This window comes from Sceloporus occidentalis, unplaced genomic scaffold, assembly GCF_023333645.1.
Source record: "Sceloporus occidentalis isolate IW3139 unplaced genomic scaffold, rSceOcc1.0.p SCAF_1, whole genome shotgun sequence".
Classification (NCBI taxonomy): domain Eukaryota; kingdom Metazoa; phylum Chordata; class Lepidosauria; order Squamata; family Phrynosomatidae; genus Sceloporus; species Sceloporus occidentalis.
The window spans coordinates 255,600,797-255,723,377 of NW_028316981.1; the positions used below are offsets into that span (position 1 = coordinate 255,600,797).

The window sequence follows — 122,581 nt, forward strand, 5'->3', positions numbered from 1 at the left end:
CTCTGTTTATTCATTCTATATGCAGAAAATATTGTAAACAGAGCAGGCTTGGACTCAGAGGCAGGAGAAATGAAGATAAGTAGAAGGAACATTAGCAATCTAAGATATGCAGATGGCACAAGACTACTAGCAGAAACAAAGAAAGACCTGGAGCAAGTACTGAAGAAGGTCAAGGAGGAAAATGCCAAAGTTGGATTAATGGTGAACATAAAAAAATGACCATGGAAGATCTACAAGAATTCATTCTATGCAATGAGAAAATTGAAATAGTTAAAGAGTTCCCATACCATACCTCGTCTTAAATATTGATCAGAACACAGTCAAGAAATTAGAAGACTAGGATTGGGAAGAGCTGCTGTGAATGAACTGGATAAAATCATAAAGTGTAAAGACATACTGTATATACTCAACTATAAGTCGACCTCATGTATAAGCTGAGAGCAGGTTTGGGGATCAAAATTATGGAGTTAAATATGACCCATGGATATGTCCGGGATGAAACTTAGGGGCATGTAACAAAGGCTTTAAAGGATGAAGCAAAGAAAAACAATGCCAAGGATTTTTTAAAAATTACAGCAACCATAACTGTTTGTGCTCACACTAAAAGCTGGCTGGATGAAAGAGCAGAGGCTGGTCAGTGCTTCCATGACAAATTACACTCTTGTCTTTCATCAGGGGATGGTTCCTTTTTTTGATAAGAGTTAAAATACAATACTTACATTGACCCGTGGAGAAGTCGACTCAGGTTTTGGGGGACAATTTTTTTACTAACATTTCTAGACTTATACATGGGTATATACAGTAACTCTAAACACTAAACTAAGGATCATGCAAGCCATTGTATTCCCCATAACCATGCATGAATGCAAGAGCTGGACAACTCATTTGAGATGTGGTGCTGGAGAAGAGTGCTAAGGATAAAATGGATGGCCAAGAAGACTAACAAATGAGATCTAGAACAGATCAAGCCTGAACTCTCCCTGGAAGCTAAGATAATTAAATTGAGGATTTTGTATTTTGGCCACATGATGAGAAATAATGAATCATTAGAAAAGATAATGATGCTAGGAAAGGTGGAAGGCAGGGAAAAGAGAGGAAGACTATAAGTTAGGTGGATAGATTCAATCAGGAAGGACACAGGCCTGAGCCTGCAGGCCCTGAGCAGAGAGGTTGAGGACAGGAGGTTTTAGTGATGTCTCATTCACAAGGGTCTCCATGAGTTAAGGTTGACTTGAGGGTAGCTAACAACACACAGAGTGTTCTGAAATAATGATGTGCTCAAAAATATATTGACAGCTGTTAGCATCAGGGGTGCCAGAAACCTATCCCATTACAGTGCCCCCTTGGTATCTGCTGGGGTTTGGTGCCAGGACCCTCCATGGATACCAAAATATATGGCTTCTCAAGTCCTGTTCTATACAGTGTCATAGTAAAATGGGATCCCATTATATAAAATGACATATATAAAATGGGATGCCATTTTTTGGATTTTTTTTGGGGGGGGAGGGGGGAAATGTTTTCAAGCCATGGATGATGGATTCCATGGGTGCTGAATTCATGGATAAGAAGTGCCAACTGTGTGTATGCCAGACTTCAAGAAATTATCCAAGCTGCTGAATCTATTTTGGGGTTAGCATTCAAAATCTTAGACAGCTCCTTGTGAATCAGGGAGGGGGGATTCAGAGTGGTTTGATCACATCCCTGACATGGAAGCTACCAGCCAATACTAGGAGCAATGCAATGGGTTGAGATTTTGTGACATGGAAAAGCATTCCAACAATTTTGTCACCAGTACGAACTATGTTAAAAAACAGATAGGCATTCATACTTTAAAAGAATCTCTGGTCCCATACAGACAGGCCAAAATAAAGCTGCTTCGGGTCACTTTGGAGGTATGCTATTTAAATGATACATGTGAACTAAGAGTCTGGAAGCCACGCAAAAGCAACGATCCAGCCCTAAGGACTAGAGCATAGCTTTGGCGTGGCTTCCGGACTCTTAGAATGCATGCATCATTTAAACAGCATACCTCCAAAGTGGCCCGAAGCAGCTTTATTTTGGCCTGTCTGTATGGGTCCTCTGTCTCTTCCCACTTGCATGTGCCTTTTGGTGTCTGTATCAGTGAGCTTGGAATCTGAATCATGGTTACACAAGAAAAGCTGATAAGATTACCACATCCCATTCCCTGCAATACAGAAAGGAACAGAGACACAGACAAAGGCAACACAGGGGACAGGAAAGGTACCATGTCCTCATTCCCTTGACAAGCTTTGCCCTGGAAGCAGACGGGAAGTGACTATGTTGGTCTGTGTAAGTTGGTGTTTCATTTCTTTCACTTGCATATGCAAGCATATGCCCTCCTATAGACTTTGTTGGCTTGTAATAAAGTTCATGCCTGATGGTCCCTTTGGCAAAGTGTCTTTTCACATCAGGAAAACTAAAAAATCCACCTAACATTTCCATATCTCAGTTATCAAATCAGTCCAGTCACATTTTGTACTGATAGACAACACTTTTGAAGAAATCATCTAGGTACTTTAGCTTATATTCTTCCTACTAGTACACCTGGATTCTGACAATAATACAGTAATTTTTTTCATGAAAGAAAGAAGTACAAGACAAATCAAATATAATTCCTTCAATTGTACATAGCACATTGAAGCACTTCTTTGAATAACAGAAAAATTCTAGTAATAGCTTGGAAATTATCTGTCACTGCAAAGGAAAAATATCTTTCATCAGGGTTCATGTGGACAAGAACAGTATAACAGCACCACCATTATGACTTTAGGAATATTGCAAGAGTTTGCAGTAGAGATGGGGTTGTGACTACAAAGATTGCCAGGCTGTGGAGCAAAAGCAAAGCATCAAATAATAAGTGGAAGTCTAATGAAGGAAGGGAAGATGTGTTTGCTTTATATATGAAAGAGTGAAAGAACTCTTGTTAAGGAAATACAGCCATTGCTGGAGCAATTGCCTTTTTGGAGTTCATTGTCTCAGAGCTTTCAGCAGTACAGGCTGCAATTCTATGCAGAAGCTCCATTGATCTTCCAGCACAGCACATAATATTACACCGAAAACATGCACGGTCGTACAGGCATCTAGATGTGATGCTGCTAAACTAAGAACACATATTCATTCATCAGAGTGAAGGGTTGGCATTTACTCCTAAAAAATCAGAAGCTGAAACATGGAATTCCAAAGGGTTTTCCCTTTGGGGAATAGTGTTGGGGTTTTTTAAGATAAAGAAAATGCTACTAATCCGTAAGTGTTTTGCCTAACTGATCATTTTTAATCATTCTACCTTTCCTAAAAAGGGCATTTATATAAAAATAGAAATTGTGGAATATTTATTCATTTAACAAATGTATAGAAATGTATAGAACTAAGCAAGATGCAGAGATTTGCTATAAAGCCCTGTGTCACTAGACTGGCGGTAGCAGAAAGGCTCATATTACATGTATAAGAACAGAAGCACACTGCAGACTTCTTCCAAAAATACAACTATTTATTATTATGAATCACTGGGAAAATTTTGTGGAACAAACATTTGTATGGGAAGAAAAGAAACAAGTGCAACCTAACCGAAAATTGCCTGTAGTCCATCTAGCCAAAGGACTGAGTTACTACAGGCCCAACCAATCATTCTGCTAGCAGGGAAATAGCTGTTTCTTTCAATGTATTTACATTGCCCATATATACTGAGACTTCAGCCTCTGAAAAAGAGAATACAATACTTCCTCAAAGAATAGTGACTAACATTCTGCTTCAATAGCACTTCTAAGCTAACACTTGGCTTTTCAGTTTGACTAGATACTGATTTGCATATATACTGTCAGTTTGCTGAAGTACACTTTAATTTTTGGCTTTCTGTTATTGGATTTAAAAGAAGATATTGTTAAATAAATAATTATTTGTTTAAAATAAGAGCCAGAGAACTATAGCAGATACCTGGACTTTGGCTAAGGAGAACTAATTGCAAATGTCTCCTTAGAGTCAGATTGGCAAAACACTGTCAGGACCATGTTCTAAACAGGTCTGAGAAAATGACAGTGATGTGGCCATTAGTTGGAGCTGTAGTGGAAGTTATATGTCTGCATTTTTGAAACAGTGCATCATGGGAAGGCTGGTGCAACTGTCAGTTGTTCTGAGAGAGAGAATGTCAGTTAGATAGTTGGGTTACTGTAACTGCCTCAGAGGTTGTTATTATGGTCGGTTGGTTGGTAAATTAAATTCTTTGACAGTATTCAAGACAGATGTTGAATACTGGGTTCAGAGGGGGCTCAGCGTAGGTCCGTGATCCACACCCCAAGGCTGCAAAAGCAGATTCGGTTTGGGTGATAAGATGGATGTCTTAAACTCTGTGTAATCTTTGTAAATAGTTATGTAACAAAGATTAAAGAACCCTCATTTGAGAGAAACCTCACTGTACTGAGATTGGCAAAATGCTAACAGAGAAAAGGCAGAATTGCTCAACACCTTCTTTGCCTCAGTCTTCTCAGAAAAGGAAAAGGGTGCTCAACCTGAGGATAATAGAGCAGAGGACAGACTAGAGGAATTTCAGCAATGAATAAGCAAAGAGATAGTACAGGAATACCTGGTTAATCTAAATGAATATCAGTCTCTAGGACCAGATCAGCTACATCCAAGGGTATTAAAAGAACTTGCAAATGTAATATTGGAGCCATTGGCAATAATCTTTGAGAACTCCTGGAGAACAGAAGTCCCAGCAGACTGGAGGAGGGCAAATGTTGTCCCCATCTTCAAAAGGGGGGGGGGGGGGAGATCCCAACAATTATCATCCAGTTAGTCTGACATCAATACCAGGAAAGATTCTAGAGCAGATCATTAAACAGAGAGTCTATGAACATCTAGATGACAATTCCATAATCACAAAGAGTCAACATGGGTTTCAGAGAAACAAGTCATGCCAGACAAATCTAATCTCTTTCTTTGACAAAATTACCAGCTTGGTAGATGAAGGGAATGCTGTGGATATAGTATAGCTTGATTTCAGTAAGGCCTTTAACAAAGTTTCCCATGACATTCTTGCAAACAAGCTTGTAAAATGTGGGCTAGACAAAGTAACTGTTACATGGATTTGTAACTGGTTGACTGGCTGAACCCAAAGAGTGCTCAACAATGGCTCCTTTTCATCCTAGAGAGAAGTGACCAGTGGGGTCCCACAGGTCTCTGTCCTAAGGCCAGTGCTATTCAACATCTTTATCAATGGCTTGGAGGACAGAACTGGGGGCATGCTTATCAAATTTGCAGATGACACCAAATTAGGGGGAATAGCTAATACTCCAGAGGACAGGACCAACATTCAAAATGACCTGAATAGACTAGAAAGCTGGGCCAAAGCTAACAAAATGAAATTCAATACGGAAAAATGTAAGGTACTGCACTTAGGGTGGAAAAATGAAATGCACAGATATAGGATGGAGACACCTGGCTGAACAAGACTACATGTGAAAGGGATCTAAGAGTCCAGGTAGACCATAAATTGAACATGAGTCAATAGTGTGATGTGGCAGCTAAAGAGGCCAATGCAATTTTAGGCTGCATCAATAAAAGTATAGTGTCTAGATCAGGGGTAGGCAACCTGCGGCCCGCAGGCCGGATACGGCCCAGCGAGGCCTTGGGAACGGCCCCAGCCCAGTCCTGCCGCCGATTGCCGCCGGGCCCTTTGGCCTCTCGCACGCAGTGGCAAGGGGGGCAATTGTCTATAGACGCCTCAGAAACATGCATTTATATTAACATTTTTTAAAAAATCAGCAAAATTTTTTGCGTGTCCTCCACTTTTTTAAAAAAAGTGTCCACCATTTGAAAATGTTGTCCTACATTTGTCCCGGTTTATTTATTTATTTAATTTTTTTTAAAAAAAAAAATTTATTTATTTATTTATTTATTGGCTTCAGCCCCCCAGTTGTCTGAGGGACAGCAACCTGGCCCCCGGCTCAAAAAGATTGCCTACCCCTGCTCTAGATCAAGAGAAGTAATATTGCCATTCTATTCTGCTTTGGTCAGGCCCCACCTGGAATACTGTGTCCAATTCAAAAGGACATTGAGAAACTGGAGCGTGTCCAAAGGAGGGAGACAAAAATGGTGAAGGGTCTGGAAACCATGTCCTATGAGGAACGACTTAGGGAGCTGTGGATGTTTAACCTGATGAAGAGAAGGTTAAGAGGTGATATGATAGCCCTGGTTAAATATTTGAAGGGGTGTCATATTGAGGAGGGAGCAAGCTTGTTTTCTGCTGCTCCAGAGAAGAGGGCCTAGAACAATGGATGCAAACTACAGGAAAAGAGATTCAACCTCAACATTAGGAGGAACATCCTGACAGTAAGGGCTGTTCGACAGTGGAACACACTCCCTCGGAGTGTAGTGGGGTCTCTCTCCTTGGAGGTCTTTACGCAGAGGCTGGATGGCCATCTGTCAGGGATGCTTTGATTGAGAGTTCCTGCATGGCAGGGGGTTGGACTGGATGGACCTTGTGGTCTCTTCCAACTCTACGATTCTATGATTCTATGATTCCTGTGTGTGAGAGGAAGTTTGCTATGCAACTAAGGCGGATTACAGACCGCCCGTTTGGGGCGGCCTGCACCCGCCCCTTTCCCCACTGTATCGGGGCCTCAGCTGCCAGACCGGCAGCCTCTGAGGCCCCGATCCGCCGCTTTCCAAGCCGTGGGGAAGCGGCAAAAGGCTGCTTCCCCGCGGCTTGGAAAGGGGTGTCCTTGGGGCTTCAAGCTCCAAGGACACCCGGCGATGGTGGGGAGGAGGAGAAAGGGGCCGCTTGGCCCCTTTCTCCTCTGCATCGCTGGGTGCAGCCATGTAAAGGCTGCGCCCAGCGACGCAAACCCCAGAAGGAGCTCCGTTTCGGAGCTCCTTCTTACACCATGGAAAGGGCACTCTAGGCACCCTCGCGTGGCACAAAGATGTCACGTCTGCACCGCCTCGTTTGGAGGTGGCACGGTCGTGACGTCGTAATGGCGGTGGCCGTGTGGAACGGACACCGCCATTTTGTGTGCGCTCTGCACGTGCTAGGGTTGGGAGCGCGTACTTTTAGGCCCATCTATAATGGGCCATAGATTCTTCACAGACCTTCTTCTGTACATCTTGTTCACATATATACAATCTGCTTGTGTTCACTTCAACAAGGGTTATGAACCCAGCATGCACCTTCCTGACAAACACACACTGCAGAAATAATCCAGTTTGACACTGCTTTGACTGCTCTGCCTCAATGCTAGGGACTTTGGGGAACTGCAGTTTTGTGAGATGTTTAGCCTTTTCTGTTGTGGCTCTGGTGCCACAACAAACTGCAGTTCTCAAAATTCCCTATCACGGAGCCAGGACAATTAAAACTGTGTCAAACTGGATTGTTTCTGAAGTGTGTTTTGGACCTAAGTCTTTGACTTTTGGCCAGGCACTGTCTCTCAACTTACATCACAAAGTTTTTATTGTGAAAGTAAGAGGGTGAGTATGTATGCACATGTAATAAATAAATTAAATGTGACATTTATTTTTTGTACTATCCTTTTATGTTTAAATTTTCCTTGTCCATTTTCAAAACTAGGAACCTTTTTTTTAACTTCACATGATGTCATTTCTCCCAAAAGTTTACATGTCTTTTGCCTTGTCCTTCTCCTTCAATTTTAATTTTTTCACTGTGTTTGTGAGCCCAATACTAGACATAATATACCGGTATTTGTTATTACTAATATCAATGTTGACATCTTCTGTTTTCCATATTCCACAAGGCATCCATTCACAGTACTTAATGAATCAAAAGCCATTCTCATAATCAATAAACCTTAGTCACAACACTAACTCATGTTCATTGCATCGCTGGCATAATTCATGAGAATTTGAACATGATCCAAGTGCTATGATTACTTATAAAATTGATTGCTTGGAAAATATGCTTGTTCCCTTGAGTGACTGAAATCAAGTTTTGTTTCATATTTGTGCAGGCATTTTCTATTTAATTTGATCAACAGATTTATCAATTTTTAAAATTTTATATGTGCTTTTATAGTGGTAGATGCCAGGGGAAGCCCTTCGGCAATAAAGATTAGAGATACCTTTGGTACCCAAAACCCCTAGTTTCAGTAATACTATACTCCCAAGCAACCTATGGCCTAAAGAAAAACTGATTGTTTAAAAAATATTAGTTCTGATTTTTAAAAACTATTGCAGTTGTTATTGCCATTGTTGCTGCCACTGCTGCTTCTCCTACACACACACATTTATTTTCAAATATACACCTCCAAAAAGCACATGCTCATTCTAATATTACTTCATTTTAAGATGGCATGGTTCTTAAATGGTAATGTTCTTGAAACAGGTCTGCACAAGAATAGAAACACAGAGTCCAGAGGATTGGGTGACATTTTTCATAACTGTTAGTCTCCATAATGTATCCCCTAATTCCCATTCTGCCATATCTTATTTGTTGCCTCAATCTGTTATTTAACCTATACAGGGAAAAACATACAGCCCTTCTTTGGCCCTCAGAAGGCCTATCATTTTTAAGGTACAACTTTCATTTATTATTTGTTATGCTGGTTTGTATTTCACCTTTCAGAGTACAAATCCTCCCAAGACAGCTTATAAGGAACACAAATAATCATTTATAAAGTAACAATGAACAATATTATGATAGTATAGTACATAAAAACAGTCCCAAAGAGGCAGTTAGTGGTAATGGTCAGGGGAGGGGAGGGGAAGGGAAAAATCCAGGTGGAACAAGAACCTGAGGTGGAATTGGCATGTAAACTCTTAATACGTTCTAGCCTTTCAATCAAACTCACATCTTACCAATATTGTAAAAAAAATCAACTTTGTTCTACAATTAAACAGCAACAGCTAAAAGGGGAGAGAAATGTTTGAAAATGAAAGAAATGGAAGGTTAATAGTAAACTGTGATTTAAAAAAAAGTTTATTGTATGCCTTCAAGTTGTTTCCAAGTTATGGTGACTTTAAGGCAAACCTATCATGGCATTTTCTTTGCAAAATTTGTTCAGATGTGGTTTGCCATTGCCTTCCCCTGAGAGAGTGTGACTTGCCCAAGGTCACCCAGTGGTTTCATAGTCGAGCAGGGAATCAAACTCCGGTCTCCAGAGCCATAGTCCAATGCACAAATCTCTATGCCACACTGGCTCTCAACAAATGGTGGGATAGTTTTAAAGAGTATGAGAACACAAGATTCTCCACACTGCAAACTAAGCTGTGGAGAACCAGACCAGAGAGAGATCTCTTAGATCCGATACAAAGATTCAGGCCTGATCTGTTGCTAACAGGTCTTTACAATTAGACCAACAAAGAGGGCATTTGTATTACACAGCTATAGCAGTTAGATAGCACTTTCATTGTCATGGCACCACCCTATGGAATTATGACAGGGCTTTGTGGCATACTAGGAGAGTTAGAAATCTCTGCTTGAAAACTTAGGTCCTGAACTACAGTAATCACCAAACCACATATCCCAGAATTCCATAGGATAGAGCCATGACAGTGAAAATGAAACATAATTGTGGTGTGTAGATACACTCTTGGTTAGATTACTGGCAGTAGTGGTGTATTAGATAACACTTATAGTAGCAATTAGAAGCCGAAGACAATAACATTGCCCATTAGGGCAGAATAGTTTTTTGCTTTCACACAAAGGTGGACTTCATTAAGCAATTTACATCAAAATATTCAAACAATAAACATCAATATAAATTTATATTCACATAGAGAACAATAGCAATAACAAGTACATTTCTATACTGCTTATCAGTGCACTTAAGCAGTCCCTAAGCAGTTTACAACGTGTAAGCCAATTGCCCCCAATAAATTGGGTATTCATTTTAGCAACCTACAGAAGGATGCAAGGCTGAGTGAACCCTGGAGCCCTGCCTGGGATTGAACTCACAACCTTGTGGCTCTGAGTGGCTCCAGTAGCTGCATTTATGTAACCACTGCACCACCAGGGTTCGTCAAACACACACACACTCACAAACTTTCTACTGCTTCATGTCCCCTCTCTTCAAATCAAAGGGATACAGACAAGAACTATCAATGCAAGTTGATGATGGTTCTCTGAGCTATTTCTGCTTTCTTCTCTGTCTTCCCCTCAAGGTAAGAATACAGTTGTTTAGGGAACACCACCCTAAGCCACTGTTGCTGATATCAGTTCTATATTTATTTATTTAAATTTATTCTCTTGTTCTTTTTATTATGTGTTTTCTCCTGGTGGATATCATCTCAGGCTTTGGAGAGGAGACCTGTAAATGTTTAAAATAAACAAATAAATAAAATGCATAGAATTATGGTGAGATTATGCAGGGTGACAAAATAGTGCCCCTTAGGGGGTTTGTGCTGTTAACAGTAAAATGAGATGCCAGTTTGGCAGTGGTAGCTATTCAGAATTATTACTACCTTCTGACTCTTCAGTTTTATTATACTATAAACATGTCTCCATTTTCTGTGCCAAGTCAATGAGCAAATGAAGAATTAAAATACTGTTTGGAAGAAATAAACATTAACAGCCTGATCCGCCAAACCCTGTGCAAGAGCAAGCTTCATGGGCATGCATTTCTGATATGCTCAAATTGTAGTGCATAGTAGTGAATGTTCAAAGAAGCCAGACACAACAAAGTCCATGTTTATGGAGCCCAACATGATGAAATGTAAAATTGACTGGAATTATAGAAGTTTTAATAATTTGTGCTAGAGGAAAGAGACTCTCCTGCATTCCTCAGAAAGGGCAGGTCATGGAACAAGTAGGGAGGTACATCCCACAACCACCACCATTTTGGAATAAGCCCTGTATCCTCTTCACACCATGGACTCAGAATTGGAATTAACTTGTTGGTTAGCTTTTTTCAGTTATTAATCCACTAATTTTATACTGATTTCATCTAACGTTCTAGAGCCTCAGATTAGTCATTAGGTCATTAGAATTCATTAGGACTAGTCAGGGTGAGTGCCTCTTCCTCTTCCACATTCAGTAAAACAGGATAGCCTGGTGCCTCAGAAATATTAAGAGTGAAGGAAATGCACCATGTATCTTTGTTGGTAGGCAGGCTAACCTTGCTACTTTCTTTGGAAGACATGCAGGATGAACTAAGAGAATACTTTCTGGAGTCCAGGTCAGACAGCTGGGTTTGTGAAACAGAAGAACAGCTAGGTTTGGTAATGAAGTAAAGAAGAAAAATGGGAAAGAATTTGAAAAGTGAATCTTGGACTGAAGGCTGAGTGGTTTGTTTGCTTAGCAGAGACCAAGGCCCACAAGTAGCCAGTGACCTTTCAGAATGCCCCCCCCCCCCCCTTATGAAATGGTGCTGGACAGAAGGAAATGTTTGGAATATACTGTATTTTTCTTCCATAATTTCTCTTCCTCAGTTGATTATGGCCTGGTACAGACTGGCGCTTTGCGCCGGTCTGGCGCCAAAATTAGGGTTATGTAGGGCTGGGCATCCACATGCACCCAACCCTACTATCAGCACACGGTGCCATCATTCTGTGCGCCTGTCCATACAGGGCGCACAACAATGACATCTATATTGTGCAGCACCCAAACAGTGCCACACCATGCGGACATCATCATTGCATGCAAACGCGCCACTGGGAGCAAGTTCTTTTTAGGACTCCCGGATGCTGTGGCATTTGTGTGCTGCAGCCTCCATCCAGGGGAGAAAGGGGTGGCATCTTGCTGCCCTTTTCTCCCAATGTGTACAGCCTCTAAGTTATGGACTGGTTTGTATTGTATATTACACTATAATATACAAATATTATAGAATATTATTTGAGGTTTTCAGAATGGTCTTTTAGCCTCAAAGTCCTCTTAAGCCTGAAAGATAGCTTCCTCCATGGGCTTATAGAATCAAAGAATCATAAGTTGGAACAGACCATAGCGGCCATTGAGTCCAACACCCTGCCATGCTGGAACACTAATCAAAGCACCTCCAATAAATGGCCATCCAGCCTCTGTTTAAAAACTTCCAAAGAAGGAGACTCCACCACTCTCTGATGGAGTGTGTTTCACTGTTGAACAGCTCTTACTGTCAGGAGGTTGCCCTCCTCTGGACACATTCCACCTTATTTGCCCCATGTGTTTCAGGCCAAAGTTTGGTGCAGTCAAAACCAATACAAAATTTTGTTTCATATGACTTATATTTTCCCTCAGTTCTGCTCACTGTTATATGACCATAATGCTTCAGTTGGAATCTAGGAATATGAAAATATGCTAGTTTCAATTACTCTTGCATTGATTTTTTAAAAAAAACCTTTATTTCCACACACCCCAAATCAAGACATTTGTAAACTTCTGTAAATCCATTATAGAATTATTGTAACAATAATGTGAGAGTGGAAGAGACTGGCATATGTCAGGCTGACCTCCTTGGAGATAGGAAAGGATGAAATGTAATGAGCTAAGTTTTTGCTTAGTTTCTAGAGTAGAGGAGGGAGAATAATGGTCTCCATATCACCTTAAAGGCTGATATATTTTATATTTAGAGCATGAGCTTTCACATAAAGTATAGATTAAATGTCCTCATTGTCTTACTAAGTGGTAAGACAAGTGGAATGTCCACTTTGGCCTTCAGATATTGAAAGAGCCTGAACAAAAGAAAGCATACATTTCTATAGCATCTTCATCTTTAAAAGATTCACCATAGTTCCTTCTGTCAAGTTTGTAATGGCACTGCGTGATACTTAATAATGCCTGGGAAGATTTATGCCTGTTTCTAACACCAACTACTGATATTAATGATCCAAATTTCAAACTGTAAACTGGACACCTCTTTACACTCACTTCTGCAGTAACTCATCTATTATCCACCTCTTTCTTCCTTTCCCATTCCATTTTATTATTTATTATGAGTAGTAGTAAAAATTTCAGGAGCACCAGATAACATACATTAAAATAAACATCAAACTGAAAATAACAGAGAGAGAAAGTTACAGAATTTATGCTGTATCCCACAGCTAACATGTCCATCCATTACATAACTGATAAAAAGTAAACCTATAAGTCTTGTTGTTGCTGCTGCTGTGTGCCTTCAAATCATTTCTTGACTTATGGAGACCCTAAGGTGACCCTATTTCTTGGTAGATTTTGTTCAAAAGGGGTTTGCCCCTACCTTCCTCTGAGGCTAATAGGGTGTGACTTGCCCAAAGCCATACGCTGGATTTTCATGGGTGAGTATTGATATACACACTCTGGTCTCTTGGTGTCCTAGTCCAAAGCTCACACCACTATCCCACACTGGCTCTCATAACACTTTTTACAAGGCGTAACTGCAGTGTAAAATTTATAGCATAATTCTGATACTATATTCAACCCTGGTCAGCCAGTTGTTAGTCTGTTGTTGTGTGCCTTCAAGTTATTTCTGACTTATGGCAATCCAAAAACAATCCTATAACAGGGTTCTCTTGGTAAAATTTGTTCAGAGGAGGTTTGTCTTTAAAGTCACACAGTGGGTTTCCATGATTGAACAGGGATTTGAACCCTGGTCTCCAGAATCATAGTCCAATGTTCAAACTGTTAGGAAGGATCCCACACAAATCAAATGAAAATGTTCTCATTTAGATCACAGTACAGAAAGGGTCATGTTTACTGGCTTAAGAGGAGAGTTCGAAGTTGTTGGTCGACACCCAAAAGTCTCTGACCACAGCATCTGTCAATCAAGCAGACCTTGATGTAAGTGTATATTATGGAAGGTCATTAATCACATGAACACTTCACATGCATTCAGGATCAGCGATTAACTCATGAAAGGTCAGTGCAGTGACACCAATAAAGCTTTTTAATTCATCTCCACCCTCAACATTAAATGTTCCCTTCACAATCAGTTGAGACAAGCATGGAGCTGGGCATAGTTGTGTCCATGAGTGTCATTAGGTCCATTCATCTTGTCCAAATTTGTCAGGAAGTGACAGTTTTCATTTTTGTACTTGTCACTTGGATGGGAAACTGCCAATGAATATCAGGTGCTGTAGGCTAGAACTAGCAAACCCTCTCTGAGTATTCCTTGCCTAAGAAAAACCTATGAATTTTATGGGGTCACCATAAGTCGACAGGAGACCTGAAGGCACATATTCATTCACTTGTCACTTTTCTTTGCAGGATTCAAACAATGTTTCTCTTATCTGAATAATTCCTGTCATTTCCTACAATTTTTAAAAATCTTTTGCCTATTCCAGCACTTTTTCCTTGTATATTTTGAATTCCAAATCCATGTGTGCACCTATTATTTCAGTCCATTTCTGCTTTTGGCAATGCCTTATCTGTGATCTAAATGTTAATTTTTCATGTTTTTGCAGCCTGCCACCCATTCATTTCCCAATACCTTTCAGTGGAAATTGATCATGCTGTCATGGAGAGAACTTTAAAAAACTCTCAAGTTTTTGCACTGTTGCCATAAACGGCTGTAGTGCTATCAATGAGTTGGGTGAGATCACACAGGCATGTGCTTTCTGTATGAAAATCAAGCATTATAGGAGATTGATAACTGAGAAAGAGATATGGGGGCTGCTATTGCCAAGGAAAACAGCCATAGCCATTTATAGTAATAACACTAATACAGCTCTGGAGATATTTGTTTAATTAAAAGATTATAGCAATAGTGCCAAGGTTCTAGAGAGTTTTCTTTTAAGTAATTTTAAAATTGTAAGAAGGCACTGGGGAGAAAGCGGACCATGTGAGGATTGCAAGATATCAAGAAACACATCTGGATACAAAATAGGGAGTGCTACAAAGTCATATACACCCACACCCCTATTTAATATCACATGCAAGACACCCCACTAATGAATGAAAGTGTGCCAATTTTTATTAAAATGTTTTTATATATCAGGAAAGGCTTTGGACAGGAAGATTACAAGAAACATCAAGGATTTTATCACACAAGGCTTGAAAAGTGGAATTAGAGCAGGATCCGTGGTGGTATCTTATCACATGGTGTCAGTGGCATCACCAGGGTTGGCATCACCTGTTGCAGTAATTCATGGTGTCACCCCCCCCCCCCATGTATATAATAGCAATAATAGACAGTTGGAAACCCACATAAACTATGTATATAGTTTTATGTGATTAAAATTAAAATTTGGTAACATGTGATGTTTTAAAATAAAAATTTTAAAGATTTTCTAAAAATAAAAATTTAAAAATAGAAATTTTAAAAAATATATTTTTACGATTTATATTTTTTTTAAAAAAAGAGTCCTCTCTTTTCTCCTCCCTTTGAGCCTCATCCCACTCACATCATCTCTTCAGTGTTTTAAAGGGACGCAGGCTAACACTACAACCCATTTCTGCCAAAAGGTTGAAGTTTGGGAAGCAGTGGTGTCACACACCTCTTAGGATAGCGGTTCCCAACCTGTGGGTCATGACCTCTTCAGGGTCGAAAGACCCTTTCTTCGGTGTCGCCAGGTTAGGATTTGCCCTTCCTCCTCCTCCTCCTCCATGTGGCCAGGCCTCCTCTGACGACCATCTCCACAATTGCGTGGGGCTGCCGCCACCTCCTCCTCCATGCGGCTGCTGCCACCACTGCAATTGCTGCAGGAGTGATGGAAGTCCTGTATGACGGTAGTGGTGGTGGCGGTGGCAGCAGGCCAGAGGAGGCCTAGCTGTGTGGTGGAGGACGAGGAGAGGTGCTGCCTCCTCCTTCTCCACGCCACAACCACTGCAATCGCGGCAGCAGCGATGGAAGCTTATGCAATGGTGGCAGCGGCGGCACGCCAAAGGAGGCTTGACCACATGGAAGAGGAGGAGGGGTGCCGTCACCTCCTCCTCTTCCACAAGGCCGCCCCTACCACCACCTCAATTGCGCTGGGCTACCGCCTCCTCCTCCACACAATCACCACCACTACAATCATGGCAGCTGCGACAGAAGCCCCATGTGATGGCGGCGATAGTGGCAGGCCAGAGGAGGCCTGACCGCATGGGGGAGGAGGAGGAGGGGTTCCGCCTCCTCCTCCATGCGACCGCCGCTGCCACTGCCACAATTGTACGAGGCTGCCTTCTCCTCCTCCTCCTCCTCCATGCGGCCGCCACCACTGCAATCATGGCAGCGGCGACAATGGAAGCCCCATGTGATGGCAGCAGTGGTGGCAGGCCAGAAGAGGCCTGACCACATGGAGGAGGGGAGGGTTGAAGAAGAGGAGAAAGCAGCGCTTCCAGTGGCCTTTGCGGCCAGAAGTCCTCTTCTTCTTCTGGCCGGCAGCCTCCCTGATTCATTGGGAGGCCGGGAAGGGTCAGGACTTCCGAACACAAAAACCACTGCGGCTTCTAGGTGGCTGGATGTCCCACCCTTTCCTGGCCTCCTAACTAATCAGGGAGGCTGCCGGATGGGACCTCCGGCCACAAGGGAGCCACGTCCCAACGAAGTTTGGGAACCGCTGCCTTATGAGGTCACCTTGCATGGCCCACATCCCCCTACTGCAAGGGTTCCCAACCTTATTGACTTACAGAGCCCTTTTTAGAATCAATTTCTATGGCAGAGACACTAAGAGGCCTACCCTGTGTCTTCCAACTTAAAGGTGTTTAGGAGTAGTGTTAGTTTTTGTTTCTTATTCTTTAATTTCATTAAAATTTCATTTCTTTCATTTTCCTGGAGCAGCCACAGAGCACCTGGGAATTGCACACAGAGCCCTAAGGGCTCCTCAGAGCACAGGTTCCCAAGTACAGAAGCTTCCCATTTTTCAAATTGGCAGGCTAAGTGCAGCTGGGGGGAAGGGTTGTAGTCGCCCGGCAGCATCAGCAATGTTTTGTTGTGCAATAGCACCAGGTAGCAGCCCGCAAGGTGACTTTATCCCCGTTGGGGATATGACACTTATTTTCAAGTTACCTTGAAAACTCTGACCTTTTTGGGTGGTGTAGATGATTGGGACAGTTTTTAAACACTTTTCAGTGTTCCTTCACTGGTTAGCAGTAACAATAGTATAGTTTTTGAAACTCTCTTGGTTTTAACATTGGTTTCTAAAACTTAATGTATCTGCTATTTAATATATAGTTTAATGCTGAAACCGAATGCCATTTGGTAGAACAGTGAGGAGTGAATGAAAGCACATCAACAAATATCTTTATACTTCCTTGCTTTGACTCATAAGATTGGATCAGGCCTTCTGTCTCTCTTATGTCATGTACTTAGTGCCTGGTGACTTACTGCTTTATCTGACTAGAAGAAGCAAGAAAGAAACATTTTTAAAGCAATTAGCAGTGTCCATATTGTGTCTGTTCAAAAAGAAACAGAAATGAATTAACACAAAATTTGCCAGATAACTAATAGAATAAAGGTGATTTACCTGTGAAAAGAGTGGGGTTTTATTTCTCTGTGTCTGTTCATTCAATCTTCTTCCTCTCTCCATGGAGTACTGAAATTTGCCTTTTTCTACCTTAACTGCTCTGTGTGTGTGTGTGTGTGTGTGTGTGTGTGTGTGTGTGCATGCACATGCCACAGCCTTTTGCTCACCCATTATGCAATAGCTGATGATCTCCCTACCCACCAAGGCACAAAGTGTGAGTGAAGGCTGCAGGTGTGCTTGCTGATTAATGGGCTGTACCAGGGACTGCATTTATACAACTTCCAAGAAAGAGCAACTATATGTGCAACTATTTTTACAGGAATGTAGTGCTCCAGCATAGTTTGGGCCAGGTTCTTTTTTATTTTATTTTATTTTATTTCAATTATATTTCCATATTTGAACACCAGGTTTGCATTGAAGGATGCCCAACTGAATAGGAATTTTAGATGTTTACTCAAGGAGAGGGGATGGCTGATGGTGCTGCCATCATTTCTGAAATGTGTGCATACACATATGAACATGCATCTTTGAACACTGATGTGGCATGAACATCCATTAAGAGGTTAACATAAACTATGAAACAACTATGTATCACAAGTTTTGCAACAACTTTTTTCCCCAAAGTCAGTTACATCACTTGAGTTTCACAGAAAAGAAGTACACCATGCCATATGTAGTTGTCAGAAGCATCAAAAGTTGGTATATAAGAAGAATGAGAGTCAACTATGCTCAGGTTCAGGATAAATAATTGAGTTGTTGCAGAAGTTATATTATCTTTTGTGATTTGCTCAGTTTTCACTACAAAAGAGAATGCAATCTGATTTGCCTTAAGTGCTTGGAAATAAATTCATGTACCCACAGGCCATTAAAAATGATTTGGACATTCAAGGGTGACTGGTCATAGCACAATCAGAGTTGATGTTGGCAATTGCATATTCAGGGATTAGTGTCACAAAGATATTGGATTTTTACAAGGGAAGACTTTATAGGAATACAAAATAATATGAGGAGTCTAAGGGAATCCTAATTAGAATTGATCGCTGGGAAAGTACATTCTGAAAAAGTGGCAGATGAGCCAAGAATATTTAAATCTTCAGGGACAAGAGTTCTTTTCAGCACAACAGCAAATAGATGATGGGACATTCTAACTGGGAAGGTTGAAGGATGGGAACAGGACAGCCATAGGCCCTAATCCAGTGATGTATTTTGGTATCCAACACCAGCAAATTGGGACTGTCTTTCTCCCACTGTAGTCCTCTATAGCAATAGCATTGCAATAGCAATAGCATGTACATTTCTATACTGCTTATCAGTGAACTCAGCACTCTCTAAGCAGTTTACAATCCATAAGCTAATTGCCCCCAACAAGCTAGGTATTCATTTTACTGTCCTATGAAAGGATGGGAGGCTGAGTCAATCTTGCAGCCCCTGGGATCGAACTCACAACCTTGTGGCTACAGTATCAGTATTTTAACCACTGCGTCACCAGGGCTCCTATAGTGAGCAAAAATTTAAAAGCCCATCCTAGAGGGTTTCCTAGATCTGGAGATGGTTTGGGGATACACCAGGGATTGCAGGAGAGCAGAGGAATTCTGATGGAAGGCAAAATAATCCAATAGCTTTACTCACTAGCCGTATCCTGGCCATATATTGTTCCTCTGAAAAATAAGATAGTAGAGGAGAGTTTACTCCTTTTTATGAAGAGAAGTGAAGAATCTAACTTTAGTTTTTTCTGGGTTTTTTGGGCTATGTGGCCATGTTCTAGAAGAGTTACTTCCTGATGTTTCACCAGCCACAGATGCTGGCGAAACGTCAGAAGAAACTCTTCTAGAACATGGCCACATAGCCCGAAAAACCCAGAAAAAACTATGGATGCCGACCATGAAAGCCTTTGGCTTCACAATCTAACTTTGTTTTCGTATGTGCTCCTAACTCTTATGGATAGCATCAAAGATAATCACTTTGCAAAATACAGAAAGTGGAAAGTACAGATGCGCCTGAATTGTAATCAGAAGTATGAAAATCATTGTTCCATGTAATCAGTGTGCTCATTTTTGCATTCTGTATGTAAAGTTTTTCTCATTTACCATATATCTCAGTCCTCTCCTGTACACATCGGTTTAGGACTGGAAGAAGTGATCGTGATCGAAAATATTTGTTTTTAAAATGATACTTGGTACTTCATACAGCCTCCTTGTACTTGGCTTTAAAGATTTTCAGAATTTTGCCCCAGTCTATTCCTCTTTAAGTCCTCAGAGTCTTATCACACGACACTGTTATAGAACTAGAGGCTGAGAATCTCTTATCCAGAATTCTAAAATCAAAAAAATCAAAACTTGTCCACATGGGTGGCTAAGATAATGACACTTGTCCTTTCTGATGGTTATAATACACAGACTTTGCTTCATACACAAAATTATTAAAATATGTATAAAATTACCAACAAGCTATGTGTATAAGTTTCATATGAAACATAAATGATTTTCATGTTTAGACATCAATCCCGACCCCAAGATATCTAATTATCTATATGTTGTGGATGACATCATATTACTAGCAGAAAACATCACAGACTTGGAACAATTACTAAAGAAGGTTAAAGATGAAACTGTAAAGGCAGGCTTAATGCTGAACATAAAGAAAATAAAAATAATGACCATGGAAAAATTACTTAAATTTAACCTAGAAAATGAAGAAATTGAAATAAAGAGTTCTCATACTGAGAATCAAACATCGATCAGAATGGTGACTGCAGCCAAGAAATAAGAAGACTAGGAATGGGAAGGACTATGAAAGAATTAGAGAAGATCCTAAAGACATAAAACTGAAGACTAAAGTCAGAATCGTCCAGACCATAATGTTCCCCCATCGTGTACAGATGTGAGAGCTGGACAGTGAAAAAAACAGGTGAGAAAAAATTAACTAATTTGAGATGTGGTGTTGGAGAAGGGTGCTAAGGATACTGTGGGCAGCCAAAAGGACAAACAAATGGGTCCTTGAACAGATGAAACCAGAAATCATTCTGGAAGCCAAGATGATGAAACTGAGGCTGTCTTATCACTCAACTTAATTCTTGGAAAGGTGGAGGGCAGTATTAAGAGAGACAGACTACATGCCAGATGGATAGACTCAATCAAGGAGGTCACAGGCATGAATCTACTAAAGAGCAGTGAAAGATGGGGGAGGGCTTGGAGATATCTCATCCTCAGGATCACCCTGAGTCAGGGCTGCCTTAAAGGCAGTTAACAAAAACAACATATGCAAATATTCCAAAAGCAAACAAAAAATCCAAAACCCAAAACCATTTTGTCCCAAGCATTTCTGATAAGGGAGACTCAACCTGTATTTTAAGATGTTGACTTCCATGGCAACACCCTATGGAATCCTGGGATTTGCAATTTAGAGAGAGGCATTTAGAATTCTAAGCCAAAAGTTCTTGGGCCCCATTAAACTACAAACCCCAGAGGTCCATACTATGTTGCCATGGCAGTTTACGTGGAATATAGCACTAAAATAGTATAGTGTGGTAAAGACTGAAGTATCATCCCCTCTGACCCCAATTCTCTTGCCTTCTTAAGTGACTCTATCCTCCTTTTTAGCTATTGCCCTTAATACTTGGGGTGCCTTCCCAAAACTACTCTGTCACTCATTCCCTTCCATGAAATGCTTTATGGAACCCAATTTTTCTGTGAGATCTTTAGCTTAAGTTTCATTCAAAACTGAATTGAAGCCTAATCCTTCCGACTTTTGCCTCTCCCTTCCCATCTACACATTGCATTTCACTCTTACCTGAGAAGTAGTTTGCAGCTTCCTTGGGGTGGGCACTTGTTTCTTTTGCTCATGAAACTCTTTGAAACCACTATACATATTCATGACACTGTATATGCAGAGAAACAGAGAGGGAAAGTGAATTGTCTGGGTCATGTATATATGGTGCTCAAGAAAAATAAACATCCAGGACCCACAAAGTTGGTTCAAATAGTCATATTTGACATCTCCCAGCAAAAAAGCCAAAAACAAAATTTGGTGTTCAACCATGTGTGTAGGAAGCAGCTTAATTCATAGAAGAATGTAGTTCATGTACTTGCTCTGCTACGTAAGCAGTATATAAATGAAGCTTGTTTGTTTGTTTGAGGAACTTGGATCAGGTTATGCTAAAAGAATCCACATTATATTTTATTTTTCCCTGAGAAAGAACATGCAAAATATGATTTTGCTTTCTCCTGCCTTCCTCATCTGATTTTGCAACAATATAATTAGGTCATAATGATGTAAGCACCAGGCTATACTAGTTCAGATTGGATGAAAAGGCAAAAACATTTATTTTCTTTTAATTTTGTTCAATGTGGGACCTATAATCTTTAAATTGTCTTTTTTTAGTTGGCAGAAAATGTTTCCCTCATGTACAGTTGACCCTCGGTATCTGTGGGCTTGCCATCTGTGGATCCAAGCATCTGTGGATGGCAAGCCCACCTTGTCCCCAATGGTGGCACATGCACATGACTGTATCGACATTAGGGACAGACCCCATGGGCTTGAGCATCCGCAGATTTTAGTATCCGCAGGGGGGTCAAGAACTGATCCCCCATGGCTACTGTGGGTTAATTGTATTTTATATGTTCTTAATTACAAGAAAATGGATACAATTGCTATCTTTTTAAATAATTTAATTTCTTTCTTTTGATGTAAAGTGAAAGATGTACATATATGTATATATGTAATGTATGCCTTCTGCAGGATTATTTATTTATTTATTTATTTAAATTAATCTGATTATTCTGTACAGCGCTGTGCAAATTTACAGCACTTTATAATTTTTATTATTATTATTATTATTATTAATAATATGAAGTTATAGACATGTGTCCTTTCATCATGCCTTGCTTTTCTCCAAGAGAGATCTATAATAACATCCAGGTTCCAGAAGAGCAATGGAAATTCATGAAAAGTTAGCATTTGTAATGCTTCGAGATCTCTTATCTCGATACCTGGCATTATTCTTTCCATATCTTGGTCATTCTTCACACAAAAGGTATGGTTTGCAAAATCGGAATACAGAGATCACAAGTGCTGCATTTAAACCAGATTAGAAAATAAACCTCACATTACCAAACAGCTAAGAAAGCAATGGAAATAACATAGCATATCATGAGTGGCATGCATTCTTTTCAGAGCCATCACTGAGATGATTATCTCTGAAAAGAAGAAACTGTTGGCACATTCACAACTGTCTGATAATCCTAAATCTCCCAAGTGAACTGAAAGAGATTGGAACTCTACAGATGTTACACTTTTCCATTGTACTAAACTAGATATAAATGACAGGGTTATAGCATCTATTTAACTATGCCTGTCCTCACTCTTCCTTAAAGGTGAAAGCTGTGAAGTGAAGCAAAGCAATCCCTGTCAACCCAAGGGCAGAGAATAAGATACTGTTAAATTGCAAAGGAAAAAACGACAGTACAGCTATCTATAGGATACCTGTCATTTAAACAGTTCTGATAAAAAGTGATTGCAAGTTAGCAGCAATGACAAAGCTGTGATCAACAAATCAGTTTAAGTAGCTAGATTTCAACTTGTTTGGTTCCATTGAATTTAGTATAATAAAACAGCAATGACAAAACACCTTTTGTATGAATTGGGACCATTGAAATTATATATTTAAAATGCCGAAAGACAGCAAAACAAGTTTAGTGTATTCATACACACTAATATAGACTGTGAACTATGATTCCAAGAATCCCAGTACAAGCAGACGTTTCCTCAGGCATGTTGACACATCTGTTGCATTGCACATATAGTACTGCTACAGTGAACAGGGAGCCCCTTGAGCATATTAGTGCTTCATAACTACACAAAAGCCTAACAGACCTTGATTGGGCATTTTGAAAAGTAGGATCAACAAAGCTCAATTATTAATGGTATAATTGGACTAAATGTTCCAATGCCCAGTGAAGCTGGTAGCACCACTGGACACATTATCATATATAGTATGATTGGCCAGAATGCTGCTGGGGATTTACATGTGTGTAAACACCACAGTAATGGTGCTACACAGTGAATCTTGTCCTGATTCCCTCCACCACCACCACCATAATCCTCACTTACCAAAAAGCAGGCATTGCTATCAACGGGTCTTTTCCCTTGTCAATTGTTCCCACATCCTCTTGTGAATGATCTCCGGTGTGAGAGGCAGAAGCAACGCCTGTTGCAATTGTCTCTCATGCCAAAAGATGACAGGGGGTAGGAACGGGACCATCAACCAACTGCTTCCCAACTGAAAGCAGAACAGACCCCACTGACTGCAGTAGATACTTCCCAGTGAATGGATATTGGAGGACTTTTGTAGTCTCTACATATCCCCCTAAACTAGGGGCTACATAGGGATCATGAATACAAAGCATTCGTGAGTGTGTAGCTCTAGGTTATGGATTTGTAACTGCCCAACAGGATTCTGACCATTACTCTCTTAAATTTTAAAATGTAGGAAATCTAGTATTCAAGTACTATAATTCATAAAGTTTTCCCATCACCCTATATAATTCTCTTGTTTGATTATGCACATCTCTTATTCTCCCATTGTGTGTGTGTGAGAGAGAGAGAGAGAGAGAGAGATTAAACTTTTAAAATGCACATTATGAAGCACCTGGAGTCCTCAAAGAGATGATGAAGATCCTTCATATATAGATGGTAGCAAGTTGAATTTGATTCTACTGTGAGTTTCTCAGTTCACAAAGTAAATGACAGTGAGCAGAGTATGTGTCACATTTTATTTTAGAGTCTTAGAGAAGTGATTTCTAGCAAACTCAGGGAAATTTGATTCACTATAAAAGTCTCTGATGAAGGTTATTGAACCAGCCTTGTAATTTATTGTATCATTAACCAGTTGCTACATTGAAACCAGATGTCTACTAAAAATATCCAGAACTCAAGGCTAATATTCAGATAACTTGGCTTGTAACAGCACAATCAATTCAAGTGACATTCATTTACTGAACTATAAGTGAAAAGCACATTGTTTTATCACATGGATAAACAAAGATATGGGGGGAGACCATTGTGTAACTGCATGTGGTATTTCATAAAAAAATAAAATATTCAGTTGGCAAACAAGAGATGTAGCACTGCAGTCATTAAAAGATAGCTACTATTGTCATATTCTAACATAAATGGGCTGGAATCTTCTAGCACAAAAATATAATAATAATGTTTCTCATTAGACATGTACCAAGACATTACAAAACTCAGTCTTATTATTTTGTATCCCTTGTGAGTTAGTGTTGTTTAATGGGAAATGGCAACCTTAGTCAGAATGAGCTTCAAACCAAATAAGGGAACACAGCTGTACATTAAAAGATTTTATGATTACATTTTGAAGAGATTATTCCAAACATATTTGCGAGAATATTCTTAGAGCTCCAGTTGTTCATGAAATGATCTGTTTGTCTTTTATGAAAGCTGCTAATCCAACATAGAAATAAACTTCCATTCGTGACTACAGAAATTGTGCAAATGACATAATTCTGTGTGTGCCACAAAGAGGACATTCAGCTCTGATGTGATCTTATCCTCCAACCTTGCCTGTCCTGTCAGGCATCTTGAGGCTGTTCCTTGGTTACCCAACATTTTCGTATTTGTGCTCATTGGAGCTGGTCCTGCTATATAGTAGGAACCACAGGTGAAAGGATGCGTTTCAGCTGACTCCATGAGGAAGGAGCAGATGAAAGTAGAAATTAATATCTGAATGATGCAGTAAGACTTTTTATAATGTTGGCCCAGAAATTTGGATTCTTCTTCAGGCAGCAAAATCTCTAGTATGAAGTCGAAGGCTTTCATGGCCAGTATGCATAGTTTTTATGCGGTTTTTGGGCTATGTGGTTGTGTTCTGGAAGAGTTTATTCCTGACATTTCACCAGCATCTGTGGCTGGCATCTTCAGAGAATGGTGGCATAGAAGAGAGTGGGGAGATATATATATAGATATATAGATATACACACACACACACACACACACACACACACACTGTGTGATCTTGGGTAAGGAGGAGTGATTCCCATGTTAATCTGTGTATTGTTCTGTTGTTGATGGCCGGGCCTCAGGTTTGGAGGATATGCAAAAGAGGATTAGTGTCTGCTAATTGGTGATCATTGCTTGCTGGGAAAGCCTCTGATCCTGAGTGGTTTCTCATTTGCATTTGCTAAGTCCTGGTTTTGGTGTTCTTCAGGACTGGTAGCCAAACTTTATTTCCTTTAAAGGTTTCTTCTTTCCTGTTGAAGTTGTCCAAGTGTTTGTGGATTTCAATAAACTCTTATAGAATATGGCCACATAGCCTGAAAACCCCACAAAAAACTATGGCCAGCTATGAAAGCCTTTGACTTCACATTATTCCTGACGTTTCGCCACATCTGTGGCTGGCATCTTCAGAGATACCACCCACAGATGCTGGCAAAATGTCAGGAATAAACTCTTCCAGAACACAACCACGTAGCCCAAAAAACTCACAAAAATCTAAAAATATCTATTGAGCATTCAGTCACCTGGTCGGCAGTGACACAAAAAGTTGGTCCTAAAAAGCTAATTTCTAAGACTCTGTATACCATTTACTGAGGAGCACAAGTGGGAGGGCATTATCACCACCATGTGAACAAAGTTCTGAACTACATATGTCGTTGGTCTGATCCATTACTGCTTTTCTTAACTTCCTGTGCTCTAGGCACAACTTACCTATGCCATTAACCTTTTTATCCACACAGTCACCATCACCATCATCACTGTCTTCACTACCCCCTATTTTCCCATATGCCATGTAACAATGCCAGGACAGCTGGCCTTCCATAGCTACCTGGTTTGAAGCACAATGTATAATTACTGCACAAATATACAGTGAGCAGCTGATTAGTCAGAATTGTGCTGCCTTTTTCTGTCTAGATCAATGTACTTCTTGCATTAAAGTTCACTTGGTCCCTTTTCACCTTTGCCTCCTGCAGATTCCAAAGGCTGTCAAATGAACACTGCTTGTACTTGCTAACAGACAATTGATAGTTCTAAAACGAACCTTGGTGGGTAGCAGCTAGGATAGAAACATACATAAACAGCTTTGTGTTACAAAAGCAGTTGGAAGCTGCATTGACATTGATGAGAAAAATGCACACAGGAGTCTTCCATTTGCCTGGGACGTTTCATAAGAGCCAAACACAAAGCTTAGAAAAGTTACATTTTGGGACTACAGCTCCCACAATCTTCTAGCCAGTACTCCTTTAATCCTAAATGAATAAAGTGGCAAGTGGCTTGATATTAGTGTATGTCAAATCTGTCCATATTTTTACAGCTGCAGCAATTATATGCATGTATTATATATCCTTAGGCAAAATAATAAATAAATAAGATCTGGTAAAGGAATTCCAGATGTGAGCTGAGGTGAGCTGCCAAAATCTCAACAGCCATGACATTCAGGACTAATGGCTATTCCATTAAAATACTAAGCCCTGCAGTCAGAAACTCAAATTCTTGTACTATGTAGTATAGAAGAACAAAAACAACTGTGTCATAGTTATCCACAGGATATTACTCAATGTATGACATGAAATGCAAGCAATTAATCATTTCAGAGATGCTAAAAATAAAGACTCACTCAGATTTATGCTATCTTTCCCCAGCAACAAAAAGAAAGAGCAACACATATTTTAATATGGGGCCACTTATCTGCAATAGACAGACATCAAAAGCCTGCTATATGACATGCCAATCCTTAATATTTCTTTCTCTTACTTCTCCAGTGTGAGAAAAGAGATAATCACATTACTAATGGCATTCTGAAACAATTCATAAAACATGGTCCTTATTTGTAAAATCTGTATTTCTAAAATTTGTAAAGTAAAATCTACAAATAATACTGCCACTGTAAAGACCCTATCACATGGGGTTAACAGACCAGCATACCTTTCCCAAATTCAGCATTAATTCGGGAGGCAGCTGCTTCATAAATAAAGGTTAATAATAATAATAATAATAATAATAATCCTATCATACCTAAATCACCACTGAATCATCGTCCGGGTCCTGTAAGCTGCTTCTGCTGCCATTTTTAGAAGTTGAAACCTTCTAAATAGGACGTAGCTGACTCCTGAATTAACACTGAATTCGAGAAAGGTAAGTAGGTTTGTTAACCCCATGCAATAGGGTCCACTCCTAAGTGTAACTACAGAATACAGTTGGCATATATATTTCAATTCAATTTGCCTCACTTGGGATTCCACCAGTAATAAATTTCCATCTGCAACACCTTTTCTATGCAGTGGTGTCACTAGTGGGTGTTGGGGGTTCAGACTGCACCGGGTGACACCCAGAGGAGGAGTGACACCCAGTTGAGCCCTCATCCCCCTTCAGTGAGGGAGGGGCGAACTCTCAGCTGCCCAGCTGATCCATCGCCAGGCTTTCTCCTTGGAAAGGAATCCCAGCAATGGAGCAGCAAGAGAGGTGAATTCATGCCCTTTCCAGGTGACACCCTCTGAACCAGGTGACACCCCAGCTAGTGATGCCACTGTTTCTACCACCAGATTTGGAGGTGGGGCCCATTTTCAGTACCTAACCATACATCTGAACTTTGCTCCATTCACATTGTCATTAAACGTTATAGATTCCTTGAATTCTTCTCTCAACTCAGTGTGAGTCTGATATTCCATCTGTCAACAGCCATAGGTGACACATAATGGTTACAGCCTCAATCATGTCCATAGTATTTGTTCTACTGCCACGTGTAATGGATTTCACAAACTTATCTCTCACTCTAACTTACCTCACAGTGTTGTCTAGTAGTAGAGTGGGATGCAAGAAAGAAGAGAGGCATGTATGCTATCCTGAGTTATTAGTAATAACAATAGTATCTATAATACCCAGCCCTATAGACTGATACAGTTGTTTCAGGCAGAGTTTGGATTAAATAGAACTGTAGCAAAGTGTTAGTGATGTACTGTAATGTAATATTTCTTCTGCCAGAGATGGGAAGATTTGGGACTTTCTGCCTCATGTGCCATAATAACTTGGTTGGTCTTAATTACCATGAAGCATGATATAAGCAAATCAGGTGAGGAAACATCATTTTCCTCTCCATCTCAGGCATCTAAATACTTTGGGCCAGTTGTGACATTCAGTGGGCTCTTGGTAGAGGCACTATAACATTAGCTCTAAACTAGTCACTGTGGTATTGGTGGTTGGTGGCTTCCATGTCATTGTGGCAATGAACTTGCAAGCAGCTATCCAGGGCACTGAACCCTATCCTTAATATCCATTTAGCACTTTGGATAATGCCTTTAAAGTTAAACCCCAAAACAGATTCATTGCCCCACTGAAATGAAAGTCACTAGCAGCCTTTGCCTACGTAACAGAAGATAGAAAAGCTCAAAGATCTGTGGACATCATTTCTAACCCAAAAAGTATGGAATGGGTAATTAACAAAAGCTAAAGAAAGTTATATAAATATGGGATCAATTTAATAGTGGGATTAAACTATTACATTCAACAAGATGCTGTTTTCATTTGTCCATGAAACCAGTTTCTTCAGAGCAGAAACAAAAGAATGGGTTGTCCCAGTGGATGCCTTCATATTAGCATAATTATTTTTGCAATTCTGTTTCACAGTTGAACCAAATGAACAAACTTGCTCCCAAATGGAAAAATTCTGCTGTATCCTATTGTCACATTGAAGTAAGTACGATCACATTTAGTCCCATTAGGATAAGTGAAGTTAGCTCAACTGTATCCCATCTTCCCAGGGAAAAAGAAATCTTCCCAATGACACTAAAAAGCCACACATGTTTCATCCACAGAAATGATTTCTTGGAATAAGGCTTCCTATAGAGAGAAACAGTATGATTAGCAAGGTGTGATTAGCAGAGACATTCAAATCCCAATACTCTTTTTAATATGTTGTAGCAAGCAGTGTGTGTCCTTTTAATCAGAGCAGCCTGTCACTGCAAAACAGCTGAAAGCAAGCTTATTAATAGTTCCCCAGTTTGGGCACTATTTTAATGCACATTCATTATATGTTTGCCAGCTTTTATATTAATGCTACAGGTCATTGAAATGACTTTGGGCCAAACCAGACGTGCACATTTGTTTAAAATGAGTAGTTAGTAGGTGAGGCATCAGTTTAGAAGCTTTATAATGGACAATTATTTTGCATGGGAATATAGGAATAGTGTATAGTATAGGAACAGGGAATGCAGAGGCTCAGCGATTAAGATGCTTATTCTGTCGATTGCAAGATCAGCGAGTCAGCAGGTCAAGACCAAGTGCCAAGTGATGGAGTGAGCTTCCATCATTAGTCCCAGCTTCTGCCAACCTAGAAGTTTGAAAACATGTAAAAGTACAAGTAGATAAATAGGTACTACTTCAGTGTGAAGGTAACAATGTTCTGTGCAGTCATGCTGCCAGGGACGTAGTCAAGGGGGGGATCCACGGGGGGGTCCGGACCCCCTTCCATTAGATACAATGAACAGTGCATGCTGCTGCGCCGCCATGCCCAACCCCATTATAATGATGGCACTTAGTCTGCCCCCCCCTTCCCAAAATCCTGGCTACATACCTGATGCTGCCCACATAATCACAGAGTTGTCTTTGACAATGCTGGTTCTTTGGCTTAGTAACGGAGATCAACACTGCCCCCTGCTGTTGGACACAACTTGACAACTTTGTCAAAAAGGAAACTTTTACCTTTTATAGGAACACAAAATTTGGGGGTTGAGGGACTGCATTTTTTTCTCCTGACAGTGTATCCATATCACACTAAAATGCTATATGGATAAAGTTGCCCTTGATCACTTTAATGGTACCCAGTTAATTTTCCTGTCCGTTTGACCATGACCACTGCTGAAATAATCCAGTTTGAGACCACTTTAACTGCCCTAGCTTAGTGCTAGGGAACCCTGGGAATTGTAGTTTATTGTGGCACCAGAGCTCTTTGACAGAGAAGGTTTAATGTCTCACAAAACTACAGCTTCCAGAATTCCCTAGCATTCAGCCAGGGCAGTTAAGTAATGTCAAACTGGATTATTTCTGCATTGTGATTTGGACCATGTCATATGTATGGTTTGAAACTAGAATCATTTGTATCCAGTTATCTCATCCCACCAATGGAATGGCTTCTTTCAGCAGAATGAAGAGGGTCTGATTCCTTCAAAACCTGCTCCACAGCAGATCTAGCCTGAGGGCTGGAAAACAGTGGATGCTTCTGCAACATGGATTTTACCCATTAGCTTTTCTTTACTTATTTCAGAAATTAACCTCAAGATACTCTATGCTTAAGAGACCACAAGGTGTGTTGTTGCACTCTACCTGGCAACTGGAACTGAGTCATGGATCCACTCATCTCTGGGGAAATTGCTAGGAATAAAAAAATTCATTAAAGGCAACAAATTTCTCGGATCAATGCATTTTTTCCTTGCTGAATGTGGTGAATTTATATATTTCTGATGTGTTCATAAATCATTTCTTTGTTTTTCTGATCAAAGGTAAGGTCACATTGTAGCAACTAACAACTAATTGTTACCATTAATCAGTGCTTTAACCTTGTGCCAAATGCCACAAGTCCTGTGGGATTTATGCACTTCAACTGAATTGCAGACTTATTTATGCCCTATCATCTATCCTTTGATGTATCCTATTCTGGGGCAGAATGACATGACAAAGAAAAAAACTTTTTTTTCAAATACCAGAGACATTATAGAAACCTTACACTTAATAAATATGGGTGGGAGGGATGAAAGGTCAAACCATCGTTCTTGTGACCATATTAATACAATATATGTTAAGGGGGTGGGAGACGCACAGAGGTTAAATAACTGTTTATGAAACAGATCTAGGATTCACTGTTCAAAATACCCATGAGTGATTCAACACATAAACCCCCTTAAAATGATTGTTGCACAACACAAGTCACTTAAGAGATTATACTGCATGCCAACTAGATTGTACCACATCTCTGCTGCATGTTTATATCAAAATGCTGAAGAAAGTAATGAAAGAACCTCAATTCATATGTGATTGCATTGCCCTGTTACTACTGCTGCTGCTCCTACTGGAAAGGGCTATCCATGTTATCTCTGCAATAACTGCAGTCTTCTCAAAATTACCTTTTCAACTATATTGATATCTATTGACTATAGGTTATTGCAATTATTGGTTTTATTGGTGAATTTTGCTTTAGTGTTGACCAAGAGCTTTCCCTCTCTTTAAAAAGTGTTTTTAAATGTAATAAATTATTAAATAATGTCCAAATATCAGTTCTTGCCATTTCTAGCTTTGTTAGCATTATTTCTGCATATAACAGTAAACAATGCAAAAAAAAAAAGCTAGTAAGAACATTGCTCGTAGCGGCAAGAATTCAAATCACAAAATACTGGAAAGTGACCAAGGAATTTAGATGTAGGGACTGCACTGAAAAGCTCTAGTATATTAATTAGACAGAAGAAAACTGTCTCTCTCAATAGACTATTTAAGCAATTAGAATATACACTCATCCCACCACATTTACTGGGGTTACAGGCATAGGACCTCCATGAATGTGGAAAAACCACAAATAAAAAACCACTATGTTTTTACCTGAGAGAACACCTCTCTAGGAATCTCTAGGTCCTCTAGGGTACCTCTGTGGTTAACATCTGCCAGACATTCACTGTAGAATTGCACTGGAGGAGCTACAAATGCCTAGTGGAGACAAAGTTTGTGCAAATCTGAGGTTCGCCCACCAAGACTATATGGACTTCCCAAGATCCACAAGGATTCCATTCCACTCATTCCACCCATAGTGAGTGCTACTGGATCCCATACATATGACATGGCCAAGTTTCTGGCCACACAATTACAAACCCATATAGGGCAGACCCCCCACTACATCAAGGATTCAGTTCACTTCATAGGAAAAATCAATAACCTTGAACTAAAACCTGGAGACATATTAATCAGCTTTGACGTGATCTCCCTGTTCACCAAAGTCCCCATAATGGACACCATGATACTCATCCGATAGATTTTTCCAGAATGCATCAAAGCCCTGTTTAAACATTGCTTCACCACAAGCTATTTCCAATGGGACAATGGATTCTACGAACAGAGAGATGGGGGAGCAATGGGAAGCCCTCTACGCCCAGTGATAGCAAACATTTACATGGAACACTTTAAAAAGCAAGCCCTGGAAACAGGACCGAAAAAGCCCACAACTTGGTTCCAATACGTGGATGACACTTTCGCCATTTGGAGCTATGGAGAAGAAGATCTGGCTGTGTTCCTGAACCATCCAAACAACATCCAGCCCAACATCCAATTCACTATGGGGAAAAAAAAGGAAGGAACACTGCCATTCTTGAATGTCCTAGTCATCTGCAAACCAAACCTACATTTGGGTCACACAGTATACCGAAAACCCACACATACAGACAGATACCTGCACAAGAACTCCAACCATCACCCAGGACAAAAAAGAAGCACAATCAAAACACTGGTAGACCGAGCAAAACGCATCTGCGAACCCCACTTCTTGGAAGATGAACTGAAGCATCTGGACCGGGCTCTACAGGCCAATGGTTATTCCAGGTCAGACATCAGAAGGGCTGCCAGACCCAGGAAAACCCAGAGAAGTGAAAACAAGCAGCCACCCAAAGGGAAGGTATTTTTACCATACATTAAAGGAGTCACAGACAGAATAGGCAAAGTGGTGAGGAAGCACAACCTTCAAATGGTTTACAAACTGATGGAGAAAATCCAGCAAATGCTTCGCTCAGCCAAGGACCAGAGAGACCCTCTCACAGCCACAGGAGTTTACTGCATACCATGCAGCTGCGGACAAGTCTACATAGGGAGCACCAAACACAGTGTGCAAACAAGAATCAAGGAACACAAGAGACACTGCAGACTGGGCCAGCCAGAAAAATCAGCAGTAGCAGAACATGCCACAGTCCATCTTGGGCATAAAATACTGGTTGAAAACACTGAAATTCTGGACCATGCCAACCACTACCATGTCAGGATGCACAGGGAAGCCATTGAAATCCACAGACACCTGGACAATTTCAACAGAAAAGAGGAAATCCTTAAAGTAAACAAGGTTTGGCTACCAGTCCTGAAAAAGAGCAAGATAAAGACTCAACAAATGCAAATCTCCCAGCAGACAATCAGCACTATCAAGAAGACACTCATCCCCTTTGGGAGACCCTCCACCCTGAGGCCTGCCATTAGCAACAAAAACAATATACATGCAAATTTACTCCTGTCTTTCCAGGTCACACATTATATACACCCAAGTCCTTTCCAGGCAAACATTCTCTGAAGATGCCAGCCACAGATGCTGGCAAAACGTCAGGAAGAAATTCTTCTAGAACATGGCTACATAGCCCAAAAAAATCCACAAAAAGCCTAGTGGAGTGTTCTCTCTAGGAATCTCTAGGTTCTTCAGTGTGACTTTTGGTTAAAGTTGACCACAGAGTTACACTGGAGGACCTAGAGATTCCTAGAGATAATATATTAATAATATCTGTGAATAATCAAATCCGCAAAAGCCAAAGCCACAAATGTGGAGGGATAGGTGTAATGGTTTATTCTTAATGGTTTATACCAGTTTATTATATAAGTAAATACAGACACACACACTGCTTTGAGGCCATCATACTACTGAAATATCGTACTGAACTACTCAAGTAGATTTTGCTTCTAATGGGATGCTGCTCAGTTGGCAACCTTAAACTGGATGATATCAGAGTAAGGTGAAGCTTGGCCAGACCTCCTTGGTCTAGGAGTGGTCCCTGGTAGAATATGGGTAAAGTTCTCCATGCTGGACTGAGCACGACCCAGTTTTTATTTTGAATATTTACAGCACAACACTTAATTCCCAAGATGACTAACAGTACATAGGACCATAAATAAAAAATGAACAAATAAAAACATTAAAATTTTACAAAGCAAAGCTTTCCCTTTTTAGACTCACTGAGATTTACCACTTGCTCCACCAACTTGCATTTGCTGGTGCTACTATGGGAAAAAGAGGGAGAAATAAATTATAAGATATTGTCAAGCATCTGCTTGACATTTTAATTTTCCTTTTGAATGTAAATAAACGGGCCTTTTTAATATACAGTTTTTTTCAGTTTGTAGTGAAGAATGCTCAAAATCCAGGCCATTAACAAATGAAATACATAGGAACATTTATTGTAAATGAGGAAAAAATTAATGAGAGGCAAGGAACAGGTGGCATCTTGACATTTTAATATTTAATTTGAAAGTACAATAAATACATGTTTTAATATACAAATCTGCAGACTGGGCTCAATATCTGTCCACTGCTGAATCCAGACAGATTTACACAGACTCATTGTTATCTCAGCTCTGCCTACATCTAATTCCTCCCATCTTCTCCCTCCTTCCCTGTTCTGCCCTTATCAGTCCTCAACCTCTCATTCTTATAACTATGTTTCTTCTCCTTCCTTTTCCATCCATCTCTTCCTCTCTTTCATACTTCTATCCTCATTTCTCATACCTATGCATTTCATTTTTCTTTGTTTTCCTATCTTTTTTCTCCTCCAACTCCCTAAGGAAAATGTTGAAATAATGACTGGTATATGTTATGCTCTCCACATTTTTTGATAATTTAAAAATATTTTTAATTCAAAATTTAACACATAAATATAGGCACAGAACACCAGCCCCTTTTTTCCCTCCCCACTCCCCCTTTAAAAAAACTCCCTGCTTATTCTCTCTTTGGTTTCTTAAGTACCAATATTTTCTTTAATTTTATTTTCTAGTTTATTTATCATAATGTTAATATTAATCCATATTCTTTCCATTTACACATTCATGAAAAATAGAAACACACACACACAACAACAACAACAACACATTTCATTTGCCTATCAACCCCAATAACACAAATATCTCCTTTTAATTGCTTAATGCCAACATTTAATTGTTTAATCCTATTGGCTTTTTATAATCAATATCAGCAGTTCCCTCTTTCAAAAATATGTAGTTATTATTAATTGCTTGATTGTGATTATTGATTCTTGGTGATTAAGAACAGTTTCTATAACCTGACTGGAGAAAAAAGAAGAGAAGAGGATTGTGATTAAAAGGGAACAAACAGTTAAAGCAAAGTTGGAAAATTATTTGTTTGTATAACTCCAATGTCTTAAAATCACTGCCAAAAAGTATTTAAAACAGAGCTGAGATATTATTATTATTATTATTATTATTATTATTATTTGTGATCAAAGCAGAGCTTAGAAAGCTTATTTTGTTTTATTACAGCTCCCATATGTTCTCAAAAGCAGTGAGTGAAAGGTAATAAAAATAGAGCTTGGGAAATGTGTTTTTTCTGTTCAAAGCCCAGCTTAGAAAACTGAATTTGCAACCACGATAATATTTTCTCATTTGTTAGACTTGGACTGTTGGTATACTATGGCTGCACTTTTTACATGGACACAAAATAGTGGTGATGGCAGGCAGATAAAACATGCCAACTCTGAGCAGCCTATTTCCCAGTGCCTGACTGCCTTCATGAATACCATGCCCATGGCCTTTTCCCACCTGTGCCACTGCATATGCAGTGATTATGGCCTTGGCATTTTTAGATGAATAATATGTTCTGAGCAACTATGATTCATTATGCTTAATGTGTCATGCTCAATTACATCATTGGAAGCCATCCCTAGGTTTCAGAGTTTGGTTCTTAAATCTTAGGGCCTAGGATGCATCTTACCTGACAACGTGTGGAATTCAGCTATAAAACTGAATACAGATCCATCAGTAAGAAGGACACTATGGCCACACATGTACTCTTAATGAGGACACTTGTACAATTCATATTTGCATTATCCACTCAAATGGTCACTAGCCATACTGGCTAGGGAGAATTCTGAGAGTTGTAGTCCAAAAATCTAACTGTTTTAGCTTCTGAATTTAGAGTGTATAATATACAAGCAGACTACATATACATCAGCAGCATTCTTACAAAGAATAGATTTGCAGTCCCAGAGAGAGAGGCCATAAGTGTCTCTCTGCCTTCAGCTAACTCACATATGTCAGAACATAGAATTCTAGATATAGGATTGCTCAGATTTAAACATCATAATATCTTTGGTAAAACTGGGGATTATGCAACCTTCCAGGTGTTAGACTCAAATTTTCATCATTCCTTACCACTGGCTATGTCAGTGGGGGCAACTGGGTGTTGCAGTCCAACAACCTCTGGAAAGGCACAGAATTCCCACCCCAGTTTATGAGATCTTAGGGGTCACATTAGCAGGTTTTGCAACAAGCAGAAAACCTGTTCAACCATCTTTTAAAATGTGGTATATACACTACTAGGATATTGCTAAAGCAGGGCAGTGAGGGGGGAGTGTGTCCCACAGCACTGCTGAAAATAATTGCAGTAATTACAGAGGAAAGAGAGGAATTGGCATGTCCTCATTTCAATGGTGTGATTTCTCAGTGGGTTTCCTATCAACTTTTAACAGACCAAGGTTTACTGTATGTGAGTTTTTCATTAATTATAAATGCTGGTAGAATTAAAGTGTCATTAATCTGCACCATCTTGCTAATAAATAAACCTGACCAATACAGAGCCCTTGATCATTTTCTTGCATGTGTGCATGCTTTGAATTTCTATTTCCTCCACAGGTATATTCAGACCCGAAGAAGGCTGAAGGGTTGTTCTTTAATCCTACTTGCTGCAGCAAGTAGAATATCTTCTTATGCCATGACAAGTATTTGCATTAAAGGTCTGAATAGAAGTTTTATACTGTCTCAATTCCTTGCTTCCATTTTACTATTCCTCCTAATTTTTATGGTTTTAAAATAAAACAAAACACTAGATTTTCACCTTTGTATTTCTATTCACCTTGGCACCTACTTTCTTGTAAGTTGTGGCAGGTGAGGGGAGAAATAGGCTGAGATCCTGCTTAGTCTGGTGGAATATAAAACTTTGCCAGATGTACTGTAGCTGCATTCCCTATTCCTCTCCCTAAGCACACCAGCTAACTCCTTCTTGCCTGCATGCTCACTCCATAGCCATTTCGTGGTCAAGAGAGTGCACAGTTGGTATCCAACTGTGTTCTTGCAGTTGGACACATCTGACATCCTCCTCCTGGAAGTCATTGAAGAACACTTGGGGAGTCCAAGCAAATGCCTGTGTCTTCATACATGTAGTGACCAACCACTAAATGGCTTTTGGGAGACACCCAACCATCAAGGTGGTAGGCGACATGGGCAACCCATCTGGGTTGTTGCAGATGGAGGTCCTGGATATATCCAGGACGGCAACTCAAAAAGGATATACAAAAATAGGTATAATTTGTAATATGAGAGCCAGAGCAGTATAGAGGTTTAGGCATTGGACTACATCTCTGGAAAACAGGCTTTATATTCCAATCAGCCATGCAAACCCATTGGGTAAGTCACACTCTCTCAGCCTCAGAGGCAGGCAATGGCAAACATCCTCTGAATAAATCTTGTCACGAAAACCCCATGATAGATTCACTATAGGGTCACCATACATTGAAAACAACTTCAAGGTGCACAACATCACCAACAGAATTCCAGCCATAAACTTCCATTCACAAATTATTTCAGTTACAGAAGAAGTAGGGGATCTCCTGCCTGAAAGCTTCATTTTATTTTTAATCAGTAATGAAAATACAGGACATTTTAAAATATCCTACACTGAGCTGTGCTTTGCTGGCATGAATGCTGTTGCACAGAACTAGCCTCCACTTACTTTGCTAGAATAACAGAACTGGGCTATGCTGTGCTGGCATGACAGTTGCTGCATAGAACTGAGCTGCATTTTATAGGCATGAGCAAATATTATACAGGTGCATCATGCACAGGGTACTGATCTAGATTTCTGACCACTTTAAATATCACTTTTTAAAATATGAACATCAGGAATGCACCTCTTCTGCAAACACATTTTGAGTTGCATCTATCATCTTCCTATTCTTGAGATCCCTTCTGTCTTGTCCTGCCCCAATGCATATTTCCTTATTTCCATATTTCATGCTATCCACTGTCATGTCAGGGCATGGGAAATAGTGTTTTATCACTGAAGCATTCTCTTCTGTTCATTGAAACATCACCCATTCCACACTATCACAGCAACCATCATCAAAAAACCCTTCCCATCAATTCTTCTACCCAATCAGTTAATATTTTGATAGGATAAAAGCCCATTGTGTTCATTAAAATCTGTCATAATAATTTCCCTGGACTAATATAGCACACTGTAAGAAACTTTATGTATACTTCGTGGTAATACAGGCAGACAAAGAGAGCACATTTGCTTTCATCTATACTGGATTTGCAACCACACCCTGAGAGGACAGGGCAGCTTTTCAGCCAAAAAAAGGAGTTGGGGTTGGGGTTGGGAGCCTGCACTTGGCCCCTGGACAGTCACATGCAGCCTGTGGGACTCACATTGCCTGTGAATGGGAAAAGATACAAGATACTTGCTTTGCTTGTTTGCTTGTTTGAAGCTCTGATATTTTAATGAAAAATATCTTGGTCTCAGCTGACCTACTTAGAGAAGAACACATGAAACAGAATTTTACTACCTCCTACTTCCACTTATTTGTCACATCAGATGAGAAGTTTTAAGGTGGAGGAGAAGAGTTATTAAGTAGAGCACATCTAAATAGGTGGATTTTATAAGCCTGCGAGTTAGGACTTTATCACATGGGGGAGGGGGAAGCCAGGATTAAAGAGGTATTTTTCCTGTAAAGTCTTGAGGTCGCAATGAAGACCACGTCATGATTAGAGAGGAGTTATCCCAAGAATAAGCAGGGAATAACCAGCAACAAATCATTCGTGGGGAAATCCCATGAATGATTTGTTGCTGGTTATTCCCTGCTTATTCTCAGGATAAATCCTCTCTAATTGCAATGTGTCTTGCCACAAACTCAAGACTTTGCCAGGAAAAAGTCTTTTTAATCCAGGCTTTCCCCCTATGTGATAAAGTCCTTACAGTTATTTTTTCAACATACCCAAATGCAAAATAGTAAAAACAAATTAATCATAATATCTTAATTTGCCTTCAGTGTATGAAATACCATGTTCAGAAAACCTGAATCTAAACTTGTCTTCCCCCCCCCCCCCCTCCATGATGGTTCATCCAATAAAGGAAGGGTTGCCAAAATGCAGCCTGGTTACTCTAAGGATTCTTAACTATGATGCTTATAGGACAATGAGACTACTGCAGGTATTCCTGCCCATTTTTCTTCCAGTTCTGCCAGTTCTCTCCATCCTTCTCTCTCACACACAATGTTATCTACCTTTCCCACTCACTGAGGCCCCATTCCCACTTGCTCATTTGCCCTGGATAGAACTGGGCAGATCCGGTTGCCCCCAGATCGAATCTGCTTGGAAAGAAGCGCCCATTACCCTTTACCTCGATCGAGGCAATTTGCCTCTCTGAAGTTCACATTTGCGGTACTGGTTTAAAACTGAGCCTCCTTTGTTGTCAATCAAATTCACTTCTGCTTTTATCAAAGGTGACATAGCCTACAATCATTGGCCAATGAAATTGGTTCTTTCCCCCCTCCTTTTGTTAAAAAAAACTGGTAGCAGTGTGCTGTCAACTTGTCAAATTTAAAAACCTTCAGGTGTGTGTGTGTTGTGTGTATCTGGGTCACTACAGATTATGGCAACCCTAAAATGACCCCATCCTGGGTTTTTCTTGGCAAGATTGGTTCCAAGGAGATTTGCCATTGCCTTTCCCCTGAGGCTGAGAGAGTGTGACCCCCCCAAGTCATGGGTTTCCACATGCCAGCCTCTAGCCTCCCCTTCGCTTCCAGCCCAGCATTTCCTCCACTTTGGAACCTCTTCCCTACCCTTCCCTTCAAGTCCAATGCCACCTTCGAAGTCCTTGCCTCCCCCCCCCCCCTACATCCTCTTTGCTTTCCTCCCGATTGCCACCCCAGAATGCCTTACATTCACATACACATACACATATGTAGCAAAAGCATTCACACATTGTATCAATTTTCCAAATTGAAAGGGAAACATTTGTAGCATTTGCATATTACATGCAAAAAAATAATTTTTTAAAAAGCCACTTGCAAAGTGAGGTGCCATGCTGGCAGCAAGCAAATGAAAGGGAAATGTAGCACAAGCAGACACATTCTATCAATATGTATCAACCTGTAGAAAAAATATTTGCATGATCTGTCAAGAATAAAAATACCAAAAAGGGGGGGAGAGAGAAAAAGCTGCCTGTGAGAGGGGAGGCATGTTCCGCCCTCTGCCCTCCCTCTGACCTAGTCCCTCCCCTGAACTTGACCCGATCATGACCGGGGCCAAGTTCACATTTGCTCACACCCAGTTTTTCTCAAAAGATACAGGAAAAACTCCACTTTGAAAAGACCCGCGCCAAGGGGGATTTGCCCCTGAACAGGTGTGCAAAGCTCAAATTTGAGTGTAAAAGAACCAGCGCCAATATGAACTTCCAGTTTTTAATCCTGTTTCTGAACTGGGGTAAAAGGTAGTCTGAATGGCCCCTATAATAAGCAGAGCTTCAGGCATGTCAAACAATAGACCAGGGATCAAGGTGGACCATAGTGTCAAGCAGTGTTTTCCTATGTAAACTGAAATGGAACTGGTTCTACGGTTGTATTTAATTTGGTGGTTTTAATTAGACAAATTTAACTAGTCATGGTTTACCCCAACCCACAATTAGTGGCAGCTGGAGCAGGGCTGTAGCTAGGAGAGGGCAGGCGGGGCAAGGCCCTGGGGTCTCCACTCAAAGGGGGCCCCGCGCCGCCCTCCCTCGCCTCACCTCGCCAATCTCTCTCTGTCTTCTCTGCATGGCCCACCCAGCCTCTCTCTCCCAACAACAGGGAAGTCAGGAAGACTGAGTCGTGGCCATGTGGGGCCTGAGGGGGAGGTGCCAGGTTGGCAAAAGTGAGCTCTGCCTCTGGAGGAGAGGGAGGGATGAGAGGCTGCGTCAGGCTGCAACCACACTGGAGAAATAACCGGGTTTGGCAGCGCTTTAACTCTTTTTCTAGCTCAAAGCTATGGAACTCTGGGAGTTGGAGCATGTTGTGGGGCCCAGATATCAAGGCTTGACTGTTTTTCTGGCTCAAGGCTATGGAATTCTGGGAGTTGGAGCATGTTGTGGGGTCCAGATATCAAGGCTTGAGTGTTTTCCTGGCTCACGGCTATGGAACTCTGGGAGTTGGAGCATGTTGTGGGGCCCAGATATCAAGGCTTGACTGTTTTTCTGGCTCAAAGCTATGGAATTCTAGGAGTTGACATATGTTGTGGGGCCCAGAGCTCAAAGCTTAACTCTTTTCTGGCCTCCTTTTATAGGACACGTTCTACATTTCACACTTATGCCCAGAAGGAATTTCAAAACATCCTCTATTTTTTTTAAGATGACCAAATGCCCCCCTTTTCTAGGATGTGTCCTATGTTTCCACTTTCTGGCCAGGAGGAATGTCAAAATGTCCTCCATTTTAGCAGGGTGACCAGTCATCCTCCTTTATCCAGGACATGTCCTACATTTCCGCCCAGGAGGAATTTCAAAATATCCTGGTTTGTTCAGAGTTTGCCTTTGCCAGTCTTTCCTTGAGGCTGAGAGTGTGTGACTTACATGCCTACTGGGTTTTCTTGCTTTGTTCAGAGAGTCTGCCTTTGGTGACTTGGCTGTGTGTGAGTGTGCGCCTTCTAGAGGTTTTCTTGGGAGGTTTGTTCAGAGAGGGTTTGACTTTGTCTTATTCTGAGGCTGAGAGTGTGTGACTTGCCCAAAGGTTTTCTTGGAAGATTTGTTCAGAGGGGATTTGCCTTCACTTTCTTCTAAGGCTGTGACAAGCCCAGTGGGTTTTTTATGCCCAAAGAAGGGATCAAATCTTGGTTCTCCTCTACTGCTGCTTTCTGCCGCACTTCCTCAGATGTATTTAGTCTCAGAGGTGCTCCAAAATCTCTGCCTTTGAATTCTATTATTTATTATTATTATTATTATTATTATTATTAGCTGAAAGAAAGAAGTTGGCAGCATGAGCTTTCCTAAAGTCTGCTTCCTCAGATGCATTTAGTCTCAGAGGTGCAACAAGATCTCCACAATATAAGCATTTATGTTACTTTTTTAAAAAAGTTAATAATGTTTTTGGCTTTTAGTTGGTTATGTCCTTCATTTTTCTTAAATTTCCTATATTTTGGGGTAAATCTTGTCCTACATTTTGGGGTAAATTTTATACTAAATTTTTTCTACATTTTGTCCCGGTTTGGTGGTAGAAAATTATGACAACTGAGCCACAACATGTGGCTCCTTTATCCACTGCAACAGAGGCAGCATAAGCACTCTGGAGCGCCACTGTGACGTCCTTCGTGCGCTGCACCATTTGGACATGGCGCATGAGCCACGTCATCGACATGCACCCCATGTAAATAGCGGTGTGCCAAGATGGCACCCGTGGCTCATGGTAGGACTCGGGATATAAAAAAATATAGGGGCCCCAAATGTACTTTCTGCCCCAGGGCCCCTAAAGGCCTAGCTACGGGCCTGAGCTGGAGTCTTGGAAGGAAATCCCCTTCAATGCTTTCCAACTGTTTGTAAGCAAAAAGCAGAGCTGGCCCTACCATCAAGTAAAGCAAGGAAGGTGTCTTAGGTAGCAAATGGAGAGGTAAAGTTCTGGAGGACAACAGTGTATGTGCTCTGTGGCCTGCCCTTGGAGCCTAGACTACTTTAGAGTCTCTGTTCTTCAGGAAACATGCGCCTTCAAGTTGTTTCTAACTTATGGTGATCATAAGATGAACCTCTTATAGGATTTTCTGAGGCTCAGAGTGTGTGACTTGCCAAAGGTTACCCAATGGGTTTCAATGGTCGAGTGGGGAATTGAACCCTGATCTGCATAGTCGTAGTCCATTTCTCAATCCACTCCATCACACTGGCTCTCAGGAAACATACAATCCAAATATGTGGTGAGAAACTGAGGTGTTACTTTGGCACCTCATAGTAAACAGTGTTTCTAAATGAGAAATGTTTTTGACTTTGAATCATGCTAAGTATCCTTTCAAGTAAAAAACAAGACAGACAGACAGAGAAAATATAAATATGCATCAAGCAGATGATAAAGCACTATGTATCTGAGGCTCTGCTCCATCCTTTTCTAAAATTCACAGCACAGCATGTTAGCTAAGGTAGGTTCTTTTAAAAGCAACCATGCAGAAACATTTAAAGCACCGAAGCACAGATAAATCTTTTTATTTCCACCTCCTATAGATTGCTTGGATTGGGTTTTTTTTTTTAAAAGGAAGGGAAAATATCTAAGCATTTATAATCAGGTATCTGCCTTTTGTTTTACAATATCAGCCTTAGATGGGGAGTCCCTAGTCAGCTGGGCTGTGTCTTCCCAGTGAGAGGAAAACACCTTCTAAAGCAGACAGGGAGTCTGAATTATTAAAGCTGAAGGAATAATCTACTCCAACTGATCAGAGAAGAGCTCCCTGGAGAAATGGTGGGTTTTTCCACTGGCAGCCTTAATACATTGTACGTGAACTGCATCTAAAAAAAGACAGCCATATTTCCATAATGCTATTTCATGCAGGTTTATAAAAAAAACTTTTCAGTTGAAGACAGCTGAAAATCAAATAAGAAAATAGTACTGGATTGTGTTGGAAACACTTAGGTTTTTGTGTTCTCTGTGAATCTGATGCTCCCAAGGAAATGATATAACTAGAAACAATTGCAGTTCTAAATGCAGAAGACAGCAAAAATGAGTATCGATGGGCAGCCATGTTTCCCAGACAACCCCCTATCAGATGCCTTCCTGCTTCTGGGTGATACACATTTCAGAAGCTTAATATCTCAAATGTGCTTACACAGAAATGAGCCAAGGGGAAATAGCTAAGCACAAGAACTATGTGGCTCCCTTCACAGGAATGCACTCTCCTTGTGCCTTTCTCTGGGTTTCTGAATTTTCACTCTGAGAAATCTGGTTGGAAACAGATGTGTGCACCTTCATGTCACTTATGGTGACTCCATGAATTTCATAGAATTTTTTTTAACCAAGGAAAATAGGAACCTCAGCAAAAAATATACTGGTTTAACTGTTAAAACCTCATAAAATTTTATGCTGTAATTCATTACAAAACATTTCTTACCATGAAGAAAGAAAAGTCATTCCCAAGAACTGATTCTGGCTGATGCTGGAAATCTGGTTATTCATATTATTCTGCCTCAGCCCCCAGAGGTCTGTTTGGACTCTAGTGTGACTGCAGCTGCACTGAAACCCAAACAGGAGGGACTGCCATGGCTTCAGAGCAAGCAAGAAAGGAACATGATGCCACTTCTCACTTACCTTGCAGCCATGCCCAATATACAACCCCACTGGGTGACACTTCCCTCCGGGGTGTCACCGAGTATAGTCTGAACCCCCCCCCATCCCCTAATGCTGCCATTGCCCAATGCTGATACTGTGTCTTGAAGGGGGTTTGGGGGACATGGCCAATTAAATCAATTTTCCCCTATTCTCACTGTGACCTGTCTACATGATACAGGATCAAATCCCCAATTTGAGTGTGGACTGTCTTCACAACATGAAGCAAGTTCTGCACCAAATCTGCCTTATCCATGCTAAATCCTAAAACTGGCTTTAAAAACCTCACCTTTTTCTTGGGATTTTGTAGGAAAATCCAAGGCACTCTGCAGTGACACTGGATGGCTTACACATACCCCCTATTGTTCTGCCTGGCACCACCTCTGCTGGCATGAGTCACCCTGTGTGAGGTCACAACAAGGTGTCCAGCCATGGGATCAATGCCTGATGCTTTGTTGCTGACGTCAGAGGGAGCAGATCACATCAGTAGTGGTGATACCAGGCAGCGCTGCAGGACATGTGTGTAGACAGTAACCTGGCATCACCCCAGAGTTCAGAGGTAACAAAGGGAATCTCAGGTAGCTCCAGGGTACATGAGCAGCCAGGAGTATTCTGACCAGTGTAGGAGAGCCCCTAGTTATATAAGCAATAATGCTCACTGTTGGGATATAGCAACTTCGCATGCTGCTGAGACCTTCTAGTAATGCATGTCTATGGTATTTTTATTGCCCACTAACAACCCCCTACTCATTGCCTCTCCTCATTTCCTGTTTACCATGAGGACATACCTAACCCTTTGTCTTGAGGTGAAGAAGAAGCAGAGATGAATCGCCATTGCTAGCACAACACTTACCTACTAATCTTGCATGGCTACATCCGGAGCTGAAAAGATGCTGGGATAGGACTTTTCTAAGAAGCATGTTTTTTCTACCTCATTTTTCTTGCAACATGAAGCTAGACCTGTGTATCTCTTCATACACATGATTTTGTAAGTAAACTTATTTCTTTTTCACTTTTAACCAAGTGACTGTGTGGGTTTTTTTATTGGGGACACGGGGGGCTGGGAGAAAGGAGTGGAGCTAGTTGAAAGTTTTCCTGCTTGCCTCATATTCTGCTGTGTGAGCTCTGCTAGTAAGATTAAACAATCTTGCTTACTTTCCTGAGTTTCTAATGATCCTCAAGAAAGAACTACATTTCCCAACACTCACAGTCTGAAAACTGGAAACAGGAGGGAAAAGGGAGACATGTAACAAAATGCTCCTTTTTTTTTGTTCAGGATACTCCATTTCATTCCCATTACCATCAGTATTCATCTAATATGCCTAGAAAAACTTCATGGATGTTAACCACATTCTGAGAGGCAGCATGGTATAGTGGTCTGAACATTGGACTATGATTTTTTCAAACAGGCAAAAAGGATGGGAGCATAGTGTGATGGTTCTGTCAGTGTCATGAGATTTGGCAAAGATTTTCAGATGACGACATGCAACTTTGTGATAATTCTGCCATTATCCCAGGAATAAAGAGGAGTTTTCCAGCTGCTTTTCATTCATGGGATAGTCCTGTGAATGAAAAGTGGCTGGAAAATTCCTTTTTAATTCACGGGATAAGGGTGGAATTATCACAATGTCATGTAATGTCATCTGAAAATCTTTGCCAAATTGCACGACACTGGCGGGGGAGCATTGCGTTGTGCTCTTGTCCTTTTTGCCAGTTTGAAAAAGTCCCAAAAGTACATGATAGCCATGCTTAAATATTTTAAAATATGTCATATGGAAGAGGGGGCAATCTTGTTTTCTGCTGCACCAGAGACTAGAACATGGAACAATGGATGCAAGCTATAGGAAAAGAGATTCCACCTTGACATTAGGAGGAACTTCCTGACAGTAAGAGCTGTTTGACAGTTGAACACACTCCCAGGGAGTGTGGTGGAGTCTTCTTTTTTCAAGTTCTCTAAACAGAGGCTGGGTGGCCATCTGTTGGGGATGCTTTGATTTATGATTCTAGGACATATTCTTCTCAATCTATTTCAAATTCTATTTCAACTGATCTTGGAAATATAAAGTAGAACAGAAAACACTAGATGGGAAGTCTTTGCTAAGCAGAACTTTGGAATTGTTGTACTGGACAGGAAAACTTTCAGGGATACAAATTACAGGAGATATAACGATATGGGTTTTATACCACCTCATGCACACACACATAGCTCTTTTTTTGGATTTTTTTTTCTCCAAAGGCTTACATTATTCATTGAAAAGGGAGGGAAATTTTCAAGGAAGTGTATTGGCGTGATAAGTACTAAAGGCAAAATATAAACATTTAAAGTAGCGATTGATTTTTTCCTACTTTGTCTTCCAGAAATGAATTTTGCACAGAACCTTTTCCACTTGACATTTTTCCACATCCATTATGACCCTGTCTCTGTTTTCTAATTTATGGTTCTTTTTCAAACTATTAAAATAATTTAATAGGTTTCCACGTGACGTTTTGGCTAAACTTCCACAATAAACCTTCATTGCAGAACACTGTGGAATTAAAAAGGAGGCTGCACATACTCTTCAAATGCCCTAATCTGGCAGGGAGAATCCTGATTAATTCCCTATTGTAATATGATTGGGCAAGAAGGTCTCTTACCTAACATAGGGCATGCCTACGTGAACCAGTTAAACTGGTTTCCCCACTCTCACTACAACCTATCTAAATGATGCAAGGCCAAAACCTCAGTTCAGGTGTGGACTGTCTTCACAAAGAAAAGATAGTTCCACACAGAATCTGACCTGTTCCTGCCTAAATATCCTGCTTGGATATTTAAAACTCATCTTTTGCTCCAGATTTTGCAGGAAAATCTAGAGCATTCTGTAGTGATGATGGGCAGCTGTTTACACAAATGTCCCCCTGTGCTGACAGGCACTACTGTCAATGTGAGTCATTCCCTCTGAGGTACCCAGCCGTGTGATCAACACTGGGTGTCTCATTTCTGACCTCAGAGGGAGTAAGTTGCACCAGTGGCAGCTGTACCAAGTGGCACAACAGGATGCATGTGTAAACAGTCTCCCACCATCACTACTGAGTCCAAAGGTTGGAGGGAGAATCTGGAGCAGTTATGGGGCCAGAATACTACAGTAGCAGTATTAATGTTCTTACTCATTAATAAAGTTTTCATCATGACTACACTGATATTGCTTGGTATTGCATGTGTCCCAGTTTTCCTCTGTGAAAAGTTGGATGGTATGGGATGCACTCAGGCAATTTCAGAAAAGTCTAGAGCCAAACAGCTAAGCTTTGGTTCCTAAAAGATGAATAGACGTGACATTTTGAATCATATTTGAAATTTTCTTAGCCTTGAAATAGCTGCCTCTTAGTGAATGTCTAGTCAGAGGGATGTGATTATTTGTGAAAATGCATTCCAAAAATGGATCAGCCTAAAGGAAAGCTCTGCATAAGCCGACCTTCAAGCGCTGCCCTCCAGATGCATTGGACTATCTTCTTTCTCATCCTCCATGGTCAGCATGGCTGATGATTATGTTGGCTGGAATATTATGGGAGTTATAGTGCAACCCATATGGAGTCTGCCACCTCAGCAAAGACTGTTATAAGCATTCATTTAATACTATTCCAAGTCACTAACTATAGATAAACAGATCTTTTCAAGTGTCATTTCAGAGCTGGTTTCGTGTAATATAAAATAAAAAAGCAATTATATCATGTATTTGTGGGCACAATTTAAGAATTTTAATTCATAGTTCTTTATTGGATACCTAGTCTCTTTTAAGGGGAAAAATAGTGAGGAAAAATTCTTTCCATGCAGATCTGGCTGTAAAATATGGTGCCACAGAAGTGATAAGTGCCGGTATGGTCAGAGATAACCATGATTTAAAATGGAAACCACATTTTGTTTGGAATCTCAGCAAAAGGAGGATGATCTAAAAGAAGAGGCAGCTAACCTGCAGCACCTCCAGACCTGTTTGCCAAGACTGATGGGAATTAGAGGCCAAACAATTTGGAATCAGTTCTCCAACCCTGGTCTAAAGTGCCTTTGTAATTTTACTGTGACAAAACAGCATTTACAAATTCACAGAATGAGAAAAATGAACAGAAGATTGACCATCCCCACCCTTTTCTTTGATGTATTCCTGTTTCACTCAAGCAGTTTAGGTTGTTACTTTGCTCAATTGGTTATATTTCTGATTCATAGTTGAAGGCTGAAATTCAGATGGCTAAAGGGTTTTGTTGTTGTTTAAGTGTAACGTATTTTACATGTAGAACCTATTCAGTTAGAAGTAGATACCAGTGGAGTAACTGAACCTTACTCCTAAGACTGTACCTGATACTGATAGCTGTTGGGCAAATCCTACTAAACTGGGTACCATGCTCCATACTGATGGTCTTTGGTGTATGTGTATGTCTGGAGGCAGAGCAGGGCCTCTGCATACACTGTCCTTATGAGCTCCTGAACTTCAAAATTTACCACTGTATCAACATACATGTGGCAAAGAGTAAAGTAATGACAACAAAAACAAAATAATAGCTAGGAAATAGTCATCAAAGAATTTTGTCATATGGAATAAAAACAAAACCGTGTGTGTGTGTGTGTGTGTGTGTGTGTGTGTACCCCCTTGTGACTGAAGCTGGAATATATTGGAACATTTGCTGGTGTTTATTTTGCTTTTGTTTCAAAGATTGGAGATCTGCACCGTGCATTACCAATGTATCAATTTATCACAAATGGAAAATGCTATGCACAGCATGACTTTAGTAAAAATTTTATGCTACAGATATTAAATTACACACACATGGGAATTCTTTACATACTTATTTAAATAGAAACCCCATTTGTGTTTTGTGGAACTTATTCCCAGGCAAATGTGCATTTGAGTGCAGTGACACCCCTCATTTGATAGTGACACAGTTAGATAATACAAATTTTAAAATAAAAAATGAGGCTTTGCTTTCCTAGAACAACTTTTTTCCAATCTATAGACTCTTTGGTTTACACATGACAAATGCTGATTTACATAACTGATCAGTTTAGACACAGGCTGCTGCCACACTGCAGAACAAATGCACTCTGTTTGAGTGTCAGGGCTCCATCCTCTGGAATTCTGTGATTTCTAGTTTGTTGTGGCACCAGAGCTCTTTACAAAGAAGGCTAAATATCTCACAAAACTACCAATCCCAGAATTCCATAGCATTGAGCCATGGCAGTTAAAGCAATGTCAAACTGCATTAATTCTGTAGCATAAGTGCAATCTTAGACAAGGCATTAATTCATGCTTCTCACTTATTTGTGGTGCAAGAATTACAAAGCATTATAAGGGAAACTGGCCTGTATCTAATGCTATCATTGTACTAGTGCAGGTCCTTTAGCACTAGGGGTTACATGCTTTCAGAGAGCCTTGTTGCAGTAGAAAAGAAAGCAAAACCAGAGCAGGAGAGTAGTGGCTTTCTCTGTGTCCTTCTGCATGCTGTCATAGCACTTCTGTTCTTTTCCCAATGGAGATGATAGTAAAAGCATGCCTTTTGTCACACAGGAAAAATCAGTTCAACAAAAGATGCACTTTTATGACAATCTCCCTTGAAAAAGAGAACGGAAGTGTTACAATAGCATACGGAGGGGCATGAAGAAAGTCACTACTTACCCACTCCATTTAGGCTTTATTATATGCAATAAGGCTCAGAGTTAGCACAAGAGTGATATTTCATGCAGGGTTTTTTTTTTTATAAAAGCAGTTGTGCATAATGGACGCATAATCCACACAAAGCTCCAATCCAACACATCTGTTTTCATTCTGTTAGTGTTAATTTGGACTCAGGCCATTTCATATTCAAAGTCTATAAAAAGTGAAGCTTTTTAAAGTGGATTTATGTGGTCATTGTTACCCTCAAGAGAAGTGATGATCTGACTGATGTGTGGCTGGTTTATTTGAAATAGGGGAATGTCTTAATTGTGACTGTCCAAGCTATGACAATAATGCATTTTTGTATAGGAAGGGATTCTCATTATCTTTGCTCAGCACTGGAATGCTCATTCACATTGTTGAATTTATACACAGGAGAAAATTGTGAGAATTGAGGTATTTTTAATTTGTTTTTAAAAGCTATCATTTGTTAACATTTAAATTAGCAACACCTGGAATGCAACAGATGTAGTAGCATATAATTTCCTCCATGTGAGCAGATCAAATTCTCAATGCCCCAGCAGGAAGCTTATTAGTGATACCTTTGCCCTTGGTTCCTGTGGCATGAAACCAAGCTGAAGCAGCAAGATCATACAGACTGTGAAAATGTGGAAAATAGCACATCAAAGGAAACAAACATGGTGTGGTGAAAAGGGGGGGAAATGAAAAGGTGTCAGTAGAAAGCTACCACTAAATGTTACTAAATTTGAACAAATGGTGGTGATATAGCCGTGCACTAACTGAGCTCTAAGTGAGCTCACAAACATATTCCCAATGTAAAATTTTACTGGAAAATCAGCTGGCTGATTTTGGTGGTACAGAAAGCTTCCATGGTAGCAAAATCACCAGGAGAAGTGCGCTGGGGAACAGGTGATAGTCAGGCAGCAACACAGCAGCAATTTTGTGTGCGATAAAACCCATTTTTCCCTGTTCCAGCCTGATTCTGTCCAGTGCCCATACTGGCCTGAAAAGTACATACGATAAACTCCCAAGTTTTCCCTGCCTTGCTTCACCAAACATTTATTTTTTAAAAATTATTGCTTTTACTATAAAGTTGCAGATAAGATAACAGGGAAAATTTAAGCAGACCTAAGTGTGACTAAACTGAATGAGAGCATACCTTTCCTGTACAGAGAAAAAAAAAAACAGTTACCATGGCAAGGGTTTTAATGCAACCAAAGCCTTTAGCACACCCTTGGGACTGAGTCCTTTTGCCCTTACCACTTTTGTGGTATCAACAGTGGGCTAGCAATGTTTGTGACCTTGCTCTGCATGTGTCAAAAGGGGCCCCAGGGTGTAGCCCAAATCTATCCAAACTTGCCTCCCCTTCCCAGTCCAGTGGCACAGTAGTGTTGTTACCAAGCTCTTCTTCAGATTTTTAATCCCTCTCAAATTCCTGAGGGTATAAGGGCTCAACCCCCTCCCTCTCTCTCTTATGCCTATTGGGATCACAGACTAATATTTATTGGGTCTCTACTTCCACATCTTCCACTGGCCAGCATGAACCATCTCCCCTGAGTTAACCCTCCCTATAACTTAGATCTAGAAGACTTTGCTGCTAGCTATTTAATTCAGATTTCAAAAAGTACAAGGAATTTGTTTGTATTTGATATTTTAGAGAACTGAAAATGTCTGTTATTTTTACTTGCCAAGTAAAAACTTGGTTTATAAACTTGAATTTTGCCACATAGCCAGAGTTCTTACAACATTCACGTATCTGTGACGGTTCATGTTTTACACTAGCGCTCAGTGGTGTCACTGACGCTGGTGTCACCCACTGCAGGGGGCAAATTGTCTTGCTGCAGCCATGCCAGATTTTTAGGCAGCTGCCCTGAAAGCCATGCCAGACCACTGCTGAGGCAGCCCTACCTCAAGGCCTTCAGGATCTGGGTAGCTGTCACCACGCTGAAAAAGCTAGTGCTGTGACCTGCAGAAAGCCCATTTAGGGTCCAGTGCAACTGCTGGGCTAGCAGCAAAGCAGCCTTTCCCACTTATCCAGTAGCTGTGCTATCCCTCTGGTTGTACCAGCCCACCAGGTGACACCTGACTCTGGAGTGTCACGTGGTGTAGTCTGAACTCATACAAACACCGTTCTAGTGATGCCACTGCTAGTGCTCAGTTCCTTTATTTCAAGAATGAGCAAAGTGCTGGCCTCTAGTTGCTGTGGAACTATAAATCTCATCAGACCTAGCCAATAGAGCCAATGATGAGAAATGCTGAGAACAGTAGTGCAGCACATCTGGACTACAAATCTCATCAGGCCTAGCCAGTAGAGCCAGTGGTGAGAAATGCTGAGAAATGGAGTCCAGCACATCTGGAGACCACAAGTCACCCAACTCTGTTTTGCAGCAGTAACTGTTCTAAAAACTAGCAAGCTGTGTAAAGCTTCTAGCACAAATTATGATAGAATATTCCAGTGCTGTATTATATGTACATTATTTTCTGTACTTGCTTTGTGGGAAGGGCAGCACAAAACCTTTAGCACACCCTCAGGACTGAGCCCTTTTGCCCTTACCACTTTCGTGGTATTAATAGTGGGCCAGTAGGGGATGCTTCTGAGGGCAGGCCTCTTCTTTCCATGTACAGACCTTGCTCTGCATGGGAGGAACAGAGGGAGATTTGTTAAATCCTGTAAAACTTGACCAGGAACCATGAGACTATGGCCTAAATTAATGGATTTCAGTCACGAATTACTCCTCTGCTGCTCCAGTAGCTCTTGTATTAAATCCCCTACCTCCATGCTTCTTCAAACAAGGCTGGCTGCGTGGGTGGGTAGTAGAAGGAGAAGTCTGCATTTATAACATGTATCTTTTTCGCTCAGGATTTGAACTAGAAAACCATTCTTAAAATTTCTGTTTCTGACTCTGTAAATTAAACAGAACTCAAGCACAATGTAGTAATTCTCTGAAGTCATTCATCATTGCAGGCTTCCAGAAACCAAGTCTTCTACATGTAACTAAAGGAAATGGGTTTATTTTTATAGGTCTGGTTTCATAAAAAGCGGGGAACTAACTCTGCACTGATTCCTAACATTTTTCTTTGTCCCATTTCCTGCACTTTTTCATTTCACATTAGTTTTTAGTAAAATGCCAGTCGTAGTAATTTGATGTATACTCTTGAGCTTCAGACCACTTTTCTCTTAATAAAACTTGGAAAGTGGAGTGACAGCTTTTAACAATTCCACAATTTTTTTTTATTTAAATTTTTCTGATTTTGAATTGCCTTTGACTTGGAAAAGGTTCCTCTCCTCCCTGAAATGAACAGCAAACAATTCTATTTATTATTTGAAGCAATGAAATAATCTATTCTAGATTCCACCCTATTCAGTTCAAAGCACTCACTAAATGGAGATGGGAGACAAGGATGCCTGAATCTGGCCCTTTGCCACAGCATTTTGTGCTTCATGAAATATAAATCAGCCAAGAGAAAGGGTGCTGACAAATTGGAACACATTCCAGAATTACTCTATGAGAATAATAAAAAGTTTAGAAGACTGGTTATACAAGGCAAAGCTGAAGGAACTGGGTTTATTTGTAATGGAGAGAGAAAGGTGAAGGGGGCATATTGACAGTTTTCAAATATTTAAAAGGACATCAGATAGAAGAGGAAGGGCATTCTGGACTAAGAAGTTGAGTTTGCAGAATAAGTGGGCCTCAGTTAAAGCTTCCTAACTGCACTATAAAACTCCATCATAGAGGAGAGTAAAGAGTGAAAAGATTAGGAGCTATATTCTGTGCTCAAAAAAGATCTGAACTTTATCAGTGTCTAGAGACAACTAAAATATAATCAGCATCTTTTTAAATTAAGATTTTAAAAGAAAGGGTCATTTTTCTCTTTTAAAAAGAAAAAAAACAATTTCAAAAGAAGTTTATCAAGGTTTTCCTGTCTCTTGCGAGTACAGCCTTCCCTTCCAATTCATGGGAAACCCGTTCCAGACCACCACTATGGGAAAATTGTCAATATTGATTACAATGGGGACAATTGATTACAATTGTCCTCCTTCCTTTCTTTTCTTTTCCTTTCCTTGATTTATTTTGGAGTTGCATCCCTGAACCCATGGTGTAAACTGAGACTGATGTAAAAGAGTGTGAGTCAGTTATGTAGAAAATCATTGGAGATCATGGGGATACATTCCAAGAGTGCTATAGTAGCCATAAAGTCAGTGATTTTACTCAACAAATCACCAGTTTTAATCAAGCTTATTTGTTTTAATTCCTACCTTTCTCCTGGTATGGGGCCCACATAAAACATAAATTATTTGTTTTTGTGGTTTTTTCAGGCTATGTGGCCATGTTTTGGAAGAGTTAATTCCTGATGTTTTGCCAGCAGCTATGGCTGGCATCTTCAGAGAATGCTGGCATGGAAGTGAGTGGGGTATATATACTGTGTGATCCTTGGTTGAGAGGAAGTGATTTACATATTAATCTATGTGTTGGTCTGTTGCTGAATGGCAAGGGCTCCGGGTGTCTATTTAATTAATGATCCACTGTCTGCTGGGAAAAACCCCCACCCTGTGTGGTTTTCATTTGCATTTGCTGGGTCTTGGTTTTGGTGTTTTTCAGGACTAGTAACCAAACTTCGTTTACTTTAAGGGTTTCTTCTTTCCTGTTGAAGTTGTCCAGGTGCTTATGGATTTCAATAGCTTACCTGTGCATTCTGACCTGATAGTTGTTGGCATGGTACAGAATTTCATTGTTTTCAAACAGTATTTCATGCCTTGCTACTGCTCATTTTTCTGGCTGACCCAGTCTGCAGTGTCTCTCTTGTTCCTTGATTCATGTTTGAAAACTGCATTTGGTGGTCCCTATGTAGACTTGTCCCCAGCTGCACAGTATGCAATAAAATCCTGCGGCCATGAGACAGTCTCTCCTGTCCATCACTGAGCACTGCATTTGCTGGATTTTTGTGGTTGGTTTGTAGGTCATTTGGATGTTGTGTTTCCTCACTAGTTTTCCTATTCTGTCTGTGACTCTTTTGATGTATGGTAAAAATACCTTCCCTTTGGGTGGTTGTTTGTCTTCACTCCTCCGGGCTTTTCTGGATCTGGCAACCCTTCTGATGTCTGAGCTGGAGTTACCATTAGCTTGTAGAGCCCAGTCTAGGTGCTTCAATTCATCTTACAAGACGTGGGGTTCATAGATCCTTTTTGCCCAGTCTACCAGTGTTTTTATTGTGCTTCTTTTTTGTCCTGAGTGATGGTTGGAGTTCTTGTGTAGGTATCTGTCCATGTATGTGTGTTTTCTGTATACTGTGTGGCCAAACATTGGTTCAGTTTGCAGATGACCAGGACATCCAAGAATGGCAAGGTTCCTTCCTTTTCTTTTTCCATTGTGAATTGGATGTTCGGATGGATGATGTTCAGATGGTTCAGAAACATGGTCAGATCTTCTTTTCCATGGCTCCAAATGGTGAAAATGTCATCCACATATCGGAACTACATTGTGGGCTTTTTTGATGCTGTTTCCAGGGCTTGCTTTTCAAAGTGTTCCATGTAAGTTTGCTATCACGGGGCTCAGAGGGTTTCTCATGGCTACCCCATCTCTCTGCTCATAGAATCCATTGTCCCACTGGAGGTAGAATCCATTGTCCCACAGGGAAATCCACAAACACCTAGCCAACTTCAACAGGAAAGAAGAAAACCTTAAAATAAACAAAGTTTGGCTATGCTAAAGAATGCTAGAGAAATGTGCAGATGCTCTCCAGAGCAACCGGAACAGGCAGCAACTGCTGATCCCAAGTGGGTTTGGCTAGAGTGAGTGGCTTGTCATTAGATAAAAAATTACCTTTAGATGAACCTACAGACACAAAGCAACTGGTAAGAACTGTGTTATTCTGCTGTGACTTCTCAAGAAGGCTTCCCAGGTAGAGAAATACATCAAGAAAGAAAGAGTGGCAGCATAATCTGTTCAGTCTTCTGCAGCAGATGCAGAGGATACAAAAGAGGGAGAGGTGATACACCTCCTGTTGTGCCTTAGCCAGCAGGCTTGACAAGTGAAGAAAGCAGACTCTAAATGCTCAGTTTTTATCTAAGCAAGAAGAGCAAACCCCTTGTAACCCCTCAGAAATTCCGACTACAGTTTCTTCCAATGTTCTTTATTTTACACACACATACTTAAGTGTGGTGTGAGAATCCTGGCTTTTGAAGTGGAAAGTCCAGTGCCATTAACTTTTGGAAGATCTTTGAGACGATCAACAGTTACATGGGTAGGGGTGACTCATAGAGTTTATTTTAAAAAATAAAGGTTCATTTCACTACTAAGCCAAAGAACCAGTGTTGTCAAAGATGACTTCATGGCCATGTGCCCTGGTGGTGCAGTGGTTAAATGCCTGTACTGCAACCACTCATTCAAAACCATAAGGTTGTGAGTTCAATACCAGCAAAAGAGCTCAAGCTCGACTCAGGCTTGCATCCTTCCAAGGACCCAGATTGTTGGGGGCAAATTAGCTTACAGTTGTAAACCACTTACACACTGCTAGTTTGGTATGAAGCAGTATATAAATGCAGATGTTATTTTTTGGGGGTTTTTGTGTGTGTGGCTTGCATGACTGCACAGAATGCTGTTACCTTCCCACAGAAGTAGTACCTACCTATGTACTTGCCCTTTACATGCTTTTGAATTACTAGGTTGGCAGAAGCTAGGACTAGTGACGGGAGCTCACTTCATCACGCAGCACTTGGGCCATGAACTGCTGACCTGCCAATCTTGCAATCATCAGAATCAGTATCTTAACCACAGAGCCACAGCATCTCTAAGATTTTGTTTATTTGGTCTTTTAAAAGCTTTTGACAGAGTCTTTCACCAAAGGTTCCTAAATCAACTCAGCAGGCATAGAGTAAAAACAGAGGTTCCTTTTGGGGTAGAAAACTGATAGGAGAACATGAAAGCTGAAGGTAGGAAGAAATTATTAGTTTTCACAAAGAGTGGTACAAACAGTGGGTTCTCCAAGGCTCTGTATTATTAACATTGTGCTGTGCTGCCTAGAGATGATAAAGCTGTAGAGCAACACATCTGGAGGACACCAGGTTAGAAAGAGCACTCTGTGTCTTTCAGAATTATATGCTGTAGGCTCCTATAAATTGCATTAAATATGGCACATTTAACATGGCGATCACAGAAGCAATGGTTGTTATGTTAAGGAAGAGCTACATTTCAAGAGCACAGCTGTGCTTTGAACTGTAAATGAGGACAGAAGCACTTCTTTGAGGGAGAATGTCTGGATCCTGCACAACAAATGAGTAACAACTTTGTGCATTTTGTCATGTAAAACAAATAATGATGAGGAAAGACATTGGAAATATCCTGTCTGACAGCAACTTCAAAGGTAACCAATGGAAGTTCTTTCCATAATTTTCTGTTGCTTTGTAGTTAGCACCATGTTCTGAGAAACATATGGCTACTGTTATGTACCATCCTGATGGTGAGATGCAAAAAGTATATAAAAGGCTTTGTCTTTCCCTATTTCAATTAGATAATAGTAAAAGATTATTTGGACAAGAGATTTGGGTGTATTAAATAGTTCTACTGCTGGCACTTTCCCACATAAACTTCTTTCCAGATACTTTTTTTCTCCAGGTGGTAACTGCAATAGAAGTAATTCACAAGAGGAATAAAATAGCAATAGAAAAGTATAACTGGGAAAGGAACTGTAGATGGGTAAATGTACACCCTTTCTTTGACAGGCCCATGCAGCACTTTTTGAAAAACATCCCAAATACACAGTATCATAAGAAATTAACCTAACATATACATTTTGAATTGGGCATGCTGGTTTGTATTGATGGAGTATGAAACAATAGGCAGGCCCAAGTTATGGGCACATGGAATGCAATATCAGGACTGAGCATCTGAGTGGGGCCAGGGACCAATTTTTTGCTCCTAGAAACCTACAAAGACCACATAGATTGCCAAAAATGTCCTCCAACCAAAGACCATTTCTGGTTTTGAAAAGTCACTTTTTAAAGTTTTTTGTGGGTTTTTCGGGCTATGTGGCCATGTTCTAGCAGAACTCTGCTAGAACATGGCCACATAGCCCCAAAAAACCACTAAAAACTTCGACTTCTCACTTTTTAAAAATGATGTGAATGGTGCAAAGGATCCTGCAGCTTATTAAAAAGGTGAATTGCTGCTCCTGGAGGTTCCCAGGAAAGGTGATTCACCCTCTTCCCCCTCCCCCCCCCCCACACCAGAAAAAGTGTGGTCTGGGGAAGGGGTTGAAGCTTGAAGATGGAAAAAGCAGCCCTGAAGCTTGAAGATGCAAAAAGCAGGTGCTTGCAGACCCAGGGTCACACTTTGCCCACTCTTGCTCGGTACAGTAATTTATGTTTTGTTGTTTTCACATGTAAAAATCAAAGTTTCATCCTTGTTTAGTACTGCTTGTGCTGAAACCTGTCTACCCTCCTGGAGGCCTAGAATTTAGCCACTTCACCAGGGCCCATTCACAATTATAGTGCTATATTCTACTTTCCATGGCAACTTCTCTTGAATCCTGGGATTTGCAGTGTAGGAAGGGGCATTTAGAATTCTTAGCCAGAGAGCTCTACCAAATTACAGACCCCAGGATAGGCCACAGCCATGGAAGCTAAAATGGAATACAGCACTATGTTTGGGTAGTGTGCATGGGCTCCTGGTGCCAAGGCTTGGCTACTCTATCCAATGTTGTAAGGTAGAGATGAGTAACATGCAGTCTATTAATCACATGTGTCCCTTGACTGTTATTACAGCCTCTGCCAACTGCACTGGCCTCTCCTGCCAAAATAATTTGCTGTTGTTACATGTGCCTTCAGGTTGACTTCAATCTCTGGCAACCCTATGACAGGATTTTCTTATCAAAATTTGTTCAGAGATTTGCCATTGCCTTCCTCTGAGGCTGAGAGACTATGACTTGCGCAAGGTCACCCAGTGAGTTTCCAGTTCTGAGCAAAGATTTGAATCCTAGTCCAACACTCAAATCACTACATCAGACTAGCTCTCCTTTGATAGCATACATGGAGTGGAGTGGGGGGGGATGTAAAACAAAGACAAAAGAAAGAACTGACATAAAGTGGCAAAAACATGCAACTACATTGAGAATGTGAGACATTTGTCATCTTAACCCAGAGCCGCAACTTTTCTTCTTTTCTTCTTCTAAGGTCCTATATAGGAAGGCCCATTTAAGTAGCAGTTATAGTGCCATTGCTGTTCACTTGCATATATTCACATCTCCTTCTGATGCTGTTTCAGTGAGTTAGATGGCATGTCATTCTTTCAAAGTAGGCAATACTGTAATACCTTGCCTTCTGCATATGCTAAGTCAGACTGGAAAATCTGTTTCTCAGTTTAAGGCAATCAAGGGGGAAAAGCGAGTGAGCTGCAATCAGCTGTGCTTTGTAGACGGAGGAGACTCATCCATTGTGTCAGTTACTGATAATCCCCAAGGCTTTTTCTGACTGTCCTTTTCACACCAATGTCTAGCAGATGTGAATGAGAAGAGAGGGAGTTAAATATTTAGCTGCATCAAGTGGTATACCTACAAATGGCATGTGACACAATGACCAGCACAAGACCAGAAAAAATAGTAAGAGGAGTAGTTGGTATAGCAAGTACATGCTGTGGGGAGGGGAATGGATAACTTCAACCCTGTTTTAATCAATCATTCAGTCAAAAGAATTTTATTTTATTAGATCCACATAATACATCCCAAAAGATGCAGAGATTTATTTGATGGTCGTTTTAATATTATTGGTATTATTCATCCAGTCCATATCTACATTTATCTTCTGTTTTCTCAAACACATTTTCTCTCTCTTAGATGTTATGTTATAGAACTTTTTTTTTTCCTTCCAGGGCTTTGTTTATCAAGTATCAATGTTGTGAGATTTTTCTAGCTGTTGACTCAGTATGAAAGGACTTAGGACCAGCAGAGACTTAATGATGTCATCCTGTAGAACTAGCAGTTAGACTTAGGATGTTGCCTCCTTCTCCTCCCTACGGTGAAGGAGTGAAGTTTCCATATGTCCTAATGGTTGTGGGAGATGAACCCTTCTCAAAAACAACTGTCATTTAAGGATCTACATGGGGAATCAGTAGAGTCCAAAGAGAAATATCACTCAACATATAGAATCATTTCATTTTGAAGATATAAGAATGTTTCACACAGAAACAGAAGTTAATACAACCCATGAGACACAATATCTTGAATAGTTAAAACTTTGAGTAGTTTAGAACCAATACTTCATGTTGTGCTACACAGATTCTGTACTTTGCAGGATAAGTAACCAAGGGCTGTTCATTCAGCCATGCAAAGTCATATTAAAGGTGTGGAAGGAGTGCTTAAGCATTCCCAGTTCCTTGTCCTGCCTGTAGAAATACTATTGTAGAACAGTCTGTCAACTAAAGCACTTTTTCATCATGGATCCATGAAAGGCACCAAGGGTATCTTGTACTGGGGTTTCCTATTGGTAGCAGTCAGGCTCCAGGCACCATAAAACTAGCATCCACAGCACTCTAGTTCAATTGCAAACATATTTTAAAGCTTAAGGATACCATTTAGACAAAATAACCACTAAAAATTAATCTGACTAATCTCTCTGGTAGATCCTATAAAGCCTTCCTTTCAGTACATGTTCCTTAACTGAAGCAACTGGACTCTGGGGGACAAACACTGGCTTGTCCTCACTGATGTGTTGAATCTTGACCCCACCAGGCTTTGGCTAAGACCTTGTCGGCATGGGCCAAAGGGCCCATTCCCTCCATCCATCCCCATTCTGGCATTTCAACAATGTAGGTCCCAAACCCCACTTCTGGAGTGAGCAGTACAAATGATGTCTGGCTCATTCCTCCTCAGAACTAGAATATAACACCTTTAAACAATGTTTTTAAAAGTTACTTGCTACTCTAGATCTTCTGGGAAGATCCGGAGCCCTCTATTCCTGTGCCATGGTGACTGTCTGCACAGGTGTCCTGTCAGGTCACCTGGTGCAACCACTACTGTCAGTCACTTGTTCTGAGGTCAGATTGAGGCACCCAGCAGATGATAATCATTGGGCATCTGGCCTCAGAAGTGAGTGACCCATGCCAGAGGAATCCCTGTGCACTGATGACGTCGCCACTCAGTGGTTGGACGGCTCAGGAGAGGCGCTGCTCCCAGGAAAGAGGAAAAAGGGAGGCTTGGGGCATGGAGCTTGCCTCTCCTGAGTCCCTCGGCTTACTGAAATCCCTCACCTCCCTTCCCCATAGGAATCAATCCAAAAGCGGAGTTTAAAAGGAGCAGAGAGCCCTATGGGTCTTCATCTGGGGAGGCAGAGGTTGCCTGACTATGGGGATGTCCTGCCATCTCTCTCTCTCCCCTCTTTCCCCATAGGAATCAATCCAAAAACGGAGTTTAAAATCTCTCCCAGATGCAGACCCAAAGGGCTCTCCTCTGCTCCTTTTAAACTCAGTTTTTGGATTGATTTCTATGGGGAAGGGAGGTGGGGGAATTTCAGTAAGCCTAGGGACTCTGGCCGGGAGAGTGCTTCTTAGCCTCACTGAGAAGTCTTCCCTCCGAAGATTCCCTTGGGAGGGAAGGAAGGCAAGCGCCCCCCCCCCCCCCCAGCTTGTCTTCCCTCCAAAGGGAGTCCAAGGATTCTCTTGGGAGGGAAGGAAGGCAAGCCCCTATAAAATGTTGGGGCTTCATATGCTGGCATATGTTTGAAGAAAATAGGATAAAACCTATGTAACTTGATGGGCCAAGGGCAGAGTCCCCTCCTTGGCAGCCTGGGCTTTAAGGGAGCTCCACGGAGGTCCCTTCAAGCGGAGGGAAAGGGAGGGGACTGGACCAAGGGCAGAGCCCCGGCAGCCATTGCAGCTCTTTAAACCGGTTAGAAAAGAAGAGTCCTCTGCTGTCATCCCATTTCACTTTTTTGGCAGCTCGACACCCTTTTGCTCCTGTGTGTGTGCATGTAATGTGTGCCTTCAGGTTGTGAGCTTCCCTCCCTGCTTTAACCCTTGTCTGGCTCTTTGCTATGGAATTCTGGGAGTTGTTTGCTTGCTTTTGTGTAGTGCTCCAAACAGAGGAGCTTTTGTGGGTTCCCTCCTGGAGGGAAGGAGGAGAAGGTCCTGGGCATCCCTGCCTCCTGCGTTGTGACAGCACAGGAGCCCCACTGGACATGACACTAGAGGCCCCTGCAGAAGCAGCCAGACCTTCTCCCTCTTGCTCTCTGCTCTGGTCTCCTCTTTCCCTCTCTCTTTCTCTCTCTTTCCCTGCTTTCCTCTTCTCTTCCTTGTCCCACCTTTCCTCCCTTTTTCCTTCCTTCCCTCCCTCCTTCTTCCCCCCCCCTCTCTCTCTCTCTCACACACACACACCTTCCCTCACTGCAGTCGCTGGCCTGCCTGCCTCCCTGCCTGTCATTCTTTCAGCCAATCAGGAGACCGAGGAATGAGAGAACGGATTTGAGAACGGATAAGAATACCGCACAGACCTCTGTTGGAACATTCTCATCACGTTACAGCTCTCTGGGAACACATTCAATCCGTAACTTCCTGGAACACATGTAGAACACATTTAGAACGTTCTCAGAACCTGATTGGAACACATACGTGCGGTATTCTTAAATGTGTTCCGTTCTCATCACGTTCTGAGAACGTTCTCAGAACACAGTGCGGTAATCTCCTAAATAGAGCCGGCATGGTGAAGTGGTTTGAGTGCTGGACTAGGACTTCAAGGGACCAATGTTTAAATCCTTGCTTGGTCTTGTAAGCCCATTGGGCAGCTCTGGGATAGTTACACTCTCTCAACCTTAGACGAAGACAAAGACAAGCACCCTCTGAACAAATCTTTCCAAGAAAACCGTGTGATAGCATTGCCTTAGAGTTGTCTTAGGAAATTGCTTGAAGGCACACAACAACAACAAAGTCTACATGTTAACAACATAGTATACTACTCACCAGATTAAATTAAGAACTAGGTCTGATATCAGTACCACATGTCATGAACACAAATTTCCTCCAGAATCAATGTAATGTCAGGCATACTCCTCCAAACAATGAAAAGGTTCAGGTATGAAGTATTTATCCAGGTTTGATTTCCTTCCAAACAAACCAATAAACAAATGTCACTGGAGGCATATTGGCATTTTGTAATATTTGAAACAAAAATTCAAATTGTTTAGTTTCATTTTTTGTTTTTGGATTACCATCCAGCCAGTGATTCCAGAAGTTGTAGTCAAAAATGGAACTTTATAAACTCTGATGCTGAGGCATCAGAAGAGGTTGCTAACTTTAGTTATTAGTTAATAGAGAACAGACTTTGCTCTCTGCTCAAACTATGTATCACTTCAGGTCAAATAAGACATAAAAGGGAACCTATTTCCTGTGATTAATTGGTTTTTCCTACTATAAGGGGATTTCCTCAGAGATACGTGTTTCTGTCACCAGGCTTGCAAATTAGTATTTGCATACCTTCCAATGAGCAATCACAAAAGAGAGCCGAAAGCACATGCTACCTCAAAGAGATGTATTTTGCCATTTGGGAGAGTTGTGTGTTGTTTTGTCTTCAAGTCATTTCCGACTTTTGGTGACCCTAAGGTGAACCTATCACAAATTTTTCTTGTCAGGTTTCTTCAGAGGGGGTTTGCCATTGCCATCTTCTGAGGCTGAGAGACTGTGACTTGCCCAAAGGTCAGCCAATGGGTTTGCATGGCCAAGTAAGAATTCGAACCTTGCTCTCCAGAGTCATAGTCCAACACTCAAACCACTACAGTACATTGTTTTTTAGAGTCTAAAAACACCCTAAGCATATTCTCTTGTTTGACCTTTAGTTCCATGAAAGTGGCAGTATGTTGTTCTCTCCTAAAGGTTAGTTTGTTCACTTAAGTCTTCTAACTGCCACATAGTTTTCTCGGGCTATTTCCCAGTACTTTCCTTAACAAACAATATTTAACCTTTGTAATTCTGGTTCAAGATTTATTCAAGAATGATCCTATATAAACCCCCAAGTTTGAAACGTTAGCATTATGGTCATTTTATTGCATTGTAAGGGTCTTGAGCAGAAAAAAGTGCCAGTGGTTGGCAACCTATTGCTCAGGGGTATAGAGGCAGCCTGTTGAAATGAATCAGGAAATGTGCTGTCTTCCTGGCACATGTATCTGGGATGTCAACAACTTTCTAAACTCATCAAGAACACAGATCAGTACCTCTTTCTCCTTATACACATGGGTACTAATGATAAATCCAAGAACCCCTTTGAGCAGTTCACCTCTAACTATGAAGCTTTGGGCAGGAAGCTGAAGAGGTTTGAGGCACAGCTGATATTTGCATCACTTCTGCCAATAAAGCACGGAGGACTACAGAAGGACAAGAAGATACTAAAAGTGAATAACTGACTATGTAGATGAGAGAGGTTTGGCTTTTGGGGCCACCATTTTCACTTCTTATACAGAGGACTACTGGCTACAGATGGACTGCACTTCACAAAGACTGTAATATAATAGTAATATGGCAAGTGTGATCAAGAGGCCTTTAAAGTAGAGGGGGTGGAGATGATAGCTCAAACAGCAACCCAAAGGCAAGCTCTGAACATGAGGACATGGATTCTGGAAGAGAAATCAAGAAAAGAAAGAGATCCAGAGAAAAATGACAGTGAATTAGTAGGTGTGTACAAACAAAGCTTCAAATGTCTATCCACCAATGCACAGAGTTTGGGAAATGAGATGAGCTTGAAGTCCTAGTGCAGTCAGGTAAATATGAATTTATAGGCATAATAGAGACCTGGTGGCATGACTCCCATGATTGGAATATTACAATTGAAGGGTATAATATATTAAGAAAAGAATAGGTGTGACAGAAAAGGATGAGGGTAGCATTATATATCAAAGACAAATTCAATTGTACAGCAATTCATGATAGTGATAGAAGTGGACCGGTTGAGAGTGTTTGGATAAAAATAAATAGAGAAATGAATAAATGTAATAAATGTTTTTAAGAGGTGGTGGGTTATGCTTGGCAGAAACGGATCTCAGAAATCTCAAAAAAGTAAGAACAAATAGTTGTGGGGGACTTCAATTATTTTGATATCTGCTGGATGCCTAAAACTGATAAGCATAGGCTCTACAACAAATTTCTGATGTGCCTTGCAGATAATATCGTACCTCAAAAGGTAGAGGAATGTAAAGAAGAATTACCGTGACTGAGACAGTGAGACTGCTATTCAATAAGAATGGCAAAATGCTAATGGATCACAGTGGAAAGGAACACTGCTCATTACCTATTAAAACTACTCAGTACTTATTTTGCTTCAGTTTTTTCCCCCAAATGTGTATTTCCATGAAGCAAGGGATAGCAAAGAATCTAGATTGCAAACCATAATCGACAGGGAGTTATTTGGCAATCACATAGCTAACCTAAAGAAGTCCTAATGAAGTTCAAAAGTCCTAAAGAAGTTAAGAAGTCCTGTTAATTTCAGTTAGATCAATCCTAGCTAAGTAGGTACCAGACTGAATCCTCAATTTTTAAGCTCTCTTCTATGTCCCCTTATCAATTAAAAGCAACACAGATAAATACCATATGAATAGCAATCCAGCTGTAGCTGACATTATTGAAGTGAAGATTTTAATTTAGCAATTCAAAAGATTTTGCTATATTAAAAAGAACACAGCATTTCCTTAAGCAGTGTGGAGCCAATTTATGTGGATCATGAAAAGTTATTATCTCTGATTTTTAAAATTGTGTATATACTCATTTTTTTTAAGCCAAGCCTTCTGAAGAATAGATAGCTCAAAGTGCATCGGCTCCCTTTCATCATCTCTAACAAAACTTTTGTGCACCTTCTGGATTATGCTGTCTGCTTTTTAAAAACCTTTCCAATGCTTAAAACTCACTACTATGGAAAGTGGGATAGTATATACCAAGGAAGGTATATTTATCACAAGGGAGAAGGAATATTCAGCCATCCCAGCACTCACTTCCCCAGACAGACAGACAGGAAATAGAGTTCAACTATATGTTTTCAGAGTGACAGACTTAGTGCAGAATTAATGCAGTTTGACACCACTTTAACTGCCATGGCTCAATGCTATGGAATTTTGTGATTTGTAGTTTTGTGAGATATTTAGTTTTCTTTCTCTCAGAGAGCTCTGGTGCCACAACTACAGGACTTAGGATCCCGTAGGATGGAGCCATGACAGTTAAAGTGCTGCCAAACTGCATTCATTCTTCAGTGTGGCAGCAGCCTGTATAAATGCCTTCCCCACTCCATTCTCTCCTCACTGGCAAGCAGAAGCAAGCCCTCCAGGGAGAGGAAAATGTATTTCCCCCCCCCCCTAAATTTTGCCCCTCAAAGGTAACAAGAAAAAGGAGGTACTGTGGGCTCTTGGTATCCATTGAGGTTTGGTTCCAGGACCCATCATGGCAGGCACCTAGCCAGGATTTTGGGAAGGGGGAGTCCAGACTAAGTGCCACCATTATAATGGGGCTTGGGTGAGGCAGTGCAGTGGCACACACCATTCATTGTATCTAATAGAAGGGGGGTCCGGACCCCACAGACCCCCCCTCCCTCCGGCTATGTCCCTAGTCATGGATACCAAAATCCATGGATGTTCAAGTTCCATTAAATACAATGGCATTGTAGAATGGTGTTCCTTATATAAAATGGCAAATCAAGCTTTGGTTTTTGGAATTTATTCATTTTTTTAATATTTTCAAACTGTGAATGATTGAATCTGTGGATAAAAAATCTATGGATACTGAAGGCCGACAGTAGTAAATGCTACTTGTTACACAGAAAAAAGGAAAATTACAAGTCATTAATATTATTTTGCCAAAAAAAAAAAAAAAAAAAAAACCCATACACGAACAACCCCAAAACACTGTTCTATCTTTGTCACCACCTAAAATAATGCAGTATAGATGACACTGCATTAATTCCACGCTTTGGATTTCCTCTCAGTTCCAGATTTCATGACAGCCCTCCTCTCATTACTCTGCTAATATAGTTCTGCCTGAGTCTTCCCAAGATGATAGCAGTTAATAATTCACCTTTTAAAAAACACAGTTTTTAGAAAGTCAGCTTTTTCCCCCTCCATTGTCTGCAAAGACAGAATGAAAGATGATATCATTGTCAGAGTTGCCAATTTCCCCGGAATCCGGGAAATTTAATTAATTTATTTCCAGGGATTTTGACTGAATAATAAATATTGGGGAATTCCGGGGATTTTGGATTTTGGTAAAACATTCTGGGGAATATCTTTGAGGCTTGTTGGCAACACTGATCATTGTGAATATTAATCAAAGGTACACATACACATATGCAACACGCATACATACATAACCCACCCATCGTCTCTTCCAGCAAGATTCAAAAGGAAAAGAGACAAGATTGTAAATTAAATAATATGAAGCAGAGTAAGGCAAATTAGCACAGTTATACACACAAGAGAGAGAAAGAGACAGAGGGATAGTCAGTTTTCAATTTCCTTATTTATCTTTTAAAGCCCTTTTTTTTCCCAACATGGAACAAAGCAAGGACATGAAATGGTGAAAAAAATGCCTTTTTGTCAGACCAAACACCCCAAACTAATGTGGTTTCTCCTGACAAAATGCAATGCTTTTCTGATGACAAACCCTTGCAGTGGAGCACTGAAAAAGCTGTAGGCAAGAGCTAGACAACCTTCTTAAAATGTGGGCTGACAAGAGAATTAAAGGAGAATTTCAGTAACATCAAGCTGCGCTACGCCCGTATAGTTACTGAATATGACATCACAGAGAGCCAATCAGAAAGGTTCGCTTACACACAATTAATAACCGTTAGGATAATGGGTTCCATTTATTTGTGTCAGTCTCATACTAAACCCTGCCACAATCACTATTTTATATACATGCGGAGCTCTCTCAGAAGAAAGAAAACCATTAAGGTTTCTGTATACATGAATATATAATGCATATTGTTTTTTTAAAAAAATCAGGCATATTCCAATAAATCAGAAACCTGACAAAGGCTTTTAATCTTTATGATCAGTGTACATTTTGTGCATTTCTAACTAGAACATATTTCCACAAACAGTAGATCATATTTTAATTCTCACAGAATGCTGACACATCATGTTTTCCTTAGATTTAGTAAGATCAGTTTGCATGCTGCTCTCTATACTTTCCCCTCCTTCCCCTGCCATTTCTGCTTTTGAATTCCCAACAACAAGCTCAGACAAAAAGCTTTTTGTCCAAATAATTGACAGAAGATTGCCCCATTGAAATAGTCAATTTTCACATTGCTGATTTTTTCAGAGATAAATGGCACTGTGAAGCCAAGGGGCTGCCTTTGACTTTCAAACTATCTGCTGCCTCAGCTGAACTGTAAATTGAACAGAATTTGCAGAGCAGAGCTTCTTTATTGATAAGCACCTATTTTTGTAAGGATTAAGTCTTGAACGTCACAGCGTAGGAGAAACAAGCCAAATGTCTGAATACTTAACCAAGATTTGATTCTTCTTCACCTTCTACATTCATTTCTGTATGCAACAATACGTTCTATGTAAAGACTATTGAAATTTCAAACACTCCTGTATAGAATAAACCCTAGAAAAGGGGCAGCATCACATGCTGTTCTAGTGTGGATGACCAGTGATTTATTGATGAGATGCCCACCAAGGCCTTTGTTCACATTATCTCCACACACAAAAAAACAATTGTGGCTAAGTAAACATCTCTCACAGAACACCTTTCCAGATAAGAAACTACTGCAGATGTACACAGTATGGATGTGTGTGCACACAGTATGGATATGTGTGTGCACACATGCGTGTGCATGTACACACACATTTGTACTCACATGGTGTGTTAGAATTATAAGATGAAACTAATATAAACACCATTGTAGTTAACTACAACATAAAGTTTCTATGTGAGATAGAAATATAGTAGCTGCTTTCTAACAATTGTTAGGACAAGGGCAGAGTCTAGCTAGAGGGGAAAATAGCTGTGCTACCAGGATAGAACTGAATAAGTCTTTTGACTCTAAGTTTTATTTGTATTTTCATGGCCTCCAAAGCATAACTAGGGCTCCAGGTATACGTATCTCTTGCACATGAAAAGCATGGCTGTCAGTCTCTAAGGACTTCACTCAAGTAGATTGTGAAATTCCTTCTGATCATACTAGCTTCCCAAGAGCTGGTAGAGGGCAATGATTTAAAGAGAGCTTGGCAAATTACTCCTTAAAAGTAATTTGTTCTCATTCCTCCTTAGAATGGGCTTTTAAAAAGCAATTTGTTGTTGTTACTCATTAAAAGATTTTCTAACAGAATGGTATAAATTTTTTAAAAACCCACTCAAAGTCCCCCCAAAATCCCCCTTCAAGTTAACTCAAAAATATTGTATTCCCACTTCATGTCATTCCTACTTATGTTACTTTTGACATGTAATCTCATTTCCCAAAACCCACCTTGCTGCAGGTAACTATGTTATTTATATCTCATTATTTCCAAATGCGGTTTGAGAACATGAAAAATGAAATGAATGGCCTTCACTTTTAGATAGAAGTGTGGAAAACGCAGCTCACAGTCCACTTCTGCCCCTCAGGGTCATTTTTACTTGAAACACCCACACCCCTCACACTATGTTCTATAGTCTCCTGGGCTGTTTTATGCCCAGGAGAGACATTTATTTAACTAGGAAACAAAGTATAAGTTGAGTAGACAGCTCTTGTTTTCAATAGAAACAACAGCCAGCATCCTGTTGTTGTTTTGCTAGGTGCCTTTGAGTAGACTTTAACTCATGGTAATCCCGTGAATGAGAGATCTCCAAGTTACTCTATCCTCTGCAGCCATGCTTAGATCTTGTAGACTCATGGCCATGTCTTCCCTAATTGTTTCTATCCATTTGAGTGTGATCTTCCTCTCTTCCTACTGCTCTCAACCATAACAAGCATTGTCATCTTTCCAATGAGTTCTGTCATCTCATTATAGGGCCAAAGTACAACAGCCTCAGTTTACTCATCATGGCTTCTTGAGAGAATTCAGGCTTGATTTGCTCTAGGATCCATTTATTTGTCTTTTTTCCAGTCCACAGTATCCACAGAACTTTTCTCTAGCATCACATCTCAAATGAAAAAAGCAAGATAAGAAAGGAAATTTCTAATTTCTGGTGGCGCAGTGGTTAAATGCCTGTACTGCAGCCATTCACTCGAAACCACAAGGTTGTGAGTTCAAGACCAGCAAAAGGGCCCAAGCTCGACTCAGGCTTGCATCCTTCCGAGGTCGCTAAAATGAGTACCCAGACTGTTGGGGGCAAATTAGCTTACTTGCTAATTAGCTTACTTGCTGTTCACCGCTATGATCTTTGGAATAGCGGTATATAAATAAAACAAATTATTATTATTAATTATCATAAAGAAAGTGTGCACTTCAAATTTTACCACTACACCACTGCTTAAGACTGAAATCTGGGGATCTTAACTGAAGTGAAGGCAGTACTATAAAAAGACATATCCATTTTACTTTGAAAGGGACTGCTACACATATTTGTTATGTGCTGAATGGGAATTGATTAGATTTCTATTTTTGTATCATTTTCAGTATATAACTATCAACCCTCACACACACCCCAACCCACCTTTTTTACCACAAGCTACAGTGATGAAAACAGCACAGTCATCTAGCCACAACTGTGTGCTTCTATATCCCACTAGTTAGTGGGAACAAGTTATGCAAACTCTCAATAGAAGTACTTAATTGTGGCTGGATTGTATGCAAATGCAATCCACAAGCTGTGAGTGTGTCATGCCAAATATCTGCAGCCCAGTGTCTCACTTGAGCAGGCAGAATCCTGTGCTATCATAGTTGTGGCTCATATAAAGCCATTCAGAGGTACATTTCTACACTCAGAGGCCCCCTCTCTACAGAACCCCACATGAAAACCACAATGAGAGGGATTATATTATATGGGTTTATGAGGTATTGTATTTTAATGCTTTTAATACTGTTGTAAGCCACCTTGATCTCATTGGAGAGGCAGGGTATTATTATTATTATTATTATTATTATTATTATTATTATTATTATGTGCATGATATCAGAGGTGCAACAAATTAATGGAACTTAACCCCCACTCACTCTCATCAACATGCATGCTTTTAATTGCAATTCCAGACAGGGCAGGGATCATCTGAAAACTCCCAAGAGATAACAAAATCCAGGTTCCTTATTCTCTCAAATTCTGTGATGGAAAATCTACAGTCATCCAGGAGTGGCTGGGCTCTGTCTCCCAACAGCTCTGACATGGCCTTGTTGATGGTCTAGTACTTTCAGACCAGTTCTACCTCACAAGACCTGACTCTTCTCCAAGTCTCATCACCACTTGCAGAAAGGCAGACAATACCCAAAGGCAGGTCTTTTTCAGTGATGATGACTCAAACTGAAGAAAGGGCAGTTAAGTCTGATGACACTTTTGTGCCAGGAATAGCCTTCTATATATACTCACATTCATTGATATAAAATTGATTCTTTGCAGCGTAGGGTTTTTGTTGTTGGTGGTGGTTTTAAAAAAATTAATCATTTTTATAATCTCCATCTCATCACAATGAACATTTTGGTAATTATACTTAAGATCACTTGCGCAAGGAAGCATATCAAAATAGGTTGAACAGGTATCAGGCTTAAAAAGTATTCTTTGTTTTGTTTGAAAAGGGTATTCCCCAACCTTAAAATTTTATGCAACAGCACCACCTAGCACATACACATTATTCGCCTGCATTCCAACAAGAGCAGAAGTGATTCCCCCTTCCCTATGAAGACGTAATAGCACTGCCCTTCAGTTTCAGTTCTTTGCAGAACGTTATCACTCACTAAGAGCTGCTTCACTCTAGAGTAACAACAACAACGATTTATTTATATCCCGCCCAATCACAAGGAATTGGGGCGGCTTACAACAGTAAAGAAAATACATAGCAAATAACAATGACAATCAAATAGCATGGCAAATCACACTAGCAATAAATAGCAAAAATAAAATACATAGCAGTTCATAACAACAACAAAAATAACAGTAAAATGCATAGCGATTAACATGGAAAAACAGATAAAATTAATCCCCATTTTCAACCCCACCCCCCTCCCAGTCCTGAAAAACATTAAACAGCCTCAGCTGTTGCCTTGGTGGAAAAAGGCACAGGCAGCCTCCCAGTTTGGCTTGAAGCTGGATGGTGGTGTTGAAGGCAGGGCAGAAGAAGCCTCAGAGAGCCTTAATCCTACCCTTGTCCAAGTTCCTTGCCTCAGCTGCTGTCTAGGCGGAAAAAGGCACGGGCAGCCTCCCAGTTTGGCTTGTACAAGACAAGTCCAATTAACAAGTCCAATAGATAAGTGTATTTATAGCCAGCATGTTGTAGTAGTTTAAGTGTCAGATTAGGACTCTGGGAGACCAGGGTTCAAATTCCCACTCACCCATGGAAACTCACTAGGTAATCTTGGACAAGTCACTCTCAGAGGGAAACAATAGCATATCTCCTTTGACAAAAATCTTACCAAGAAAACCGTTAGGGTCACCATAAGTTAGAAATAACTAGAATAACTAAATAACTAATAAATAGAAAGGTACACATCATCATCATGTGTGATTCTGTCCATAATTATCTTTAGTTCTCTATCTACATAGGAACCTGTGGCTTCACAAAGGAAGGAGACATGCTGGATAACAAGGAAATATCTTCTTTGAATTGCAAATTAACATTAAATTTCGACTTTGAAAATCTCCAAGTGACCGCATGGCCAAAAGGGGGAGGTGCCAACCTGCAGATAGCCCTCCCTACCATCTGAACCAAGACCAGAAACATTAAATGCAACCTTATGACATCTTCAATTTTTTTCTCCTGTTTGCCTGATGAAGCCAGTGTGACTTCAGAAGCTTGCAACATGTAATTGTGCATTTTGGTTGGCCCAATAAAGGTATCATTGTTTGGATGTTATTGGATTTGCTGTATGGCTAACACGGCTACCCTTAGATGTTTTTAAGATGAGATTGTGAAACTCATTTCACCTGACTGAGGCATGCCATTCACTTGTTAGAAAAGATCATACAAATCAGTAGATCCTTACTCACCCTCAAATCAGACCAATTATCTGCAGTGGTGTCAGCATGGTTGGCATCACCTGGTGTGGTAACTCATGGTGTCACCCTGCCACCACTGATCTCCTCCCATACCAAACCATACAGAAGCTTTAGTAATGGTTTTTGTACTAATGTTGTTCATAAATTGTAAATGGCAATATTTGTGACATAAACAACTAGCAAAATTAAAATTATACTTTCAAATTACATTATCATACTCACAGTCTAATAATAATAATAATACGGATTGTTTTGTATTTACATGTACATTGTTAAAGTGAAAAATTGATGTGATGTTTTAAAGAAAATGTAATTTTTTAAAAAATTAATTTTAAAAAATTAACCTGGGGCCTTTCTCTTCCCACTGAGACTAACCCACTCACCCCATCTCTTTGGCATTTTAAAGGGATGCAGACAAATGTCACAGCCCATATCTACCACAAGGCAGATGTTTAGGGAATGGCATGTCACACACCCCTAGGGTGTCACGTGGTGAAACCTGTACCCCAAGATGCCACTGATTACCTGGAGTAATTATGTTCCAAAATACTGGCCTCCCAAGAGCAAGGAATTCTTGTATCATTTTTTTCTACTCAATAAAATTTATCAACATACAGTACTGAGAAACCTTAAACAACACTAACTTTTAAATGCAAAATTATCCACAGTGACAACATCCCTGAAAAAGCTACTAGTTTCCAGGAGTGATATCAGATGCTGCTGCAGTAAGGAAATGCTGTGAATGGATTAGGCTATGAAGGCAACAAGTTTCTCCCAAATGTGTAATATTGCTGTAACAAAGGAGATGTGTATTCTACATTACAGAACATAAATTTTGGCATCCAATTAAGAGACGTTCCCTTCTTATACACTGAAAATTTGTTTCTAAGAGGATTTGCCACCTGGCATTAATACTTTCGGTGCTTCCAGAATGATTTGCTGGAACAAAACACAAAACAAACTTTTCTTGCATGAGCAGCCTCAAGGGGTTTGGCCATAGATGTAAAACAGCATGAAAACAGTAAGATGTTTTAGTTTTAAGACCAGAAAGCATAAAAACTAGTTTCTTTTAAAAAGATCCATCCATGAAAATTGGGCTAATGGATTTATCCAGAAAGTCAACTGAAGCTCTTAGAAATTGCTATAATCACAATGAAGTAGTCGCCACAGCAAGATGATCAATAGAGTTCTCTACTAGCTGTTCCTTATGACTAATTCAGAGGTGTTTTAGAAAATTTCCAGCAATATCCAGAATTGGTCCCACATCCCTCTGCAGCTTCTTCAAAAGAAAAAAAATCTATTATTGCCACTATGGCCTATAAACATTAAAGGTAGCCTAGATACCCCAAAGGCACCAGATCCCGTCTGATTTTGGAAGTTGAGCAAGGTCAGCTCTTTGATGGGAGATCGCAAAACCACCTCTGGGTATTCCTTGCCTAAGGATACATCTACATTGTAGAAATAAAGAAAGTGCTGTAACTCCATCCTATGGAAACTTGGGATTTGTAGTTTTGCAAGGTCTTTAGCCTTCTCTCTGCGAAAGAGAGCTGATGCCTCACAAAACTACAAATGAATAGAGGATGGAGCTATAGCAGTTAAGGTGGTATCAAACTGCATTATTTCTAGGGTAGATGCACCCTAAGAAAACTTAGAAAATTCACAGGATTGCCCTAAACTGATACAGACTTACACAAACTGCCATTTTTATTACTAGAAAACTGGTGGGTCCTACTTACACCTAGGCTTGAGTGTTTCACAATTATCTTTGCCATAATAAAATGTTCTTACTTATAGGGATATACAATAGCTGTTGAATGATTTATTTAGATTGCTCTGAAGTGCTTTGAGACTACGAGGTATGTGGAAAGAAAGTATTAAATTTTTTGACTACAGAGGAACTCTATGGATTTCACGAAGAGATTAACTTTAATTTCTGTAATATGTTATAAGAAATGACGAGCTAGTCAAATGGAAATTAACTGAAATCTCATTGATCCTGTACAGACAGGCCAAAATAAAGCTGTTTCGGATCACTTTGGAGGTATGCTTTTAAATGATGCATGCATCCTAGGAGGTTGGAAGCCATGCCAAAGCCACGCTCCAGTCCTAAGGACTGTATTGCAGCTTTGGTGCAGCTTCTGGCCTCTTAAAATGTGTGTGTCATTTAAACAGCATACCACCAAAGTGACTCGAAGCAGCTTTGTTCTGGCCTGTCTGTATGGGCCCTACATATGCCAATCAGTGTCCTTAAAAAGTGTTGGGCAGTAATCATTCAAACTACAGGAGAAATGTAGAGCCAGATATGGTTCCATCAGTTCAGTAGAGAATGACTAGATCCCACTATTTCAATATATTTTATTTTACAAGTGCAATGCGCATCTATATCTGAGCACTTTTTATTCATCCTAAGGCTCTTCCCATTCCACTGATTTATAGTATAGGTTCAAAGTTCATCACATTCCACATCACAATTCTATCTCACTACCCTACAGCAATGGTTATGCAACTCTCTACATTAATGTCCTGCCATACACATGTGTGAATATATACAGACTGAATATGGGTTATCAAAATTTTAAATTATATTTTTAATTTTAATATAATTTTTAAATTAAAAATATATTAAAGTTCATCAAACAAGATCATTCAACATGTGTTGTAGCTTTATTTGAGATTAAAAGGACACATAGCAATATGTTAACATTACATTTTCAAATGATTTTTCATTAGTTTATGCTTTAGAAACTACGAAACAGACCATTCTTCACATTCCTTTGTAGTCCAAAACACCTGCATCTGAAATCTGAAACCAACTGGAGGAAAATTATACAAAACAGCACTTGCTGATTTCTACTACCCGTGTCAAAGCTGCCATTACAATTTATTGCTGTGTTTACCCATGACTGCAGCAGAACAATTAGAACATAGTTAAAGGTGCAACATAAATTACAGGCAATATAACAATCAAACTGTGAAAATACAGTCTCAAGTCAATACAGAACTGTTTGTGTTCTTCTGCTGTAGTTTCAAATTGTTCTAAAAACACTGTACAGCTACAAACAAGAAACTTCATTCTAAAGATATATTACTTCCAACTCATAACTTATAAACAAATTAAATGGCTTAGATTACAGTCAGTAAAATTTAACAAGAATGCTGTATGGATGTACAGATGAATTCAACTACATATTGTCAGAAATCAAATAGGTCTCTATACATAAAAACTGAACTAGAAAAGCCAGTAGATCCAAATCCAGAATCTTTTGTTAAAATGCTAATGTAGTGTTCCTCTGAAAATGAAAGTTTCTATTTTCACTTCGTGGTTTGTAGAGAAAACTCACATTCTTTTTACATTTATTAGCTTAGAACACTGCTCAGTAATTTGCTTCTTCAAGACTAAATCTATAATTTTTCTTCCGGTTAAATGTGACATTTCTCCTTTACTCTTTGTAAACTATTGATTAGGCAAACAATCTTCAAAAGATGACAGGGACAGAAGTGCTGTACAGGCAAAGTACACATGTATGTGTTGCTGTTTTTTAACAGAAGGGAGCTATTTGGAAAAACCAGGTCACAAGAAAAACAGGCGATAAAAAGAACTAGATAGTATTGGGTGGGAGGAAAAAACTGATTGTTTTAAAGATGTTATGATGCAGCCAATGCCTAATGATTCTTCAAAGTGTTTTTCTTTCAACCTTCAATACCAATGTTTGTGACTTTATACTGGACATAAATATGGCCAAAATTTATATACCCTAAAGCCAATCTACTGACAACAGTATCCAACATGTTTTGAATGGATTTAACCTAGGGGGAGGAGATCCTCTCAACTAATGTGTCAAATACTTGTTACTCCTATAACAAAGACTGTCCATAGAACTTCACATTCTGAAATTATACCTGCATTTATTTTCCCTTGGACAGTGTCTGAAAAGGATACAATTCAGACAGTGAGTTTTACTCATTTCTCTCAGACTCATCGTTTCGTCCATATATTAAGAATGACAATGTTACTTCAAGCTTGCCAGAGGCTTCAGTCTGTTCTAGTGTCCTAACATCTGAAGCCTGACAGTGAAGCATTCAGAAGAGATTACTTTATGAACATAAGAGCAGCCTGCATTTCTTCTTTCAACACAGGACACAGAATGAAATCCTGTCTGTACTAGAAGAACACCACTGAATTCCCTGAAGTCCTTTTCATTCTGGCATTTAGTTCATGTAGGCGTACTTGTGATTTTAGCAGATCGTTGCTTTCACATGAGGTGCAACTGTGAAAAAAAAACCGACATAGTTAAAACCTCTAACAACCAAAATATTTTCCTTTATCTTGGTAAATTTTCTCAAGTGCTTCCAAGCTTCTTCCCAAAAGCATTCTGAGGAAGCTGCTGCATTGGCCTTACGGACAGATTTTAAAGTGACTACCCACTTCTTAGTTCATTCTTTTGCTTGCCTTCCTACTCTTTTCTCCACTTCCTAACCTCTCTCAATGGCTGTTACATTGTGCTGCAAACACACCCCTCCTTCTCCCTCTCTCTTAAACTCTACTGCCATGTAAACTCTGAGACAACATGTAACGTTGCCAAGTTATACCATTTCTTTTGTCCAAAAAGCATGCTTTTAAAAAAGAAAAGAGATGAACAGGTAAAAAACAAATTTGTTTACACACCCATCGAGAGAGAAAGCATAACTCTGAGTCTGCTACTGTATTTTCAATCAGCTGTGTTTCTGTCTCCTAAAGGAATACGGTCCCACAATTGTAGCAGCTGTTCACCAACCTGAGGTTCCAGTTCCTATACAAAAAAATAAAATACTTCAATAACAATAATGATGATAAATATAGGTTATAAAAATCAAACTAACGAGAAAAACAAAACAACATTCAAAGAACTGAGGCAACTAGCCCTCAGCAGGAATTGTCTACTACTAAAACTGACTATATGAAAACATTCTTGACACTGAAGACAGAAAAACAAGAAGGCTGATGCTGATCATATTATATCTTTATGGTCAGTCTGTAAATACCAACATACCTGGCCATCTCGGCTTATTTGTACTTTCTTGTTGTCATTCCAAGGGTTGAGCAAGTGATGAGCAAACTGAAAGGGAAGACTTTCTTTCCGGATCCATTCTACCTTGAATACACCCCCTAAACCTGTAGAACCCCAATCTTGACTTTTCTCACGTCCTATCTCTGAAGACATTCGAGCAAAACCCTGCAATAAGTTTTAGAAAGGCAAAAAATATAAACAAATCTAAGTTGAATTGTCACATTACATTAACAGCACCTAATTGTTTATTTAAAGAGAGTGTTCGTGCATCTTTCTTTATTATTACCCTCACGGCCCTACTGAGGCTTTGTCCATGAGCAATTCTGCGGTATGTTTCCATGTTTCTGCAGTCAGCCTTGCTACAAGTATATGCTACTTATTTTGAAAGACAACTCCTCCTGCAGAGAGGATTACTCCTGAAACAAGATTTGTTTTAGCTTCACTTGTCTTTGGTTTCAACTGCTTGTGCCTTTATTTTCTTAAGCAATTTTAGTTGAAAGTACTCTGTAGCTTTCGCTTTACTCTGTTAGCAAGGGAAAAAACACCTCAATTCTGAGGTCCAATAGTTAAACTCATAGGGCTGCACTACCTCAGACTGGGGGGGGGGGGGGGGTGCTAGGGGGATCATGTACCTGAATGGGATCTGAAAAGAATGTCACCTTGCATGTGATGTGGACAAAGCCAAAACCTTCTTCTTAGCATGCTAGTTTTGCACATCTAAGGAATTATAATACAGGAGTACATCCAAAAGAACAAAGTTCAGTGAAAGAAGAGATGAATTTAACAAGTGAGTACTGTTATATTTTGCTACCATTATAGTGCACTTTCTGCTATAAAACTAAGAGCTTTTACACACCGGCCTGAAAGGACGGCTGGGGGGGGGGGGGGCGGAGTTGGGGCATAGCGTCTCCACAACACACACCCAGGCTCCTCCCCAAGGGCACCACAACGCTGCACCACACAGCCCGCAGTGTCACAGGGCTCCTCCGGTGCTGTGTTCGCACGACGCAGCGCTGAAGGAACACCATATATCCGCACTGCTGCGGCTATCTCGCCATGGAAAGGCCGGATCAGGGACACGGCATGTGGTTGCCGTGGCCCCAATCTGGCAAAAATGGGGGCACCTGCAGGCTGCCCCTTAGGAGTGGTCTGCACAGCCCCTAACTTTACTTTATATCGTTCTCACCTGGAAATGTCCTGATCCTTGAACAGAAAATACCAAATAAACAACACTGCTCTCCCAAAAAGCTCGATTCAGTTTTCGCTCATTACTTGGAGTTGTAGACCAAATTCCCTTCTGTTGAGAAATCTCAAGGTTCCTCAGATTGCTGCTTTTCATAATAAAGTACCGAACTGGCATATTTGGCCGTGGAGAAGGAGACTTAGAGCCCTGCCAAAAAAATTAAAATTAAAAAATCCTTTTATAATATATAGGCACACACACACACACACACTATGCTTAGTTACATATTTTTTAAAACACACACACATACAAATATTCTTTAAATAACACCACACCTATTTTGGTGATTAGTTCAATAATTAGCATCTTCAGTGCCAAGAGAATGTATATTTGGAAAATTTATGTTTTAAATTTAAGAAATAAATCAGATAATACAATCAATCATGCTGCAATTTAGGTGTTGGCTTGAGAAATCTAACAGAACTGCAGTATGAGACAAATCAAGCCATCAGCCCCTTATCCACCTTTTGTCAATAGGTCTCTAAAAGTAGCCTGGACATTTGAGACCAAGAAGTTTCACTGTAGCATAAACATCTTATTGATTGTAGGTACAGATTACGTGTTTCCCACTTGTGATCACCTAAAATGATATAGAAACTGCCCTTGGTACCTAAAGTAAGTTCATTTTTTGGCTCCAGAACGGGATCTGAATGAGTTAGCAGTCACTCACAAATTTCGCCTAGATATACATTTGCAGTAACCTTAGCTTGAACTTTCCCACTCCACTCATTTTTTTACTGTTCTCTTAGTGTTGACCTTTGTTCCATATACATACAAAACTGAAGTAAGAGTCAGTATTTTATCAAAATAGAACAAAGGAATAGTTAGTGTGAAAAATGAAAAGGCTAAATAAATAAAATGAGTACCTGCAAAGAAAAAATAAGACCAAACAGATTTTCATATGTTGTTGTCAGTTCCGAAGGTTCAAGAACTGTGCACGATAGTGTTCTAACACAGTAAAATAAAATATTTCAACCAATTTATTATTTTAGCAAGGATTCAACCATAATAGTATATACATCATAAGCAACAAGCACTGTACCTTCCCAGATGATGGAGGAGAAGGACTGGCACAGGGGCTGGGATAACTGCTGCTGTCAGTAGATTTCACAGATGACTGGTCTGTCCTGTCATCTGTACTTCGTTTAGGATGTAGGACACTTCTCTCTTTGTATTTCAGTGGTTGGTGAAATGCTGGAGAAGCTGATTTCATTAGGACTCTGGAAGTTGAAAGTAAAATACAGTGTTTAATGAATCATGTTAGTTGTTAATAATTATAGTGGAAATTCTTTAATGTTCCAAGAGAATTTCAGATATCAGCTGACATTTACGGGCTGAAACTGGTAAACAGGTTAGAACTTTCTTTACACACACTGTAGCTAGTCAACTTGCACTGAAACCAGTACAAGGAACCAAGTAGGCAGGACTACCTGATTGCAATGTAAGGTATTCAGAAGCAAGAGGTGAATAAGGGCCTGAACAGACAGGCCAAAATAAAGCTACTTTGGGTCACTTTGGAGGTATGCTGTTTAAATAACACACACATCTTAAGAGGCCAGAAGCTGCACCAAAGCTGTGCTCTGGTCCTTAGGACTGAAGCATGGCTTTGGTGCAGCTCCTGGACTCTTAGGACACATGCAGCATTTAAACAGCATACCTCCAAACTGACCCGAGGCAACTTTATTTTGGCCTGTCTGTTCAGGTCCAAAGAGTTATTTGCAAGGTACGTTTCATGATAATAAATCTTGGTGCTAACTGCAAGAAAAGGAGTTGGGTGAATGGTTGTTAGTCTCCAACAGGATCAATGCCTTATATTCTGAGGCACTCTTATGAGTTCCCTTTTCCAGTAGATTCTGTAAGGAAGTGATTTTACATTTCCATGGAATTTAGAGTTGTGATGCACTGAAATACCCTTCTACTTATTATAGGAAAAAAAACAATTTACTGTTCTTTCCTTTGTCAAACTATTCTTGCATTCTTTGAAAAGTATGCTTGTAAAAAGCTTTGAAACTGGAACGTTACCTTAATATTGTATTGTTCTGCTCTTTGTTTATATCATAACTTAAAGCTGGTTTGGGGGGATTTCTGAAAGAGAAAAATGGCTAAATAACTTCAAATTGTTTTCAAAAACATCTTACAAACATATTCTGAATAACATCATATTATCAGTTTGCTCAGATCAAATAAAGTATTCCTTTATTTGTAATTTCTTAAACTTTGGAAATATTCATAGTAACTGGAAGGGGAAAGGCTATTTTTCTGTTAATATCTTTTGGTAATTATTGAGAATTACTTTGCTATCCAAGACATCTATGAAATATAATTATGCTTTATTTAAATATATGTCTTGGATATATTCCAGTGATATCAAACTGCCTTTTTAATTATGCTGAGACTATGCAATCTTTAACAGTAAAACACTCAGTGGGTTACAGATTATATATGACTTTTAAAACCATATATAGGAATAGTATATTGTCAGTAGGTAAAATAATCCTCTTGTGTATGCATGTGTATGCACATATTTTTGTTCATGCCTGTGCTTGTTCTGAATTACTTTTTCTCATCCAAGCAGGAGGTAATTTTGGCAAGTTAACAAAAATGGGAGAAAAATAGGATGCAATTCAATTGTTCTCAAACTTTTCTAATATGTTTCACTAAGACTGCAATATTTTAAATCACCAAAAGCATTAACAACATAACAATAAAATCTGTTAACTTGATTTTTCTATTGTTAAGCAGTCATTACCAAAATTTATTTGTATACTATCATGCTGTGGTTAAGATCATATCTCCTTATATAAACCATTATGTGCTTTAAGGGCTAGAGCAGAGGACTTTCTCTCAGTCCCACCACCTTCACAGCTGGGTCTGGTGAGGACTTGGTAGAGAGACTTTTTTGTGGCTGCTCCCAGGCTGTGGAAATCCCTTCTGTGGGAAGTCCAGTTGGCCCCCTCCCTGGTCTCTTTCAGCTGGCATGTGGAGATGTTTTTATTAAGTCAGGCCTTTGAATTGTAATTATGGGGAAACAGTATGTGTGTAAAATTGTGTGCTGCATTTTTAATCTTTGACTGAATTTTTTAAAAATATGTTTTAATGGTTTTTTTACTGTTTTTAATCATGTTTTTAAAATAATATTTTATTTAATGCATATGTCACTTTTTTAAACTAATGTTTTAGCTTAATATTTTAAAAATTATTGTAAGCCACCTTGAATTCCATTTTGGAAGAAAGGTAGGATACAAAGTCAATAAATAAATAAGCGTATGGCTACCTAACCCCAAGCTAACAGGTTACACAACAGAGAAGATAAAAAACCCCTCATCATATGAAAACAAAAAGGCTTCATTCTGAGGCAACCCAACCTGCTGAGTAGCAAATGAGACACAAGAAGATTAGGTCAGCCATGGTGCTTTAATTGTTCTGTTACTTGTGTGAGAATAAAGCCACAGCTGGATATGTATTTGCTACACTGAACCTTTTTTGAAAACAGGAGTGGGATTCACTCAGCTCTCCAGATAATGCTGGACTGCAACTCTCAATAAACCTAGCCAGCACAGGCAATGGTGAAGAATGTTGGGAATTACCATTCCCACTTTTAAAGAATGAGAATCGCAATTCATGAAAAAAAAATTGTGATTCTTGCTTGTACTGAAATATCTCACTGAATTAAGATCCATGTCAACAGCTCTTTCCATTACACCCAAAGACTCTGAGGACAAAATCAGGTAAAGTGTGTCGTCTCAATTCAAGAAACTAACCTCTCAGCATTAAAAGCATCATCTGCAAACTCTGCTTCAGCTGAGCTTTTCCGGCTAGTGTTTGATCTCCATGAAGATGCTAAGGGAAGTTCTTCAGATGACATTGGTCTTGGTCTCTGCCCAATTCCTGAAGGCTGCTGTAGACCTGCAGATTGTTCTTCAGTGCTCAGCACTGCAATGATTGCTCGTATAGTTGCCTCATCAACTTGAGACCAGGGCTTTGAGGGGGCTCTCATCCGTCGCAAAAATAAACTGTGCCATTTCTGCCTCAGTTGTAAGAGGAGGCTAGCTGCCTGTAAAATAAATGTAATTTTTATTCTAAAACACATGTACCACAAGGGCCCTTTCAAGGGTCGAAAGGCTGGATACAAATAATTACATAGGCTGGCATCCTGTTGAGCAGTTATGAATGGATAAGATAGACGTATACTGTGGTTCCTTCCCTTATGCAGGAGATCGGTTCTGGACCCACCCACTCCGCATAAGAGAAATTTCGTGTATGCTTGAGCCCCATCAGAAGTAATGGGGTTCGTGCTTGTGGTGGTGCGTGCACACGGTGCCGCTTCTTCCATCGTGGCCTTCAGAGTATGCTGAAAGCTGTGTATATTGCACGGGCACACTGTACATTCATAACTACATAGCATTCATATTTACAATTGTGCACTATTGCCAGTCACAAATGCCCCCCAAACTACCTTAACAGTAAGCAGCCACACCAAGTGACAGAGATATTTCCAGCCCCCTCCTTCCAGTGATCTCCAGTGCAATAATGAGAAGCAAGACCTTCTGTTTCAACTTCAGTGAGATATATATATATATATATATAGTTATGCATTTGAAATTATGTCGATGATGCAAGGTCTCAACCATAAATAAATTGAAGTTTCTATACCTCCAATCATTTGATAACTTCCTTGCCTAGAAAAAGTATCTAATAATTGACATAAATCTTGAAAACACTATTTTTGAATGTCCATATAGGGAAGAATTTTTGCATTTTATGAATGGTGTAGGAGCGGGAAGCAAACTGCACTTATAATATCTTCTAGAAGCACCTTGAACATGGCTAAAGCACAAGCATGCTAAAGAAAGAGGTCAATCTGAACCAAATTCTTAAGGTAATCTGAATCATTAGCATTTCCACATGGCCAAAAACCTGTATACTGGAAAAGCAGGTTTACTCCTTGTATCACCACTCCTAGCTTGAAGTAAGTGACCTTTACGTTGAAACTAGTACTGATAGCTCTAATACAGTGGGCCCTTCTTATCTGCAGGGATTCCATTCCAAACCCCACCCCTATAGATGGAAAAAAAACATGGGACTGAAGTCACAGAGTTTTAAATGGCGACGCATGTGCACATGTGGTCATTAGTGGCATGGGGGCTTGCTGCCTGCGAATGCTTAAATTTGCTGATGGTAAGTCCACGGTTGGGGGGGGAGTTAAATTATCCATTACTTGAACCTATTGCCAATCAATTAAACTAGTTGACTTAAACTTCATGATGAAAACAAGGGAGGACCTCCATCAACTTTCTGTCCATCGTAGAGCAGCCACGGACAAAGTGTGTCCCACTGTTTGTGGCCCCAAGGTTAAAAAGCACCCAAAAGATAGCTAGTAGGTGTAGATGATATTTCAACACCTTTAGAGCCCCCCCCCCCGAACATGCTAAAAGTTAAACGAAATTTTGCAAAAAAATTCAAAACATTTATTTGCCTCAAAATGTACTCAAACGCCCTCCAAGGATCCCAAAAGGCCATTTAAATGCCATCATGTCTCATAGAGGATATTTGGGGGCACAAATGGGGGGGGGTGGTGATTGTGGGGAAAGATGCAGCTCTCCATCTGTCCTGGAGAGCTTATGCAGCCCCTAGCTTTCTAGTCGTCCACTCCTGTCCTAAAACAATCCTTGAAAACAATACTTTTCCTTCAGGAAAATACTTTTTACTAATGATTAGTAATAACTACCTACCTCTGGATCTAGTTTGAAATTGAGCCATTCATCCAGTTTCAGTGCAGCCAAGTTAGCAGTTGTTCTGTCTTCCATCTCACTGTCACTGCTGTCATTAGGAGCACCATCAACTATATCAAAATAACAAAGATCTTATGTATTTTACAACCACAACATTATAATCGAGTATTTACACAGTGCCAGGTATGGCTCTGTGTGGCCCCACCCCAAAATGTTTTCCAGACATTGACAAAAGCCTCACAAGCACATACTCTCAAGAGGGACTACTTTGCTATTTTACAGCCCCCCACCCCAGCTGTTTTAAGTCAAGGTGAGGGACCTTTTCCCAAAACCAGAAGTGTCTTCAGGTCACTACCTGGTAGAGAGAGAAAATATCCTTCCTGCACCTAAAATAGACCAAGGAGGCCACAAAAAACCAGGAAAATTGATTTCACGGATCTGAGAAAGTGAACTAGGGCCATTTTTAGGGTTGCTTTTTAAAAAAAACTAGAGGGCTAGAAAGGTATGGGAGAGATTTGGCCCCCATGACAGGTACTACTGCAAAGAAATGGCCCATGCAAACCAGAAGTGGCCTACTTTAGCTGTCAACAATTTGCCAAAAGGGAGAAACTGTCATTTCTTCATGGGAAGGCACATGAATTCACTTGGGTCAGGAAACACACAGACATCATTAACTACACATTTAATGTAGTATGTGCACACACATGCGTGAGTACGCACACATTCCATTGGACATGGGGTATTTTATCCCCATTTTTATACCACTGGAATTCTGGGTTTATTTTCTCGGAAAATAAACTCAGCATTCAAAGAATCCAAGTAGTGAAAAAGATGTAACATATTACTGGAGAATCTACACATTTTTGCTTCCCCCTACAATGAGCAGCTTTCCACATAAGAAACACAGTAAGCAAAATAATTTTCAAATTTCAAAGTAGTGGAGAAAACAAATTCTAACAACATCAGCAAGAATAATTATGGAAGCTGTATTTAATAGTGGAAAGAAGGTGAAATTGAGAAGTTCCCACGTTCCCCCTCCCATTTAAACAAACAAACAAAAATCTTTAAATTTACTTTAAGTGATCTCCATAAAATAGCCTCCAACACTGGATGATATTAGTTCACACATTAATTCATTCTTCTATAAAGCACATATACGTATTAACATACATATATAACATTTGTTATACCACACTATACCTCTGAAGGATGATGGCTCCTGTAAAGCATTGCTTGGCAACCTAGCTGATCCACAAAAGAGAGCCACAGTGACTGGAGTCACAACTGAACAGCACCTGATATTGGCAATTCGGTGGGCTCGTGTCATTTCATCATATATAAGCCAGTCAGTGGGGAGTGCCTGAATAGCTGCCACTTGACCATTAGCTGGTGGAATCTGTTAACAGAAACACATGAGGATAGTTTAACAGATTTTATTCTTTGAATATAATAAATGGGGTAGTTTAAAACATCATTTTCTAAATCAGCATCCTCACATATTTGCAGAATATAGGCTGAGAACAATCCATTCTGTAACAATGTTAAATCTAAGCAGCTGTGGCACTCATCACTGCCTCAGTAGGAGACTACTGGAACTCCATATAAACATTTTGAGCTTTCTAAAGAAAGTACAGTATAAAAACTCTAATTGCAACTCAAGTATACTAAAACAAAAAATATTTGGACATCTTAAAGAATGTTTACATTAAATTATTGAAGAAGGGGCTGGGATCTTATCTATTATGTACAATATTTTAAGTTAGACTTTTGGCCTGGTAAATGTTGCCTTTTCCTTCATGACATCATTGTCATGATCATTAATGCCCCCTAAAGATTATACTGCACTACAATGTTACAGCACTATGGTTACACCTTTACTGCTCTGATTGCCTCCTAGTCCTAGGACATTTGTAGTTTGCAGTTTAGTGAAGCCTAAGAACTCTTTGGCTGAGAATTCTAAATGCCCTTCCCTAAATGTAAATCCCAGGATTCCATAGGAAGCAGCCACAGCAGTAAAAGTGGAATAATAACACTGTAACAGTGTAGTGCAGTACTGCCTTAAGGCCTACCTTAAAAAATAGGCAGCCATGAGATGGTAGTAAACAATGTGCTGAAGGCTGATGCATCCAGCCCCCATAGTGCAAAGAGCACTTGCTGATGCAGAGCTTCTTGTCATGCTATGATTCCCTGGCAGAAGATGGATGGATGGATCATCCCTCAGTGCCCTATTCACCTTTTTGTGTTTTTGCTTTGTCTTATACTATCACACATATACACATCTAGAGTAAGGGAAGGGCAGCATATTAGTTGTTCATATGATGAAGCATCTAGTGCCCTGCTATTTTATAAAAGATTCAACCAAAGATCTGAACTTACAAAATGTAGACTTACTTGAACCTAAACTGTTCAACGGCAAATTAGTTTCCACATTTAATTTTGTTTTAGTCTATTAAATTGTAAAGGAAATCATGACAAAGAGAAATATGCCCCTTGTATTTGTGAAATGTCCTGCCCATTGCCTAGAAATTTTCTTCCCAAATTAAACAGGCTTTTAAAAAATTTGAGTGCTAAATGATTATGGATGATAGAATCTACACGACATTGCACATCTTTTTTTTAATATCAAACAAAAATGGAGAAACACACAGGGCTAAATCCAATGTTACTTCAACCTAGAGTAGATTAATCAGCCCCACATATTCCTACTCTAATTATAAGAATGTATTCAGCAGGGATATTGTATAAACCCTATACAAAACACAAATTCTGAGTTAAAATTATGAAACATCAGTGCTAAAACAAGGTCAGCAAAGGAAGTTAGTAAGATCATCCAGCAGACCACTCAACCAGTTTTCTTACTTTCCCTGATGGAGAGCATCTTATTAACAATAGCATCTGGGTTGTTGTTGTTTGTTTTTTGTTTTTTGCTTTAAAATATACAAATGAAAAAGAAAAACATGCAAAGACGTTAAGGAGCTTGCTGAAAAAATGAACCACTCTTCTTTCTCATTAAGACAAGCCTGCTATCTTAATATTATTAATTTTTCATCCTCTTACCTTTTTATATTGAGGTTGGCTGAGAACTGAGGTAGGATGAAATCGAACTTTCTTCTCTTTTGGCCCAGTTAATACAGTGTTCTCTCTATCAACATGAACTATATTTGGATACATTCCAGCTACTAAGGCACCTTTAACCACAGCCCAGTTTTCTGAATTTGTGTTAACATCTCTTATATCACCACCACCTCTGGCTCTAACAAATCCTGTAAGAAAGTAACTTATATCCAGTTAACTCTTTCACAAAATAATTTCCAATTCTTTCTATTCATTTACATATTGCTACTCATATTTGGAATTCATTTTTTATGTTAGTACAAATTAAAACCCACAAATAAAAACAAATTTGTTCCAGATATTATGGGACACCTACAACTCCCATAATACCTGACCATTTGGTATGCTGGCTGGGTCTCACAGAAGCTACAATTCAACCTATCTGTAGAGCAACAGCTTGCCTGTCCTTGATTAGCATCTTAGCACCCAGATACAGTATGCTAATTCGACTGTATAGTCAAACTGTGAAGGAACATAACTTAGGTTGGAGAATGGGGATCATCTGCATGCTTTTTCCCAACATTCTAGACGTAGTTCAGAATGCACATTAGCTTGCAAATCTTTCCCTTTCATCCCAGAACCTGAATTGGGGAGGATATGATCTCATTAAGAATCTCTTATTTGATTTGTTTCCATGCATGATCTAAACTCAAAATGTCAGCCCATTTTTATATTCACTAAGGAGATTATCACACTAGGCTCATTTTTGGCACAATTCTGCAATTATACCGTTAACTGCTGATAGCGATACAATCGTGCAATGGTGCCATATCTTTTCATACATTGGTGTAATTGTGCAACAGCGATGATCTAATCGTGCTAACATCCATTTCACATCTTGGTGGTGTTTTGCGCAATTTTTTCACAAATGGTTAGTTTCGCACATGCACACATGGAATCACAGCTGTTTTCTTGCTGTATTGTACTTCCAGTGTCAACATTATGTAATTGGTAATGTGCCATCTTACATCTGACCTGAAACATAATCTGGCAACATACTTTTCCATTGAATGTACATTTAAATACCACAATTCTCAGGGGAAAGTAATAATCTCATGAGTCCTTGCCCCAGCCATTGAACGTTATGTGGGAGTCCCACTCCAAACATGTATCATTGTTGCAGCATCCATTCCCCATTTGAAAATATGAAGGAGATACAATGGAATCAACAAGGTAACACAACAAGAAAGACCCTGGCAGCAGCCACTGTGAGGAATGCTCTTGGGGCAGCACAGTGATACAGGAAGTTAACTTGCTGAACAGCACCCTGAGATTTTTTTTTGGGGGGGGGGTGTTAAAAAGAGGATGATAGCACAGCAGCTGCATGATTGCATTGCTATGAGGTTTCTCACCTTCGCGATTGCACAATTATTGTGCTATCACGAAACCATTCATGGGATTTTCCCATCAATGGAATGGTTTGCTGCTAGAACATTCCTGGATCTTCACAGCTAAGTCCTGGATGAGCACAATGTCATCTGAAAATCATCAACGCAATTGTGCAATTATGCCAGAATCATGTCTTTTCCTCCTGGCTTTTTTCCTCATGTGATAATCTTCTGTTGCTTATTATTTTATATTCACGTTAGATTATCCTGCTTAAAACAGTACATGAACTAGAATTGATTCAAAATATGTTCTTCTGAAGTTATATACTAATTTTGTTGTATCTCCCATGAAACCAGCCTAGCAGTATTAAGAAGTCAGCAAAGGTGCATTCTGACCTAAATTACAGTACAGGCATATTATATATTTGCTCCAAATTGAAATGTTAAGACTGTTACCTAAAGTAGTTTGCAAAACCTAACCTCTGAAAGATTAGCAGACATCAGTCATCTGAAATTAGATATTGGAAAGTCTCAAGCTGTTAAGAGCTCACATTCTACTTAATTAATGATCAATTGAGGATTAGGAAATCTAGCTCTGGAAGACAGAAAGATGCTTTTGATCTTTCTGTATTCTTTCTCTAAGTGTTGTAAGTATTTGAAAGAACTGCACAAATTTTAAAAATTATTTCTTTATGGAAATTATTTCTGTCTTAAAATATCAGTGCCTACAACTCAGATACTGAATGGGTCTTCTGTAATGCTACAGATTGATTCTGTATATAGAATTAAGAGTTGAAAGGCTTAATTCACTTTACAGTCGGCCCTTCTTATAGGCGGATTTGCTTTCCGCGGATTTGAGCATCCGCGGAAGGCAAACCCGGAAGTTGTCCCCAATGGCGGCGCGTGTGCACGCGCGCCGCCATTGGGGACAAAAGTCCCTGGCTTACCCTCCCCTTTCCTTCCCTCCCTTCCTGCCTCCCTCCCTCCTTCCCTCCCTCCCTTTCCCCACTTACCTTTTTCATCGCCGCCGCCACCGTCGCCTTGGCCTCCAAGTTGCCGTTACCGCCGGCAGCGGTGGTGGCGAGGAGGCATGGCCCTCGGCCTCCGCGGGAAGGCCGGGCGGCGCTGGAGGCCAAAGGGCCTCTAGGCAGCCACCCGGCCCTTTTGCGGAGGCTGCATCTGTGAGGAGGCCGGCCTGGAGACCAGGCTTCGGCCTACTCGTGGCTGCCCCCTCCGCAAAAGGGCCGGGTGGCTGCCTGGAGGCCCTTTAGCGTCCAGCGCCGCCCGGCCTTCCCGCGGAAGCAGCGGTGAGGCCGAGCAGCGCTGGACGCCAAAGGGCCTCCAGGCAGCCACCCGGCCCTTTTGCGGAGGGGGCAGCCACGAGTAGGCCGAAGCCTGGTCTCCAGGCCGGCCTCCTCACAGATGCAGCCTCCGCAAAAGGGCCGGGTGGCTGCCTAGAGGCCCTTTGGCCTCCAGCGCCGCCCGGCCTTCCCGTGGAGGCCAAGGGCCATGCCTCCTCGCCGCCACCGCCGGTAACGGCGATTCGGAGGCCAAGGTGACGGCGGCGATGAAAAAGGTAAGTGGGGAAAGGGAGGGAGGGAAGGAGGGAAGGAAAGGGGAGAGTAAGCCAGGGACTTTTGTCCCCAATGGCGGCGCGCGTGCACGTGCGCCGCCATTGGGGACAATAGGGATTTGAGCATACGTGGATTTTGGTATTTGCGGGGGGGTCCGGAACGGATCCCCTGCATATACCAAGGACCCACTGTATGTGATCTTTTAACTTGGAGGAGGAAATGTTACTTGTGGTCCTTGAACAAAATTAATTTGTATCTATCCCTGTATGTGATCTTTTAACTTGGAGAAGGAAATGTTACTTGTGGCCCTTGAACAGAATTCATTTGTATCTATCTCTGAGGAAATTGGTTTGGGATGGGGGGCAAAATTCTACAATTGAGAATGGAAGTCAAAATTAGACTTAAGTGGTTAAATACGAAATACAGATGGCTCAGTCACACTGCTATAATTAACCATAAGCTTTTACCTAATCATGTTAATTCCTTATAACTTAAAAAAAATATGTCCCAATCACCTTCTGCTAGGACAGCTAAGAATATTAATGTTATAAATAGTTTACCTATGCCACTGGATGTCTTTGCATGTGAAAAGAACAAAGAAATAAGTATTCCATATGTGCATCAAAATCAACACAGTGAATGGTTGTACTGTAACCTCAGTTAGGAACAGTTCCATTCATTTCACAATCCGTGACAACTAAACATCAGACATAACTGCCGTAACAGATATAGTTACACTTTCTATCCAAGTCAACCCAAAGTTTGATCATCAGGATAAACACTTCAAAAATCTGAAAAGATACCACTATATCATATTAAAACAACTTATTGCTGACAGAAGGAAATTTTCAGGTTACCTGATGCTCTGAGCTGTCCAAGTAATTGTGTTCTCATTCCTATGATAATCTCCATTGTTGCTTGAGACAGGAAATTTTTCTCACAAAAAGCTCTTTCCCAACCATCACTTCGAGCCTTCTGCCATGCCTGTTAAACAAGTTAGTTTTAAATGCTTTTGAATGTCATTAATTTTTATAAATCGGGCAATATGTTTCCAATGGCTCCTTTAAAGGTAATTCATTATAAACAAGTATTTTTAGAGCTTAAATTTTAGTAGAGAAAGCCTTGATTCCTTAAACCAGTACATTTACCCAACGCTCAAACATTTTGTTAGAAACAAACTACGTCTAATCTGGGCACACTAAATCTAATCTGGGTTGTCTAAAGCCCTTGGCCATGTGTTTTCTAGCCCTGAAATCCAACTTCAGCTCAGAGGATAAGACAGTCCTTTCACACAAGGTGATCCCCAACATGGTATCTTTTATGATTACCTATTTATTTCCAACTGACCAATGGAAGTATGTGGAGATATGGTTTAAGGAAATTATAACACTTTTAATTATCAGAAAGACTATCTAATACAGCACAATGGAACTGCACACGCAAATTTCCAAGCCTCCCCAGTATCAACCAGGATCATAAAGGACAGTGAAGTCTACACTGACAGCAAGACATCTGCTATCATCACAGCATTATGCTGCTTCTCTAGCCAGAAGCAGTAATGAAAGTAATGAGTCCCTGTACTGGGAGGAAGGCGGGATATAAAACAACAACAACAACAACAATGTGGAAGCAGCAAGCATTGGGCAGCTGCAATGTGGAGAAGCAGGAAGAAGGGTAGTAAAAGTAAGTTCCATCAGAACCCCTGAATAAATTATTCCTAAGGCTTCACTAAGTACTTGTTCAAGGAGAGAAGATGTAGTTAAGATGTTTCACATAATGACAATTTGTAACTGCTCTCGATTAGCAATACCTGGAAAGCCCGGAGAAGAGCCATATGGTCGCTAAAAGTCCCTGCAGTGAATCGTTTTCTGCACAGCATGGCTGCACGTTTCTGAGATGCTTGTGTCGGCAGCACAAATGGATCACGATATGCAAGAGTGCATGCAATGGTCAGAATTGGATCCAGGCACTTGAGAACAACAGCACACAACACCATTTTACCAAGATGCGGCTCTACTGGTAGGTCAGCCAGATGATAGCCTAGTTCTGTCAGATCCTCCCAGGTATCCATAGCATCTATTGTCTATTTAAAAAAAATAGTAACCATGTTCAAGATATAAAGAAATGCACAATCTAAGTGATTTACTAGGGAACAGCTGGATTCTAAGCTTGAACTACATTACCATGTACAGTATTTCTACTGTCATGACTTATTTAACCATGTGAAAGAAATATTCTTCACAATCAGTTAAAAAACATACTCAAATATTTTCATCTGGCATTCCCTGTTGGTTTAATCACCTAAACAACAGCCAACCATGTTTGCTTATACCCAGGGTGAAGCATTGAGAAAGATATTATTAAAACTGGGAAAGAAGCTTACATAATCTTTTAATAAAATGATAACTAAATATTTTGTGCCAAAATTTACGGTCTACTTTGATACAGACACTAGTTAGATGCAGTTGAAACAGCTAACAGAACAGCAAAACAGACAGATAGTCTACAATTACTCACCTTAAGCATCTGCACAGCATTTCTCACAATTAAAGCAGGTGGTGGTTCTGGAGCTTTCATTAAAAAATCAGCAATTGGACAATTGATAGGAGCTAGCAATTTTGTATGCAAACAGAGTTCCTAGAAATAAAAGAATCCTTTCTCAGAACACCAAAAATACAATACAATCTCCTTACATTAAAAAATATACTAAAAGTGGAATATCATGACTGGTAACTGGCCTCATGCTGACAGAAGGACTTCTGCTGTCAAGGAAGAGGTACAGATTCAGTGGGGCATTTTAGCTAGGGCAGTGGAGGAAGGGGATTTTCATCAAGTCCTTCTTTCCTCTGCAGCCCTGTATATCACCTACATGGTTACAGGGAGACAACTGGCAATAACTCACCTTCTTGCCAATGGGAGCATTATTCTCAGTACTCTGTTCAGAAGGAAACCATCACTGAAACAACCAAGTAGTAATACAAAACACTTTTAGGCATTCAGGAAATCCAAGAGAATAAGGGTGGGCAACCTCTGGATGTCGCAAACACAACTGCCAGATGCTGCAGTCCAATAGGGGAATATACATACACATCTCACCACTGTTCTGCCACCAGAATTTGGTGGCATGGTTGCAGCAGCAGTGCAAAAACAGCACCGTACTTGCTTTAAAGTAAGGCACATACAGGGATAACATATCTTGTATTGAAGCTTTGTTTTGTGTGGGGGAATTTTGGTGAGGTGGTGGCATATTTAAAGGGAAATTAGCACTTTTTTGCTGATGCCATCATAGCAGTGGTAAATTCAGTAGCAGTTCACCAGTGAACTTTCGGCCCCATCACACAATTGAGCATCAATCTCACAGTCTCACCTAAATAGTCATAAGACTTTTAGATGTCAGCCAGGTAGCTCCAATAGATATTGCTGACCACTTTTAACTTCAAAAGCAATTATATAAACCACAAATATATCATCACCATTTGCAAATCAGGGGATTAAAGTATCAAAAAAATCAAAATTTTAATTGTAATGGACATCCACCATCAATGAGGCAAAAAGTGTAACAAAAAGAAAAAGAAAATCCATTATAGCACAAAAGCAAGTCTATGGGGAAACCAGATGTTTATCCTAATACCAGAACTTTCCCCAAGCAGACATGCACAGAACTGCAGCCTAAGACTGTATGTTCATCCACTGCACATTTCTGCCTAAGCTACAATGGAAAAAAGAGTTCAAAACACTGGTTTCTATGCCATGAGTTTCCACTGATATTTAGTAATATTCCAAATGATAATGTCTGCAGAACAAAGCAAACAATGCCTGCAACACTAGGCTTGCATCCTGCTGAGGTCGCTAAAATGAGTACCCAGATTATTCAGGGCAATTAGCTTACACTTTGTAAACTGCTTAGGGAGTGCTTGAGTGCACTGATAAGCGTTATAGAAATATACTTGCTATTGCTACCACTTGTCAACTTCACCTGATTCAACACTAAAACAGTGTACAAACCTCAGATTCAGTTGGGTCAAGATGCAATGTGAGTCTTTTATGAAGCATTTTGTAAATGTTAAACAAAATCCACACATTATTTTTAAAAGAGGCTTTTCCTGGAGGCTTTTCAGGAATGCAATTCTCCTTTAATAGAACACACACACTCCTTGCATGCACTGGTTTAAGGGGAAAGTTTAACAGGGAGCAGAGGGAACATGTATCTCATGTGTTCTCCAATGAGGCACATATATCTTACACACCCCATATTAAGCTAAACAAAAAAAGTAATAGATGTTTTATTTTATTTTGTAATTCTCTGCATTAGGTTTCTAGCACACTAGCTCAATTCAGACACCATTAAATACATCTACCTCAACCAGAACCCTCCAAATGTGTTGGGACTACAGTTCCCATCACTTCCTGTCAGCACTGGTTGGAGAAATATTCACTAAACCACATTTAAGGTAAAGGTTATTTTCCATTGACAAGGCTGTCAAGTCGTGTTCAACCACAGGGGGCGATGTTCATCTCCGTTACTAAGCTGAAGAACTAGCATTGTCAGAGACTACTCTGTGATGATGTGGCCAGCATGATTGCACAAAACGCTGTTTACCACCAACTGAAGTGGTACCTATTTATCTATTTGCATTTGTATGCTTTTGAACCACTAGGTTGGCAGAAGCTGGGACTAGTGATAGGAGCTCATCCCATCATGCGGCATCCAGGCCTCGAACTGCCAACCTGCTAATCTTGCAATCAATAGACTCAGCATCTTAGCCACTTGAGCCACTGCATCCCTTACAAACCACATTTAGAGATGCACAATACAGTCTGGCATGAAACCTGTTCAAACCACTGATACAACCATTGCTTCAACTCTCTACGACACCATATATACAGAGTTCAACTTGTGAACCAGGCTATTGAAAAGAACAGAAAGTAATGGTTTCAAACTGTAGTTTGGTGTGATAGCTAAACTGAGCCATTTTGTTATGAAGGCTTCAATAGATTTCATGAAACAGAGAAAGATCACTGACCTGTAGAGGCATTCTTAGAAGTTCTGGAGTCTGAAATTCCAGCATATTTTGAAATCTTAGTCTACTGAAAAGTCGGAAACAAATTCCAGGCCGACAACGTCCTGCCCTTGGAAACAAAGTATTAGTTAAGGTGAATCATCCATAGAAAATGGAACTTAAACAAACTCACTGAAAACATATATTAATTTTCATTCATTAAAATTATGTGTATACTAATTTTCAGTATGACAAAATCCTTCAAAGACTGTAAATCTATAGTGGCATCCCAAGTTGATGTAGTGGGGGGGGGGGGGACTACAACCATCAAAGAACAATTAAATCCTTTCCACTATTTGCCTAGAATGTTTTTTTTAAATCTAAATAATAAAATCTAAATATTTTTAAAGAAATCACATCAAACATATTTCATAACTTACTATTACAAGAAAATTTTCTCTATCGTATTTCTACTCAGACATAGCAGTGTTTTTCTTTCAATAAGTAAACATTACATCTTTTTTTATAACATGTCTCTAGCCTGATTGTAGAAAAAAGTATTCACAAAGTTTTTGCATTACCTGCCTTTTCTTTGAACAGCACTAGCTTTAGAAATCCATACCATCTTTAGCATAGTTACACAGTTCAATGCATCAAAGGACTTCTAAAATGATAAAAAGAATTACTCTATTGTGAGATTTAGAAGAACAAGGTAAAAGAACACTTGCTTTTTTAAGGAATCTAAATTACCAAAAGTTCTATACACAGTGGTTTTGTCACATATTATCTATTCTTTAAAAAAACTTAGCAGGCTTTGATGACACCACACAGACCTTATATTGCTCTTCTATAATGTAGAATTTTTAATTTATAATACATGTTTACAACAACGCACCTCTTTCATTTTTCCAGAGTCAATCACAAAGACGACATCATTAACTGTAATGCTGGTTTCCGCAATATTTGTAGAAAGTATCTGCAGCAACAAGAATAATAGGCCATAACAACAGCTGATGTGGTGAAGTGAAAATTCACAACCAGTTGAAAAGTCACTTGATACTTACTATTTTGCGAATACCTGGAGGTGAGGTCTTCAGAACTTTCTTCTGATCAGAGGTCTGCATGTTTGAATGCAGCATAAAAACCTGAAATCTAGTTACAATGTACAAATGAAATTAAGTGATGTGTGACTCTTTAAAAATGCAACAGAAAGTTCCAAATAAAAATAAGGCAGATTTTCACCTGTGAGCATTATCAGCAAACCTCTTGTCATCAAAGAGTATGCGATCCCTCAAACCGACAATCTCATCATACCCAGGAAGGAAAATTAAAACGGCTCCTTTAAGAAAAAAATTTCCAATGTTCAAAGAACAATAAGAAACCGAGAATAAGATATTAGTATCAGTTCTTCCATTATGGGCTGGTTAAGACTGATTGCAGATGAGAGTACTCTCACCTCCATGTGGATACCTTGGGATAAAGAAAAGCCTGTCCATATATATATATGCAAGAAGACCCTGCTCAAAAACTCCATCAATTGCAGAAGTGGCATTGGGAAATTCCCCAATCAAATGTACTGTAAGAACAAAATACTAGTCCTGCTGGATTACTTTAAAAGATCATCTTAGTCCAATAGTTTAAACCTAACAAGCTCACAAATGAGACATGGCGGTGTTGGTTCCACTAAATACTCTATATGCAGAAAACACGTCATCAAATGATCATAAATCATGAGTATATAAATACTAATTACCTGGCTTTTAGTTTATTGTTTTAATATATGTTATTATTTTATTATGTTCAATTGCTGGTTTTACAGTAAACTGCTTTCAGTTGTTCTAAAATTAAATACATTACTAATATTCTCCAAGATAAATAAGTATACATGTACTTACCAGCTTCACAGCTATGACAGATATTGTACAATAGGTGCATGACCAGGTCAAGATCCACCTTTTCATCATCAAAACTATGATGGTAAGCTTTCAGGAGTTCTTGATCTTCCGCACTAAGTTCACTGGCATTAGCATGGACCAAGGAACTTTCATCTAGATTGCCAGACTCCAGTGAGGCACTAAAATATGTAACACAATGTTAACTAGAACATGACAAAACTTTTGCAATGTGGAAACAAGCTTACATAAATACAAAAAGTCAACACGGGTTTCAGAGAAACAAGTTTTGCCAGACAAATCTTATCTCTTTCTTTGATAAAATTAACAGCTTGGTAGATGAAGGGAATGCTGTGGGTATAGTATTTCTTGATTTCAGTAAGGCCTTTGCCAAGGTTCCCCATGACATTCTTGCAAACAAGCTTGTAAAATGTGGGCTAGACAAAGTAACTGTTCATGGATTTGTAACTAGTTGACCAGCCAAACCCAAAGGGTGCTAAAAAATGGCTCCTCTTCATCCTTGAGAGAAGTGACCAGTGGAGTGCCACAGGGTTCTGTCCTGGGCCCAGTGCTATTCAACATCTTTATCAATGAGCTGGACGACACAAATGGGTGTATACTTATCAAATTTGCAGATGACACAAAATTAGGAGAAGTAGCTAATACCCCAGAGGACAGGATCAAAATTCAAAATGATCTGAATAGACTAGAAAGCTGGGCCAAAGCTAACAAAATGAAATTCAACACAGAGAAATGTACGGTACTGCACTTAGGGTGGAAAAATGAAATGCACAGATATAGGATGTGGGACACCTGGCTGAATGAGACTACATGTGAAAGAGATCTAGGAGTCCAAGCAGACCACAAGTTTAACATGAGTAAACAGTGCAATACGGCAGCTAAAAAGACCAATGCAACTTTAGGCTGCATCAATAAAAGTATAGTGTCCAGATCAAGAGAAGTAATAGTGCCACTGTATTCTGCTTTGATCAAGCCCCACCTGGAATACTGTGTCCAGTTCTGGGCACCACAATTCAAAAAGGATGCTGAGAAACTTGAGCGTGTCCAAAGGAGGGAGACTAAAATGGTGAAGGGTCTGGAAACCATGCCCTATGAGGAACGACTTAGCAAGCTGGGGATATTTAGCCTGGAGAAGAGAAAGTTAAAAGGTGATATGATAGCCCTGTTTAAATATCTGAAGGGATGTCATATTGAGGAGGGAGCAAGCTTTTTTTTCTCCTGCTCCAGAGAACAGGACCCGGAACAATGGATGCAAGCTATAGGAAAAGAGATTCCACCTCAACATTAGGAGGAACTTCTTGAAGTAAGGACTGTTTGACAGTGGAACACACTCCCTGGGAGTGTGGTGGAGTCTCCTTCCTTGGAGGTCTTTAAGCAGAGGCTGGATGGCCATCTGTCGGGGATGCTTTAAGTGTTCCTGCATGGCAGGGGGTTGGACTGGATGGCCCTAGTGGTCTCTTCCATCTCTACGATTCTATTCTACGATTCCTCAAGTGTTGAATTTGAACACTAGATGTTTTAAACTTTTTTGATCCAGCCCACTCATATTTGAATATCTGGAAAGCTTCTATTAATGCAAGGGATCTTTTGTCAAGCAGAGATGCTCACTAATATCAGGTGTCAGTTTACTCTTCACTGTGAAAAGCCCCAGAGAGCTTTGGATCCAATCCCTAGTATGTACAATAGTTCTCTGGTTTCATTAAAAAAATCCATGGAACCAACAAGCTCAGATCAACAAGCCTAAACCGAAATCATTTACAAGATTACTCCCACAGAGGTAAATTCAATGCCACACTTATGGTAGCACCAGGACTTTCTTCCTCTTTCCCTTCCTTCTGCTGTCCTCTGTAGTATCAAACACTTGTTCTGGAAAGTTTCCCAGCCATGCAGATCAGGTTTTTAAGGAGCACGGGTAAGGCTGTAAAAGGGAGGAGTTGCTTCCTCCAGCTTCCATAAGCTTTTTATCTTCATACTGATAAAAAGGTATTTCATGCATTTTATATAATTTTAACAATTTAATATTGTTTTATAGTCTTTTAAACAACTCCAAAATGTGCTGACATTCTAACATAACTGAACTAAAATCCTTTGTACTTTCTTCAGTATAACATAAATCAGACTGGAAATCATGTAGTACTCCAGTGGTTGCTGGACTGGAATTCTCATCAGCCTAGCCAGCAAAGCCACTAGTAAGATATGATGGGGGCTGTACTCCAGCAACATCTGGAGGGCTATGTGGTTCTCATTCCTGAAATAAATATATGCAGACCAAGATTTTAAAAATCATGACTATTTTACACACTTTCAAAGATTCTGGTCTTGTGCTGCTGAAACGGCAACTATCTATGAAATCTTGTGAAGCCACTTTTGAACTGGAGAGGAATGTCAAAAGCAACTTATAGTATGCAGAGTTAAAATAAATGAGGACTAAAATTCAACTGCATACGTGCAAGACATTAGGCATGCTTAAAATCATTGTTTAGATCCAAGCTATAAAGCAAAATATAAGCACCAAAGTTTAAAGATGTAGGTGTTCATAGTAAGTATCTTCCCTTTTACACTTTTGTGCATACTGTACTACAGTAGTAAATCAATTATGTCTCCATTTGTCCAATTTTGTACCTCTCAAATACAGACTAATTAATGGAAAACAGATTACCTTCTAATTCTGCAAGAAACCAATACCTTGGCTTTTAAGTAGGTTTAAAATTAAAAACAGCAGGGAGCGAAGTCTATGAAATAAAGACCCGTTACAGACGGGCTTAAAGTAGGTCCCCAGGACGTACTAGGGTTAGGAAAGGGCGTCCATTTCGGACACCCTAACCCTCATACGTCCTGGGGACGTACAAAATGGCAGCGCCCATTCTACATGGGTGCCGCCATAAGGACATCACCACCGCGCCGCCTCCTAACGGGGCGGTGCAGAAGTGTCGTCCTGGCACCATGCGAGGGCGCCTGGGGCACCCTTTCCACATAGCCGGAAGGAGCTCCATTTCGGAGCGCCTTCCAGCTTTGCATCGCTGGCGCAGCCTTCAGGCGGCTGCACCAGCAGCACAAAGCAGAAAGGGGCCAAGCGGCCCCTTTCTCAGCATCCCCGCCGCCATCGGATGTCCTTGGGGCAAGAAGCCCCAAGGACACCCCTTTCCAGGCCGCGGAAAAGCGTCCTTTTGCTGCTTCCCTGCGGCCTGGAAAGCGGCGGATAGGGGCCTCAGATGCTGCCGCTATGGCAGCTGAGGCCCCGATCTGGCGGGGAAAGGGCCAGATACAGGCCACCCCAAACGGGCGGTCTGTAACGCACCATAGTCTCTGGAATAAAACTAGCTTAGGCCTATTTGTTAAAGAACACTGAAGACTTTTCCTAAATGTTATAAGCCTTCAAATTACCTGAAAACACTTGTTTCAACTTTATACTGAACGTTTCTCATTAACCTTTTGCATTAAGACAGGTTTCCAGGTTCTAAGAAAGTCATGCTGAAAAACGTTCTCTCTCAAGTATAGGGGAAAAGGACATAAACAGGCTTCTTTGTTTACTTCAGTAATGAGAGCAGCTTCCTGTGTATAGTTGAATACATTTCAGAACTAAGAAAACTATTAGCATTAGGATTTATTTATTTAATAAATTTCAAAACTAAGAAAACTATTACCAGTAGGATTCCAGGAGGTCAACCACTTCTGTCTGGCCAAAATGTTTAGCCCACTCCAAAGCTGTCCTATAGTAATTGCAATAGACATTTAAACAAACATTTTGCTTAAGCACACGCGCACACACACAAAAAACCCAGACACAAATAACATTTTCAATCCCTTTTTTAACTATTATTTCAGGACAACATTTCTATCTCCATTTTCAACTCTTCTTATGTAATACTCATTAGCTTTACCACTGCTAAAGAAACTCACTCTGGAACTTAGAACTTTTATTTTATTTTATTTGGGAGGCTAGGTACAGCTCTCAGGGAGTGGTAAAATGACCCCCCTAGACCTTTGAAGCCTATCCAGCATCTAACTATGGTCTAGTGTCCCATATGAACCAGCCCACAAATCGGGTTTGGGGTTGCTGTCCATAACACATATAAATATACATTTTCTTCCTCTACAAGGGTGTTCATGATCACAGTTCAGCTCTGTGAAGATTAATTTTTCAGCTCTGTAACTCCAGCTTTCCTTAACCTGGTACTTTCCAGTTTTACCAATAATTGGCTACATTTCCTGAGACTGATGGGAACTGGAAGGCACAGGGCTAAAGAAAGAAGAGTTAAGGGGGAAACAGACTGCTCCTGATAAAGCCAGATTGGGGCCACAGCAACCGCACACAGCGTCCCCAATCCGCCTTTTTGCCAGCCAAGAAAGATTTTGTGCTGGCAAAAAGACGGCTTTTCTGCCCCACCACAGCAGGAAGACAGCTTTAAGGGGCTCTGGTGGAGTGTAGCATCTAAACACCACACCAAAAGAGCACCCAGAAGCCAGCCTATGTGTGGGCAGCTGTCCAGCTTATAACTGGCTTCCAGGCATTTTGGGGGCATGCATTGTCTGTACACTACACCTCAAAGATGTCAAAAAGCCAGCTTTTTATGCCCGTCTGTTTCACCACTTAGTCTCTGTATAGAATTGCTACTGAAACTAATTATTTCTAAATGTAAACATAATCTCACAGCAGTCTAATAGTAGGCTCTTTTTCCTACAGGTTGCATCTCTGACAAATCATGCTTATAGGACATCTACCAGGGTAGAGGTGGACACTGTACTATTTTTTTATTTTTTAAAAAATAAATTTATTTACAAGTTACCTCAAACATACTCATTCTTTCCATAATCCATAAACCATACACTGTTAATCTTTCTTCCCCATCATGTTCGTTTCTTGAATTAACTTGCACATTTTCTCATCCAGTATGCTTTATTTCAAAGTTACAATGCCACAATAGCATTAGTGTTTTTTTAAAAAAATTCATACTACAAATTAAGAAAAACTGAGAAAAAATGTCAATGACTACATCCAATTTTCACCTCTCAGTCTCACTCTCTCTCTTTTTCTCTCTGCCATGCACACAGAAATCAATGTCAAGAAGTTGCTGTGTACTTATTTTACCAGCCGTTGGATGATTTGATGTGAACATTTGCTCCCATACCAATCAGCTGTTCAACTTGGCTCAAGAAACCTCTTCCAGAAGCTACCATTAAAGTTGTTGCACTTGTGTCACTGTGCCGGTAATCAACTACAACAAGGGGAGGGGGGAACACAGTTTAGAGTATGTGTTTCTTAGAAAATTGTCCTGATTATTTTAACTACTTTCCACTTAAAATATTATCTTATTTTCACTGGGCTTTAAAGGACATTTTAGATGGAATTGAATCAAGGAATCAGGAACAGAAGAAACAAGATAGACTGAAAAAAGGGGAAGAAGAAGAAGTGAGGAAGAGAAAGAGAGGAAGTAGCAGAAGAAATTTAAATACACTTTAAATTTAAAATTGAAGGAAAAAAGAGAAGGGGAAATTAAAAAGAGAGCAAAAAATAAGACATTTTCAATGAGCTTATTATTCTTATTACTCTGCTTGCAATCCCATGTACACTTACCAAAGACTTACTTCTAAATAAAAATGCACAGAATATCTGAACTAACATAAACATGCTTTTAACAAACACTCTAAACGTCCTGTGATTCATGAAGTCATAGTGCTATTTTAACTTTCCAGAACAACCAAGCACTGCAAAAATATTCTTTAACAGATCTAGAAATCTCAATGTCCAAGACATTACCTAGCTGTTTTCAGTCAAATTACACTGGAATTTATAGTGTAGAGATTTAAGTGTACAGTTCAGTTACTAGCATGAACTTACCACTGACATTTTCAGTTAAAATAAGGTGGAAGACCTGTGCAAAGGCATCAATGTCTTTATGCAGCCAGATATCAGAAAGACAAGCATCCATTTCTTTAATCAACCAAGGTTCAAGACAATTGACATCTTTTTCAGCCTATGAATAAGAATACATTTTAAATTACAAATCGCCTTCTAAATCTGAAAGCTATCAAAGAACAACATACTCTTTAAGTTGTTCCCTAGTATTTCAAAGTTTCAAAACTTAATGACACTTTCCACACTATATCATTATACATGAAATCCTGAAACTATGAAGTCAAAACTAATCCAGCAAAATAAACAGTAAGACCCCTTATATGCTATACTGCTATCTGTGATTTCATTTACCTATACTAAACTGAGGTCTGAAAATAATGAAAGCGGGGGAGTGGGGTGGTATTTTGTTTTTGTTTGACTATCTTTTTTCCCTGCTGCAAAAAAAATTTTCTGATGACAAAAAAGGAGGTGGGAGGGAATCCCAGATTTGGGCAGCAGCTTGATGCTATGTGATCATATTGGTAAGTGTTGTTGTTGGGTCACAAGCATGCTCAGGTACACAGGCACTGAAGCTCATGCATGTGTGAGAGTGCGTGTATGAGTAATTATTGGGTGGAGGGAAGGGGAGTGTGGGGGTGCGCTGGCAGAGGGAGGAAGAACTATGCTGAGAGGAGTGCTGTGCTCCACAGGATGGGCACAGGATTGAGGGAAATTGAGGGGGGAGTCAAATTTCATTGAGGGGGAGGCAGGAGACTGCCTGGCAGAAACCAGAAACCTAAGACATAGATGTGGAGATGCTAAAGGCAGGTGCAGGGGAAGAAAGAGGAGCCTCTTACCTATCCCTTCAAGCCAGCTTCTTCCTGAAGGGAGATGTACAGGAAGGACATGGCCACCTGCAATGAGGTACAAAGTGCACCGCCTTCTCTTTCTATCCATGTTGTTCATCTCATTTAAAAAACATGGAATGAAATGGAACGTATCCCCCTGTTGATAAGTTAGTCTTACTGTGTTGGAAAGCCATACATGCAGTGGAACCTTTTGTTGTTGCTTTAAATTTCTATTCCAAGTAGTAGCCCCACTTCCAAATTTAAAGCAGGTTTTATAATATCAAAATAAAAGAATGTGTGTTAAATTAATATTAAAACTCTGAACTAGCTCCTGTTTTTTGTGGGTTTTTCGGGCTATGTGGCCATGTTCTAGAAGAGTTTCTTCCTGACGTTTCGCCAGCATCTTCTCTAAAGATGCCAGCCACAGATGCTGGAGAAATGTCAGGAAGAAACTCTTCTAGAACATGGCCACATAGCCCGAAAAACCCATAAAAAACTATGGATGCCGGCCACGAGAGCCTTTGACTGGCTCCTGTTTGTTTTGAAGTATAGTTAAGACATTTGCTGAAAATGGGTGAAATCATATGAACATAAAATAGGCAGAAGTTGAAGTCATGGCAAGTATAATGTGTCATTTAAGAGTGCCGCAGTAGTTCATACTGTTATATTTCACAACATGACCTAGCAATTTCAAATACTGGAGCATACCAACTGACTGAAAACTGTGTCACCACCATCATCCAACAAATCATATTCTTCAGCTACATTTGGAACTGCTCTCTGTCGTTGCAGTTCTGGCTTGCTGTTGTCTTGTGCAGAATACCATTCAGTCAAAGTTGTCTGTTGTTTCTCCTCTAGATAACACATTTTATTTTTTACAGAAAAAAGAGAGAATTAAAATGGAAATCTTACTAGAATTTCTCAATATTACTTTAAAAATTGCCACATCTGAATTATTATTATCAATTAAACATTTATATCTATCCAATAATATATATTATTATAAAAAATTATTAAAATACAATGATATCAACAGAAGAACCTCTTTTCCAGCATCTTAAATACAGGCACCAACCTCGCTGTTTCTCCTTTTTGTATTTGATCATTTCTTTATTTGTATAACCTGTGCTTCTCAGTAGATCCTCCAGAAACATCTCTTTTACTTCAAAAGGTCTCCCTGGTACTGAAAAAGTAAGGGGTTAAATAGAATTCATTACGTATTCTATATTATCATTACACTTAAAATTGCAACAAATATACATGTGCTTGTAGGAAAGGCAGAATAGTTAGCAAAATTTCCAGTGTCTTTTTTTAAGTTGTGATTTTTAAGTTCCTATTTTTTAGAGGAGCAAGTATTGTTCATTCTAGGTGAACTGAAATTGGTAAGCCGATTTGGTTCAGCAAGAGCCAGCTCAGAAGAGTGGACGTTAAGGAATTTTCATGTTGACAATGAAATGAACACAAAAAGTATACTTAAATCCAAAAACTAACTAGATACCCTATCTTCCTGTGCATGTTTTCAAAGTGGTCAAGCTTAGCAAGTAAAATCTGAATGCTTACATTTCTGCTAAAATCCATGTCATTGGTAGCATTTTCCCTTCAATAGTTCAATAGATTTTTTGCACCGCAGCATTAAATTTTCATAGTCTAAAATATGGGAGCTCATTCTATGCAATTTGCTAAGCTTCAACTAACAGACAACTGCATTTCTACACATTTTCAAATAAATCTGTTCTCCTGAAAGAGTGAGGCAAGGAGGGACCTACTATGTAGCAATTAATTAGAAAAGACAACCATGGAGTGGCAAAAGTAAGTATCTGAACAGGCACAAACTTTAGCAGGAAGAGAGATGAATCTTAAACAAAATATCCAGATGAGATATGGGGAAACCAAAACTTTATTGTGATCTAACTATACTGAGAATACAGTGGGCCCTTTGAATGTGCTAGGGTTTGGTTACAGATATCACTGTGTTTACTAAAATCCATGGTTCCTCAAGTCCCAATTACATACAATGGGTTTAGTAAAACATCATGTCCCTTATATAACATGGCAAAATCAATGTTTGCTTTTTGGATATTTTTAAAAAACACAGTCCAACCCCATATCCATGGGATTAGTAAGTGCAGTTTCATTTATCCACATCTGGGGAAAAAGGTTTATCTAGGCATTTGGAGATCATCCAGTGCAACTCTATGGTCAACTTCTACCAAAGGTTGACCGCAGAGTCTCACTGGAAAAGCTCCAGATAGAGAGATCACCACAACTCTAAGGTGAATTTATGGTAAAAACTGGGTGTTCACCATGATCCACAGTAAGTCTGGGAACACATCCCCCACAGATAGAGGGGTTGGACTGTATTTTCAAGCCATGGATAAGTAAGAAAGTGCTGTTAGCCCACATTATTTAAATGATGGTTTAAGAACTGTGCAACTAGTATATACACGCAGACAGGGCTTTAGACTTCATACTTGTGTTTCTGAAACTTCATCATACTATATCAAGAACAGTTTCAAAAGAAGAGAGGTTACATAATAATTTGTAACTTGACACAAGGCTGCATTTCAAGGGAATAAGACTAAATCCCAAGAGTTACATGTCCATGCTTGAAAAGCACTCTTAAGAATAAAGATTGAATCCTGTTATTTAAAAAGTTACTCATTCAAACCCAATTTCATTTAGTATAATGGAGTACAACACTTCTTCATCTATAACCATTTGAAGTGAAATTTGAATTGAGAGTTTGCATCTCAAAGGATACATACAGATGTTCACTCACACACATATGCCATGCAGACAGAAAAATGAAATACAAAAACTTGTAGCAATGTTTTTAACAGTAGCTCAGACATTGTTACCTCTAATATTTGGCACAGATCATTGTGTGTCAATTGTACAAGCATTTACCACCAGGTTTGGCATGAACTACACCAAAGTGAGAAAAATATATTGTTAAATTTAGTAGCCTGACTCCTATTATCTTATAATCATAGGGCCCATACAGACAGGCCAAAATAAAGCTGCTTCGGGTCACTTTGGAGTTGTGTTATTTAAATGATGCATGCACTTTAAGAGGCCAGAAGCCACGTCAAAGCCATGCTCCAGTCCTAAGGAGTGGAGTGCAGTTTTGGTGCAGCTTCTGGCCTCTTAGGATGTATGCATCATTTAAACAGCATAGTGTACCTCCAAAGTGACCCGAAGCAGCTTTATTTTGGCCTGTCTGTATGGGCCCATAGAACCATAGTTGGAAGAAACCACAAGAGCCAACCAGTCTAACCCTCTACTATGCAAGGGCTCACAATCAAAGCACCCCCAACAAATGGCCATTCAGCCTCTGTTTAAAGACCTCCAAAGGAGGAGACTCCACCACATTCCGAGGGAGTGTGTCCCACTGCCAAACCACTCTGTCAGGAAGTTATTCCTAATGTTTAGGTGGAATCTCTTTTCCTGTAGCTTGCATCCATTGTTCCATGACCTATTCTCTGGAGCTGCAGAAAATAAGCTTACTCCATCCTCAATACGACACCCCTTCAAATACTTAAACAGGGCTATGATATCACCTCTTAACTGTCTCTTCTCCAGGTTAAACATAACCAGATCCCTAAGTCTCTCTTCATAAGGCATGGTTTCCAGACTCTTCACCATTTTGGTCGCCCTCCTCTGGACTGCCACTGGTTGCCCCAGCTTGTCAACATCCTTTTTGAATTGTGATCATGCATTATCATACAATAATCATACATTATTGCACTTACTATATATCACCGGGCAGCCTCCAAAATATCTGACAAAGAGATTCACATCCAGAGCAGCACTAGAGAGGATCAGTTTCAAAGACGAGTGTTTCTGCAATGTGTCTCTCAACTTCGTTAATAAGAAGTCACTGAACCGATCCCTCTCATGGACTTCATCCTGCAACATAAGCAGGCCAGGCCTCTTTGTATCAAAACTTGATCGCAGTGACATGTGATACAGTGCTACTCCTCCATTTTTACAAATGTAACATTTCACTAAAGCTGGATTTTGCTGGTTATAACTGTATTATTTCTTGCCAACATGTAAGTACAGAATTTGCATGATTTTCATCCCAAAGTTTTAACTTAAAAAAAAAAAAAAAGAACTATTGTGATAGCCATATCTCAACATTTTCAAAGCTTAAGGTTATTAGATTTTAACCTATATCAAATTTTACTTATTCATGCCTCCATTAACACATCTGAGTATTTTCTCATTCCCTTGGAAGTACATTGTTCCCCCCCCCCCCCCCCGTGATAAAGGTATACAATTTCATCAGTTCAGCAAATATGATGTAGCATCATTACATACATGCCTATGATTTCTTTTGTTTCTTTGTTTGGAATAGTAAAGTGGGGATGAGGAACCTTTCAACCTCAAAATGTTTTGGACCATAACTCCTATTATCCTGTACCACTAGCCAAGCTGACTACAGTCGGCACAGCTGTCATTCTACAGCTAATTAACAGCTAATACTTCTTTATCAGTTAACTATTGGAAAATCAATGACAGCAAATGTGAAATACTCAAGTTATTTTAGTCTTTACTGGCAATTCAGCATGATGTTCTCATGCAGTATTAAGCCCAAGTCAATGCAACATTTCATTTCCCACAACTGCCTCCGGAGGTATTACTTTTAAATCTTTATTTGCTATAGTAAATGAGACTCCTTCAATTTTTCTGTTAATTTTAACAAAACATTCCATGTATGTATTCAAAATACAGAGAAATTCATTTCTAGTCCCAGTTCACATAATTTTTGCTACAATTGTCACATCTTCCTCTCCATTGCTAAAATGCTTTTACAGATTAACATACTGTCTTTCCTGACAACCCACATAAGCTGAAGAGACCACGTAAACCATGTATTTTCTCTCCATGCAGTCTTTAAGCCAAATATGATGTCACAGCTCATCTACAAATACTTCCTGGGACTCAAATTCTGGTCATGTTTTAAAACATGGGAATTGGATGCTTTGTTTAAGAGCAAAACCAAGCAGAATCTGAATAACATGGTATGTCTGGTTAAAAGTCAATTTGGTCACAATTTTAGAATGATCTGGAACAATGTTAATTAGGAGATGGCAAATTTAGTAATCAGTCTTATCATGCTAGGTTACAAAGATTGGTCAGAATGTTTATTTCCAGAAAGAGAAGCAGCTTATTTGATTTTCAGATCTACTGTACGTAATTTTTTTAAAAAAATCCAGTCAGTTTTATTTGAGGTATATATGTCTACCATAAGCCAGCATGGTTTGAGCATTGGACTAGGACTTTGGAGACCAGGGTTTGATTCCCTACCCAGCCAGAGAAACTCATTGGGTAACCTGGGGCAAGTCATACACTCTCAGCCCAGAAAACACCATGATAGGGTCTGCCATAGGTTGAAAACTTGAAGGCACACAACAACATCTACCATAGACAGCTTTTTGCTTGCCTGGGATAAATACATGTAAACACAAGTCCATAAAAAATATGGATCCAACTATATGGTTTATATGCTTAACAAACCATTAATCATATTGTTTGTTAACACATGAATGATGTTTAAACTAAAACTGAGAACAAATACAACTTAGGTTTTACAGCTTCAAAGATAGGAAGTTACTTTCATGATGAATAAATGGTCAAACTTACCACAATAACATGTGTTACAGTTGATAGTGCACTATCTCCAGCCATTAGTGTACGAAGTAATACGCCATTGGTGCAAAATGTTAGAAGTGTCTTTGGAGAAACCCTGTTAAAAATGACAAAGTCCTTTAAGAACTTAAGACTGCAAAAGCAATGAGCACACCTTATGAAAATTAAGTATTGGAAGTGGCTGCACTTTATCACAATTACAGTACCGGTATATCACTTCATAATTGATGGCCAGATAACTCACTGTGTTTGACCAGCAACTTTGATTGACTTTTTTTAGCACAGGATTGCTGACAACCTATTTTGGAAAAAATAATCCCACATCCCACCTTCCAGACAAAGACATACTTTGTGTATTGTCCTGGTCTGAAACATATTCATAAGACTGAAGACCTACCATTTCATACTACTCTACATACAAGTCAGACAAAACAGCTCTACAGACTGACTTCTGGAAACTTTCCTCCCAGCCTTAGCTCTAAAACAGGGATTGGCAAAGTGTGACCTCAAGGTATTGGATTACAACTGCCAGTATTCCCTACTGCTGGCCATGCTGACTAAGGCTAATGGGAGTTACAGTCAACAATATTTTGAAGGCTACATTTTGCCCACCCATAATCTGTGAAATCTAAGGCTACAAAAGTCTCACACTCCAGCTTTCCCAATGCCATACTAGGTTAGGAGCTCTGAATGAAGAAAAAGTGGGGGGGGGGGGGGGCGGGGAGCCATACTCCCAGCCTTCCCAATGCAATCCGCAATCTTGCAAGAAAGGCTTTTATTTCTTTCAAATAGTGAAATAAGTGTCACAAATGTAATTTTAATCCTTAAAAATTAATTGAAGCTATCAATAGTATAGGCACCATTCAAAATGTTACAAAAACAATAGACAAGGGAGGAGGGATGAAACACACCATCAGCATTAAAACAGTTCTTATAAAGATTTTTTGAAAGGACCAGGCAAAAAGACTTTCACTTGGCTCTGGAAAAATAAAAGATGTGTATCAGGCAAGCCTCACTCTTCGGAGCATTCCAAATATGATCCTTTTATGAGTTACCACCCAATCCATCTTGAAAACAGTCAGAGAATAACATTAACACTAGGAAATATGGCCATTTAGCAAATTCAAACAAAAATCCACCAAACAGTGATACCTTTATTGACCAACCAAAATGCACAATATACCTGTTGCAACATGTATATTGTGCATTTCAGTTGGCCAACAAAAGTATCACTGTTTGGTGGATTAACACTGAAGCACATTCATTTGGGAATATGTGATGCCACTAGAATTACACTGGGCAAAGCTATGTAGCAACAGCAGTTCAGCCATATACACACACCTGGCTCCTTCCATAACTTCTGGGAATAAGAGTAAGGCAAAGATACAAGCCCAAGACATAAACGTGCAATGTACAAGAGATAAGTGGTGGGAGATTTCCATGTAGTTTTTAATCTACAAAAATGTTACAACTACTATTTTATTATTAATTCACAATTTTAATTTTTTAAAAGAGACATCTAAAATATTTTCTATCCAAGAATACAGGGGAAACTAGCAAGACCTGCTTTCCAGTCGGATCTGATAACCGATAGTCTGCCCTATCTTCTCTCTTCTTTCAGCAGCAACCCTTTCAGCGACAGCAATTGCAGCCAAACGCCTTGGCTGAGTACAAAATATGCGACATGGTATTCCATTTTTGTAACAGTCATCAAGTAGAAACTGAGGAATCTGAATATAGAGATGTTGTGTTAATTGTGAAAATCCAGAATAATCTGCACATTCAGTTTGCCACAAGCAACTCAGACTGGTAAAGACAAGACACAAAACCTATTACATTTTAATTTGAGAATCCCTTATCCAAAATTCCAAAATGCGAAATACTCCAAAAGTGTCCACATGAGTGGCTGAGTTAGTGACACCTTTGCTTTTTGATGGTTCAATGCACACAAACATTTTTCATGTACAAAATTATTTAAAATATTATGTATAAAATTACCTTCAGGCTATGTGTATATGAAACAAATGAATTTCATGTTTAGATTTGGATCTCATCTCCAAGATCTCACATTATGCAAATTCAATGGTGTTCTTAATTCCAGTTAATTTTGGTGAAGGCCCCTGAAGAAGGCCTTTTCTCATTCAGGCCAAAACATGTTGGGCTTTTTAAACAAATAAATTTTGACCATCTCACAGAACGTGGAGCTTGTCTCCTTACCATTTTCTAAAACATGGAGTGTACATCTAATTTCTTCACTAAAACTTTATTCCAGGTCAGTTCACAATACAACATTTTTAATAAAATTATAACTAGCCTAGATGAATAAAGATTTTCACCTAACATATGGAAGCTAAAACATATGTACATAAAAATGGACATCTTCTCAAGCCATCCAGTTAGCACATATACGAATCTAAAGTCATCAACTTCCCAAACTGGATTTGGACTTTCTATAGCTTCCTGCTTGCTAAATAAACAAGTTACATTAATAAAAATTATATTCTTGCCTCAAGAAGAAGAGCCCTCCCTCCGTCCCAACTGTCATCATCAGACCTGGGAGGGAGTGAAAAAGACAGGCCCATTTCCATCAGGTCTAACTGAATTTCTGTAACTCACGTTGCTCTCTTTTATTTTATTGTATTTTATTTATTTTTTGTATTTTATTTTATTGTATTCTCTAAAATTTTATTGCTGTAACCCGCCCGGATTCCTTGTGATTGGGCGGGCTATAAATACATTTTTATTATTATTATTACATTAAGAAGCTAAATCAGCATAATCTATGCATTCTAACACAAAGGATAGTAACATTTCAGCAAGATGTCTTATGCACAGAGAACTTAAAATTTAGGGGAAAATATAGCATTCTCTTTTAAATGTAAAATAATTAGCTGAAGAATCACACACACAAAGAGTCCACAATGGATTGATGATGCTGCAATGCTAACATGTACAATTCTCCTTCCTCTTTCTCTTCCAGCGTAGCCACAAAGGGATTGTTAAGTATTTCCTTCCATCTGAAACTGTAGTTTCATCTAGACTGGGTACACTGGACATTTTAAAACTGATCAGAAACCAAGCCTAGATCATGGCTTGTCATAGCAAATCAGTTTAATAGTCAGTTTGTTCCAAATTGGACAGAACTCTGGAAAACATTGTAGAGTAGCAGGAAACAATGCCATTTCCCTATACTATTTTCTCCTTTCAGTATTTTCTCTTCAATTGATCACAACAGAATTAATTAAGCGTATCAGGTAGAGAATAAGCATACTCACTCATCCTGTCTGAAATACTGGTACTGAGGAAATAAAGTTTTGGAACCTGCAGGCCCATGGTATCCATAGGCGTAACACAGAATGCCTTGTAATGAACATACAGAGCTACCAGGAGATTAATGACCTCTCTGCCACAGCAGAGAGACCTACAACTATAAACTTCACACTAGCACTGAAGAAAATCCACTGGTCCTTCCCAGGAGATTAGGACTGTACCCTTAACTACTTCTAAGAATCAAAGAAGAAATTAAATTGCCAAAGTCCATTTCTAATAGTAGAAAAAATACCATTATTGATTTTGGCACATGTCGATAGATAGATAGATAGATAGATAGATAGATAGATAGATATTTTCTTAAATACTTCCAATTTAATTTTAGAAGAAATGCATACCTGAGTAGTTTTTCCTGATCCAGTTTCCCCCACAATTAAAACAACTTTATTTTCTTTAATGATTCTAACAATCTCATCTTGTTTTTCATAAACTGGCAGACTTTGGCGAAATGAATCAAATTCTGATTCTCCACGTTTCACTGGAATTTGAGGGATGCCATTGTTAAGTCGGCCACTTGTTTTACTCATTTCTCTGTTCTCTAAGGGGGAAAAATTATTCCAAACTTGAGTATTAGTTAATCTTAATTTATAAACAAAACATTTTAGAAAGAACATTGTCTTTCAAATGGTTAGCAAAAGGCAGAAATGCTTTGGATGTATTAAAGAGCAAAAATGTATATCCCTACTGTCTTCTGCATTTTCTAGTAATATTGTCTTTTCTAATGAGTCAAGCCTTCTCATGATATGGCCACAGTACAACAGCCACAGTTTCATCATCTTGATTTCCAGGGAGAGTTCAGACTTGATTTTTTCAAGGTCCCTTTGTTTGCCTTTTTGCCCATCCACAGTATGCTTAGCAATCTTCTCCAGCACATTTCATATGAACTGATTTTCTTCCTATCTGCTTTCTTTACTGTCCAGCTCTCATATCCGTACTTGGTGATGTGTATAGTAAAATCAGCTGCTGGAGGAAAAGGGAATTAACAAAACCAGCAGCCTCCTATTGAGTGAGGGCCACTCAAAATCCAAGCCGTGGCGTGTGTAATATAAACACTGTACTTCTTGAAGTTAAAAAACTATTCATGATTTTGCACATTTAGGTGTTTCCCAGAATAAATTATTAGCTGTCAAGGAGGAAGGCACTTGTTCTCCCCAGAATCCATTTTCTAAAAATAAATTTAAGTAAGGTAGTGACAATTATTTGGCTCTCTTGAAGCAGTAGCACAATATAATTAATTCATCAGCATGGGATGGTATCCATCACATTACTAAGAATACTATGCCATTGTAATAGTGGCATTCCATAGACTTCCAATGTTTTCTAAGGATGGCTCCTGGCAACAAATTATTCCTTGCACAATCTACCATTATATCAATCATCAAAAAATAATCAGCTTACCAGCTTCAACAGCAAAAACATTTCCTCTCTCTGTCTTTGGGAGAAGCTCTGTACGCTCTTTATTGGTGACAGGAAAGCGCTGTACTAGGCTCCTAATAGCATGTTTTGTGTTTGGAATCAAATTACATGTCATGACTGCATGTGCCAACTCTGATCCATCTTTTTTCTTCACTGTTAGGTATCGGTTTGCGCCTTTCCTGCAAGATTATGGTAATTAATATTTATCAACAAGGCTTAGCCTTTATTCTGCCTCAAAATGTTACAACAGAGAAAGACCTCCCAAGTTTACAAAATCTGATGTTTTAAGATTATGCTTTAATAATATAGGCACAAGTTAACAAATGGCCAAAGCAGATGGCCCAGAAGGAGCAGCCTCCGGCTGCTCCGGCCCCATCAAGCTGAGACCATGGCAATCACACGGCCCACTTCTGGATTGGGCTGCTGCTGCAATCCAAAACAAGTACCAGCAGGAGCTGGTTTAATCCACTCCTTTTGGGATCAGCTCTTGCCCAATAAGCATGGCCTCGGAGCAGCTTCTGGCTACTTTGGACGTCTGCGTCCTCTGAACACCATGCCCTCGAAACAACCAAAAGCCACTTCTTTTGGCCTGTCTGTTTCAGGCCAAAGTCTCAGAAAGGATGGTTCAGATAGCTAGCCATGCAAAAATTAGGATCCTGCATAAATTCAATGAAGTATCAATGTCTTTTACCATGTATTTCATTACTACCTTTAAAAAAATCTTAAATGTTTTACTTTCAAATATGCTGGGCCTTGTTTTCTGTAGCTATGTTTCACATCTCAGATCTAACATAAATGAATACTAGCTAAGCCAGAGTTTGAAGTGGGATATATGTAAGATTCATTTAATTAATAAGTGTTATGGTGGAAAAATTTATCCTTATGTTTGTTGTTGTTAACTGCCCTCAAATCGACCCAAACTCATTGCGACCCTGTGGATGAGACATGTCCACTATCCCTCCACTGCTCTACTCGGGCCCTGAAAAACAGACCTGTATTCTATGTATCAGAGGCAATTACTTATGAAGGCCCCCACTTCTAAGTGAAAATAACCAGAATTGCATATTTCTTTGTACTTTCTGCACATTTTTAAAAATGGCTAGCAATATCAGCACATACAAATTGCTCTCATGCAGAACGATGTTTCTAAACTATCACTAACTATACAAATGCAGAAACCTGAATTTTTAAAAAAGAGCAACTAAGGATTTAAGTATATCCTACTAAAACTGACAGATCGCCATATACCACATTTTATGATTACAGGGTACATTTAAAACTGAGCTGTCTGAATTTATTTTACTCTGAAAGCTTACATTCTTCAGCAAACCTCTACAGATAATTAAGACTGGGCTAAGGAGAATCACGTAAGACTACAATTGAACAAAAAACTCAAAGACAAATATCTTCATCTCTTTCCCCACACCAACCACTATTCAAATTTTAACCTCTGGGTTAACTTCTCAGAATAAAAATAAACAAACACCCTCCCAAACAAATCTGGCCAAGAAAACCCATGATAGGTTTGGCTTAGGGTCATCATAAGTGTGACTTGAAGGCACACAACAACAAAATGTTATGTTTATCCACACAAGAATTATAACATGAGCCAATTAGTTTGTACTGAGAAAAAATATCCAACCGATTTTACTCCTGCATAGTTATTACTGGATGATAGGTTTAAGCACATTAACCACACCAAGAACTGTTTTCTGAAAAACCATTAAAACTGAAAAGGCAGGACAATTGCAGCTATAAACTAAGAGCATCCAATTCCTACTTCGGGTCTCTTTTAAGTTTTATAATGCAAATGACTGAAGCATATTACTGCAGCAATGGATATGCACGGCAAGGCAGAGGCTGTAGTCCAAATTTGGACACAATATATGGGCACCTGAAAATAATGCAACCTCTCAATTAACATATAGAAAACTACTGAAATACAGGCACATGTGGCTGCTCAGGAGGGAGTCAATAGCAATAGTCAATAGCAAAAAATACTACAAGTGTGTGGATGTGAAAATTACTCCAGAAAATTATTTCTAAAGGGCACATTTAACTCATGTAATGAAAACAGCATTGTTTCACAAGACACTGACTTACCCTTTACTTTTAGAAATCAGACCAAGAGATTGACTCAGTCGGTGAATGAATGCTCTTTCAGTACTTGTCAAGGATGAAGGAAATTCCATTTCTGATGGGGAAAAACACAGGAGAAATATTTAACTTCAGATTCCACTACTGTATATGAAAAAGGGGCAAACATTTCTTAAGGAAAGTAAAACAAGGCAAGAGACACATCTTTATTTACTTCAAAGTTCACTGAATGTGCAGCACTACACTATGTTTTCTTCAAGAAATACAGTGTGCCCACGTTATACACGGGTGCGCCTTATGTGGCTTCCAGCATATGCTGGAAGCCGTGCCGGAAGAAATGGCGCCACATGTCAGAAAGCGTAATGGTGTGCTGCTGCAAGCCCCATTGGCTTTAATGGGGTTTGAGCTTATGTGGAATTTCCCTTATGTGGGGGGGGGGGTCTGGAACAGGTCCCCCCATAGAGGAAGAGACTATTGTATGATTAGAAATAAACCAAAGGAAGAACTTTATACAATGCTTGTTCTAAAACCATTAGCTATATGTAACAGTTATAAGAACTGCCACAAGATGTGGCAATTATGTGACTTCAAAGAGAATTGGATAAATTGTGGATTTGTTGATGAATAGCTATGAGTCATGCCAGTGAAGCAGAACTTCTTTGTTTAGGGCCAATCATGACTACCACACCTTCTTAGGTAAGGCAAATATGTTCCTGTCAATGGGCCTTGTTTTATGCATGCTTGAGTGCATATATGTTAACTGCATAATCTAGGAAAGAACTTTGCACACCCAAGATCCCAGGTTCAGTTTCTAATACAATCGGTCAAACAAGTTCTGATAATATGCAGTAGTAGTTGTGCTGGTCATTTAGTAAATGGTACCTTCCCATACCATCTTACCTAAGGACAGAAACAACAAATTGTAGACATCTTACTAACATCTCTAATTTTTCTCCTGTTTGGTATGTAACATATTGTCTGACGAAGAAGCCAGTGGAGCTTCAAAAGCTTGCAACAAGTATATTGTGCATTTTGGTTGGCCAATAGAGGTATCACTTTTGGGGGGGATTTTTGTTTGAAGTTCACATAACGTCATATAAAACCCCTTGTTGTCCAACACCCTATTCAGCTGTGGAAGTCAATATGTAAAGGTAAAGGTAGTCCCTTGACATGCATGTCTAGTCATAACCGACTGTAGAGGGTGGTACTCATCTCCATTTCTAAGAAGAGCCAGTGTTGTCCATGGACTGCTCTGGTCGTCATGTGGCCAGCACGACTGCACCAAACCAGTATGGCCAGCACTAAATTAAACATCCTAAAATGGTCTTAAATAAGCTGATAAAGGCCTGTTACAGACTGCCAAAATAAAGCTGCTTCAAGTCTCTTTGGAGGTATGCTGTTTAAATGATGCATGCACCCTAAGAATCCGGAAGCTGCACCAAAGCTGCACTCCAGTGCTTAGGAATGGAGTGTGGCTTTGGCACGACCTCTGGACTCTTAGGACCCATGCATCATTTAAATAGCATATCTCCAAAGAGACCCGAAGCAGCTTTATTTTGGCAGTCTGTAACAGGCCAAAATGCCATAATGCAGCCGTCATGTAGCTGGAAACTATACATGTTCTGCTTCCATGAGAACCAGGCCCAAATGCTCCAAAATGTTTGGAGGGCCACCATAATCAGATCTGGTACATCTGGATACACTTATGAACTAAACCAGCATAATGACCGTAGTGTGTGCATACCTGCGCTTTCAAGTTACCTGTTGATTTATGGCAATCTCATGGATTTCATAGGGCAAGAAATACTCAGAAGTGGTTTACCATTGCCTTTCTCTGAAATAAAGCCCACAGAACTTGGCGCTTTTACAGTGTGTAGGCCCTACTATGACTATCATACTTGTGTTTTAAAAGACTGGGGTGGGGGATGAGGAATCTAAAATGCACATGTGATGTAAAAGTGGATCCCAGGGAAGTTTGCTCTCAAGCCAATGGTCTGAGCCAAAGTGACCTAGCTTCCTAGGTAAGATGATGGATGCTTGCTTATGGCCGAAACCTAAGTGTCTTAATTAGAGTAGACTCACTTGATCAATGAAAACTTGGTAAGTTATCCCTTAGTTAAGTTCCATGGGTTCAACAGACCTCTAGTTAGGCATAATAACTGGACTTAGGCCCATACCTGGGAGGAATAAATCCGTGTTGTTTGCCTTCAAGTTGTTTATGACTTACTGCCATCCTACATTAACCTATCACAGGATTTTCCTGGCAAGTTTTTTCTGTAAAAATAATGGCGTCACACCCCACTTTTAAGTGCTGCGGCTTAGTCCTATGGAATCCTGGGATCTGTAGTTTAACAAGATCCTTTGCCTTCTCTGCCAAACCATGCTGCTGCCTCACCAAACTACAAATCCCAGGATTCTGTAGGGTGGAACCATGGCAGTTAAAGTGCTGCCAAACTGCATTATTGCTACAGAAGAAAACCCTGCGATAGGCTCACCTTAGGGCAGTACTTCTCAAATAGTGGGGAGGCGCAAGGCTCTGTAAAGGGGGGCGCGAGGCTCTGTTATGCAGAGGTGTACTTATACCAATTTTATAGACAAATGATACTATTTACAGTCATGTGGGGGGCGCAAAATGCTTTCTTCTTCCTAGGGGGGCATGACAGAAAATAATTGAGAAGCACTGCCTTAGGGTCACCATAAGTTGGAAATGACTTGAAGCCGGACAACAGATTTTAATACGGTATATTTTAAATTTTAATGTGTAATGTGTTTAACTTTTTCAAAACTGTTCCATTGTTTTTTTTTTAAACTTTATGTTTACATTTTTAAATGCTTTGTATTGTTTTTAATTTGCACTTTTTAAAATTTTGTTAGCTGCCTTGAAGCCCTATACTGGGAGAAAGGTGGGATACAAATTATTATTATTATTATTATTCCCACCATGTAAAGGCAGCCTTCGAGGCCATGGGTCCTACACCTTCCCTGGCCACATACAAGCGCCAATATTTGTCTTATGTTACGTCACCTGTTCAGGGTGGCCAAAGCCCCCTCTTGCATTTCAGCCTTCTGTCCAACAGGAATTCGCAAACATCTTCCATTTTGAGCATGGCAAAGAAGCATGAATTTGCAATGCCATGTTCCAAAACACGCTGCAGAAATAATCCCACCTGAGGCCACTTTATCTGCCCTGGCTCAACGCACGGAATCCTGGGAACTGTAGTTTTGTGAGACGTTTAGCCTTTTCTTTCAGAGCTCTGGTGCCACAATAAACTACAGTTCCCAGGGTCCCCTAGCACTGAGCCAGGGCAGTTAGAGCAGTGTGGAACTGGATTATTTCTGCAGTGCGTTTTGGACCTATGAGTGTTTTTAGCTTTGAGCATGGCAAAGAAGCACGGATTTATATTTCTGTGAGTGTTTTTAGGTCTGATTTAGCCATGTCCTCCATTTTCCCTTGACCATCTCCAATTTGAGCACAGCAAAGCAGCATGGGTTTACATTTCTATGACTATTTTTAACTTGTATTGGCTATGTCCTCTATTTTCCTGAAACGCTAAGCCTTCTGAGCAAGGCAAGGCAGCATGGGTTTACATTTCTACGAGTGCTTGTGAGCCTTTTCATCTGGCCGCGTCCTACACTGTTTTCTGAGCCCAACTAAGCACTAAGCACTAAGAAATACATTCTCTATGCGCGTCTTTGTTTGTTTGGTGGGGAGGGGCAGCCCCACAAGGCCCACAGACCTCTCCCGCCCTTATACCTCTCTGCTCCCCATAGCGGAACCGCTCCAGGGCGATGTTGACGGCGATCTTCACTTCCTCGTCGATGCGGATGTCCTTCAGCCCCTTGGCCCGGCCACCGCCGCCCCCAAAGGAAGAGGAGGCGGACGAGGCGGAGGCCGCGGAGCCTGAGGGTCCCCCCGCGCTCGGAGGGCCGCTGGAGGCCGGCGGAGGCGGCCGCGGGGAGACGCTGCTGGGGCGCGACATCATCCCCCAAGGGCCCGAACGGCGGCAGCGCTGGACGAGGAGCCCCCCTCTGAAAGCGACCGCTCCGGCTGAAGGGGCGGCCGGGACTGAGAAGGAAAGCGAAAGGGACAGGAAGGAGAGAGGGAGGGGCGTGGCCTCGGGTTGCGCGTGCTGCTGACGCGCCACGGCCTCCTGCGCGGGAAAATAGAGGCCACCAGGCACAAAAAAGGGTAGGACGCGCATGCGCAGCACGCAGGCTTGGCTCTGAAGGGGGAGTAGTGGGCTTCAAGTGTAGGAAAGCCCTTGCTGCTGCCAACTTCTTTCTTTCAGTGAGACTCAAAGGTGCCACAAGGTCTCTCCGCATAAACTATACATTGTTGGGTTTAAGAACTCACTCCTCTATGACTTAGAGTCAAAGATATAGCCCTGTTAGTCTGTGGAATCAGTACGCAGAGAGATCTTGTAGTACCTTTGAGGCTTACTGAAAGGAGGAAGTTGGCAGGATGAGCTTTTGTAGACTTAATTCCACTTCCTCAGATGCGTTTGGTGGCGTAGAACCCAGGCACAGACATGTGTGTATATATATATATATGTGTGTGTGTGTGTGTGTATATATATATATATACACACACACGCCATTGGTGTGTGAGGATGTATGTGGTGCTTGCCTTCAATTTCCTGCCTGTTTTGCTGCAGAACATTTCAAAACGGCGTAGGCTGCATCTGCACTACAGAAATAATCCAGTTTGACCCTGCTTTAATGGCCATGGCTCAATGCTATGGAATTCTGGGAACTGTAGTTTGTTTGTGGCACCAGAGGCTTGAAACCACTTTGACGGCCATGGCTCAGTGCTGTGTTATTCTGGGAATTGTAGTGTGTGGCACCAGAGTGGATCAGGTTTGACACCACTTGAACCGTCATGGCTCAATGCTATAGATATCTGTGAATTGTAGTTTGTTGTGGATACTTCACAAACTACAATTCCCAGAATTCCATAGCATTGAGCCATGTCCGTTAAAGGAGTGTCAAAGAGAATTATTTCTGCAGTGGGGATGCAGTCTTACTCGATGAAGCCAATTGTTTTAAGATACCAAAATGAGCCAACTG

The 122,581-nt window shown here is 40.0% G+C and overlaps 1 protein-coding gene across 3 annotated transcripts; it reads right to left on the bottom strand.

The window, feature by feature from the left end:
* Positions 1-76,022: 76,022 nt before the first annotated feature.
* On the bottom strand, positions 76,023-121,551 carry YTHDC2 (YTH N6-methyladenosine RNA binding protein C2). Of its 3 annotated transcripts, XM_089492162.1 has the most exons (31): positions 121,269-121,551; positions 117,521-117,611; positions 115,400-115,596; positions 114,340-114,539; positions 112,235-112,401; positions 110,666-110,768; positions 108,769-108,925; positions 106,092-106,199; positions 105,725-105,870; positions 104,172-104,307; positions 103,422-103,548; positions 101,977-102,042; positions 98,315-98,493; positions 97,662-97,758; positions 97,484-97,571; positions 97,315-97,395; positions 97,001-97,083; positions 96,444-96,549; positions 93,937-94,056; positions 93,230-93,502; positions 92,277-92,403; positions 88,461-88,666; positions 86,604-86,799; positions 85,404-85,513; positions 83,433-83,725; positions 81,694-81,756; positions 80,714-80,891; positions 79,615-79,818; positions 78,411-78,593; positions 78,047-78,170; positions 76,023-77,648 (listed from the first exon to the last, which is right to left on the bottom strand). In XM_089492162.1, exons 1-30 carry the CDS (start codon positions 121,495-121,497, stop codon positions 78,090-78,092), a joined length of 4,395 nt encoding a protein of 1,464 aa, XP_089348288.1. In that variant the 5' UTR covers positions 121,498-121,551; the 3' UTR covers positions 76,023-77,648; positions 78,047-78,089. The 3 variants fall into 3 exon arrangements, with proteins under 3 accessions (XP_089348288.1, XP_089348298.1, XP_089348293.1); XM_089492172.1 differs by lacking the exon at positions 97,315-97,395; XM_089492167.1 differs by lacking the exon at positions 81,694-81,756.
* Positions 121,552-122,581: the final 1,030 nt, after the last annotated feature.

Excerpts from the sequence above, each read along its gene's own strand:
- YTHDC2 (XM_089492162.1), bottom strand. The coding sequence starts at position 121,497 with ATGATGTCGCGCCCCAGCAGCGTCTCCCCGCGGCCGCCTCCGCCGGCC. Across the intron at positions 106,200-108,768 it reads AGGCTGCCCGGTGATATATA|TACCAGGGAGACCTTTTGAA; the intron begins GTAAGTGCAATA and ends TTACTTTTTCAG. Across the intron at positions 105,871-106,091 it reads CAAAAAGGAGAAACAGCGAG|AGGAGAAACAACAGACAACT; the intron begins GTTGGTGCCTGT and ends TGTGTTATCTAG.